The sequence below is a fragment of the Eulemur rufifrons genome, chromosome 28 (assembly GCF_041146395.1).
Source record: "Eulemur rufifrons isolate Redbay chromosome 28, OSU_ERuf_1, whole genome shotgun sequence".
In the NCBI taxonomy this organism is placed as follows: Eukaryota; Metazoa; Chordata; class Mammalia; order Primates; family Lemuridae; genus Eulemur; species Eulemur rufifrons.
In genome coordinates this window covers 40,502,347-40,646,525 of record NC_091010.1, presented here as the reverse complement: position 1 = coordinate 40,646,525, position 144,179 = coordinate 40,502,347, and the positions used below count along the sequence as shown (strand labels likewise).

At 39.1% G+C, this 144,179-nt stretch overlaps 1 protein-coding gene and 1 pseudogene across 2 annotated transcripts; one reads left to right on the top strand and one right to left on the bottom strand.

The window, feature by feature from the left end:
• Positions 1 to 27,698: 27,698 nt before the first annotated feature.
• Positions 27,699 to 27,878, top strand: LOC138376140 (small ribosomal subunit protein eS27-like; annotated as a pseudogene).
• Positions 27,879 to 48,725: 20,847 nt separating this feature from the next.
• Positions 48,726 to 112,703, bottom strand: HECTD2 (HECT domain E3 ubiquitin protein ligase 2). 2 transcript variants are annotated; one of them, XM_069459794.1, is made up of 21 exons: positions 112,523 to 112,703; positions 98,136 to 98,265; positions 83,605 to 83,743; positions 82,807 to 82,909; positions 82,004 to 82,093; positions 77,190 to 77,254; positions 74,760 to 74,805; positions 72,879 to 72,988; positions 71,284 to 71,432; positions 70,590 to 70,713; positions 68,061 to 68,157; positions 65,019 to 65,126; positions 64,011 to 64,143; positions 62,986 to 63,074; positions 59,455 to 59,613; positions 58,269 to 58,343; positions 57,599 to 57,686; positions 57,408 to 57,514; positions 55,959 to 56,074; positions 55,233 to 55,376; positions 48,726 to 51,261 (listed from the first exon to the last, which is right to left on the bottom strand). In XM_069459794.1, exons 3-21 carry the CDS (start codon positions 83,616 to 83,618, stop codon positions 51,141 to 51,143), a joined length of 1,938 nt encoding a protein of 645 aa, XP_069315895.1. In that variant the 5' UTR covers positions 83,619 to 83,743; positions 98,136 to 98,265; positions 112,523 to 112,703; the 3' UTR covers positions 48,726 to 51,140. The 2 variants fall into 2 exon arrangements, with proteins under 2 accessions (XP_069315895.1, XP_069315893.1); XM_069459792.1 differs by lacking the exon at positions 112,523 to 112,703 and adding an exon at positions 111,320 to 111,564.
• Positions 112,704 to 144,179: the final 31,476 nt, after the last annotated feature.

Here is a 144,179-nt window from a genome sequence, read left to right as displayed (position 1 = left end):
AAGGTTACAAGTAGTCACTGTAAGATTGCCTGGGTTCAGGCAGCTATACGATCTTGGTCAAATTACTTTGCTTATTTGTGCCTTGGATTCCTCCTCTGTAAAATAAGGATAATATTAGTCTCTACCTTACAGTGTTATTATGAGGATTAGATGTTGATACTTTAAAAACGAACCACAGAATAAGACTTGAGTCTTATTACATATGCAAATAAGGAGGACATATGCATTATTATTGTTGCAATCAAATTACACCAAAACTTAATAGCTTAAGAGAGCAAACATCTATGATCTGACAGGTTCTGTGGGTCAAGGATTTAGAAGCAGCTTAGCTGGGTGGCTGTAACTCAGGATCTCTCTAGGGCTGGATGTTAGCAGGGCTGCAGTCATCTGAAGGCTTGATGGGGGATGCGTGGAATCTTCTTCCAAAACGGCTCACTCATATCTGTCAGCAGGAGGTTTCAGTTTCTTATCACATGGATATCTCTGTTGGCCACTCATGTGTCCTTATACCACGGCTACCAACTTCCCCATAGTGTACAATCTAAGAGAAAGTGAATGAGGAGGAAGCCCTAGTACCCTTTATGACTTTGTCTCTGAAGCTGCATACTACTTTTTCCTTCTATCCATTAGAAGCAGATCACTAATTGCTAAGAGGACAGGGATTAAAGGGAATTGTATGCTAGAATTTATGGACATATTTTACAACCACAATGAAATTATTTTAGACATGCATGGTAGCATGTTCTGTGTATTGTCTTGCAATTTGCTTTTTGTGCATGTAGAGCTGCATCATTCTCTCTGAGTGCCATATGGTATTTCATTATAAAGATATACCATAGTTTCTTCAACCATTTTCTGTTTGGTGGGCATTTAGGTTTGTTTTTTCTTTCTTTGCAGAGAGCAAGGGCCTAAATAAGGGAAGGGGGACTTCTTAGAGGCTCATAGACCAAAGAAAACCTTCTAAGTCTCTAATTCCAAGAAATTAGCAATGGTACCAGGCAGCAAAGAGACCTTAGATTCCAAGTGGTCAGACAGGTGAGAAGACCAGGACACATAGAGACAGTTGTTCATACAAAAACATTAATATACAACAATGTCATCACTGATTCCACAGCAGCTGTTGCTGCCTCACCCTGGTTTTATGCTCCCCCTGAGTGAGGCATGCCTGGGATCCCAAGGAAATTCTTCAGCCTGATGTGCAGCTGGGATGGCCAAGTGTTTACAACATTAGACATGAAGCTTCAGTAAGTTCTCCTCATGCTCTTGAATGTCACTCATTGTGACAGAGAGTTTTGGTCAGCTACCTTTCATCCCTCCTCTCTCCCCCCAAACCCCAAACTCTTCTGATTACCCTGATTTTGTTTAGGATGGCAATGACCTGGCCTCTGTGGTTGAATCATGATTAGTCAAAGTCAATGACTGTAACTCCATTCACCAGATATTTACATTTCCTGCCTTCCTTATAACTAGGGGTGGTTCATGTCAATGTTCTGGCCAATGTGGTCTAATCACAAATCTGCCAAGGGACTTCTTGGAAAGCCCTGGCATTTGAAATAAAATAATCAGATATGATTAGCATCCCTCTACCCTCTCTTTTTGCCTTAAATGTACATATAATATCTAGAGCTGCAGTCACCATCTTGAGACATGTGATAAGTAGAATTGAAAATCTACCATGCTGAAGATTTGGGGTGGAAGGAAGAAAACACATAGGTTATGACTGAGCTGTTGTAGCAGCTATGGACTGTTTACCCAAAAACTTTTTCTTATGATGAAAAATAGCATTATTTCTTGGCCTTTTGGCTAAGATCAAGAGTTATGGTGAAAAATAACTCTACTTTTTAAAAAGGCACTGTTTGCTGGGTTTTCTGTTACTTGCAGCTGAGCATTCTTGGTACATTTCCTGTTCTCTCTAAGCTCTGTGAGTTCTGGGACTCTGTCTAACATGCTTTTTCCATTGAATTTCCAGAGCTAAGAACTATGCCTGAAACACAGAAGACAGCTGATGAATGAGTGATTTGAATTAATGAATATCTTCTCAGGTACTAGGAGCTTCTCCGTAAGAGACACCTTTTGGAGATTTCTCTCTTCTGATCCCCAGACAATCCCCATATTTTTGATTCAGTAGATGTGGGGTTCCCTGGACATGCATAAATTTATAATACCTAAGCCATTGCAGAAGTGTCTCTGCTATATAATGTCCTTTAACTCACTTAGTCACAGTTTTATCACTGGAAAACATAAGACATCAAATCATTCCATAAAAGCTGAAAAATACAATTTCTCTTCATCCTTTTCTAACTAATCTAAGCCCTCTTGTATAGGGTTAGAGTGGACCAGTCATAACAAATTCTACTCATCAGAAAATAGTGTTCTAGCAGGGGAAGACCAGGGAAAACCTCCCAGTTGGCAGTAGCCAATTCAGGGAGTACTGGCTGGTACATTATGCAGGCGGAAGAGTAATATCTCTTGGAAAGTGAAGTGGTTCTTTAGTGAAGTGGAGAGAAAATATTTTAAGAGTCTCATTGACTATTGACGTAAGTAGAGACTAAATTAAAAAAATATAAAAAGCATCCTGAGTTTGTTGAATGTAATTGGAATCTTGTAGGCAATTTTAGAACCAACTTCAGGCCATGTATGGATGCAAAACAAGGGCTGAATGAGCCCGTAATCAGGCTTTTGATAAATATAACTAGGGCTGGTAACACCTTGTTTTTCTAGTATGTTATAGTAGAAAGAAGGTTTTTTGGATTTCCTAGACCTAGTTGGAATCCAGTTTTCAGTCCTTACTAATTACGTGACTTTGAGCTCAGTTACTCTGAGTTTTGGTTTCCTTCCTATCTCTCGGGTTTGTTATGAAGACTTAAATAAAATCATACAGGCAAAATACCAGGTGCATAATATTGCTACTACTGCTACCTCTGCTAACAGTAACACCATCACTACTACCACCACCACGGCTACCCCTTCTACTACCAGCGCTATTCCATCACTACTACCACTGCTACCACTGACATTGTTGCTACTACCAGCACTGCCACCACTACTAGCATTTACAATGCAAAAGACAAAGCAGGCTCCCATCACTGTTAGTTCTCTTTTGTTCCAGATGGAGGTATTTTGAATAAGGAAGACAAACCTTCCTTTCAATGAACTAGGAAAGAGGAATCATAGAATCAAATTCTTCTTCCCTCTTGAAAACACATCACCTTCCTTTGGGTTTTGGAAGGAACATTTGGTCTCACTGCGTAAGGCCAAAGGAGACAGGAGAGATGCTGTCTGCATCCCTTCTGCCTGGCAATGTAATTGTTTTGGATTTGAAGTCCTGGCAGGAGGCATTCCCCGTACCTATGCCGCTGTTCTGTTTGCGGGGTATGAGTTTCAGTTTCTGTCCTCCAGGAAAAATTTATGATTTCCTCCCTAGTTCCCCCTCTCCTCTGAGTCTGAGTGAAGAGATTGTGGCCCTTGCCCCTGCAGGTGGTGCGAGGTATCATTTACAGTATGCTGTAATGGTGGCTGTGAGGACAGCAGTGTGGCCAGGCTGGAATCCTGTCCTTTGGGTCCCCTTTTTCCCAACCTGAGGAGGCTTTCTCCACTGATGAGTACAGTAATGATAAAAACAGTGCTTCTAATTTCAGTCTTTTTCCTATGCACATTTATACACTTTGTTTTCAAACTGGAATGTAATCACACTCCATCGTGTAGTCTTCAGTATATGTTCATCAATCAGTGAGAAGTCACCAGCCGCTTCCCAGTCTTTCAGTACTTGCCTTCGGCATCGTTTTTAATGGCGCATGGAATTCTATGCCGTGGGGTATCATCATTTACTAAATTATTTTCCCAGTTCCTTGTTGTCAGGCAGTTAGGTTGTTTACAAGTTTTCATAATGGGTAACAACGCTGTGGTGATTAACAGCTTTCATACTCATCCACAATTTTTTTCCCAGGAACCTGTGCTTGGCAGATGATTTGCTGGAAAGGGTATACATATTTTAAACGCTTAAAAAATGTACATTACCAAATAGCTCTTTTAGAAAGGCTCTGTGAATTCACAATGTACATGGCAGCACCCATATCTTTGAATGTGCCATCTCAGTGGCTTCTCAGCACAGCCCTGTACAGTAAGCAAGGCAGATATGATTATTCATATTTTGGAAGCTGAAAAAACTCAAGTGCAAAGAGGTCACAAAATATACCTCAGGTTACCAACAGCCCAGAATAATAAAAATTAAAAAAAAAACCCCAAAAAATAAGGAGATCTCCAGGTAACTGAATGAAGTGAGTTTGCCATAGAGAGAGATTGAATGTGATAAAACAATTAGATGCTAGGTGACAGTTAACAAAGCAAAATAACTATGGGAGCTGCTCTGAAGCTCTTCTTTTTGATAGTAATTCGATCTCAGGGACAATTGTCTGTTATGTGTTTGGCAATAAGAATGCCATCAGCATACAAGAGAGTGCTTGCCTTTCTGTGTTCTGTCCTGAGAGCAGGCACTCGGGAGTCAGGCGTCTAGTTCATCTAAGATTCCAGAGTGTTAAGTGACTTAGCCAAGGGCACTCAGAGAGTTAGTGGCCGATTCAGAAACAAAATCCAGGTCTCCTGACTCCTAGAGCAGTGTTCTCTGTCTTTCCAAGACACCTGGGCTCTTGCCATTGACCAAGTCACTCAAACATCCGTAATTGTCTAGACTACAGCAATGGCCTGGGGATCTTATAAAATGCAGATTCTGATCCGGGGTGTCTGGGGTGGGGCCTGAGGTTCTGCCTTTCTAGCAAGTTCCCGGGTGATTCCTATGATCCAGACCACTCTTTAAGGAGCAAGAAGCTAGAGAATGGCTCAGATAAAGACAAAGCCAATGACCTAGATAAAGACAGGGCTTACTGGCCAATAGTACAGCATTTTAAATGCTAATGACCAAAAAGGGTGTTCCTGGCTGTTACGAGAGTCTTAAAATAAAGGTCTTGTCCCTCTTCTGCCAGAAACACCCTGACATGAGACCAACTCAACAGGCCAAAGGAAGGCCTGGGGCCATGGTGGCCAAGGGACGTTCAGATACACCCTCCAACAGCACAATCGGCCCCTTCATTACGTGGAAGAAGCTGCACAAGGCACCCAGAATAAAAGCCACTTTGTTTAGCATTCCAAAGGCGTTCCCGGTGTCCCCCAGAGTCCTTGTTAGTTACCTGGAGAATTACCAAGGGGTTCTCGGATGGGATGAGAGCCTCCTTCCACCGAAACTTGCCAACCTTTATCACACTTGGATGACGAAAGGCAGCACTTGCTGAGGAGAGAAGAGAACATGGAGCCAGGGCACAGAAGCAGAAGCGCGTTGACCTGTGAGATTTGTAACACAGGCATGGCTTGCTCTCTGTCAAGTAGAGGCAGACGGTGTCAGAGTTGTTGACAGTTCTGGGCCCGAAGCTTTGGGATTGCAATAGTGATGGTTTCCAAGGCGTGGGGGGTAGGCCAGGCAGGGGCATGTGGCGCCCTGGAGGAGTGAAGGGACCAGGGCTAGGCAGGGCCCAGCCTGGGGCCAGGCAGGGAACATCGTGCATAATCGCTGTTTTTTCAGATTTGGAACCAGGAAATGCTGGCATCAAAGCTAGAACAGCAGGATCACAGGACAGGATATTAGAGGTTACATAATCCTGACATTTTAAAACCATGTTCCCTGGAGCTCTACAGATTTTATGTGAAGGTGTTTCAGGGACTGCTGCTCAGTGTGGGGTATAAGAGGATGTGGGGCTGGCCCTTCACCCCCATTTTGGCATTTCTTTGTGTCTGCTTTATATATTGGGACTTTGAGTCTGATTTATTTCTGTAAAGGGTTTTTACTTAAAAATTGCTGTTCTTCTCCAACCTTTTCATTTTACAGCTTAGAAAAGGAAGGTGATTTTTTAGACACTTAAAGCTAGTTTATGATATAACACCGTGGTGTCCACGGCACTATAGGTCACCCAGAACACTAAGCTCCATGCTGGACTCATTTCCCTTACAGTGGCCTATTTGTTTTGCTGTGTTTTTCCAGTTCTAACCCCACCAGAACCCAAGCTGGAGCCCAGATTTCCAATATTCCATTTACACCATGGTCTGGAAAGAGAACTGGCCTCAGGTCTGGTGGACAAAGTTGCCTGTGTGGTATGATATGTGTGGGCCTTGGCCAGCCCCCAATAACTTCCCATCTGACCGGAATCCCCACTGTGGGTTAGACCAGCAGTTTTCAATTGAGTTCAGGTGCCGGTGCACCTGAGGAACAAATTCTTGACGTAATTCCTTCACACAAAGAAGAAGCAACTTTACCAGCACAAAAGCCAGCGGTGTAATAGGCATGATAGTATAACATTGTAAATCATATGCGCTGTGTTCGTTGTTAAGACTAGTCCCACATATTCTGATTCACTATTTCCTTTGATGAGCATGGCCCTATGACATATTTTGGCCAAAGAAATGTGAGTGGAAGCTTTCAAAGTCAGTGTATGATTAGCCTCATTCCTTTCCCCTTAGTGCAGTATTTGTGAAAGTCCACATTAAGACGGAGCCTCTGTTCACTAGAGTCCTAGGGTTGCTATGAAGAGTAGAGCCCTTCTGCCAATCCACGTCAAACATGTAGTGTGAACAAGAAATACATCTGTTTTTTAAGCCAGTAATATTTTTGGAGTTTTGTTACCACAGCAAAACCTAGCCTGGCCTAATGATACAGACACTTATCAAAGATAAACCAATCAGCTATTAAATGAGACATCGCTGATTTTGTCATACATTTCCTGTTAATTTAATAACATCTCCAACTTTGGAGGTCTAGTACCAGCCACGTGATTGGAGAATTCATATTTGGAGGATTTAGAGCTGTATGGAAACAATTATATTAAATGGACAATGTAGAAGAACCAATGAAAGCTTATAATCACCTTATATTAATTAAAACAGACCACAAAGATAGTATATCAAATAATGATGAAATCAATGCTATCTGATGCATGTTGAATTAGCATCAGTGGGGTCTGAACCATTAAATACCATTTATCCCCTCTTATTCAAGAGGACATCTTCAGGATTATTCTCCTTAATAGGCTAAGAGACTTTTTTTCTGAGTCTGGTCCTCTATTCCAGATACCATCCCTTTCTGATTTAATGACAAGAAGTGGTTGACATCATTCTCCTTAGTCCTGCCACAGTACCAAAGAATTAAAATAATTTGGATTTTTGAGATTGAAATTATTTTGTGCAACCAACATTTAATTTTCCTCTCAAGCTCTCTCGTAGTTATAGAACCCTAACTCTGCTCATGCTAATAGGTAACTCATTTCCAATTCTAATTCCACTTTCACACAATTCTGTGGCTCCAAATAAATGGCAGCCTTTAAGTCTTAATTCTAAATTCCTGAGAGAGATAATCGATTGGCCCAGTTTGAGTCAGGTGTTTACTCTTCATCCAATCAATTATAGTTGGAGGAGGATCACATGGTACATAGGGCTGCCTTTTCCTAGCTGTGAGGAGGCAAGAATCCCTAAGAAGAAGATGAAGGACACTAGGACTCTTGAGCACAGAGAAACTTGTATACTTAGCAGAAAATGCTTGTGGTTGCCAAAAATGGTTACAGGAGCAAATTATATATTTTTGAATTCCATGTGAGGGATTTGAAGATATTGTTTCATTTGTTACTTGTTTATTTTGTTGACTGCTAGCATTCACTAGTGGGTGAATGCAGCAGTGGATGTCAAAGATAGAAGAGAAATTTACCAGAGAACTTAAAATTAAGTAAAATCTTACTGGCCAATTAATGTTTTTCCATAAATTAGGAAAAGCTTTTTTTTTTTAAAGAAAATTATTTTAGTGGCCTGATATTTTGGGTTGGCTTGTAGACCATCAGGCAGCACTGAGTTAGATAACAAAAGCAAGAACATCATCTTCACAAGCCCGAGGTGATCACAAGTGTGGGATAAAGCCAAGGTTCTGATCCTTTCTTGTTCATTAGAATTATAAATGTAGTGTGTACATTTATAATTTATTCACTTTTCTTTATATATATTATGCTTTGTCTTAGTCTGTTTGGGCTGCTATTACAAAATACCTTAGATTGGGTAATTTTTAAATAATAGAAATTTATTTCCTACAATACTGAAGACTGGGAAGTCCAAGATCAAGGCACCAGCAGATTCAGTGGTGGTGAGGGCCTGTTCCTCATAGATAGCCCCTTCTGTGTCCTCACAGGGAGGAAGGGGCAAACAGTTCCCTCACATCTCTTTTATAAGGTCACAAATCCCATTCTGGCTCTGGCACCAAGTTCTGGCATGGCTGGGGCAAATCTCTCTTCTGCTCTGGGCCTTGGTTACCAGGTGACTGATAAGGTTCCTACCAGCCCTATGACCCTAAGGCATTAGTGTGACTCTGTCATTCAAACAGATTAGTTGATATAATAGGTTCTCAGGGGATATGATAATTAATTTTATGCATCAACTTGACTGGGCTAAGGGATGCCCAGGTAGCTAGTAAAACATTATTTCTGGGTGTGTCTGTGGGGGTGTTTCCAGAAGAGAATAGCATTTGAATTGGTGAATTGAGCTGAGCAGATGGCTCTCCCCAATGTGGGTGGGCATCACCCAATCCTTTGAGGGCCTGATATATAAGGTGGAAGAAAGGGCAACTTTGCTTTCCTTGCTTCAGCTGAGACATACATTTCTCCTGCCTTTAAACATCAGAGTTCCTAGTTCTCCAGCTTTCAGACTCAGACTAGGACTGACGACACTATTGCCCGCTCCCCTCCCTTCATTTTTCAGGTCTTCAGACTCTAACTGAATTACAACACTGGCTTTCCCATTCTCCAGCTTACAGATGGCAGATTGTAGAACTCATAATCACATGAGCCAATTCTTATAATAAATCTCATATATATATGTGTGTATGGATATATATATATATATATATATGTATTTTATTGGCTCTACTTCTCTAAGAACCCTGAATAATATGGGGGATATGATTTAAAAAACCAGGTTTGCATCAGGCCGCCAAGCTTCCTCGGTGTTCACTGCTCCTTCGCCACTGCTCTGGGAGGTCAGGGTGGCTCTGCTGCAGCTTCTCCTCTGGGGGTTACTGGAAGGTCTCTGTGGAGGATGGCAGGATGCCCCAGAATCCAGGAACTGGGACTGTTGACATTCAGGGATGTGACCATAGAATTTTCTCCAGAAGAGTGGGCATGCCTGGGCAATGTTCAGCAGAATTTGTATAGAGATGTGATGTTAGAGAACTACAGAAACCTGTTCTCCCTTGGTCTTGCTGTCTTTAAGCCAGACCTGGTCACCTGTCTGGAGCAAAGGAAAGGGCTCTGGAATGTGAAGAGGCATGGAACTGTAGCAGAACACCCAGATGCTCCACACTTGCTTTAAAAATGAATCTACCAATTTACAACTCACCAACTATGATTTATTTTTCTTCACAACATTGTCAAAACTTGTTTTCTTTTTTATATTAGCCATCCTAACAAGTATGAATGAAGTGATGTCTCATCATGATTTTGATTTGTAATTCCCTGATGACTGGTGATGTTGAGCACCTTTTCATATACCTGTGGGCCACTTGTATGTCTTCATTGGGAAAATATCAGTTCAGTTTTAGGACTATTTTTCAACCAGTTATTACGGTCATTATTATTATTGCTTTTGCCTTTGATTTAAGTTTCTTATATAATTTGGATATTAACCTTTTAACAGACACATGGTTTACAAATGTTTTCTCCCATCCTATAAATATTTTATTGTTTGCTGTGCAAAAGCATTTTAATTTGATGGAGTCCAATTTATTTGTCTTTCTTTTTGTTTTTATACTTTTGGTACCATTTTCAAAAAATCCATTACCAATATCAATATCAAGAAGGTTTTTTCATATGTTTTCTTTTCAGATTCTCAAGGATTCATATTTTACACAAGTCTTTATTTTATTTTGTGTTAATTTGGGGACATGGTGTAAGATAAATGATCCAGTTTTATTCTTTTCATTGTGGATACCCAGATTTTCTCTTACCAATTATTGGAGAGACTATACTTTCTGCATTGTGTATTCTTCTTGTGTCTGTCAAAGATTAGTTGACCTTATAAATGTGGGTTGATTTCTGGGCTCTCTATTCTGTTCCATTGGTGTTGTATCATTTTTAATATATATACCATTCTGTTTTTATTGCTATAGTTTTGAAATATAGTTCAAAATCAGAAAAAACAAAACAAACAAACAAACAAACAAAAAAACCAGGTTTGATGTGGAGGTGAGTGCCAGGGCCATGCTGCAGCTACTTGCTGGCCTGGCAGTCAGTCCAACGGCGTGTCCAGGCTGGGTGGTGTCAGAGTGAGAGAGGAACAGAGGACGGAAGAACTTACCTTAGTCTTGTTCACAATTTTGCCTGGAACTGGAAGTAAGTGGAAATACAGTTCATATTTTTCAGTTTGACTTCATTATCCCTTTGGAATTGGCTACCAATAACCCAGGAAATTAAGTGTGAAAAAATATCAGAGCTGGTTGGGATACTGTAGATCATTTGGTTCAGTAGGTCACAACCATTTTTAATAAGATCTCCCCCACTTTTTTCAAATTAAATTTGTGCAGAATCCGAATTTACACCCAAATGACAAAGGTGAATGGATTTCCAGGAGGTTAAAATCTTCATTTTTCAGTGAAACACATTTCTTGAGGAATCCCTAGTGTCATAGAGCAACTTATATGGTCCAACTGTCTAATTTTATAATTGGGCAATTGAGGTTCAAAGAGGAGAAATGACTTGTCCTAAGTCACACGTTAATTAGTGACAGAGACAGAACAAGTCCTAGTTTCCTGACTCAGGAATTCTTTTACTTATTCAGCAAGCATCTGCTGAGCATCTGTAAGTTCCGAGTACCATGTCAGGCTGGGAACACCTGATGGTGAACAAGCCACAGTGAGTCGTTCATCTGGACCTTGTTGCTGGGGTCAGAACTAATGTCTGTCACCTTCATCTCTGATCATTCCATGGGCAAAGCCTGGCTCTCCACAGTCACCCTTGGGATGGCATCCATGGCACTTGGCACAGCGGGACTGCGTGGAGGCTCTCCTCTCTGAAGATGGGTTGGAGGTCGTTCAACCGGCTTGGCTGCAGGAGGTGTTAACGTGTGGGAATGGCACCACTCCAGGGTGCCATCACTGAACGGTGTTACGCAGGCTGGGCACCAATACCAGGAAGTGGCTGAGCTATGGAACACTGGGCATCAGCTCGCCACCATGGGAATGCTCAAACAGCTACGAGAAAGTGGCCTGAGTGGCACACAGGAGAGGTGTGACCCACTCTTCTAGTTGGGCCAGTGATGTCAGCCAAGGACAGGGACTCTCCTCTGTTCCAGGAGTGGCTGTGGTTCGGCCACCTGTGTTAGAATCAAAGACTCATGAGAAGGAAGGGACTTAGATCATGTATTCTGCCTGACCACATCTCCTACCCCAGCAGCTTTTAAATTGTACATTCTAGAGCCCTAGCTATCCCCTGGAGGCCCCTGAGGGCCACTGAAGTGGGGGAATGGGCACAAAGGAGGGTCCTGGCATCCCCGGCTCAGTGGATCTTTCCGTTGATTCTCTCGAAACCACTTATATTTCTCTGAAGATTGAGATTCTGTGTAAGATTTTATTCCAATAAAGAGTCCTGTGACTAAAAATGTTTGACAACCACTGCCCTACTCCAAGCCATTGCTAATGATCAATGAGAATCAGTCTTATTATATTTTTATCTTCATGGAATGTGACCTCACAACCTTTCTAGTGAATCTGTGTTAGGAGAGTTTGGCTTATACGAGACTTACATTCTGTGCATGGCAGTTTAAGTTGGCTCTAAATAGCTCTATAATCCTTGAACGTGGAAGATGGGGACCAGCTGATGCTCTGGGAGATCACAGCAGGGCACATGGTGACAAAGTGTCTTCCGTGGCCTCAGCTGCCTTCCTCCCCGCTCCTGCTGTCCTGGCACTCTCCTCACCCTAAGGCCCACCTGGACACACCCTTTGTGGCCAAGGCCCCTTTCTCTCTCCACCTATCACTTGCCTTATTGCTTTAGGATGTGGCCAGGAGGTGACGTGACTCATTTCTGCTAAACTGTAACCACATCATTAGGTTGGAGTACAAATATGGCCACATCCCAATCTCTTTTTATCTAGCCAGTTGCTTTAGCTCCTCTGTTCTTTGTAGCAGAAAGTCTGGTATCTCCCTTTAGAAGCTTATCTCCCTCAAATGAGCCAGAATCACAAGTGGCTGGCAACACCAGTTCCAAATCCAGGCAGAGAAAGAGCTGGAATGCTCTATCATGCCAATAGCATCATATGTGGGTGATAGCATTCCTCATTGTCCAGGGACATCTGTCCAATGACACAGAGAACTCTGGGCCATCACAGTGGGGCAGCGCTCTCAGATCCAGGGTCACAATCCCCAGTTCTCTTTTGTGCTAAGTGGATGCTTCCAAAGCAGGACACTGTGAGCTGCACAATGTCGCACAGTGGGTAGTGGCACTGTCTTTGAAACTACTTGGTCTGCATCCCTGTTGTACATTTTCTGGCTCTGTGGTCTTAAGAAAAGTGCTTAGCCTCTCTGAATCACGTCTGTAAAATGAGGATGATGATGGTTCTTGCCTCATGGGGTTATTGTCAAGCTTAAGTGAAATAAACCGCGCCCGGCACAGAGAAAGTTAGCTATTCACTCAATACATATTTACTGTGGGCCTACTATGTGCCAGGCCCTGAGGATCTTGTGGTGAACAGCCAAAGCCCCTGCCTTCATGGAGCTTACATTTTAGTAGGGAGGAAACACAATAAACAAATCATAACAACAGCTATCATGTATTAAACAGTTTCCATGTGCCAGTCATTGCGGTAAGTATTTGCATGAATTATTCTATTTTTGTCCTCACAAAAACCCTCTGAGCTACATTCCATTATTATCTGCTTACAGACAAAGCTCAGGGGGTTAGTAATTTGCCCCAAAACACACAGCTGAGAGACTTTACAGCCTGCACTCGAGTGATAGGAAGACAATACAGCCAGGAAGGAGGAGAGGGAGTGAGGGGCAAAGGGGACTGGGGAAGAGCTCTGCAAAGGTGACAAGAAGCTGGGGAGGTCACAGTCGGTCGGCAGAGGGAAGGGCAAACACAGAGAATCGGAGGCAGGAACAGCAGCAAGGGCGGTCCGACTGGTGACTGGGGCAGGGTGGTGTGTGTGCAGGATGACCTCGAGGAGTTGTTAACATGGACTATTCTGACTGTAGTAGTTTCCAGCCATTATACTCGCAGGGCTTGCTTCTCCCATTAGCCCGTAAGCAGGGACCGTGTGTCTTGTTTCTATGCTCGATGTCTAGGTCATAGTAGGTATTTAATATCTTTCTGTGGTTGAATTATTTAATAGATTTTCAGTCTATTGGGAAAAGCATGGGCTCTGTGGAAAGCGAGCGCAGGCTCTGCATCCCGACTCTGACACCGACTAGTGTCCGTGGGCAGCTATTTCCTCATTTGTCAAATGCAAAAAGGTCACATGCCCTTTTTAGCATTTTTTCAGGAATTAAGAAAGGTAATGCATATAAAATAGCCTCTGCATAGTGGACATCTAGTAATCGTTACTTCTTAACCTGTCTCTTCCTAATACTCCGATCTTTTGCCCTTAGAACCATCCACCAATCACTCCCAAGAAATATTTCTTTTAATTCCCCGACTGCCTTGGGAAGTTGGCTATCCTGACTCCCAAATGATGTCCATGGGCAAAAATGTCCTCCCTCTACTGTCTGGGCTCCATGGAAGCTTGGGATAAACATGCTCTTGGCCAGTCCTTGTTCTAGGTGTCCTTTGCAGAAATCACCTTGACCGCAGGATGAGCTTTCAGAACTGCGCATTGCCCCAGAGCTCACCCAGGCCGAGTGTCACTCTAAGTGCACAGCAGCCAGCCAGCTTGGGCTCACGAGGGCATGGGTATGGCTCCCACTCAGAGGAGAGCCAGGCTGCAGGTCCCCCCTGCCAGCTGGAGCCCACTAAGGCATGCAGCGAGATTGACCTCCCCCTGCCACCGGCTCCTTGCAGGAGACCTCGTGGGCCTTCTAGAAGACAAAGGATTCTTATTTTAGCTCCTGGTCAGTTCTTTGATGATAAAAATTACCCAGGACACCCTCAAATGAGAAGCTACCTCTTTCACCTTTGATCGTTCCCACTTCCAGCCACCAGAGGAACTTAGGCCTTTTTCTTCTCTAGCCTGTGACCTAAGAGCTAAGACTTGTCTCTGTTTTCCTCCTCCAAACTTACACTTGTTTTGTGGTGAATCATCTGAAGCATATGATCCTTCCAGTGCTAAATTTCACAAGCCTGTGAGGAACTTCAGGCTCTATGTTATATGCAGGAAGGCAATTTGCAGGTATGCTCCAAAGTCTTGCAGCCCAGCTTGTCCCAGCTAGGCGCATTCCACTCACTTCCCAGCTCCCGGTGAAATCCAGTCTTTTCTGGCTGGACCTCAAGTCCCGCTTTTCTGCAGCCACCATAGTGCTATGTGTTCCTTCTCCTGGATTCTGTACCTGCTAACTTGGAAACCTGTAATATTTCCTGCACTGAGTCCCCCTGCCACCGAGGCCCCCTGAGCCAGGGAAAAGTTTTATTCCTATTCAGTATCTGCCCTTCTAGCTTGACTTCAAATGGCTATCTTTTTCGTGGGCAGGTACCCACTTATTCCCAGGAATTTGTCAAACAACTGTGTATTAAGATTATCGTTAATCTCAACAAAAACAGGGACGGTCCACAATGCTGATGGAACCTGACCACTCATCGGGTCCTACAGCAGTTGCTCTGTAAATGCTTATAGAATTGAAATGATTTTTTGCTGAGTACACCAGATGATATGTTTCCGAGATTCAACCTAATCCTTAGTGTGTGTGTCTTGGCTAAGATTCTTTCAGCCTTACAGTATTTCCGTAGGAAGGTAGGAGACCCTTTTCACGTTCCTTTCAAATGGAGAAGGTGTGAATGGGCTGGGGGCAGAAAGAGGTAACAGATATGAAGGCAGAGGCTGGGCTGCAATTTGATCGAAGCTGTGACCTTATCTATCATCCACCAGATTAACTGTAACAGGGCAAGTGCAGTACTGCAGTGCCTGTGCCGCCTGGCGTCTGGCATTGCGGCTGCGGGCCCGGGGCATTGGCAACTGTCACACTGACCAACATAGACCAAGATAGAATCCTCTGGCTTGGTAAGTCCTGGAGGCAGAGGGTGTTGTCCATTTAACTTTGCACACCCAGTGCCTGGAGCTGTTACATGATTAGTGCTCAATAAATATTTGTTCAATGAATGAATAAATCAAGATATGGAGTATATAGAGAGCCATTAGTGTGGGCTTTCTTGAGGCTTTGAAGGATGGGTATGAGATGGCTGTGTTGTAACTTACTGGGTAGGGAACAACTTACAAAAACTACAACTTGGAGTAGAAAGCTGCCAGTGTTTTTTGACAAGATGGACACAGCTGGTCACCTTGGTCCATGAAGAGTTGCCCAATGGTGAGGGGTTCTTTTCTTTTGTGGGTTAATAGCAGGTGCTTCTCCCCTTGGTTTGCAGCACTCGGAAGAAGGTGGGGTCAACTTGCAGAAGAGGCCAGGATTCTCCTGGGTGGGAAAGGACAGTCACACAAGCTTCTCTTACAGAGTTTGGAAGTGAGGGGACTCTGATGAGGGTGGCCCGGGGTGGCCAGGACCTTGGGATAACTGGCAGAAAATCACTCTAATGACTCCGGAAAGGGACTTACTGTGAGGGAGAGGAGTAACTGGCTTTGTGACTTGGGCTCAACACACAGCCTAATGATGGCTGTGGAAGCTGCTAGTGTCAAGCTCTGGGGACATGGTTCAGCACATAGGTGTGACTAGAGGAGCTGTAACCTGCACCTGGGTCAGACCTGGGCCAGGGGCATAAGCACGTGGCAGACAAATGTCCTAAGATGGTGCAGGGCAAGCCTTCAACAGTGCGAAGCAACGAGAAGCAATGGGAGTAGGTGAACAGATTAGATTTCCTCATTGTCATTTCATTGGTACTTATAAAGCCCCTGGGATTCTTAGGAGAACAGAGAAAGGGAATATAGTTCTAATAGGAACATACAGGACCTCCAGAGGATTAATTGGAAAGAAAAGCATGACTATGTTTGTATCCCAAGCTAGTGGAGTAGGTCATATCAGTTATAGGTTGAGAAGCAAAGGAAGTTTGTCAGGCAGGAGGCACCAAGTGAGCAAAGGGGTGGGGATGGAAACGAACCTGCTGTGTGGTTTGTGGGGCCGTGAGAAGTCTGGAGCCCGCAGTGAGAAGGGTCAAGTCGGTCAGTGGTCAAGCCTGTGTAAGTAAATGAAGTTAGATTATGAAGAGCTATGGTGGTGGCAGGCCAGGAATATGGACACCATTCCCAAAGCCCATTCCAAAAGGCTCTGACTTTTGGAGCATGTAAGTCCAAGAAGTCATTCTGAGGGTGTCTTGAGGGATGGGTGGCAGAGGCAGGAGTCTGGAGACAAGGAGTCCAGCCAGAGGCTTGGGGCCGGGGGTGGCTACCCTGACACCTTGAGGGTACGGATTGAGTCTTCATCATCATCGATCTGCAGTAGAGGGTCTGGCAGGTAGTAGGTGCTCAAGAAAGGTTTGTTGAATTGAATGACAGGAAATGCTGTCACATGGTGGGAAGCAATCTCTAGGTGCCATGTGAAGCTCTCGGTTTCAGAAACCAGGAGAGATCTAGATTCCAAGTTCTGGTACTTCCTGTTTGTCTATGTGATGTGCAACTTATTTCACCTTGTTGGAATTTCAATGTCGTTAGGTGTGAAGATGACTCAGCCATTCATTCACCAAGCACTTGTTGATCACAGTCAAATACCACATATCGGGCTAAGAATGAGGGAATAAAAGAGGAACAACATGGGATTCCTGTCTCTGAAGAGCTCATGATTTGGTCAGAAAGACAGATGTATAAACAAATAATTTATTACTGCATGGAGTGTATTTTCATTGAATGATGCACAAAATACAGTGAAATTCTAGAATCATCCCTAACATTTATTGAGCACTTACCATGTGCCACGTACTGTTCAAAGTTCATGCAGGTATTGGCTCATTTAATTCTGATAACAATGTGGGAGGTAGGTATTTACATGATCTCCATTTTGTGGAAAGAGAACTGGAACACAGAGGTTAAATAACTTACCCAAGTTTCCACAGTTAGTAAGTGGCAGAGCTGGGACCCAGTCTGATTGCTCTTAGACAGATGGAGCGTGGGTTGTGTGGATGGAGGTTGACGTTCATTGAAGAATTCTTGGAGACATGATGGTCGAACCATGCTTAAAAGCTAAGCAGGCATTTGAGAGATGGGAAACGGGCAAAACTAGCAGAGAGAATAGACATGCAAAAGCACAAGAGTCTGAAAGAGCATTTTGTTTTTTAGAGGAGAATAGTATATGAGATTAGAAAATAGTAAGGGACCCCAAGCAATAATGGGCTTGGAATACTATATTAGAGAATTTGAACTCTATCTAAGAAAGCTTTCCAGCATTTTCCAAAGTATATGGAGGAACCCACGTTCTTAGGAACATTAACGACTGTATATTAGTCTGAGAAACACAATATTGATTCTGTTCTCCAGAGAACAGAAACAGAAGCAATAGTTTATTTATTTACTTATTTATCTTAAAGAATTAGAGGTTGAGAAGTTCCAAGATCTGCAGTCAGCAGGCTAGAGACCCAGGAGAGCCTATGTATGCTTGTAGTCTGAGTCTGAAGGCCTGTGAACTATGAGAGCCAAGCGTGTAAGTTCCAGTCCAAAAGCCAGCAAGCTCGAGACTCAAGAAAATCTGATGTTTCAGTCCAAGTCCAAAGGTTAGAAAAGACCGATGCCTTAGCTCAAGCAATTAATCAGGAGGAGTTCCCTCTTATTCAGCCTTTTTGTTCTATTTAGGTCTTCATTGATTGGATGAGGCCTACCCACATTAGGGAGCACAATCTGCTTTATTCAGCCCACAAATTCAAATGCCCATCTCATCCAGAAACTCGCAGACACACCCAGAATAACATTTGACCAAAAGTGTGGGCACCCTGTGGCCCCGTCAAGCTGACACAAAATTAACCATCATAGTGTGTTAGGTGTAAAAGGTGGTCTATGGTTGCAGTGGACACTGTTGGCTGCCTACCCATTTTCCTCTTTGCCTTCCTGACAGAGCTCCAATTTTGCTCAGGAATCCATTCCTATCCCATGCAGCCAGGTGCTTCAGGGAAGTTCACCCACCTCCAGCTTGAGAGGGATTGGTCAGAGGAAAATGCCATTTCTTTTGTCAGTGATTGATTGGTTCAGGAGTAGACATGTGACCTCATTCTGGCCAATGAGCCTTACATGGACACCAGGGGGCTTGTGGGAAAGTTTCTTCTCTCCTAAAAGAGGCCACATGAAGAAATGGTCTCTCTTCTTCCTCTGCCTTGTATCAAGCCTGAGTGTGATGCCTGTAAAGGTCACCCCATGGCTGGCCTGAAGATGAAGCTGACACTGAGGGTGCTAGAGTAGAAAAATGGGAGGAAAAATCTCTAAAGCTTGCCTTAGCCCTCTGAATATCTGTTTTGTGAAGCATCACAAACAATCTTTATTGTTTTTCCCAGTTTTGAGGCAGGGTTTCTGTCACTTGCAGCCATATCCTATATGATACAATCATAAAACAAGATTTGAGGCTTGGCTAAAACAAAGTTAATGAGGTTTTGTAAATTCCAGGATGTCTTGCAGTGGGAAAGTCTATGAAAACCTATCCATAAAGTCTGGGGAAGCTGAGAAGCTGAAGAAAGAGGCTGACATATCTAGTTTTTCAGAAAGAAACATTTGCTAGGGACTTAAGCACAGAAGCCATGTCTCAGGCAGTGGTGAGATGAGACAAGATGGTGGATCCCCACGCATTACCTCCAGACCCAGGGATATACCATAGGGAAGGACAGGGTAGGACAATTGAAGTCAGCCCCTTCAGGGAGAGGGAAGAATGTTGTGTGAATCTGCCTAAGGGCAGGATTTATGGGAAGAAATTTTCTGATCTAAGGGCAGAATTTACAGTAACAGTAGATATCTTAGCTGCATTCCCGGAACAGGGGTTACTCGGAAGTCAACATGGTGGATTAGCATCCAAGATGGAGTTGCTTTAGTCTGCACACAGGACTTCTCACTCAGTGCAACGGCATTAATTATGTGCATGTACAGGGCAAATATCCAAGAGTAGGATATAATGTGCAGCATTTCCTAAATATGTGTGACCATGGAAATCTTTGTAGAGAAGAATCCATAGGACTGATGTCCCACAGAAATGCTACTATAGGCAATGGGGTGACTTGTCATACCTTGAAGTGGGCAGATGATAGCGTTACGTGCTGAGTAAAACCCCACTGTTTCTCTCCAGCCATACCAAGAATCATGTCTCTGGGGATCATAAAATTTAAGGGAAATTAGAAGTAGCTCCCTGGAAATAGGTTGCAAGCCCTGACTTACTTTACTAACTGATTTCTTAGTCTCCTTCTAGGTCTCAAATTCTGTGGGGCTTGTATAATTTGGGGCATTCATTTCTGAGAATTGAACAAAATTTCTCTTCTTTTTTTGATCACTTGCCAATGTCTGTGAATGAAGTTGGTGATTATATATATATATATGTATATATATTTATGTATATATATATTCAACCAGTCTTTTTCTTCTGGAGTGAATTATTTAAAATAATCAACTGGATGAATCCCTGCTCAGTGGGTTTCTGACTAAAATTTCACTCAGGCTCTGACCATACTTTTTATTTCTCTGGTTTATTTATTTATTTTTTAGTCCAATAGCCCCAGGGAAATGGCTTGAGGCCACAAAGGGCAGTTTTTAGAATGTTTCTCTGCAGTTAGTGACAGAGTAGATAAATGCCATAAAATAGAAGAATATACTTCATTCCAGATGGGAAAAATTGCTTCTGTTGCTTTTCTTGATTTAGGTTAAATTCATCATGGTTTTCAAACTGAAATGACATTGGCTTCAAAAAGCAAAAGGAAAATAGGAAGAAGGAAAAAAATGTGATGAATCTCAACTTTAAGTGACTGGCTCCCCTAGAGATATAAACTGCAATTATCCTGTTTCCTCCTCCACACAATGGGGGTACTGATGATTATCTCTCAGGATGGCACCACGGTTATGTGAACTAAGAGACTTAGCAGACAGTAGAGCCCTTGTGTGATGAGGTGGATACATTCAGCTGTTTTCTGTCCTCATGTTGTTTGTGCTGTGGTAAAGTCACCCCTGAGAACAACCTTGGCTCCAGAATGTGAGGGTGACTTACTGTGAACCGGGAGCCATGAAAGAAACACTTTCTCTATGACAGTCTCTCCTTTGTTAGGAAAAAAATCCCATCCCTACCCCAAAGCCCAAACCTCAAAGATCTTCGCTGGGTACTCCTCTTTAATGCTTAAGAGCACCATGCTGTTCAGAGTGGGTCTCTTGTTGACCCAGGATTGCCCAATTCAGAGTCCTTTAATTCTTTAACAGTTGGTGGAGGCCAAACCAATATGGGAGCTGCATGGAAAAGCCCAGCTAGGGCCAGGAAGGCCAGACGAATGGACTTTCATTGCAGAGCAAAGATTGCATGTTTCTTCTGACCAGGTAATTATAGGTTATAGGACAAAGAGGAAGCCTGATTAATCAATAAAGTGAAATTAAAAATTAACATGCTCTTGTTTGCTCAACTGTAATCTTTGAATCCATCAATGCCTAGAGGCTGTGCCAGTAACCTGATTTCAGTGTGGCCACAGATTCTGCTCAGAGACCAGCCTAAATAAACAGTTAAGGCAGAGGCCAGTTGGGTTAGACTGGGATTAAATACGTCTAGGAAATGGATACTCACAAAGTGCTTAGAGATTTCTTGCTGGGGGCTGCCATTTTGTGGTGCTGGTGTGGTGGGTTTGAAAGGACCCAGAGCCCCATCTTTCTGGATGGTGTTTGTTCCAGCTGCCCATTCCAAGGAAAGCCAAGGGTGCCAACACTTTTCCCTTTTCCCCTCCTCTTTCCTTCCCCTTTCTCTCTTCCTGGCCCCAAATGGCAGCCCAACATGGCAGATGGAGGTCTGTGGGAGCTGGGCAGAGATGAGAGTGATGTGCTTGTAGGAGACTGAGGTGTACCCAGCCAGGATCTAAGGATTTGTTCCCACTTCCTCCCTTCCTTTTGGTGTGTGTGTGTGGGGGGGGGGGGATAGGCTGAAAATACCTGGGAAGTAGATATTTACTTATCATTGTTTGAAATATCCTATGAGCACAGTTCCTAGCACATTGTAGGTACTCAATAAATATCTTATGAATAAAATAAAGAATGAATAAATGGATTAGGATCACACAAGACTGGAAATCAGAAAACAGGAATCTTAATTTACATTCCACCAGCGATATATACTTGTTGATACCTGGATCTATGTGTCACTACCTCCTCTCTTGCCCTTGTCCTCTCTCTGTGTATGTGTACAGATCAATGGTTCTCAACAGGGGCAGAAGATGGGGAGTCAGAGGGGGTGGAGGGATGTGATTTTCTCCTCGGCACATTTGGCAATGTCTGAAGATATTTTTGGCTATCACCCCTGAGGGAATGCTACGGGCATCTGGTGGGTAGGGGCCAGATATACTGCTGATCATCCTACACACAAAATTTTCCGGCCCTGCATGTCAATGATGCAAGGCTGAGAAACACTAGTATAAAGAATGTCGCTAAACTGTTAATAATGAATATTTATGGGGAGGAGATAGGATAGAACTTTGGAAAACTATCCAGTTACTAAGTTTAATCACTTATCTATTGTTGGGGTTGTTTTACTAACAACACTAGTGTCTCTCATTTGTAATCAGAATGAAGTAGAAAGACATAGGAATATTCACTGGACACTTAGTATTCATGTATCTCAGGTATCATGTAGACCCTGGGGATAGAGAAATGAGTAAACAGTAGATGCTGCCCAGCTCCACAGGAAGATCAGACAAGCACTCACTTAGCAAGGTGAAAAGTGCTCAGAGCTTGCTGAAATATTACCTTTTTCGTTTGTTTTCATTACGAAGAAATAACGCTTGGTGTCCTCAGGTGCAATTACTATGCAGCGTGGTTCCAAAGCGCAGCGAGAGCCCTCCCTGCTTTAGAAGGAGGAGGCAAGGCCTTACCGGGCCTAGCAAACTCTCGTCTGGGTCTGGCCTCCAGGCAGCCTCCCTGCCCACTCTCTGGTCAGGCTCAGCGTCCGCCCTGCCTTGCCAGCCCTCACCCTGAGGGTGCAGGGACAGAGTCCCAGGGAGGATCGGTGTGAGAGGGAGCTCCCAGCAAGGCGAGAGAAGCAAGACTCCCTGACCAAACTTAATGTTTGTGCTGGAAGGGCTTTAGGAGCATCAGTGCTAACATCCTCATCTATGGAAGAGGAAATGAGGCCCAGAGAGGGTAAGGGCTTGCCTGAGGTCGCACAGTGAGTTAATGGCAGGGCAGGGCTAGAACCCAGGTTGCTGCGGCCTGGCCTTGGGGGTCTGCTGCTGTTCCAGGACACTCCTTGCTTCTTACTGGGCTGACAAATCTCCTGCCTCCCCCTCTGTCACTGCAGCAGCCTCCAAGCACGTCTGCCTGGCCCTGAGCTTGGCCCATGTTCCCAGGCTGCAGTTTTTGTCTCTGAAATTCTGAGCTGGCGCAGCCTACTCAGAAGCACAGCCTGGGCCGAGTGGACCGCCCTTACCCACTGACGAGAATCCAGCCAGTGAGGTCTGGAAGGCCGTGCGAGGGGTAACCACACAGCAGGAACCCCGAGTTTGGCAGGCCGGGGCCAGGCGTGGGGGCAGTGCCAGCATAAACAGCCTGGGGAAGGGGTGGTACGGGATGGGGTGAGGGGTGTGTGTATACACACACGTCTGTGTTAGCATAAGTAAATGTGGGTTAAGCGCGTGTGTGCACAGCCATTAGAAAGAGTTAGATCCATATGAACTGAGTCAAAGGAATGCCCCAAATAGAGCGTTAAAAGATGCAAGTTGCTGAAAAACAAGTTTAGTAATAACCCCTATTTTTAGATCTAAAAATTCTCGATGAATGTTTCTATGTTTGCATCCATGCAGAGAAAGATACAGAAGGCTACATCGCAAGTGACTAGCACCGATGATTATAATACATCAAGGGATTAAAATTATTACCTTAAAATAGCATCTCTGTAATATCTGGCCAATTACAGAGAGTCTGCTACCTTTGTAATTAATAAAAACTGAATAAGATAGAAAAGAAAGTGTGTAATTATGTGTGCATGTGACTACGTTGATATGTGTGCATGTGTCTGCGTGTGTACATGAGTGTGTTACACATATGTTAGGCGAACGTGATAACCACTACGCTACGGAAACTCACTTGCACATGTGTAGGTATGGGAGAGAGAGTCTCCAGGGACAGCAGTACTTTTGGTGGAAATTTCAGACACTGGTCACATCCTCCAACCCTTGCACTTTGGAAAGAACCTCAAGGGTGGCACCAAATTGATAGTTTTGACATATACCTCACTTTCATTGCAGGTGTGGGCTGTTCTCCGGGCTCCTGGCTTAACCGAATGGCCCTGGACAGATTACAAGGGGGAGAGGCTGGAGGAGAGACTGCCTCCTTGCAGCCTAGACCACTGGTGGTTCAGAGGCTTCTTCAGGAAAATCCACATCCCCCTGCTCAGTGCTTGTGGGGTGCCTCCCGTGGGCAAAGCACTGTGTGCGTTAGGAAATGGTTCTTCTTGGAGGCTGGCTGCACAAAGGAGAGGGCTTAGGAATCTCAGCCTACGTGGTCAGCTGCCTTCTACAGACAGAACCAATTTCCTCTCTCTCTCTCTCTCTCTGTCTCTGTCTCTGGCATCATTCCTGAGATCCACATCTATTAATTGATTTGACAGTGCCTCAGTGAACTGGTTAAGACTGGCTTCTGTGCTCACCTGGGCTTTCAAATTCCCATCTATAGCCACGAGAGTCCATTCTTACCAATTGGGGGATTAGAATGACTTCTTCCTAATATCAGGCACGTCACTCTGTGTGCATGTGCGTGTGCGTGTGTGTATGTGTGTGTGCGTGCGTGCGCGCGCGCGCACACATGGGTAAGAACAGACAGCCCTGCCCCCTTGAGGAGACATGGCAGGAATGACAGAGGTTTGTGGCCATAGGCCTGAGCACACATGCTCCCCTTGCAATAGGAGCCAGTTGTTCTAGTGCCCTGGTGTTCTTCCTGCCCTAAATGCCACCATGTCCCCTCTTCCCCAAGCTTGTTGGCAGCAGCTTAGGGGTTTGGAGTGCAAGATGGGCTCCTGTGTGTCCCGGACCCTCCCTGTGGATGGGTTTTGGAGGATGTGGCAGCTGGAGCCAGGCTAGTGGGGGCAGCAGGCAGAGGTATTCTGGAATCTTCCTGAAGTTGTCTGGGCCCAGCAAGAGGGTGGGTCTGTCCTCTAAGAATTGAGGGCACAGTGGGAGGGAACTGAGGCTGCTTTTCCCCCAGGAGCCAGAGAGTTAGAAGAGGAGGAGGAGGGGAAGAAGGGATGAGAGGAGAAAGGGCAGAGGAAGGAAAGAGGAGTGGGGGAGAAGCAGGCCCCCTCTCAGATATTTCCAAAAAGGCAGGAGGGATCTTGCCAAGCCATTTCCTAACCTCCCTGGGCAGTGAGGGTGGGGGGCAGTGTGAGGCTTCATGGGGATGAGGAGTATCTGTGTGTGTCCTCAGCCTGCAGAAGGGGACATTCTGGTCCCCTGGGTGGGCAGGAAGTCACGGAGCCAGGCCTCTGGGCCTCCGTGTCCTCCAAGCTCTGCCTTCGCGTTTGCTTCTCCAGTCTGCCCCTCTCCTTTGTTCTCCTGGGCTCTCCCCTCTGCAGCTCCCTCTCAAACCCAAGCCTCTGTTTTGGTGGGGGGCTTCCAGTGACCTCCCTGTTTCCAGCTCCCCCTGGCACCTCAGCTGGATGGTGGCCACACCGCTGGCCAAGAGCCTGCGTCAGCCGCCATAGATGGCAGCCTCAGCGAACTGGAACCCCTCGCTCTGCCCTCCGTCTGCTTTCAAGATCCTCTCTCCCTGGCCTCACCCACTCGCTGGCCAGGTTTCTTCTCCTCCCCTTCGGAGTGCAAGCCTGCCCTCAGGGGCCATACGCTGGCCACCCTGCCACTGCCCTGTGGAAACGTCCCCACCCTTCCGCTCCATGGTGTTGTGGTCTCTTTTTCCACAGAATAGAAGGTCAAGCAGGGTGGATTCAAAAGAGATGATCATAAGCTTCCTTATAATTTAGATTTCTGTCCTAACTGTGGTAAATACTTTTATCACAACAAGTCAGGAATCTCTGGTTGCAAGTAATAGAAACGCTACAGCTGTCTATAGGTGTCCTCCTTCTCCTGGTGAGAATAGCTGTCAATAAAATATCAGTTTGCCTGGCAGACACTGTTGTCATTTTCCACAGCCAACCACTCCTCTTCTCCACTGACAGAACCCCAGTGTGACCAGCTCCCAGGGGACGAATCATGTTTGATCTAAGACCATGGTGGCTGTCTGTGTCAGGGTCCCCGAGACCACCCCCAGGTCTGGTGATTTGCTAGGGAACTCATAGGACTCAGCATATAGTCATATTCATGGCTAAGATTTATTGCAGTGAATAGACACGTACTAAGCAAACTCAGAAAGGGCAAAGGTGCATAGAGCAAAGTCCAGAAGAAACCAGGCACAAGCTTCTAAACGTTCTCTCCCACTGGAGTCACACAGGACATGCTTGATTCTTCCAGTGACAACAACTCAGTGAAGCTCATTAGAGACTCAGTGCCCAGGGTTTCTACTGGGGGCTGGTCACTTAAGCACTCTTTGCCTGTACAGGGGTGGGGAACCTGCGGCCTTAGGGCCACATGTAGCCTTCTAGGTCCTTAAGTGCAGCCTTTTGACTGAATCCAAATGTTACAGAGCAAATTCTTTTATTTTTATTAATACATTTTTGTTCATCTTTTATATTTTTATTATTTTTAAAATGAACGTATTTAAAATACCAAAGAATAAAATAAGTTTCAACAAAATAATCCTCCCAGATTGACCAGCACAATTAGAACATCGGTAAGCCATAAGAGCTAAATTGATGGCTGCTACGCTCACGATTTAGTTCTAATTTCCCCCACCTGACTGGTGCCACTACTGCACGAGGCTGGTTGACAAGAGTTTATGGGGGTCGAGTGGGCCAGTCTGTTACAGCTTTTGACAACGGTGCACTGTGTTTCTGTTTGAAGTGGAATTTGTGAATAGTTGCAGAGCTTGACAGTATTTGTTAATTCTGTCTGCTTAACAGCCCATCATGGCTAAGAAGACCAAGAGAATGCTGAAGGAATAGATTTTAAAATAGATTTTAAAAATAGATTTTTAAATGAGGATTGGGCATTGCAATATTACCTTGTTTCTGCTAAAGAAAAGATGATTTGCTTGCTTTGTGATGCTGCAGTATCAACATTAAAGAAATTCAATGCTCATCAGCATTATAACACTCATAAGGACCACAGATATTTTAAATTAGAGGGAGAGGCGAGAAAGGTTGTATTGCAGAATTAAAAGATGAAAAGTGAAAGCAAAGACAATTCTTTCAAGCAGCAATGAGACCTGGAAATAATGCCACTGAAGCAACTTATAAAGTAGCAATATGCCCCAAAGGTGCTTTCTTGCTTTTCAACCACTTATTGCTGCGAATCTACATTCTCTTACTTAACCCAAATCAAGATGCCCTTAAGGTCACAAATGACTGATCCCCATCCAGAAGATCAGGTGAAACTGTGGACCTTTATGCTGCAACCAAATATTCAAATGCTTTCCAACAAAAAGCAGATACATACATCAAAGTCATTAAAAGTTTAGTTAACTGTAAAATGAACAAATAGTTTCATTTTTGAAATTATTAAGTACATAGTAGTTAGATTTTTACAAAATAATGTATATTTTTAACTATATCTAACTGAAGTTTCTTGAATTTGGCCTTATTTGATTACAGCTAAATTAATGTGGCCTTCCAACATGAAAAAGTTCCCTACATCTGATATAAACCATAGTAAATGTGAAAACACACACACACACACACACACACACACACATTTTGTTGATAGAATTAGAAAATGCCCATTTTGTAAGTTCTAAGTATTAATAAATGATTGATCCGGGCAACACTCATCGATGGCAGAATGTTTTTAAGGAACTTTAAAAGGAGAGATCAGGTTGGCAATATCTGAGCCCACTGATCAATCACCAAAAATAAAACAACAAGACATGATGCCCCTTCTGACATAACTCAGCACTACCTTTGAAGTATTTTTGCAAAAAAAAAAAAAAAATTAATTAAGAATCTGGAGCTAATTGACCAGTTTGGGAGGAAACACAGACGATAAGTGAATAAATTTAAGGATCACGATAGGAAAGCAATGAGCCAAATCTGGAAGGCAGAAAACTTTATAGGACAAATGGTTCATTAAAAAGGTCAGCGATAAAAGAGATGAACATTGTAGATTAAAAGCAAGGTAAAATATAATATAAATACTATTTGTGGACTTTGTTTTGATTCTGATTTGAAAACCAACTATAAAAAGTAATTGAGCTTTCCAGCAATGAAGCTCTCTCCACTAGAACATGCCTCTCAAAGAAGGTTGCCTTCATCTCTCTCCAAAAGAGAAGGGCAAACCCAACAAGCACCCAGGGCAAAGCCACAGTTCCTGCTTCATGGATGTGAAACGCCCAGGATGCTACACACTCACCTGGGTCTTTAACCATGCACAAATGGTAGTTTTGTGTGTTGACTGCACCACTGTGCTCGGCCAGTCTGCAGAAGGAAAAGCAAGGCTCACAGAGGATGCTCCTTCAGACAGAAGTAGCGCTAAAAGCACCCTGAGTCAAGATGAGTGGAGACAGGGGGTCGGGGGCAGCGGCTCACACCTGTAATTTTAGCACTTTGGGAGGCCGAGATGGAAGGCTTACTTGAAGCCAGGAGTTCGAGACCAGCCTGAGCAAAAGCAAGACCCCATCTCTACAAAAAATAGAAAAATTAGCTGGGCATGGTGGCACACGCCTATACTCCCAGCTACTCCGGCTGAGGCAGAAGGAGGCAGGATCACTTGAGCCCAGGAATTGGAGTTTGCAGTTAGCTATGGTGATGCCACTGCACTCTGGCATGAAAGAGCAAAACACTGTCTCAAAAAGATAAGTAGGAAACCATCTCAATCAACATATTTTTGATACCAAAAATAAAAAGTAATTGAGATAGTAAAGGAAATTTGAAAATGGACTGACATCAGTGATATTTAGAAATTATTAATTATGTATATGTGATAACGGCATTGTCTATGGGTGGGTTTTGTTTTTTTTGTGACTTTAGGCCTTTTCTGTTACAGGCATATATTGAAATATTTATGGGTGATAGAATATGCTGCCTGGGATTTGACTTAAAAAATGTCTGGAAACACACACACACACACACACACACACACGCCTCACATCCAATGGCTTACAAGTAGTATTCTACCAGCTCTTTAATTTAATTTAATGTAACAGAAAATCACAATGCTATTTAAAGTGTCCCAGAGTACTTAGAAAGTATTCAGTCATTTAATCCTCACAAAGACCCTTGGAGGCAGGATTAGCCTCACATCCGCGGCCACTGAGGCACAGAGCTGGGAAGAATCTGGCCCCGGCTCACACAGTCGGAGGTGGTGGTGAGAACTTTGAAACCAGGAGATCCAGTTGCAGAGTGAGGGTCCCCCAACGAGGGCTGCCACACATGGCCCTTGTGAGTAGCACCCCCTGGAGCTGTGCAGAACACAGTGCAACCTTCAAGAATGTGCACAGGAGCCTGCCTTAACCATGTGCAAGTCAGCCTTCCATAGATGAACAAATGAATGGATAAACATATGATAAATGAATGAATGAACTTTCTTCATTTAGTCTCACTGGTTCCACCCTCAGCAGATGGACTCCCTAAATCCTGCCTTGTTCTCAAGAAGGCTGGACGCAGAGGTATCCATGCCAAGGCTGCACTGATTGAGTTCCAGCAACCTCTTTGCTAACTCTGCTTTACTGGTGGGGAACAAATCAGTTGTCAAAATTGCCTGATAAGAAATGAAGTGATATTGGTCTGGTTCCTTTTGGCTACTGTGGCTTCCTCCAGCTGAGAGGGACAGCAGTCAGCCCCCTGTCAGAAACTCTGGCCTGAGATAAAGGAAAAAGCCACCAACACAATGGGATACAAAAGAATCCAGAGGCCCACCTGCCCCAAATTACTTCTCTCCTTGGACTGCTTCTGTGCGTGGAACTCCTGCCTTTGGCTTCTTTTCCCTGGATTCAGGACCAGTCAAAACGTGGATCTGTAAGCCGAGGGTATTAGCACACAGGCAATTCTTGTTAACACTTTTTGCAGAGCACAGATGCCTTCAATAAACTAAAAGAAAGTAGGAGCAAGAGGAATGGATGGGGTCCAGATGGGTATGTTGCGGGGAGAGAGAAATCACAAAAAAAGGCCAAGTGTGGAGCTATTTGTTGAGACAAGTCTTCCTCTGTCTGGTGCCATTTTGGAGGAAGAGATGGCCAGGGAAGATGGGGCCAGGCAGCATGTGGGCATTAGGTGACCAGCAAAGGCGATCTGAAAGACCAGGAGCTGGCAGAAGACTGAGAGAGGCTGTGATTCTTCAGGGGAAGTTCCGCCCCATATCAGATGGTCTCTGGGGAGGCTGTCAATCATGGTGTCTAACCCTCCTCTCGGTGAAAGAGCATGTCAGCTGGGCTAACCACTCAGACTCCTCCATGAGATTCAGACATGGGTGGTGAGGGAGAGAGGTCTGTCACCAACAACTTAAAATTTTTTTAATTTAAATTAAAAAAATTCAAACATGGAAAAGTAACATGAATAGTACAGTCTACTTAGTATGCCCTTCACCTAGATTAACATCTGGATATATTTGCTTTGTCATTCTCTTTCTCTCTTTCCCCGTCTCTGTATTACATTATATTATATTATGTGACATAATATTGTTGTTACTGAACTATTTGAGGGCAAGTTGCAGACATAATGATCCTTTATTCTTAAATAATTTGCATTTGCTTAAGAACAAGAATAGTCTTTTACATAATCATAATACAATGATCAAACTCAGGAAATTTAACATTGAAACAATATTCTTATCTAATATACAGTACACTTTCAAGTTTTACCAATTATCTCAATAATGTCCATTTGTAACAATTTTTTCCCATCTAAGATCTAATCCAAAATCCAGGATGGCACACCGCATTCAGTTTTCATCTCTCTTTGGTCTCATTTAATTTGAAGAGTCCCTTAGCCTTTCTACGCCTTTCATGACATTGACATTTTTTTTAAAAGGCCAGTTTTTTTGTAAAATGTTCCTTAATTTAGGTTTATCGATTCTTGCTCGTGATTGGATTTAGTTTATACGCTTTTGGCAGAAGTACCAGCAGCTTTCTGGACAGTCACGGAGGGAGACCAAGGCAGGAATGAAGCCATATAGAGACAAGGTGAGCAGAAAGTTAGAGGAAGAAAATCACCCCCGGTGAGTGTCTTGGCCCAGTGTAACTGAACTTCATAGTTACATAAGCCGATACATTCCTTTTTTGCTTAAATGAATCTGAGTCGCGTTTGTGGCTACTCTGACTCACTCACACCTTAGCCAAGAGTCTTAGACCACAGTGTCCTTCAAAAAGCCTCAAATCAGTAGGACCAAATCAAGTCAGACCAGAAGGACACATCCTGGACATCCCACGTGAAATGGACCATCTTCCCAGTAACAGGTCGGAGGCCACACGGCAGTGACCACTCTCACTTTATGCCCATCTGAGAGCCTTGCCTCTAGAGAAAGCCCATTGCCTGCTGAGGACTGTCCGAGCCCCGCTGACACGCAGAGGAATCTGACTTATTGCATTTCCAGAAATACAGTCTTCTTCTTCTCTCAGCCTTTGTCTCTTCTCTAGGACCTCCTGCTGAGGGCTTCCCCTCTCCTCACCTTTGTCCGGCAGCTGTGGTCACCAGATATCCTGTCTCCACTTACTGTTCACCTGATCATGCCGCTTTACTGTCTCATAACTAGTACATTTGTATAGAACTATTGTTTTTAACTTGCACTGTTCACTTAATAATTTATTATGAATATTTCCCATATTATTTCATATCATTGTACAAGAAATAATGTATACATTATGAGGACATACTGTATCTAACAAGATATACTGTTAGACTCTTTGATTCTGTAAAATTAAATTGAAAAAAAAAAAAAAAAAAAGAAGCTTCAGCTTCTGGAAGATGAGCCAGTGAGTGGGTGCGGCCCGCTCTCCTCTGGAGGCATGTGGCTGATCCAGCCTCAGCCTCCCCCATTCGATCTTTTTCCTGCCTGGGTATTGTCCGTGGCCACCAGATCTGACCATTTCTTCTAAGTCTCCACTTCTGCCAATTATAATTTGCTATGTTTGCCCTTTCCATATCTACATATGGACAGTGTATTAGGTTACTAGGACTGATAGAACAAAATATCACAAACTGGGTATTAAACAACAGAAATCTTCATCTCAAACAACAGACATATATTTATTTATAGTTGTGGAGGTGAGAAGTCCAAGATCAAGATGTGAGCAGGTTTGGTTTTTTCTGAGGCTTCTCTCCTTGGCTTGCAGATGACCTTGCTCTTGCTGTGCCGTCACTTGGTCTTTTCTCTGTGCATACACATGTCTGGGGTCTCAGACCCCATTACTAAGATTCTTTTTTCCTCCTCTGCCCAGATACCAACTGCGTCCCATAAATCCGGCTTGTCTGTGTGATGAGCAATTTAGCCACACTCCTCTGCTTCTCAAAAACAAATCAATTTCTTTTTCTATAGCATCATTTCTCCACTTGCTCTTTTGAGTCTCTACTTGATTTTTTTTTTGCTAAATCCTCACTACTTTTGTCATCTAAGTCTCTTGATGCACCAAAAATAGAGTTTGCATTTTTGTTTCTCATTCTCCTTGATGCTCCGGGAAAAAGAGGAAGAAATGCAGACTGTGCCTGATCCTACTCTAACAGAAATCCTGATTTTGTGGCTCTCTAATGAATTTCTTCCTACAGATCTGTCCATTCTACTGGACCCTGAGTTCCTTGAGGGATGGTATCTTATTTCTCTTGGCCTTCCTGGCACCCAACACATCAGTTATTTTTTTCACTGAGTATTGAATGAATAACACGTGGGTGATGTTTATTTTCAAGGAACTCATGGTGTAACAGGGACAAAAGTCTCCCAATGTCCCATGATTTCCTGCCTTCTAAAGTCATCCTGACCTGTGGTTTCTGACTACAAATGCCTCAAACCCCCCTCCCACACGCTGTGGAAAACGCTGGTGTCCTGTGCTTTTCTCTGAATGGTACTCACGGTCACCTTTTGTTCCCATTTCCTGCTCTTGTTAAGTCTCAACGTCTGCTTCTCCAGGCGACTTGCTTTTCTCCTTCTGGTGCCCACTCAGGATGGATCATGTCCTTTGTCCCTTCATTTCCTGAAAACGCTACTTGCTTGCCACTCTCAGGGAATTCTCGGGGAACTGGAAGCAGGGGTGGTACCGGCAGCGAACTCGTTCAACTGTAGCGATCTGCAGCACAAAAACACATCCTGGTCCTTAAATGTCCCTCTGCTACTCCTGTCACCTGAGACTTCTCACTGCTCTCTTTTTTTTATTGTGGTAAAATATCCATAACATAAAATTTACCATTTTAACCATTTTTAATTGTCCCGTTCAGTGGCATTAAGTATATTTACATAGTTGTGCAACCATTGTCACCATCTATCTCATCATCCCACACTGAAACTCTGTCACCATTAAATAGCAACTCCACATTCGTTCCCGTCTCCAGTCTCCGGTAACCACTGTTCTACTTTCTGTCTCTGTGAATTTAACTGCTAGAGGTACCTCATGTAAGTGGAATCATACAATATTTTTCCTTTTGTGTCTGACTTATTCACTTAGACTAATATTTTCAAGGGTCATCCGTGTGGTATCATGTATCAGAATTTCATTCTTTTTGAAGGCAGAGTAATATTCTATTGTATATGCCACATTTTGCTTATCCATTCACCTCTTGAGGGACAGTTGGATTGTTTCTGCATTTGGCTGTTGTGAATAATGCTGCTAGGAAATTGGAAATTGGTATACAAATATCTGCTTTCATTTTTTTGTGTATATACCCAGAAGTGGAACTGCTGGTTCAAATGATAAATTCTATGTTTAAGTTTTTGAGAAACTATCATACTATTTTCAGTAGCTGCACCATTTTACATTCCCACAAGCAGTGCACAAGGATGCCAATTTCTCCACATCCACACCAGTGTTCATTGTTTTCTGTTTATTAGCTAATAGCCAGCCCAATGGGTATGAAGTGGTGTCTTACTGTAGTTTTTCTTTGCATTTCCTTAATGATTATTGTAGTTGAACATCTTTTCATGTGCTTATTGGCCATTTGTATATATTCTTTGGAGAAATATCTATTCAAGTCCTTTGCCCATTTTTCAACTGGGTATTTTGGGTTTTATTGTTTTTATTGTTGAGTTTTAAGAGTTCTCTATGTATTCTGGATATTAATCCCTTATCAGATATGTAATTTGAAAATATTTTCTTATATTACGTAGGTTGCTTTTTTACTCTGTTGATAGTGTCCTTTGATGCAAAAAAAAAAAGTTTTAATTTCGATGAAGTCCAATTTGCTGTTTTTGTTTTTGTCCTTGTGATTTTGGTGTCATATCCAAGAAATCATTGCAAAATCCAATGTCATGAAGCTTCTTCCTATGTTTTCTTCTAAGGGATTTATAGTTTTAGCTCTTATGCTTGGGTCTTTAGTCTATTTTGAGTTACTTTTTGTATTCGGCGTTAACTTTATTCTTCTGCATGTGGATATCCAGTTTTCCCAGCACCATTTGTTGAAAAAACCCTCCTTTCCCTATTGAACAGTTCTGACACTCTTTCAGAATTATTTGACCACATAGGAAAGGCTTTATTTTGGGGCTCTTTTTTCTATTTGATTGGTCTGTATGTCTGTCTTTATCTTAGTACCATACTGTTGTTATTACTGTAGCTTTGTGGAAAATTTTGAAATCAGGAAGTGTGAGTGCTCCAACTTTGTTCTTTTTTTCCCAAGATTGTTTTAGTTATTTGAGGTCCCTTAAGAGTCCATATAAATTTTAGGATACATTTTTCTATTTCTGCAGAAATTGTCACTGGGATTTTAATAAGGATTATATTGACTCTGTAGATTGCTTTGGGTAGTACTGACATCTTAACAATAGTAAGTCCTTCAAGCCATGAACAGAGAATATCTTTCCATTTATTTATGTCTTTCTTATTTTAGCAATGTTTTATAGTTTTCAGTGCACAAGTATTTCACCTCCTTCATGAAGTTTATTCTTAAGTGTTTTTTTTTTTAGTGCTATTGTAAATGGAATTATTGTCTTTTCTTTTTTCTTGGGGATGGGGGTCTTGCTATATTGCCCAGGCTGGTCTCGGTCTTGAACTCTTGGGCTCAGGTGATCCTCCCACCTCAGTCTCCTGTGTAGCTGGATTGCAGACATGAGCCACTGAGCCTTGCTGGAATTATTAGGTCATTAAATATGAAATTTCTGATTTTGAATCAAAAGTGTAGTTTATTATTTGTCAAATAAGAAGCAGTACAACTAATCTAAGTATGCGTCTAAACTATCAACACAGTTTTGCCATCTTAACAGTAGCTTGTTTATGCCAGCAGCAAAGAAGCCTGGAGAGTTGAGTGGTGATGAAATTGCAAAAGGCATTTTCCACAGCTTGTTGAGAATGGAATATTTTTCTTTGCAAGATGTGGTCCAAAGCCTGAAAGAAGTGGTAGTCAGTTGGTGCAAGTTCTGGTGAATAAGTACCACAAGAATGGAAAAACAAACACCACATGTACTCACTATTAAACTGGAACTAACCAATGAGCACACATATGCACAGAGGGAGGTAAAAGTGACCAGAGAGGAAAGTAACCAGACAGGAGGGTGGAGTAGGGAAGGGGAATAAGCCAACCTAATGGGTACTACGAACACTATTTGGATGACGGGCACACCTATAGGCAGCTCAAGCATCACAAAAACAATCCATATAACCTAAGGCATTTGTACCCCCTTAATATTTTGAAATAAAAGAAAATGTGATTGTCTTTTTGACAATCACAAGCATTCGGCACAATGGTTGCATAAAGATGAAATGCCGAAACACAGTCCAAAACCAAATATTCATTAAAAAAAAAGCTAATGCCGGCCGGGCGCGGTGGCTCACGCCTGTAATCCTAGCACTCTGGGAGGCCGAGGTGGGTGGATCGTTTGAGCTCAGGAGTTCGAGACCAGCCTGAGCAAGAGCGAGACCCCATCTCTACTAAAAATAGAAAGAAATTATATGGACAGCTAAAAATATATATAGAAAAAATTAGCCGGGCATGGTGGTGCATGCCTGTAGTCCCAGCTACTCGGGAGGCTGAGACAGGAGGATCGCTTGAGCTCAGGAGTTTGAGGTTGCTGTGAGCTAGGCTGACACCACGGCACTCACTCTAGCCTGGGCAACAGAGTGAGACTCTGTCTCAAAAAAAAAAAAAAAAAAAAAAAAGCTAATGCTGTCTGTTTGGTGGTGGTCCAGCGCTGGTATTATCCACTACAGCTTCATGCAACCCAGTCAATCCATTACAGCTGATGTCTACTGCAACCAGGTGGATGAAATGATGAGGATGCTTGCGATTAAGCAGCTGAGACTGGTCAATAGAGACAGGCCAATCCTCTTGCAAGACAATACTCAACCATGTGTCTCACAAACAACGCTGCTCTAACTCCAGCAGCTGGACTTGGAAACTCTTTCTCATTGCTCTTTGCTTCTCCTAGGAATCCCAGCCCCTTGCCATCTTGCTTCCCCTTGCAGCAGTATCTCCCCATGCCCTTCCTCTGGGATTGTCCATGGAAACTTTAACTTCTTCTTCCATCATTAGGCCAGGAAGCTAGTTCCCTTAGTCTAACTCCTCTGCTTTCAATCCTCTATTGCTCTGCCACTGTCCTGCTCCAGGCCACACAGTTGCTCCCCTGGACTACTGCAGCAGCCTTTCACCTGGCATCCTACGTCAGTCTGGGTCTTCTCCAGCCCATACTTTACAGCCAGAATGTTCTTTCCAAGACAATAATGTGATCACACCACTTTCCTACTTAAAATGCATCAGTGGCACCCATTGTCCTTCAGATAAGAGTCCAAACCCTTGACATGCTCCCAAGGCTCTGAGTCCAGCCTGTCCACTCCTCACACTGGTCTCACGTGGCTCTCCCTCCTGCTCCGCCTAGCCATGCTGGTTTTCCTTCAGGTCGTCAAAGGCCCAAAGTTCTCTCCAGTAGCCAGACTGAGGTCGTGGCTTCTCCCCACCAGCTCCTCTCTTCTCTTCTTTCCTCTGGCTACCACCTCCCATGCCTCCTTCTCCCTCACCTCTCCGTGTACCCTGCCCTTTTCTCTCCCTTTGTGGAACTTACAACACTTATAATTTTTGTCTAATATCTACTTTCCTGGCTAGAGTGTGAGCTATGTGAAGGAGGGACTGTTCCTGTCTTGTTCATTTCTCCATCTCCAACTCCTGATGCAGTATCTGGCATGAATGCTCAATAAATAATTATAAATTGAACTGAACATCTAAAAGAATGCTGTGACTGCCCACTGGTGCCATGGTCGCTGGGTATAATGAGAAATTCCCAGTGACTCAGAAGTGGAATCCTCACTCTTCTAAGGAAATTAACAATGCTGCATTACGGTCAAATGCAGGTGCCAGTATTCTGCCATTTCAAAGGGGAAAAAGAAAAAAAAAAAAATGCATCCAAAGCTGCCCAGCTGGTGCTTACAGAAACATTGCTCTGAGATGTTTCTTTCTTCACCCAGGAGAGAATATTTGTTAAGCCATGTTTTCAGAATACTACAGTTGCATGCAAAATGCCTCAGCTCCTGCTGATGAAGTGATTTCTGCAGAGAACTGGCTGTCTTCCAAGAGGAAGGATGGGCTCCTGAGATGCCTCTGAAAAAGATGAAAGAATTTCCAAAATAGCAGCTTAATGTTGTACCACATATGGGATTTGCAAATTTACAGCTGGTTGGAAAATCATTTCCGGCTTGAGTTACTGTCTCCGTGGCTTCAAGCACCCAGAACTTTATTTATCTCCTGGTTGCCATGGGTTTCTCTGCCTTTTTCCTCCCCCAGCTGCTCCTTCCCGGTGATTACTTCCAGTTGTGTGACACTAGCATTTGATTAAGTGTCCACATAGAATATAAAATTCATGGGGGTGGTACCACATGTGAGCTTTATTCCTTTGGACCTGCAAATAGCTAGATCTTAATGTATATTGTTGAATAAATGAGTTCCCTATGAAAAGGTTGTATATTAATCAAAAAAAGCACAGAGAAGAGAATCACACATTGGTATGAAAGAGAACATTGATTCTAACCTACACTCTCAATTTAAATATGCTCACTCATAGCCATATTATACACACTCCCTGTTCCAGTTACTACTGCTACATAACAAACTACTCCCAAACTTAGTGACTTAAAACAACAGTATTTTTTTTATTATGCTCACAGATTCTATGGGCCAGGAATTTAGACAGGGTGCAAAGAGTATGGCTTGCCTCTGCTGCATGCCATCAGGGACTTCAGCTGGGAGAACTCCACAGGGGGATGGAACCATCTTGAGGCTCCTTTGTTCACATGTCTGGTGCCTGCTGCTACCACCTGAAGACCACCCTCCTGACCAGAGCACCCACCTGTGGTCTTTTGATGTGGCCTGGGCTTCCTCACGCATGGTAGCCTGGGGTAGTTAGACTTCTTGCATGGCTGGAAGTATTCCAAGAGCAAGGTAGAAGCTGCATCACTTTTTATGACTCAACCCCAGAAGTCACAGTGTCATTTCCTGCTGTACTCTATTAGTCAAAGTAGTCTCAAGGGCACTGAGATTCAAGGGGAAGGGACATCAATTCCACCTCCTGATGGAGGCAGGGCCAGGTTGCACTGTAGAAGAGAATGTAGGATGGGAGAGATTTTTGCAGCCATCTTTGGAAAAGGCAGTGTGGCCCACTCTCTCCAGCTTCACCTGCTGCTAAGTGGGTAGCCAACTTCCATGCACTGGGTGTTGAGCATGACCTGCAGTCAGGGTAATTCTCATGCTCATACTGAACCTTTCTTGGGGGTTAATTTTTTTCTTTTCAAGAAGGAGTCCCTGTTTTTATCTCCTTAATCATGATTGATTTTGGCTTATGAAACCAACATCTCCCACCTGTGTTATTTATCAAGACACAATAAGTGTGCTTTGGGGAAAAAAAAGACAAAAAAGCTTGGAAAAAGTTTTAGAAATGATTTTCCCTTTAGAAATTACGCATATTATTATCACAAAGACTCTGAGAAGTCCTGCCAAAGTCTTTCAATTTCATTTAAGTTGGTCCCTCATTAGGCCGTCTCCAGAGCAGGAGCTGCGGCCTCACTAACACTCTGTCTCAGCTGGGTTCGTCCCCAGTGAGGGGGCTTCAGCTTTCCCAGAGGAAACAAAAGCACGTCCGTTCCCACCGCCATGTTGGCTTCTGTTTTGAGCTGAGACAACAGGTAGACGCCAGAAGCCGTGCAAAGAACATGACGGGGTGAGGAGAGGTCAGCAGGGCATGACAGGAGTGAGCCTTGAGGCTCAGGCTGGTGCCTGGAGATTCATCTTTGAGGACCTGGAGCAATGGGGTGAGAGGAAGAACACAAGTCTGGCCCCAGGACACCTGAATACCTATCCAACTTTGCCCCGTTCTGGCTGTGTGACCTAGGACAAGTCACCTGCCCTCCCTGGGCCTCAGTTTCCTCACCTTAAAATAGATGGTGGATTAGCTAACCTTTGAGCACAGTTGGTATTATCCCCTAAAGCTGAGCAAATGCATACCCCATGATTTCGAAATCCCAAAAGACATGTGCAAGAATGTTTATAGCTGCCCTTTTGTAATAGCCCCAGACTGGAAATTACCTGACTGTCCAATCACAGTAAAATGGATAAATATGTTGTACTGCATTCACCCAGCGAAATACCATGTGACAAAGAAAAAGCCATGAGCTGCAATTACATGCAAGAACATGGAAGAATCTCACAAACATGCTATTGAGCAAAAAAAAAAAGGTACAAATGTTAATACTACATGATTCAATTTATATAAAGACCTAAACACAGAAAAAAAACCCAATCTAAGATGTTAGAAATAAGGACAGTAGTTATCCTAAGGGTCTAGTGTGTGTAAGGAAGTACAGGGCCACTTCTAGGGTGATGTCCTATTTATTGATCTCGGTGCTGGTTATTTAAACTTTATTAAAAATTTACCAAACAAGAATATTCTGGGCAGTGTGGTGGCTTATCGGGAAAATCTCAAAGGTGGGAATTAGGAGACCAGAGTCCTGTTTGCAGCTCTGCACTGATCATCTCACTTCCCTTCTTTGGGCCTCACCCTCTAACATATGTAAAATAAGGGAGTTGAACTGGAAGATACAGAAGGCCTGGTGGGCCCCAGGGGCAGCTATCTGTTCACCCCCAAATCAACCCACATCAGTTATACACACCACATGTCCAGAGGAGTCCCCTTCCAGGTCACTGACCACAAGCAACACCAGTTTAGGAGACCTAGAGTGGCCACTGGAGGTCCATGTCATCTCACCACACTGGGACAATTCTTGCCCCCTGGCCCACAGGATTGTCATGAGGATAGACTGTGACAGTGTGTGGCAAAGATGCTGTGTAAACTGACAGAGATTGTTTATTATTGTGTTACCATAGCTGCTCAAGTCAAGCTCATAGTCCGGCTCCTCTTTAGAGAGACCGAATTGAAGGGTGGTGGAGTATTGATGATGCCATTGATTGCTCAAGGTATAAACATTCTGTCTGAAGAAAGTTTCAGACCAATAGGTTGAAATTCAGGGGATGGAGGTAGGGCCAACTGGCTGGGTGTTGAAATCAGTGAAGCAAACAGAAATTTCCATGAAGCCTTTGCAACACTGGGCAGAGTGGTCTTGTCAGGCGCTGGGGTGGTGGCTATCCTGGCTGTGGTGCCTGTGAGACCTTCACTCTGTGCCTCCCATAGGCTATGTGGGATTTGGCCAGTGAGTGACACCCACCAGTCAGCTTAGGCTGCATGAGCTCCGAAGCCATGACAGTCACCGACACTTATCAAGTGCTTAATAAATGCCAGGCCCTATGCCAATCATCTTACAAGCTGGTTCCAGCTAGTCCTCCCAGGAGCCCTCTGAGCTGAGTCCTCTTGTCATTGCACTGTGTAGGTGAGGAAACTGAACTTCAGAAAGGACACATGTTTATCAGGATCTAAACCCAGGTCTTCTGGCTCCTAGACCCTGCTGTAGCCTCAGGGAGTCGACACTGTTGCCTCCTCCATGGAAATAAAAATAATGTTCCACAAAGGGGCAAGCAGCAAACACACAGTCTCCCAAAGTCTTCAATGGCTCGTGGGATTGAGGCGGGTGTTATTATTCCTACTTTATAGCTGAAACTGTCACAGCAGTGTTGACATGTGCAAAGTCACGCACAGTAAAGGGAAGATTTAAATCTGGCTGGTCCAACCCGGGAGTCCTTGCCCTTTATCCCTCTGCCCTACTGATCCTCCCCAAGCCTTCACTTGGAAGCGGCCCCTCCCTTCTTGGTATTCTGCAGCTCTCTGAGCCTCTCTGCCAGCGCACACGGCCATGAGCTCTATGTGAGTGGCGCATAAGACCCCATCCTCCAGACCAGGTGGAGGACTTTGAAAGGGCAGGGCCAGGGTGTTATTCCAGCTCGGTGTTTTCTGTGTCTCCATGCCAAGCGAGCGGAGAAGGCATGCTGAGTTGCATGGGGTTCAGAGCTGGACAGTAGAGAAACTTGCCTGTAGAGTCCTTGGGCAGAAGAGACTAGCAGGAAGGACCCTGGGATCTTCTGGCAGAGGGGAGTGAATTGGGACACAGATCTCAGTTGGGGAAGGAGGTGATAGGAATTCTGGTGCTTTGGGCATTAACTGCATGGACAAAGACTTAGGGAGGAATAGGGGAAGTCAGTGTGGAGGGTAAGAGACATAAAAGGCTCTAACAGTTGATGCCAACCAATAGTCACAGTCTCAGGAGCTTCCTAGCGACCTTCCAGGCTCACACCTCTGCTCCTCGGACTGCCCTTTCAGAAATGCCAGAAAGACTGTGGCTTCACCCCACTGTCACCCCTCTGTCCACATGGTTTATTCTCAGTGCTGTGCAGAGGCTTCGTCAGAGGAAGGGGGCACAGCCAGCAGAGGCAGAAGGGGACCAGGACAGCAGGAAAGGCAGCAGCCATCCTCACCTCGTGGCCCAGCGCCCGCCAATCCGCACTGAGGAGCCAGGGCTGCAAAACCCTCTTGCGAGCTGTCTAGAGCCAGGAATGATGCAACCGCAGGCCTTGCTGCAAGTTGACACGGCTCCAAGAGATCTTGAAAAGAGAAGAGCAGTTTGGCAAACGTCAAGCTACCGGCGGAGCCAGGGCGCAGCCCAGCGGCCTTCGACATGCGCGATGGGACAGGCCGTCCACGCTTCCCGCAGCCGCGTGCGGAGGGGGCCGGATTGGATGGGGGACTTTTTCTACTTGTTGGGGCTTTGGAAACCCTGAGGTTCTGCAAAGAGGCCAGGTGGGCATAGCCCAGGGACTCTCAGCCTCCATGAAGCAGACCCCTTCCTGCCCGCTTTCCGTGCTTAGCTGACGCGGTCTGGGCAGGACTCTCTCCTCGGGCTGTGCCCTCCGTACCACTGAAGTGAGGCTGAGCCCCCTTCCCCGCTCCCCTCCCTCTGCGGATGCGCACTCGCACACGTGCACAAGACCACAAAAAAAGTTCGCCCAGCTCTCTACTGCACATTCCCAGCAATAGATTCAAAAATTGAGAGATAGAAAGAAATGAAAATGTGGGTACACAGCCGTCGTCTAGATGCCCCATTTGAGGGCAGCCCCCTCAGCGCGGGGCCTCTCTGCCCAGTGCACTGGGCTGTCCCAGGTGAGCCAGCCCAGCCCCAGGGCTCCCTCTCTTCTCCTACACCTTTCTCTGCGCATACCCAGGGCCCCGGCCTAGGCTAGCTCCTCCATAATCCGCTCCCCTAGACCGGGAAATCTTGGAGCCTGGAGAAGTGAAGGGAGTGCTGCGATGCTTCCTCCCCTTCCTGGTGGCAGAAGGCAGAGGGAAGACTGCCACGGTGGTCTGGGACCCAGGGGACTGCCTGCTTTTTCTTGATTTCTGGCACACCCTGGATAGTGCAACTGAAAATCTGATGCAGCAAAAGCAGTCACTCTCCTGAGAAGGCAAGCAGAGCTTTTCACTGACCAGAACCATTCTGGGGTCCACGAGTCAAATCACATTCAGTTCAGTCCAGAGAATAGCCTGGTTGTAAAACTCCACATTCACGGCGCTATAAGCTACCTAAGAAATTGTCAGGACTACAGCGTTAACACAGATGGGGTGGCTTTGCAACAGGAGCAGGCCAGCTTCTCAGACTTGTGCTGCATCTGTGACACGTGCATCTCTGAGCGAACTGTTTGGGTGACACATGTCCCCCATCATCCCCCAGGGCCCCTGGCGTCCCAGCCCAGGTGAAGCGGGGCGTGGGTGGGCCATCACTGCAAACGCTCAGGAACGCAGGCTGCCATCCCAGGAAGGGTCTTAGTCAGTAGCTGACCCCGGGACAGTCCAGTGGCAAGAGCATGCCTTGGGGAGTTCTGCAGACCTGCCTTGAATCCCAGCCCTGCTCCTTGCTAGCTGCTGACCTAGTTCTGGGCCTCAGGGTACAAGGGGCTTGCATTTATTGCCTCCCTCTCAGAAGCTCTGGGATTCAGCCCTGCGGAATGGGAACTGGCCTATTTTGCCTGAGTGCACTGTTTTCCAAAGTAAATAAACTCTGGTTGCTAATTACCTGACCTACATTCCCTGTGATTACAGCGGCAGGTGGCAAGTCTGCAGTTTCTAAGCAAGACTCGGAAAGGAGGTAACGGGAAGAACTCAGAAGTGGGGCCCTGAGGCTCACAGGGATTGAGCGGCATCCTAAAGTTGCGCTCGATGCTACTCTCCAGAAAAAGCCATATTTTAGAAGATCCCTTTAGTCTTTAAACACAAACAAGCACTGTCCTAATTTTTTCCTGGTTACACGAAATGAATTTATCACATATTACATTCCAGAACTGATGGCTTCGGAAGCCAAGTTCTGCTAGAGCCCCGCTGCTCCCTTCTTCCTGCCTCCGAGCCCCGGGATAACACGGTCGACAGTTTGGCTCATATTCTTCTGGGTATTTTCTCTGTAGATACAAAAATAAATCTGTTATTTTATGAAAATTGAGAACCACAAAAGACATGCTGCCCTGAAGGTTGCTTTTGATACTTAACTGTGTATGTGTCAGTACATGTTGGTTTATTTTACTCCTTTAACAAGAAAAGGTCTTCTTAATGCATTGAGAAATCTAGAAAAGGGAGAGAATAGTGAAGTATATAAAGCTTGTTTTCTTTTATTTTTGATGTTATTTCTGCTGTGTTGGGAACAGCAGAACGTCTGAAATTAGTTTTGAAATACTTCAGATATTAATAAGTTTAAAAAAATCATAGGAATGATAGTTGGACTGTTGTAGGAAATCAGTGAATAAATTGAAAAGACTCAATAAGCCATTTTGACTGTTCCTTATTAGTATTCCATTTTGTCTTCAATTGAACTGTTCAGACAGTGAAAAACCCTCCGTGGTAGGCAGAATAGTGGTCCCCAAAGATGTCCATGTCCCAGTCTCCGGAACCTCTGAATGTTACCTTACGTAGCAAGTAGGACTTGGCAGATGGGACTGAATTAAGGATTTTGAGTTGGGGAAATCATCCCGGATCATCCGGGTGGGCTCAGTGTAATCACAGAGGCCCTCATATGTGAAAGAGGGAGGCAGGGCGGTTGCTGCGTTGCTGCTGGCTTTGAAGAGGGAGGAAGGGGGCTGCAAGCCAGGAAGCAGCCTCCAGAAGCCAGAAAAGGCAGGGAAACATTCTCCTCTATAGCCTCTGCCAGGGATGCAGCCCTTTCAGCACCTTCATTTTAGCCTAGGAAGACCCATTTCACACTTCTCGTCTTCAGAACTGTAGGGTAACACATTTGTGTTGTTTTAAGCCTCTGAGTTTGTGCTAATTTGTTACAGCAGCCAAGGGAAGCTAGCACACTTTCATTCATCTTGCTATGTCTGAAACCATGACACATCTGTGGTTCCAGATGACCAGGAACTAACCCAGTATTCAGCATGGCATAGTCCTCTGGGCGAGCCAAAGTTTGTGTGTGGAACTTCTCTTAGGTTATCAAAATCAAAAAGAAAATGACAGGAAGAGCCCACTGCCCTCCTGGAGCATGTGCAGGGAACTGGAAGTCCGTGGACTCGAGTTTAAAAGTCTCCCAGACACGTAGGTAGACTTGATAAACTCTCCCTATGTAATGGTTGAATCATGGAGGCTCCGTGAGGTCACTTGCCCAAGGTCTCGGGTGGGCTATGGCCTGAGCAAACGATGGTCTTTTTGCCCCAGTTCTGTGATGGTTACTCTGATACTTAAAGGAACATTCTGGGCTTGCCTCAGGGCCCTCAGCACCTCAGTAGATGTGTGGGGCATCTACTCTCTGCCAGGCTTTGGGTCTGGGCACCAGTGAGGGAGTTGGGAGGGGGAGGGAGGCCCTCCTGTGCAGCCCACCTGTCCCTCATCCCCCTCGGCTGGCAGCCTGTAAGGTTCCCTGCTCAGGATCACCAGTGGGTGGGGGTGGTACCCAATCCCGGTCCCCTGTGGTTCTGGATGACCAGGAGCTAACCCAGGCCTTCTGCCTGGGTGGTCAGGACTTGTGTTTGCTTTGAATTTCCCAATGCTGTCCTGTGGGGCATCAAAGCGGGGAGGGCTTGGCAGCTGCATCTTCAGCTGCAACGTCACAGAGAATTTCCCAACATTTCCTTTGACCACTGGGACCTCAGAGGTGACAGCGAAAAGAGAAAAGTAGGTCACTTGATGCAAAGTAGGGGCTTTATTCCTAGGTCTCCAGATTTCTCTCTTGGACCGGGAAAGTGACAGTAGACTCTTGGCACCTCGGAGGTCAAGGCTGATGGGATCATGTATAAACAAGGGCAGTTGTGTAACTCAGTGGCTATGTCTTTTCTCCCTGCTTTGACTTAATAAATCACTCCGAGCACCGATGAGCTGGGCTTTGGTTGAGGCTGTTCATACTTTTAGAGAAGCACAATTCAACAACAAAAGCTGGAGATGGAAGCCACATTGGTCAGGCACCTACTTTCCAGGCACCTTACGGACACTATTGCTAGGGTCAGGTTCCTGGTGTCCATCACCTCTGCCCTGCTCAGGGTTCTAGCAGATGGAGTGAACACATGCAGCTGAATGGGGAGCAAACCGTCTGCTCCATCGTTAAACTCCCAAGTACGGGGCTCTTTTGTCAAATCAGTTTGTAGAAAATGAGCTGAGCTCCTGCTTGACTGCCAGCTGTCATCAAACTTTGCTTTCCCCTCTTCCTAGGTATACGGCTGGATCAATTTTCAGACTCCTTTGCAGCTAGGTGTGGGGACTGTGCCTCTGGACCCTCTTCAGGGTCTTGCTGCCCCGCTGCAGTCAGCAGTCTCCACGGGTCGGCTCCATCAGGGTTGGCCTCCGCTGCAGAGCTGATGGCCCCAGCTGCCTTGCCTGATGTCACACCCTTCCAGGAGCTGCCTACCTTTGGTGACTGCATGAGGCACTGACCATTTTGGCCTAACAGAGAACACCTCTGATGGGTAACATTTGCTCCAGAGCTCTCCACTGGGTTGGCCAGTGTTTTGTCAGGACTGTGTCACGGTTTGACTTCTCCTTCTGCTCAATTCTATTTCCCATCTCCTTCCTTTCACAGGTATTAACTACGAAGAAACTTCATGAGTCCTCAAACTTCCTATTAGCATCTGCTTCCTGAGAATCCAGCCTGAGCCTCTGTGTCACTGAGTTCTCTCTGACACAGTGTGAGCAGAAGTGGTGTGTGCCATTTTCAGGCCTGGGCTGTGAAACTTTCTGGGTGGATCCATTTTGCCTTAGATGATTGAGCTACAGTTAGATGATAGGTAGGTAGGTAGGTAGGAAGTTGAGGCTCGGAGATTTTGAGGTATATTCTCATGGTCACATTACTAGCGTATGACAGAGGAGGATTCAATTCTAGGTCTAGTTAGACTCAGAAGTGAGATTCAAAACCCAGAACCACATCCTTTCCTCTGGTAAGGATGGCAACGAACATGTTTCCTTTGCCCCGTACAATGTTTTGTTTGCTTTTGTTCTATTTTACTATGTTTGGAATTCATCTACTTATACTTGGGTTTTGTCATCTAGTAGGTTTTTTTTGTTGTTGTTTTAGGTAGGCATTTGAGGGCTCCATTCCCTAAATTCTTGCATCCCCAAACATAGTTTTGACTTTTTTGTTTGAAGGATAACTTAGGTGGGTACACATTAAATAATCTCTTAATCCTTTCTCTTATGTATATTGCCCATGCCCCCCCCCCCCGCCCCCCGAGTCAGAGCTTCAAGCATGTCCATTCCCCAGACAGTGGGCATTGCACTCATCATGTAGGTATACACCCCTCCCCTCCCCCATCCCCCACATCTGCCTGACACCCAATTGGTGTTATTCCCAAATGTGCACTTAGGTGATGATCAGGGAAACCAATTTGCTGGTGAGTACATGTGGTGCTTATTTTTCCAGATTGACTGACTCCTGGTCTGATCGGCAAGAAAATGTTTTCTCTGCTTCCAGGGGAACAATTAAAGCTTGGGGATTAATGGAATGCCTCACTGGTTGGGGGAGCATGTGAGATGGAAAATCGTGATGTTCAGAGTCAGACAGACATGAGTTCAAATTCTGCCTTGGCTCCTTGACAGCTGTGTGATCTTTGGCAAGCTTCTAGGCCTCTCTGAATTTCAACTTCCTTATCTGTAATGTGGAGACAATAATATCAATTTTATCCTGTTGTAAAGATTAAACATAAAATCATGTACATAAAATGCCACATACACCATCAGTGATCCATAAATCTTCATCTCTGCTCCTTTAATTAATATCCTATAGATGTTCAAGGTATTGGATAAGTGGCTTAAGAAATGAAAAGTAAAAGCATGCATAATTCCAGTGACGACTATTAACAAAGTGCAATATTTTGAACTGCCTGGTTCACACTGGAAAACACCTTAAATGTTGATGTGTAGGAGGATGGATCAACAAAATGTGGGACATGCATTTAATGATTCTATTCTGCAGTTAAAAAATGAATGAATCATATCTAAATATATCATTAGGGATAATTCTAGAAAAGACAATATTGAGTGAAAAATCTGTGGAAAGATATGTAGAATATATTATGTAACTATAACTATATAGTGCTTACAGATTGGTACATTTATAATACAAACATAATGTGGGAAGGATTCGCCCAAACCACAGGTTAATGAGGAACAGAGACGGAATATACTGGGATTGGAGAAGGGCACAAAAGGGGCTTCAATTCCACCTGCAAATTTTAATTAAAAAAACAATTTGGCAAAATGTTAACATTTGTTACATGTGAGTGTGGGGACATGGTCTTTCATTACGTTAATCTCTGAAATTTTTCTGTATATTTAAAATATTTAATTAAAAATATACTCCATTTATTTTTAAATTTAAACTTATATCTTGTTACACATCTATAAAACAGTGTTTAAAACTCTTGCCTAGTGAGACATCTATAAGGATAAATTTTAAAACACAGTTTCTAAAATAAGAAAGATTCTCCTAATACAATTTTAACACCTCAAAAGCACTTTGTGTTCTTTAACCTGTGGTTGAACCCAGGGTCTGAGAGCCAAAAACCTCTAGAAGGCTTCAGAAGCAATGGTTCTAAGATGTTATCATATTAGCACCATGATTGGTCTTGCATCACTTTACACTGCTTACTATTAACATATGCCAGACATGGTGTAAATGCTTTACACAGTAATTCATTTAATTTTCCCTATAATCCTATGAAGTAAGTAGGTTTATTATTTCCATTTTACCAATTATTTCTGTTTTACATTTGAGGCATAGGGAACTTAATCTGCCCAAGGAAACACAGCTAGTAAATGGTAAACCCAGGTGGTCTGGCTCCAAAACCCAAGCACAGGAGTAATGGACGTATGGCCAACTGGGTGGTGAATTGATCTGTGTTCTCCCCTGTGAAAACCCACCCTGGTCTTTCTTCCATTCAGCTACCTATCTTCTTCCATTAATCACCCATAACATTCTATCCAGCATTCTCATAATCTCCTCTCTCCCTTCCTTAAGCATTGGAAATTGGACAAGGGAAAAAAGGCCAAATGAATGATTTTGGGGAGGAATACTTAAGAGCTGAAGTTGTCTAGCTGTGGCCCATGAAATGTCATACTCAGTTCACTACTGAGTGTACTCCATTGGCATTACATTAATACACTCATTTGGTGGATTACCTATGTGGTTATCCAAATATTGGATATACATTGTTTCATGCTGAAAATATGCTAAGGAAATTGGTTATACTTAATATCAACAATTCACATCTTTTGAAGCTATGTGTTAGCCATCTTCCTAAGCACTAGTTTAAGACATAGACAGTATAATGCAAAGAACAGTTTACATTTATAAAATATTTTAACTCTATGGTTTTAATTAATTGCCTAATGTTCAAAAAATGAACTGAAGCCTAACCAACTGTATAATTTTAATATTTGAAAAATTTCATCCAGAAATTAACTTAATACAATACAGATTTGTACAAAAAAAAAGGGACTGTTAAAAACTTTTGATCATATAGACAAAAATATGATTAAGCAAAGATTTAAAAAGGACAGGAAATTTTGTAAATACTGATAAATACTGTGCAATGCTTTAATTTACTGTGGCAGATACAAAAATCAAGAATTCATTAACAGATTTTATATATATAAAAAGTAACTACATGAATGTTCTAACTGTTTAAATTAACAAAATGTAACAGTAGTGGTTTTTATTTTTTAAATGAGGTATTATTACACTGTAAACCAAAAACAGAGCATAAATAAATAAAGACAATGTGCAATTTAGTGATAAATGGTTATAAATTTCAACTTAATAACAACAGACAACAAAAATTCTCCAGTTATTTATGGACTTTGTAATTTAAAAATTTGGCTTGCTTGTGTACTTATTTAAAAGTGACATAGCTATCGATATACAAGCACATCATTAAACATGCAGACCAGGCCAACACAATTTTTCCATGAGTCATCTCTACCAAATACTTTGTTTACATTTTATTTAAAACAATTAAATCTGGTTTCTAATACATGATTCTTTTGTGCTTATTAGTAGTAACCTACATTAAACAGCTTACTTTCTAGTTCAAGCAATGTAAGAGAGAAGCAGTTTTATTTGCATATAGATTAAAAACAGAGCAAAACCAAACCAAACCAATATGCCTTTAACTCTCTTAGGCCTTCCAAGATTTTTAAGAAGAAATACCCTTGAAATAATAAACCCAAATGGAAAAGCAGAGTCACTTTTTTCTCAAAGAGAATGGTAAACAAAGCAACTCCTTTTCCTCAAAGATTGATGGGTTGGCTTCAGAACTGTTAGAGAAAAAGCTGATTAGTTCCTCCACCCTTGGAGAATGCTGCTGGTTGGGTGCAGGAAGCATAGCAACAAGAAGAGAGCCTAACTCAGAAAAAATTTTGGGAAGTATTATTTACATATGAACCATATGCTGGTACTAAATGCTGGTTTCATTGTTATTGCAAATATAACTTCAGAGTTTTCTGAAGAAAAGCTGTCAAAGTATAGTAGAGAAGTCTTGATTTGGAAATATTTGTAACATGCTAATAAAACTGCTTCATTTGCTATAAATTAAAAAAAAAGCCCATTTACTATCTGACTTAAAATGCAGTTTCTTTTTACATGCTACTTTATTAGAAACTCCATAAAAGAGGGTACTTTGAATCGCCTATATTCAGAATCCAGTGAAAAACAAACATTTTGGCCAAAACGCTGAATTTTATTTTTACATCAAGCTATATCATTTTGACACAAATGCTATTATTGTATTCACTTTTGTCAAATGCTTTATCCTACCTTTTCCAAAAATTAGTGTTTCAGTACAACTGGTGATCAAAAAATGTAGCTATAAGTCTTGTACACCAATCAAAATATATAAAAGCAGTTCTTTTCTCTTGTGCTTGTAATTGACATAATTCATCAATGATTAGATTTGATTTCTTTTCTAATATCTTGACCCTTAAGAAGAAATGATCATTATACAAATATTACAGAGTACTCAAGTAACTAGTTTACTGCCAATGTGCATGCAGACTAACAATACTTAAAAGAATATAACCTTGAACCCAATTAGTCTGAAAATACTCTTGTACAATCATCTTTATTGATTTGTAAAAGCTGTATACACATCTAAAACCCTGAATTTACTTTGTAAAAATAAATCTTTAGCAATAAATGGCACTATCAAAATCCCATTATTCTCAGGCTTTTATGTTATTTACATGCTTTTCAGCAACAGTTGAAAAGAATCTTACAGGACCACATCCAGTATATCAAAAAACCCTGTAAACTGCATTTGCAATTGTACTGTTGTTTCCCTCTATATGAAAATACGGCTACACCCCTTATGTTAAAGGCAATGTAGCTATTTGCTTTGCTACTGTGTGCTGGCAGTGCACAATCTGCCACTGGGTTCAACTGCGTCATAAATGCATTCTTCACTGCGCTTTGCTTTCCCAGTGGAACACTTGTGACCAACTACTTACGGAGAACGATAAAGTGCTATAAAAAAGAGGGACTGGACCCATACCTGTCTCTGCCATGTGGTCTTTTCCTCACTCAAGCAATTTCTGTGTTTTTAGAAAATTATCCCCTTGCTGAACATACTTCATATTTGATTTTAAAAAAACTCAGTATTTTAAAGTTGGTGAGCTTTGTGAAACTGTTTTGAGACAGAAACATGAAAAGGTTAAAGGCACAATAAGAGGGAAGTGAATGCTACATATAAAATATTGTATTTCAAGTCTTCTAGGTTACTCGAGTCCAAAGCCTTCTGAATTTGAAATTCCAATGATCAGTTTCTGTTTCAGGTCTTTTTTGCTCTTGTAGGGGGGAAGGCAAAGTTGATTGAAGCAGGTATGGGCCACAGGTAACCTAAGGAAATATTTTAAAAAAAATATTAAGTTTTAAAACTCACATACAATGATTGCTAAGCAACTTTTCAAATTACCAGGACACAAAAGTTCAAATCTATTTTGCTGTGCAAAGAGATGATTCATCCATTCCTTCACTGAACAAATATTTACTGAATACCTAACTATGTATCAGGTACCATTCTAGACACTAAGGCTATGTTTACAGACAGTCAATGTCCTTACTCTCAAGAAATTTTCATTTGAGAAGCATTTCTTTGGAGTCAGATCTGAATTTGAGTACTGCTTTCCTCACTTATGAGCTGTGGGATCTTGTTCAAGGTGCTTAATATCTCCGAATCTCAGTTTTCTCATCAATGTGATAGGGCAAAACATCCAACTAGATTATTTAAAAGATTAAAAGAGCTATCTACACAAAACACCTAACATAGTAGTAGATAATATAATGTTACTATATTCCAGCCTTTAATGTCAAAAAGTAACAAAAAGAGCATTTTGGGGATATCTAGATGTCCACACTTTTAATTTTAATGTTGCTGCCCTTGATGCACATGTAAGACTCATCCTCCGAATCCTTTTCATCAGCTCTCCCAACCCACTACCTGATGACACTGTTATTTTCATTCAGGATTTCTGCAGATACCATAGGACCCTTTCCTGCTGTCTTTGTAACTCCACAGCAACAGAATAGCTGCTAGTCAATAAATAAAAATGGGGAATACACCAGAGAAAGGGAGAACATTTTTAAAGAAGTTTGTATGATTAGAAACTAAACTTTGAAAGTCCCCTTGTATTAAAAGACTTAAAATTATTAGAATCAGGTTCCAAGGCAATCACAGCAGCAACAAAAATTAATGAATGGGACATGATTAAATTAAAAAGCTTCTGCACAGCCAAAGAAAGTCACGAGAATAAACAGACCACCTACAGAATGGGAAAAAATTTTTGCATACTACACATCAGATAAAGGACCGATAACAAGAATCTATTTAGAACTCAGGAAAATCAGCAAGAAAAAATCAAACAACCCTATCAAAAAGTGGGCAAATGACATGAATAGAAACTTCTCAAAAGAAGATATAAGAATGGCTAACAAACATATGAAAAAATGCTCAACATCCCTAATCATCAGAGAAATGCAAATCAAAACCACAATGAGATATCACTTAACCCCAGTGAGAATGGCCTTTATCAAAAAATCCCAAAACAACACATGTTGGCATGGATGTGGAGAGACAGAAACATTCATACACTGCTGGTGGGACTGCAAACTAGTGCAACCCCTGTGGAAAGCATTATGGAGGTATCTTAAACAGATTCAAGTAGACCTGCCATTCGATTCAGCAATTCCATTATTGGGCATATACCCAAAGGAAAAAAGGTCATTCTGTAACAAAGACACATGTACCCGAATGTTTATAGCAGCACAATTCACAATAGCAAAGATGTGGAAACAACCCAAATGCCCATCAATACATGATTGGATTAGTAAGCTGTGGTATATGTATACCATGGAATATTACTCAGCTATAAGGAATAATGAAGATACGACATCTCTATGGTTCTCCTGGAGAGAGTTGGAACCCATTATATTAAGTGAAGTATCCCAAGAATGGAAAAACAAGCATCACATGTACTCACCAGAAAATTGGTTTCCCTGATCATCACCTAAATACACATCTGGGAACGACACCGATCGGATATCAGACTGAGGGGGGGGTGGGGGAGGGGATGGGGGTATGCCTACACAATGAGTGCATTGCGCACCGTTTGGGGAATGGTAACGCTTGAAGGTGCTGACTCAGGAAGGGGGGGGTGGGGAAGGGAGGGATATATACCTACATGATGGGTGCAACGCCCACTATCTGGGGATCAGACACGCCTGGAGCTCTGACTTGGGGGGAAAGGCGGTACATGGGCAACGTATGTAACCTGCAATTCTGTATCCCCCACAACAATAAGATGAAATTAAAAAAAAAAATTATTAGAATCAGCATTTACTGAGTGCTTGGCCTATGAGACTCAAGCACTGTGCTAAGTGCTTTTACATGTATTGTTTCCTTTAAGCCTCAAAACAACCTAAAAAGTGGTGAGGAAAAACAGACATGGAAATATACAGGTTAAGCAGTCTGTTCAAGGCTACAGAGCTGGTAAAGATGTGGCTCCGATATTCAAATCCAGATTGGTCTGACTTCAAAACCAGTGTTGTTAATATGTAAAGATTTAATGTTCTTCTTTAGCACAAATCTAGTGGATTATAAATGGTGGACCTTGTAAGAGGAATGGAAACTCCCTTTTCAGCTGGAGTGTTGTCCTTGTCTTTTGAGGCACACCTCTACTGCATCAGATTGAAATGTTACATGTCTTTGATTGTTGGCTATATTTAATATATGTGAGGTTCCCACTGGGAGTCCTAAAGTTGCTCTAGATTCATTAACAAGCCATGCTAGTTCACAAAATAATCCTTGAAATAATGATTATTAGAAAAGTTTACACGTAATGTCACCTTTGTATTAAAATAGATTAATCCTTTTTGAATCGGCAATATTTTTAAGACAAATATTCTGAAAAATTAGTTTCTGTTAAGCAAGTAAATCTGCAATCTCAAAAGGCTTCTCTTGAATTTTTTTCACTTTTGGCCTTTAATTGTAAATTCTGTTCAGAAATCTCTACAGTTTATATATACATAAATATTTATTTTGTGTTTTAAATATAATCTTGATGCTAACTTAAATATTCATTCAGGAAATAGTTATTGGGCACTTACCATGGGTGGCCACATGGAGAATACAGGGACATATAAAGCATAACCTCTGTCTCGAAGAACTAAATGACTAAGATATAGAGCGCAATATGGTAAGTAGCACATCACTTCTATAAGATATTTGAGGAACTCACTGAAGGCATGATGATTTTTGACTTTACAGAGGAAGTCAACATTAAACTGGGTCTCTAAGAGAGATACCAGGCACATGCCACATGTAAAGGAAACAACTTAAACTTATGGAGGAAGAAAGGCACAAAATGTGTTTAAGGCATTAACAAAACAGCCAGTTGACTCAAGCATGGGAAGAAATGAAAATTGGTAGGTAGGCTGAGGGAGAAGACTAGAGTTTTATTTCACAGGCTCCAGATTCTAGAACTTAAACTAGTGGGGAGCAATAACGCTATTTTTACCCAAGGAAATATCATGATCAAAAAAGTGTTAAGGAAAATGAATTTGGCAAAATAATTAGAAAGGGAAGAACCCTGAGTAGGAAGACCAGAAAGGAGGCTATTTAAATAAGCTAGAAATGAGGTCAAAATAACTTTACCAGGGTGGTGGCAGTGGGAAAACAAAGGACAGATTGTAGTTCTAAAATGAAAGGAAGAACTGACAGGACTTAGGTAATGTTCAATGTATGGGGCAGGAGAAAACAATGATTATAATCAAAGTTATATCTACTGAAATTAGCTTTACAAATTATCAGGTATTTGGGAAAGGGAGTAAGTAGATCAGCATTAATTCATTAACACTACTAGAAAATAACTTAAATCCATCATCACCATTACTTCATATGCAAAGAGCATGAGATTAAAAAACAAAGAGGACTAGTACTAGAAGTACTTCTGGTACTTACTATGATAGCCAAAAACCAAAACAAAACAACAACTCACAAATAAACAAGAAACCCCAATTTATTATTTTTCCTAAAAATAAAAAAAAATATTTAAATAAAAATTAAGGGCAGACAACAGGTTCTGTAAGAGACTATAAAGCACTTATTTGACTTATCAAAGTAAAAAGTTGATGGAAACAAATTATCAGTATTAACAACTATCAAAAACTTTCAGCTAAAGTCTCTTATTTCAAGGCCATGTTTTCTTCTATGAAAATGACTTCAGATTGAATAAATCTCTTGATTCCAAATGTAATATTAGTATTAGCAATAATCTATAGGTTAAAAATAGAATTACAATCTAAAAATTTACCAGTTAGTAGAAGTTTCATTCTTTGAGATTTTAAAGTTCAAATCAGCCATCCCTCCTACTGGAACTCTGTCACTTCCTGTAGTAAAATGTAGCAACTTCTTTTGAAGATCAAGAGGAAATCCAAGCACAACTTCCCAAAAGTATCTAGAGAACACCAAGAGAAATTTACATAAAACGTTTTGACAAAAATCCTATAGGATAATAAAGTAATATAAAGGAAACTCTAAGGGAAAAAACTTTCCTTAAACATACACAGTATCCTTAATGTAAAATGAAAGAATGATGAGCTTTTGTATATGAATTAGGCTTTTGACTAAAATTATTATAAAATGATTTTTATAAAATTGTGTACGTAGTCCAACAGTAGATAGGTACAGAAACCATTTTTCTCTGATATAGTTTACAAGTCTTATCTTTCAACAGTGTTATTAAAATGCTATTTACAAGTACAGCATCCCCGAAATTCTAGGACCAAAGTCATTTTTTTTAAGTCAAATCTCTAAACTTTTATAGAAACTTATTTATATAATTTTCTCCCAAGGGGAATGCTAAGTGATTTCATATTTAATAGTCTCATATTACTTTCTAGAGATAAAATAAGATAGTGTGGGACTCCTCAATATTTCAGATAACTTGATTGATTCAAAGATTGTTAAGTTATACAAATAAATGAACCGCATTCTCTGTTGTTCCTTTTCCACAACCCCAGAAGTATAGAGAGCTCACCTTATAGTTAAGTCTGTTTTTGCATAGCCATCATACTGAGTACTTCTTTGCAGAGCATGCATATCCAGTTCAGGACTTCCACAGACCAGAATTTCAACCTCTTCTGGACAAAGCAGCTGCCAATAATTATTTATCAAACGAGATAATTTAAAAATGATGGTTTTAAATGGAATTGTAACTATTTTCACTGAATCAAATCACACAAACCATGACTTCTCTTACAGTACATCAAACAATTTTTGTCGAAGAAAAAATCTTCTCCACGCATATTTTTCCCTCTGAGGCAAGATATTTTTGCTTCTGGAGATTTATAAATCTTGTAAAATAGTAATTAGTAGTTTGCCAGAAAAACAAGTGACTTAAACAAATGCAAAGGACTCTTCCCCCAAACCCAGAATGAAGCTCCAGCATCTCCTGATCTGCCTGCCTCCTTCCAATATCCCATAATACTTGTGTGCTGTAGAGTTTGGGTACTTGGGTACAATCTATTTGTATCTCTTGCTTTTTTTTTCATCTTTTAAGTGGGTTAGTCTCCCACCTAAAGAGATTAAAGCTCTCAAAAACAGAGACCATGCTATGCCATTTAATTCTTATTTTCCCTCTCTCTACCCCAGTAACTACCAGTGCGTCATAGACAAAACTTAATTAGAGCTCAATAAAGTGCTTCTTTTTCAAAGGTACTTTCAAAAACAAACATATTACAAAGGTTACTCTAAAATAAGCTGGAAAGACTGTGAGCTACCTACTCCTGCCCCAAAGTAACCTCTATAGTCCATTTCTTTCTCCTGTGAAAAATAATTCAAATGAAAAACCTAACTCCAATCCCTCATAATAAAACGGAGGGGAGATACAAGTGGTATGATGGAGCAGGCCCTGGGTAGCTGGGGTGAAGGGTAGCACATGATATTTCTGACGTGGTATTCTAAGTAGAAGCTGACCCATATTCACATGGCTAAGACAAGTCAAAACAACCCAAGTCCACCACGACTCTGAAGATAAACTACTTCCTATGGGTGAAAGGCAACTCAGAATTGTTGAGGGACACTTGAAGCAGCGGGAAGCAGTTATAAATATGTTCCTTAATCAGGAAGAAGTTGTGGTTTTTGCCCTGGAGCTATATATTAACTCTTTTTTTTGTGCCTTGTCCCTCAGTATTAAGACCCTGAGTTCATGGATCTCTTTATCCACTCTACTTGGGGAAAGTTTGTAAAGCTCTAAAGACATAGCAAAAGCGGAGAGAAAAATGAACCGACCGGGGTAATTTTCCCCGGAGAATTCTAGAGAATTAAGGCTGAAATAAGAGAACTTTTTATTTCTAGCTCTATTTTTAAAAAGTAGAAAACATTTTCTATTTTAAAAGCTTATACACTAAAATATTTAAAAATTATTTGTCACTATTACAGTATTACAAAACCTAACTGAAAACTCAATTTAAAGTTTTAAACTCACCATTAGGGCATTTGAAGCACACACACTATGAAATCCATAATAAAATGCAGAGAACTGCTTATAGATGGATTTGTTGAGAAGGAAGTCAATATAAAGCTGTACATATTCTGGAAAGCAATTTTATGTGTGTTAAATAGTAAAAGTAAATGGTAAGTACTAATTAATTTTAATTAAAAATGGTATTAACTTACCTTTCCTATTTTGATTGGTAACTGGAATTTTATCACCACCTGGCTTCAAATTATAGGACTTAATTATTCCAAATTCTTCTTGAAAAACCTGATGGGAGATGCCATCACACATATTTATTGGTATGACTGATAAAACAACAGGATTCAATGACCACGTTTGTAAAATTTAAAAAGAACAGGTTTTTTTTCCCTCTCCCTTATACAAACTACAGAAAGGCTGTATTATCTAGATAATAATACTCAGGTCTTTGGAGCTATGTGGATCACTGAAATTTCCATCTCCCAACTATTGTAAGGGGAGTGGAAATGAGAGCGTTTTGGCCTGACACATTAGTTTCTACTACTAACTTCTAGGGTTGAAGCTACAGGAGAGGCTTATTTTTAGAAACTAAAAAGCTCTGAGAAAGTAACCAAGTCAAGGGAACGTGTAATTGCCTAACAGAGTACCCTTACCCTTGGTGAATTTCTTTAAACACATTCATTAACTGCTCATCTAAATGTGTCTGCTTCACCATCTCTACTTTATCAGGTTAAGAGCCTTTAAGACAAGGAATTGTATGTGTTGATTAATCCTCATTCATCTTTTCTAACAGTGGGTGTTTAATAGCAAATGGCATTTTTCATATATGAAATACATGGTTAACAGACATCTGTTTGCCCTTAATAGTACCTGGAACGTTGAATAGAAATCTTCTTCAACATTGCCTTCGTATGATAAGAGTTCACTTAATCCATGGGCCAACTCCTATAAAAAGAAATCTATTATATAGGTCTTTTAAAATCAAATAGCATTTTACTCAAAATAGTTAAGCAGATCTACTATAGTTCACTTCTATGTGAAATAAGGAGTAAACTCTTTCAGATTTCAGAATAAAGATCGTATTTGAGATGTATTTTCCAGGGCAGAAAATGCTTAATGATTTCTGCCATCCAGAGCCTTGGAAAAATTCAATATAGGTTATAGAGGAGGAAACTACCCAGTTCAAATCAGAGGCGTAACTCTGGGCTCTATCCTTAAGCAGCAAGCTAAGTGCATCTCTAATGTAGTTTCCATCATAATTCACTGCTATCTGCCACATTATTGTTTGCGAAATACTTCCCACTTTCAATTTATATTCTTAGAAAAATATACTAATGTCTTATGATTCATCTTTTAAACACAAAACACACAGTCCATACATGTTAAGTAGTTTCTACATTTCAGTTAAAGTGCCCTCCCCTCCCAAGAAAAAGCTGAGAACACTGGAAGAAATATTTTCTCACATTATGTCATAACTCAAGTTATACATGAATAAGGATTTAAAAATAGAAAAATTGACCCAGTATTTCCAAAAAATTTTCAAGTTTTATGAAAAAATTAAAGTTCATTTTAAATTAGAAAAATGATTAATAATAGCATAGTTAGAATGATGTTAAATATTTTACATAATAAATTTTCTATCTCATTAAAACCAGAAATTTTCACACAAATCTAGGCTGGCATAGATTTGATTGTCATTACTGGTTTTAATTATTAATAAAAACTATCTCATTGTTTCACATAAAGAAACTAGAGGTCAGAAAGATTAAATAATTTATGCAAGTTCACAGAGCTAATAAGTGGCAGAATCTGGATTCAAATCACTGCCTCTCTGACTTCAAAGTCTGTTCCTACTATGCTGTAAGAGCTTAGGAGTCCTGCAAAGTGGGTGACATGTCTCTCTAAGGAATGAGAAAGCTGGTTGAAAAAGGAGATGAGTTGTAAAGGTAGAGGAAAACCATATTTAAAAGAAAGAATAGCATTAGGAGGAGAGAGACTGTGCAGGTAGAAGATGATTTAGCATTAAGGACAAGACATTTCATAACTTTATACTTACAGGCATAATTTGACATAAGTCATCAATATTAACACTGCAGATGCCTACTGGTATGTTCTGATCACTAGGAACGACGGGAGGGCTCAATAATTTCTTGTAACAGCAAGGAGGGAAACGAATATCCAAGGTGATGCTGTTATAAACAGCTAGTCCCATAAGCTATGCATACTAAATGTTAAGCATTAACATAAAATCCATGACAACAAATAAGTTTTGAATTATGCATCAGTCTATTTCTCACATACTTCTTTCAGATTTAACACTGACTTTCTAATTAGTCCCACATACATCCTTTCCTCTCTTTCATTTATTTCCCCTTTATTATATATAATTCCTTGATTACCAAAAGTCATGCAAAAAGGAATGGTTCAGTTGATAGTATTTAATGATTTCCCTAATCTAAGATCATAATAAACAGCAACTTCAGACATTTCTGTAAATTATTTAACATATAAAAAAATTTTCTAAATTTAAACAAAGGCATTGGTGATTTTATAAGTAGCAGCAGCTGTTTATTCAGTAGAACACACTGCAGAATATACTACTGGTTTTGGAAATAGTAATTTTAGTTAATTTAAAATTAAATACAGACTATGTGAAGAAAAGAGGTAAATTGAATAAACATATAGACATATACATGGTATTTATTAGCTAATAGGATAAGTAATTTCCTACAGTAAAACTTGAAAGGCTTTTGTTATTTGGAGTTTACTCAAAGTGTTGAAGTTAAAAAGCTACAGATGTTGTATTTATAAATTTTGCCTACTTTTATCAGTTATATGGCAGAATATACTTATCCTTTGCTGAAAGAGAGGTTTTAGATTAAATTTCCTAATATTTCAACTGCCAATTATTAAATAAAGTTATTAAGGAAGAAATTAATTTTATAGGCTCAAAAGGAAATCCAAACATATAGACTCCATAAATTACTAAAAACAATTTTTAAAAAATTGGAAGACTGCCAATATTTCAATTTGCTAAGGCAGAAGGAAGGCTGATAATAACTTAAAAAACAGATATGCTACTATATAGGTAAGCATATAAACAGAGACTGAACAGTGTGTTCAAGGGGACAGACACTGAATATATGTTCTAACATATTTCCATAATCATAACGATAGCAATAACAATGATAACCACAATACTATTAAAGTCACTATTTATGATCATCTACTATGGTGGCAAGTTTTTTTTTTTTTTTTTATTTCATCTTATTGTTATGGGGGATACAGAATTGCAGGTTACATACGTTGTCCATGTATATGGTGGCAAGTTTTAAGCATTTTGCATTTAAAAAATTTTAAGTATTACAATTTTGAAAGCAGGTTTTTCACAGATGAGAAAGTAGGCTCACAGGATTTCCTACAGGGTACACCCCCATGCAGAGGCACGTTTCATTTCACACTAAATCAACCTGCTCTCATGAAGCAGGGTTGGGGCTGGGGTAAGTTTTCTGTTGGAGCCACCGGTACAAATAGAGCAGAGTTTGAAAACCTTGTACTATACTATACTCCCCTTACTCTTAGTTTCAATGCTCCTTTGGTATGGGTTTTAAAACATTGTTACATCATGGCTCTTCGTGTAATCTTCAAAACATTTTACAACAATTATTGTAGGTTTTACTACAACATTTCTGGTAAACTTCAAGGCCTTCTCATGCTTAAAAGTAACTATATTAAAAACACAATACCGTCAAAACTACTAGACTGACTCATCTTTGCTCCTAAAATTTTAAAACTGGAGATATGCATGGAGCTGACTGTATTTTCTCAATGATTATGCCTGTTACTTCTCAATTTTCAGTTTCTAATTCCTTATATGACCACAATCCACTATTATCTCACATTTTTCCTATATATAGTATCATGCTTTTTAGGGCATCAATTTTGATTTCTATAGGTTTTATGTGTGTGTGTAATAAATAAAAATAATGAGATAGTAGCAGTTATAATTTTTAGATTTAATTAACTTGAAATATGCAACATGTAAACATGCTTAATATGCTCTTTGGGTTAATGGCTGAAGAGAAACTAATGTCTATTTAAAAAAATGAGCAAATTCATGATTTTATGCATAGTACCATTTTAAAAATATGATGACTAAATAAGATATAGTTTATTATAATATTAGAAACTCAAAATATCACCCAAATCTAAGTTGTGATATATGAATGTAAAGCATGACAAACATACATTAATATATCAGGAAATTTAAATAGGTCATAGTGTAGTGAGAAGCATCAATCACTCAGGCCTTCATTGAAGCTGAGACATTCAACAACTGATTACTGCAGATAACAGAATAAAAACCAGGAATCTAAGAATTGTTAAGTGTTCTCCTATATTGTGGAGTTTAGCCTTTGGTAGCTTTAGACATGACAATATATACAAAATTTCAAATCAAGTTTACTATCTCAATGTGTAGTTTTTATTATCTCTTCTTTCATCCAGTCTCTCAACTTCGATATACATTCCTCAGAATATACTCCAACAGAAGTAACAAAGACACATACAAAGCTTGTAAGATGGCTCTTAATTCTTTTTTTGATGGTATCTTTCATAATTCTCAGTGTGTTCATTTTACTGTAACAAGTCCAGCACAATTCAGCCTGTAATGTCCCAATCTCTCTATCCCTGTGTTAATCAAATGTAATTGTTCCATTTTTAAATCTCTACCTTCTCTGGAAGAAATACATTGCATCTTTTTCTTCTCAGAACTCCCTATCACTTAATGCCATTTGGTCCCTTGACTCTGAGGACAGACTACTCTGCACTGGTGGGCATCCATCCATTTAGACGGTAAGCTTCTTAAAGGTGGAATTTTCCCCTCCTCTGTAAACCTATTCATTTCCAGTGATTCCTCATTTATTTACTCTCCCCTCCTTTCTTACACAATTATATTTCTTAGAATTTAAGAAGCTAATAATGTAAGGAAGCATTTTCTTGTCCAATCTCCCACCCAGTGCAGGAGTGCCCTCCACAACACACCTGATGAGAATCAGATGGCAAATAGATTCCTAAAATCTAAAAAACACTATATAATAATGCTGTACACTTTCAATATTCCCATTACATTCTATTTTCAATTTTTATGGGTGCCTCCTTTACGTTTCAGAATTTGGGGGCATATTAATTTCCTCAATTTCAATTTAATAAACTGAGTGAAATAAACACAAAGGGAAAGAATAGAAAAATACTTTAAATGAAAAATACTTTGTTTTTTTAAAAAATGCCTTAATTTCTGATAACTTTGATTAAATGTGAAATAGGAAATAACCATTTTTATTTTGAGATAAGGTTTCCCAAAAAAATCAAAACTCGGCCATTTCTTTGAATTAATTTAATCTACTGATATCACATAGTTGTGATATTATATATAACAAAGATTAATGAAAATATATTAGTAAATTTGACAAGAATATTTAATTTGGATAAGATGATTAAAGAGAACAATTTTTTAAAATACAGATACATACAATCTTTTGAAATCTCTAGTCTATTAGCACCTCCTAGTGGAAAGTTTAAAGGATACAATTCCAACCAATCGGAATTCAGAATAGTTATCACATTTAAAGCTGCTAAACCAATGGCACTGTGAATCCTTGTGATATGTAAACATGCCTGAAAAAAAACCCACATAATTTTATTATTAACATGATTGATTTAAAAAAAATCACAGTGGTAAAAATGTACACAACATCTAGTAGAAGCAAATCATTTCAGCAATAGTTCTGTTACAAACCATCTTTCGTGTTAAAAATTTCACAGATTCTTTAAGGGACCATATATATTTGCAAATCTCAGCAAATATAAATATATATTACATATATAGAAAGAGCATTTTATGGCATTTTATTGTTCACCGGTATCCTGAACCAAGGGGTAGAAATAGAAAGATAGAAACTAATCAGACTTTATAAAAACTATAGTTTTGTATATGTTTGATCAAAATTAATTTTGAGGATTATCTGGAGATTTCAATTTACTCATGTCATCTCTATTTCCCATCACTAGAAAAATTATGTTTACACACACACACAGAAATACACATACATACACATATATAAAGAAAACACATATATATATAAATTCAGAAAAACAGAATTCTATAGATGGTTTCTCTAAAGTCAAATTTAAATTTCAAAGGCTTATTTTTCTTAAAAATTATTTAATGAATTCTTATTAAAATGACTCATTATTTAATGAAAGAGGCTTCAAATACTAGTGTAAAGCAAACTATAGTTTTGTTTTTTAATTTCACATTTTTTTCAATGACAATTTTTGTGCATTTACTCAGAAAAGATTTGGATGTTTCCTCACAAATGCATACTTTTAGTCTTGATACATTTTGTTAGGATTCCCAACAAGATAATTAGCATTTCGATCATCAATTTGGTCAATTTTTAAAATTTACATAATAGTCCTTAAACAATCATTCAACATTTATGGTTGACAAAAATTCTGTAAAATCATAGAGTAGGTCAAAAATAAGGGTGATTACTTGACTCTAACAATTATGAAGAAACATTGTTCATAAATATTAGATTAAATACTCACCATAATCTGGATGAAAAATTTGGCGAATTAGAAGAAGGAACCACTCTTTAGTCAAGCCACCCATATCCAAACCAGCTTCCCCTACAAATGTAACCTTCAACTTCTTTTTCAAGTCTGCTCTTTTCCGGGTTAACTATTTGAAGGTATTATGTAGTAGAGGAGAACAAAGAGCAGTGAAAAAGGAATTAACTTTTTTAATTCTGAGAAATGTGTTACATAGTCTTTATCTTACTTACAATGTCACAAAATGCCATGCATCCATCCACACATCCATCCATCCATCCATCCATCCAATAAATTTGACAGACACTGTGTGAGCTAGGTGTTTACTATGTTTGTTTTGTGGATCAGGAAACAGAATTAGAGAGGTCAGGTAACTTGCCCAAGATTACTGTCTCCTGGTATCATATTGTCTCAAAAATTTTAATTTATCAGACTACAAAATACAATAATTCATTTCATTTTAACTTTCTGTCAACACTAAACTTTAGAAAATCACATAGCTAAATCAGCCATCATCTTCTACTGGCCATATGAAGATCTAGCCGAAGCACTGTACATGCAGGAAGCTTTACACATGACATGCAATCAAAATACGTCTGAAACTGAACAGGCCCAATTTACCCTGCAGGACAGACCTCTAATTTTATGGATGAGTAATCTGAGGCCTGGAGAAGTTAAAATAACTTATTACCCACCTAAGCAGTAACAAAGGTGAGTACAGAATCCAAGTTACATACTAAGAAACATGTATTACTCATTTCAGTGTTCTACATCAAATTATTTTCTGGGGAAATAATAACAAATCATTAATAAACATACAAAAAATGAATATAAGACCTAATTATGAATATAGAACTGATTTTAACTATAGTATCAAAATTTAAGGAAGCACAATCACTAGTATAGAGAAATAAAAAACAGCTTACTAAGATTTTTGTAATAAATCATATTGTAGAATTTATCTAGAGCTTTAATCAATTAGTATCATTTTGGAATAAATTATACCTCATCAAGTGAATCGCTAACCAGATGTGTCCGCCTTACTTTCATATTTAGAAATAACATATTCATATCAGGTCTCTGTCTTCGAGAAACTTTATCCACCAGACTTTGCTAATTAAATAAGAAAGTAAACATTTTCACTTTTACTTAAACTTTAATTTCATTTAAAACATTTAAATACTTTAGTAAAAATCACTTAATTCTTGTCTATGCCATCTCTCATTTAAACATTTTCATAAAATCAACTATACACATTTTTATTTGCAAAAATGGATTAGTTCATTTTATAATAATGAGAGCCAAATGGGGTACAAAATGGAGGACCAAAAATCATTCATCATCTGTAGTAAAGAATGTTGCATTACAGTTTCCATGTGTCTTATCTCTTATATAACAAAGTTTTCCATTTAATAAATAAAAACATAAAATAAGAACATTTAAAACAAGGTACATACTACTGATGATATAGCTGGGCTTTTTTGCATATTAAATTGTCTCTAAAAGCACAATTAACCTACTTTTAGAAAGTAAGTTGTCAACATGTATCAAAAGCCTTAAAAATATTCACATCCTTTGTCCCAATAATTCTATTTCTGAGAATTCTAATACAGAAAATACTTTATACAGTGAAATGTTCATCACAGCATCATCTATAGAAACAAAACTTTAGAAATACCCTAAGTACATATCCAGCTAATGAAATATAATACAGCTACTAAAAAATAGTCTACGTAAACAGTACAAGGAAGGCACAACTGAAGAAAGTAGAGAACAAAACTGTGTGTACAACATTGTTTCAACTCTGCTGTCTTTTAAAGATAATATAGAAAAAACATAAAAAGAAAATTTACTAAAATGTTAATAATTATGCTTGGATGATGGAGATATGGGTGATAAAAAATCTATTTTTCATGTCTGTTCATAATATAAGCACTGAGTATGTAAAAAACATATTTTAAAAAATCTAAAAGGAATATATAAATGCTATTTATCATGTAACATCTACATGCTTGTATATTTATTTACCTAAATCCTTATCAGACAATTTTTTGGTAACAACAAAAACTACTGTGCAGATTAAAGGTGAACATATCAGATGTTTTAAATACATATAGCAATTTGCTTTAATGAATAAAATTTTAATATCCCAAATCTACACAATTTAAGGCTACTTATGATTTTATAGATTACTATAAAAAAAACTCTAATTCAGAGCCTTCTCTATTTCTCCAACATTCAATGATAACTGCTTTTAACTGCTTTTTGCTTTTCTAGGTTCACCCTTACAAAAGAAATCTATATTCCTAGGATAGTATCCTGTGTTACGGACCTTTTTTCCTACTCTTTCCTATCTTCTGTTCCCCGTCTAGATCCCGGGGAGCTATCGTACTGAAAATATCTACTAAACAAATTCATACTAGGATGGTAATGGCAGACAAGCTTAGTGGCTACTCCTCCCATCAGGAATTCATATTTACCAGAAAATGTTCCAAATAAAAGAAATAACTCAAAAATGATAGAATTCTAGACAGTTTGATTTAGTTATTTTTAGGTTAGGAAACTTCTTTGGCAACTTTAGATTGTACCATGTAAGCTCCTGCTTACAATGACTACCTGTATGACTGTCCTTGTGTCAAAATAGTCACCCGTTATTAATTCCAAGTGGTATGGCAGTTTACAAATTAAAATGTTGGGAAACACTCATACAAACATAATGCCACTTGACTCTTCAATCTCTACTCATTTCCTTTCATGTTCTGTGGAAGACTCAGCCTGTGACAGAGTCTATATCTGCCACTCTCCTTCTTTTAAATAGAAGAAAAATTCCACAAGAAAAGATATCATCCTAAGTGTAACACAGAAAATTGCTCAGAAAATTTTTAAAAAACGTCTAGCTATTTAGATTTTTTCTTACCAATACAGAAAATCATAGCCCAATGTAAAAAAGTACTAAAAAGGCACACGACATTGTACAAATACAATAGAAAATGTCAAAATGACTTGCTATACAGACTAATCTTTGAACCAGTATCTACCCAAGACCAAGTGATAACAATTCTGGTGCTAATTATACTCATTTAAATTTATTCTTCAGGGGGGGCAGCGTGGCTTTGGAATGCCCTTGGTAAGCATAGGCAATAAAGTTTCTTCTAATACTCCCATACTCGGCATAAGCCAACTTTGGGATGTCGCCAGTTACTCACATCTTTTGTCCTTCTCTGTGATAGAAAGAAATACTCACCTTCCAGGCACTGAATTACTGAAGAATAAATAATTCTTATTTTTTATAGTATTTTGAAGTATTACAATTTATGCTTTAACATTCCTTTTATGGTCTCAGACAAGACATAGAAATCATTTCTTTTTACTCTATGTTTCTCTTTTTAAGAAGACCATAGCCAAGCTTCCCTCTAACTTTTAAAGTTGTGAACAATCATGTCACACAAGTAGATGCTTGAAATACACGAACAATAGTTTAGAGCTCTAATAAAAAAAGCTCATTGAATCTTTATTATATAAAGTACATAACTTTACTGGGCTATGCTGAAACATAAGTGGTAGAGAGTGGTAAGGACAGGCTCAGAGATAAACTTCACCTTGCCCTACAATTTGCCTGAAGTCAGCCTGACTGCTATCCCAGCTTCTATTGGCTTCCATGCATTTTGGTTTCCTAAGAATCAATAAAACACCTTTCCCCATCTTTGGGCTTATTTCTCAGTTCACCGACGCTCTGCTGGTTACCTGGAGTTGGGGTATGGTATTTACAAAATGAGGTTCAACAAGCTCCCAGTAATTTGGATCTGTGAGAAGCATTTATTCTTCCTGCTATATTTATAATATAATGAGAAGTTGCTTAGAAGAGATGAGGGGTGTCTTGTCTCCCATACTGTAAACAGGTTTAAGTACTTTTGGGGGGAGTATAATCTGAACTTTATTTTTAACATTTCCTAATTATGCTAGAACAATTCACAAGACATTTGATTTATTAAATTATTTACTATATTGATTATAGTCAGCATAAATATGTTTTTATAGCTGGCTTACCCTTGCGATGCTTATCATCTGTTGTTCTGAGTCTCTTTGAATAATGATTTTTTTTGCAGCTATAGAAATAACGAATGGGTACTGACAGAAGGAAAACCTGCTCAACAAGTGAAAACAGAAAAAGCAAAATGGTGTATTTTTAGCAAAATTATACTAAGGGAATCTAAGGTACCTCTTCTAGCAATATAAAACATTACTTCTGTATTGTGTTTTACCACTTACGAAACGATTTTATGTGCATCACTTCTTTTAATTCCCACAGCTCTGTGAAGAATGTATCATTACTAGATGTGCAATGCCTTTATTCTCCAAAAGAAGCTACATCTAATGTTCTGAAATGTGTGCTAATCACTTACATCATTTATACAAAAAATTTCAATGTATATAGTCATGTGGATATCATCACCCATGAAAAACATGGCCAACACCAGAACCAGGAGACAGAAGTGCTGATGAAAAGTATTAGGACAGAAAACTCGTGGGCTCAAATTAATATGAGAATCCATTATTATATGGCTATTTCTGATATGTGAGCTTCAGAAATAAAGAAATCTAGCAACAACTACAGTACATAAAAGACAAAGTAATGAATTTAAGATCAATAAAAGTTAATAAAAATATATTGCTATTAATACTATAATGATGTAGTGATGTGAAATAGTATATTGTTTGTAAAGGCTCAACATTATGATCAAAGGTTATGAAAATAACCTCTCCTGGGTCAGAACATTCTACGATATGTAAAAAAGCCACAAACTAAACAGAGAGAAATGCATTCAGAAAGAATGAGTATGGCAGCAACGACACTTCAGGAGTTAGATTGCCACCAGAAATAAATGCAGTGAATTTCTCAGTTATAGGTGGAATCCATCTGAACATAATCAGGTGGTCCATCTGTGACTATCAGGTCCAAGGAGGACATTATGAGGAAAAAAGAGATAGCCCTAGTGTGAACGGAAAATGAGACGGCTTTCACTCTGGGCCAAAACTGCTAATAAACAGTAGCAGCTGTTTGGTACGAGTATATAATAATTTTGAATCACTAATGCTAACTAAAAAATTTGGAAATACTAAAAAGAATTTTTGAAATAAAAAGAAAATGCTATGAACTTAGTAGGATATATATGGGTTTTATTATGTATTTTAAAACAGTGCTTCTCAACTTTTCCCTTGTCATGGCACAAGAAAAATGATACTATGCGTATGACACACTGAATTAAACAGATGAGGATGCTCATGGCCAGAGGTGACTTGGCCCAGGGTTCCAAGTCCCCCTCCAGGTTTAGGCTGGTTGTCCAAAGACTGAAGGGACCTTAGGGTTAAAACTCTGATGGAAGTCATTCTTGGTACACCAGTGCTGTGGTACAATGGTTAGAGGAAGCTCTGCGTTAAAAAATATTGTCACTGAAATATGTGGAATAATTCTTAGATTTGTTTTGTGCTTGTATCTACGACATTACAATTATATTAAAATGGGAGAAGAAAGTATTCTTGTGAAATAAACTTTGCCAAGAAAATATCCATCAGACTGACCAGGGCCCCAGAACTTCGATTCTTGTTTAGTCCTGAGTGTTCAGATGTAAACTGAGATACGATATGTCCATTCTATGCTTTAGGCCAATTCTGATAAAGTGGGTACATGGAAAATTTAACCAATCTGTGAACTAATGTGGGGTTTTAAGTTTACTTAATCCACATCGTAACTCTCACTCAGTCTTCTTTAGAATAAATGCAATCTCCTGAATATCCCATGGTCTGGGAATAAATTAGGTTTGGGATAGTCTTGCTAGTTTAATCCAAATTAGAAGTGTCGATATAAAGTGCAGTGCATTAAAGAATTTGGTCAAGTGTTTTGAAAATCTATTATATTACTATAATAAATAATCTGTGGTAAAGCCCTTCCTCTAACATCTCTTCCTTTTATACTGTATGCAATGGACAACTACTTTTTCTACAGAATAAAGGAGAAAAGGAATGAATGTGCTTGTATGTGTACATATGTGTGTGATCATTGTGTTAGACTGGGCACCAGCAAACTATGACCTCTGGAACGAATGTGGCCTACCACCTGCTTTTGTAAATAAAGTTATTTGGGACATGGACAATACTGTTTAAGGCTGCTTTTGTGCTAAAATAGCAAAACAGAATCTGAATAGCTCACAGAGCCAAAAATATTTACCATCTAGTCCTTTACAGAAAAAGTTTGTCGACTCCTGCGCTGGCCGATTGCACACAGAATAGTAAGATATAAGAAATAAGATGTAAGATCTAAGACAGAACCTTTCCCTTCTTGAAAAGATACTATTAATCAAACCAAAACCAAATTAGCATGTATATAAATTTAAAATGTAGCAGAAAAGAAAACGCTTTAACAAATATAATGATATTTCAAGGCTGGATAGCTAAGCTATATTTATAATTTTATATGTAAAGGTGTGTGTATGCTTTATTTATATAAACTTAAAATCTAGTCACTATTTTGAATAGTATTTCATTTAGGCGAATAATCAAAGGAGCTCTTGGTCATACCTGTGAGAGTTTCCAAAGCTCTGCCAAGTATGATATTCTTCCATGAGATCAATGTGATCCAATGTAGAATTATAGAAATCAGTATAAGGAATAAGGGGAGGGTGAACCAAATTGTTTGCAGTATCTGTAAAGATAAATTCTAACATAATGATCTTTTCCAACATGCACGATTCATTCTAATACATTATTTTAATGTCCACCAGATAGCCTCGATCTAAAAACTCCTATTTCAAACAACTAAAACTCCAAATGAAAAGGGTAATTCTAAAACTGTGGTCAAAATGCAGCCAACAATTTCTTGCTTTTAAAAGAAACATATGGGGAAGATTATAGTAGTATTAAAGGAAGTATGCAGATGGCCATCTACTCATGTTAATATATTTGCCCATCAGTGTGTTCTCTCCTAGGGAGCCTCAGTAATTAATGGAAGTTCCTATTTTCTCAGGAATCACTACTTAGCATATCATATGCACTTAATAGCCATAATACAGAATACTGCCCAGAAAAAGGCATAAAGTTTGATTCATGCTTATAAAAGAATCATGAAATACATTAGGAAAATAGAAAATTACAATTCTTTCCTTTAAAGGAATGGTTTAAAATTTAAGAATTCCTCTGTAGTACTTTGAGATCTTTAAAGAGTGTCCCTAATATTTAATAAAAGAAAAGTAAAAATGATAGAATAAAAACCTACTAAGTAAAGCCAACACTTTAGAAGCTGATGGTATCCACCAGGAACACTTTGTTATAGGTGGAAATTCTTCAGGCTTTGCAGGAAACAGGCGCAAAGAAATAAATTGCAGCAATCTCTCTACCAATTGTTTGAACCTCTTCTGGGATAATCTGGTAAAGATTTTGAAATAATTTCAATCAAAATTCACATTTTCTATTTTGGGAATATATTTGTTAGATATCAAACTACATTACTATACACAAAATTTGAGACTATTTCCCCAAATTCTATTTCTTAAATTGCCAAACATTTGAAAAGATAGAAAATCTTACCTTGAATACAATTTCTTAATTAAATAATAAATACCAAAATGACTATAAAGTTTGTACCACGAATTTAATTTTCAATATTCAATCATTATTCACAGATTCTGTATTTGCAAATTTGCCTACTTGTTAAAATTGTAACCCCCAAAATGAATACTTGTGCTTTCATAGTCATTTGTAGATATGCAAAGCTCAGTGAAAAATCTGAGTCTCCTTGACATGCACATTCCCAGTTAAGGTGGGAACAGGTGACATTCTGCCTTGTTTTAGCTCTCATAATGCAAATGAGTGTCCTTTACATGGTCACATTTTTCATATTTTTATGCCTTTTGTTGGTGATTTTGCCATTTCAAAATGGCCCTCAAGTGTAGTGCTAAAGTTGTGTCTAGTCTTCCTAGGTGCATGAAGCTGTGACGTGCCTTCCAGAGAAAATGTGTGTGATTAGAGAAGCTTTGTTCAGGCATGCGTTATAGTGCTGCTGGCCATGAGTTCAATGTTAACAAATCAACAGCTTACATTAAAGTGTCTTTAAACAAATCAACAGCTTACATTAAAGTGTCTTTAAACAGAAACACTCATAAAGGAAGGTCATGTATTGACTGGTTGACAAAAGTGTGATCAGAGGCTCACAGGAACCTAACCCTGTATTTCTCCTAGATGCAATGGTTCCATACTTGCTAATTTAGTGTTTGCAGCAACTTTATGACTACCATGAATAATAAGAATCAATTGTATTTAAAATTTATTTTGGAAATATTCTGCTTCTTTAGCGTTTATCAATCATGGAGAAAAGTCACTGATAATGAGAGTATAGTTCTTTGGAGTATTGTGTTATTACAAATTGATACTGACGGCTAACCTCTTTTTCACAATGATGTTTTTAGGTGAGAAGAAAGCACCACGTAAATAATGGTGAGATTTATTGATATATAGATAGGAAGTAAAAAAGACATATATTAAAATAGTAATGTCTGAAAAATCCAGTCATTACCTTTGAGATATATAAAAAAAAAAACCAGTGATAACAAAGTGCTACATAAAATGTGAAAGCAGTAGAAATTCTCAACAGCTTGTACAAGCAAAAGTGTTACTTACATTAAAAAAAGATTTTTAATTTCTCTCTATGTAGTACTAAAGTATATTTTTATAATTGTCTTTTGAAGCTTTGTGAATTATAAGTATCATTTCTAAAGACCTGAAAATATTTAAATATATTTTATTGTAAAATTACTAATATCAAACTTAAAACCGTGAGACTATAAAACTTCTTAGTATCATAGAATGATTTACTTTTTAAACCAGTGAGCTAGGAAATGATGGTCAGCTTCCACTAAGGTAGCTATCTGTCGTAGCAAGTGAGCATAGATGACATATGTAGACGTGTTATTAAATTGAGGATTCTGAAAAAGATATTAAAGATAATTGTGTTAAAATTTTGTTAACATGTAAAAGGAAAGACATTAAGCTTAATAAGTGGTAAATTCAGGACACTAAATTTGCAACTATAAAATACTTTAAAACAATAATCTATTTGTTATTTAATTAAGAGAGACTTTCACTTATGCTGTAATACAGTGGAAAGAGCATGGGCTTTGGGGTTAAGATAGATCTGGGTCTGAGGGCTACTACTTACTAGCTGTGTGTCCTCAGGTGTGATCCTGAGTTTGGGTTTCAATTTCCGTATTTGTAAAATGAGAATGATACTATCTTTCTTAAAGGTTGTTTTGAGTATTAAAAAATATATGTAAAGGATCTTCATAAAAAGTACCTACCATTGGTGCCAATTCCTATAATTCAATTAAACAAAGAAACCTAGATTTTCCTTGATTAAAAGTAAAAAGAATGTTAGAAAAATGAAAAAAAAAAAAAAAGCTGGTTGTGAAACTTTTACCATTATGAAATGAGTTAGCCTCATATCTCACAAAGAACAAGGGGAGAACTCCATAATAGCTTCTGATAACTTTTAAGTGTTAAAGGGACATTGAAGGAGTGCTTGTAAACTAAGCAAAACCTCTAGTTATGTTTCTACGATCTAAAACTCCAGCAAAATGGACATTTCAGCACATCATGGAAAAAATAAATATATTGAAAAATAAACTGAAATTGTGAAAAATAAGAGTACCATGTATTTTTCAAAACTGACTTATTGTCAGGACAACACAAAAATAGGGAATGACTCCCAGTTGATAACTTCACCTAGTGATAACTGTTGAGAAGAACAGGATATCATGAGCAGAGCTTATTGCTGGCTAATATACTCATCTAAAAATTTGAACTTCACGTCATTTTTCTAGCTATTACTGTCTCTACATATGTTTCTTCTTCTTCTTCACCCCCCACCCCCTAGTTTTGGCTCCTTTTCCTCTTACCTCTCTATTTCCCCTCCTTACATTTCTCTTCCTAACTACATCTTTTGGTTATTTCCCCCCCTCTGTTCCACTTTTTCTATCTTCCTATCTCCTGCTTTTCTATCTCTACCCTGTATATTTCCTTTTATTGGACATAATAGTGAGTCAACATTGTATCTTATTTAATATAATTTAAGTGAGATTATATAAACAACTTCTATAAATTGTAAATAATAATGCAAATGTAGTTCGCTAGTTATGATAATATGTTTTTTCATCAAGAAATAATAAAAACTAAAAATTGCTTTTATTTGTATGGACTTTAACTTATTTTTCTATCTATGAATCTATATCTCCCAAGAAAAATAAGTTCATCACCTTTGCTTTATAGCAAACAGAAACAACTTTTATCTTTCCATTAGAATTCTAATTTAAATATTACTGAAAAATACATAGAGAAGAGACAAACCTACTAGCTGGGAAAAGAAAAGAAAGTCCTGGGGCCCATTAAAACTAATTACATGAAAGGAGATTAGAATGGAGAAGGAAGTGCTTCCATTCTGTTTGTTCCTGAATGCTATGGCAGGTGGGCAAAAACTAAATTAAAATTTTAATCCCACATATGATTTAGCTTCTGACTGTTTATTTGTTACAGCTTTAATCCTCTGGTTACAAGTAACTATAATTCTAAAAAGTATCAACTATAATTCTAAAGTATCAAATATTGTCAAAAATAATACTTAATATTTTATATCATTTCACTTATACATGCAGACACTGTGATTGGAATTAGACAACTTCAACTAAGTTCTGCCTCTCTTACCTGTAAAAGTATAAAATATGCTCTAAGATCATCTTTTGTTCGTGGACTGAAAAGGAAACAAGCATAATTGATTACAGATGAATGTTTAATCTTCTAGTATCTAATAAAAAAAGACCAATAAATGCTTCTAGGAAAAGTGAGTTGAGAAAAGCCAAAAACTAGACAAATTAATATGTATTATTATTGAGACAGTAACATGTCCACAACATGCTGGGAATACAGGTTCTTCTGTGCCCATCCTAAGCTGATTCTGAATATACCTAAAGACTGAGTTGACGAGGCTATAACATTTGTGAGATAAATAACATCACTAACTCTGGAAATAGCTAAGAGTATAATAAATAATCAAAAATTTTAGAATGCTTATGTTTCTGTTTTAGTAATGAATAATCTTTACTTAAGAATATTTATGCATTAAGGAAAGAAATTATGCTTGTGTTTATAGGTCCATTCCTAAAGTGATAGAAGCAGAAATGTCTGCAAATCAAATCATACTTTAAATGCATCTAGTATATTTCTATTTAAAAGAATCACATTTTGATATCTCTGAAAAGTAATAATTTTTCTATGAAAATACAGATTTCCCATTATCAGATTTGACTGAGTGTTTCCGTTACTCCCAAAGCTAGTGAGTGCCTCTTGCCTGCTCAAGACCTCTTTGATACACTCTCACAGATATCCAGAAATAACTTCTTAAATTAAAAATGGTTCACCTTTATAACAACCAAATGAAATTCATGATCCTTGACTAGACCCTGGATTAAAAAACAAAACCCAGATATTAAAGCTTTTGTTAGTCCCAAGGTTGATGAGTATTTCTCACCTGCCCTAGATCTATTTGTATCTATCATCTTTGCCTCCAAGTCCTTTCCTGTCACACCTGCAACTTCACAATCTCTGCAGTGTCCTTTATGCCCACATGAATTATTGGGCACGAGCAACAAATACCAGTGTCCCAAAAGTTGCCATACATAGGAAAAAATGGGAATTTGTAGCTAAATGTACCTTTATTTACAAAATATTCATTATAAAATTTGTCACAAAAAGGTCAATTTTCTTAATATACTAAGAGTTCCAAATACAATAGACAAATCTGCAACAAAAAAGGCAAAAGTATGTGAATAGTTTATAAAAGAAATGTAAATAGCTAATAAATGACAAAGTGTTAACATTAGTATTAAGGAAAAGTATATAAAAACAAGATTCATTTTTCATTAATCAAATTAGGCCAAGTTTGGTTACAAGGAGATAGTACTGAGGACTCAGGCCCTCTGCTGCTAGAAGTATACATTGTCATAACTGTTTTGGAAAGTAATCTGGCAGAATGTTTTAATTGTCATAAAAAGCTTACATTTTGTTGCAGTAATTCTACTTCTAGGAAAATTATAGGTAAACACTCAGAAAAGAAGATTTTTATACAAAATCACTGTGGCATTATTCACATAAACACCATTCTTGAAGAATGGTTAAGTTACTGTACATTCACATTCTAGATTATTAGGCAGACATTAAAAAGGTGGTTTAAGAAGGAAAATACAAACTAATTACCGGAATTATATGTTAGGAAAAATACTGTTAAAAATTACATGAAACTATATAGAATGATTTCAATTATTTTAAGAAGATGACCAGGAAAAAAACTATATTAACCTTTTTACTTTCTCCTCTATACTTCTCCTCCTTCTCTATATTTTCTATAATAAGAGTAAATTTCTTAGCAAACCAGAACAATGTTATTAAAATATATAGGGTACATTTAACATTACATTTAAAAGTTCTAGTTAGGTATTATTTTTAAACTGGGCTTAGCATAAACATCTGAATTATAATTTAATGGCATTCCTTTGGCTTTAATAGAAGCTATTATTTAAATAATAAACTATTTAATATAAATTTAAATGCTATGTACTTTTAAAAGTACATATTTTGTTATGCACATTCATAGTTCAAAACATTATCAATTAAACTTCCCACAATTCCTTGTATAAGGATTTAATACTTAGTTCCGAGAAAAAATAATATTTCGGTAGCTAGCCTGGGGTTTCCTTACATTAGAAATTAGAAAAAATATTGCTCTGGCTACCAGGAATTCCAAGGCTAAATTTAATGCTCATTATTTCACTTAGGTTACTGATGTAAGTACCCATCTAATTTTTGTAAAGCACATAGATCTGTACACAAAAAATTGTGCAAATAATTTTAAAAGATTCACAGATCTTCTGATGCCTATCTGATTCCTCCTGAGAAGTCACAAATCTCAAGTTAAACAGCTTTGTCATAAATGGTTTATAATTCCTTTCTGATCTATGTTATTATAACTCAACTAAAATCTTTTCTGAGTAAAATATACATATATTAAAGATATATGAGATGTGTAAGTTAGATATCTACACTGATTTGCTGAATATTGTAAATATTGATGACAATTACCCTTTCCATTCTCGTAACAGGCTGTTAATGATTCCCTTTAATACTGTCTTCTGAATGTCTTGAGGCTGTAGGCAAAAGTAATAAGGTAATTAGGATTAGCTACTTAGATGACTTACATGTTAATTATATATACAGATCTGTTTTAGTAGTTTAATATCAAACCTGATGAGTAAGGACTGACTTATGGTAGTATCGATTTTACATTGAGAACTCTAGGGAGCACCAATGACATAAGATGACAAAGAGAATATTCCCTGGTGTGTGCCATGTTACAACCTGCCCAAATATATATGGGGTCCTTTGATGACCAACAGTTTATATAATTGAAAAACAATTTCATTTTCTCTGCCTTAACAGGATAAAATCATGAACATGAATCCAAGAGTAGCATGTTTATCAATATAAAATGACTGCATGTATTTTGTATATATTTAGTTCTAACAAGTTACAATTCACACTTAAACCCACAATTCGAATCCAAGAATAGCATGTTTATCAATATAAAATGACTGCATGTATTTTGTATATATTTAGTTCTAACAAGTTACAATTCACACTTAAACCCACAATTCATCATTAAGTGCAACCAAATTATGTTTAATTAAAAATATAACAAGATAAAGACTGTTTCATTTAAGGACAGATTTTTAAAAGGCATAAGATAACATTATATTATAGTTTAATAATTCCAATACTGAAAAAAATCTTATTTACTACCAAACATCTCAAGAATAAATTAAAATGAAATATATCTAGATGTATTTTAGCTTATAATAAATAATAGAATAAAAGCTTCATTAACTGAAAGCTTCAAATAATCCATAAAATTTCTGTCATGTTGTTGTATGAAAGAGGCAAATACAAAAAAAATATATATTATAAATTTATATAAAACCACAACTGTAACTTCTAAGACATGTCTGTCAGTACTCATTCAGCCTAGCTTTTATGTTATATACATATATGTTTAATATATCATTCCTTTCTCTTCCTCTGTTTACAATAACCTTCACAACTAGAAAGCAAACACAACCCCTGCTCAACCACTTATTTAGTGCTTGAATCTGTGCCACAAAAGCTGCAGGGGAAAAATCAAATGTGCTAACCAGTGGACACACTTTTAAGCTTATGACCATAAATCTCAAAAGGACAGTCCTCCATTTCTCTAGTTCATGTACTTCCCTACTCTCCAAGAAAATTATATTTCTAATCTTCTCCTCATTCAAATCTCCAGCACCTCATACAGAATAGTTTTATCACCCTAAAAATCCCCCTCTTCTCCTCCCTCCGCCCAAGTCCCTGATCTTTTTACCATCTTTATAGCTTTGCCTTTTCCAGAATATCATATAGTTGAAATTATATAGTATGCAGCCTTTTAAGACTGGCTGCTTTTACTTAGCAATATGCATTTAAGGATTCCTCATTTTTCGTGTGTGGCTTGGTAGTTCATTTCTTTTTATTGCTGAATAATTTCCATGGTATGGATGTACCACAGTTTGTTTATCCCTTCCCCTATTGAAAGACATCTTGGTTGCTTCCAATTTTTAGCAATTATGAATAAAGTTGCTATAAACATTTGTGTGCAGGTTTTTGGATGAACACAAGTTTTTAACTCATTTGGGTAAATATGCAGGAACACAACTACTAGATCATATGGTAAGCTTATGTTTAGCTTTGTAAAAAAATGAAAATATAACTTATCAAAATGCATGGGATACAGTAAAAGCAGTGCTTAGAGGGAAATGTATAGCACTGAATGAATACATTAGAAAAAAAAAAAGATCTAAAATCAGTAATTTAAGCTTCCACCTTGGAAAACTAAGAACAAAAGAGCAAAACAGCTATTATGAAAAAGTCAAAAAAGTGTGGATGTGGTGAAAAGGGAACACTTATATGCTGTTGGTGGGAATGTAAATTAGCATAACCTCTAAGGAAAACAGTATGGAGATTTCTCAAAGAACTAAAAGTAGATCTCCCATTTGATCCCGCAATCCCACTACTTGGTGTCTACTCAAAGGAAAAGAAGTCATTTTATAAAAAAGGCACCTGAACCAATTCACAATTTCAAAGATACGGAACAAACCTAAGTGCCCACCAATGGATGAGTAGATAAAGAAAATGTGGTGTGTACATACACACACACACACACACACACACACACATCATGGAATACCATTCAGCCACCAAAAAGAATGAAATAATGTCTTTTGCAGCAACTTTGATGGAACTGGAGGTCATTATTTTAAGTAACCCAGGAACAAAAAACCAAATACTGCATCTTCTCTCTTATAAGTGGGAGCTAAGCATCGGGTATATATACGTTCATACAAAGTGACTTAATGGAGATTGGAGACTCAGAAGTGGGAGGATGGAAGGGGGTTGTGGGATGAAAAATTGGATACAATGTATACTATTCAGGTGACAGGTATAATAAAAGCCTAGACTTCTCCACTATGCAATTTGGCCATGTAAGCAAAAAATGTGTACCCCCAAATCTATTTAAATAAAGAAAAATAAAATAAAATAGCCAAACTCACAGAAAAAAAAGAAAAAAAAATGAGTCAAGAATTCCAATAAAACAAAAAGTTACAAAAGAAAGAAAATGAAATCATTTACCATAAGACTCAACTGAACACAACACATAGTTACAATAACATAAAATATGAATATCGATATAACCAAAAAGAGTGATGTGACTCCATTGGGAAGTCGGGAAGAAGGGAACTGTCTGTATGTGTGCATGTGTGCCTAAGCATGTGCACTGTGTACATTTGCATGTGTGTGTATATCTGCATATATAGGGTGAGTTAAATGGATATAAAATGAATATCTCTCATGGCAAGAAGTCAACATAAAATAAAAAACTCCAGAAAAAAATACACATTACTTTGAATTATGTGAGTTAATATCAGAAGAAACAACTAGAAACATTTGCTACATTTGCTTCAGAAGTGTGAACACAAAGAGATAGGAGAGAATGGGTAAGACCTGCTGTTTTCATGCTAAGCTTTTTGTACTATTTGACTTTTTAAACTTAGTATATGTAACACTTTGACTTGTTTTTTAAAAGGACATAAAAAGCTTGGGAAAATATTTGTAATGTTTCTGGAAATGAGTTAACAGACATTAAGTTTAAAAATAAATACTACTGACTGTATTTGTACTTATGATGCTGTCCTGGAAAGACTTTTACAATTTTTTAAGAGTGAAAGTGGTTGCAAAAGCATAACAAAATTTTAGTTTTGCCTATATAGAAACATATTGTTTATTTGGAAACATTTTAAATATTTAGAAAAGTATAAGGGATGCAATATACATATATATATATATATATATATACACACACATATATATATTATGTACTCTCCAACCATGAGTAAAAAAAAAAAAAAGAAAAAAAGTGAACATTAAAAAAAAAAAGGACTATCATGAACAACTCTATGCCCACAAATTTGATAACCTAAATGTGTCCTTGAAAAACACAATCTACTGAAATTCAGACAAGGAGAAATAGATAATCTGAATAGGTCTATGTCTACAAAAGAAACTCAGTCAATACTTGATAACCTTCTAAAAGAGAAAGCTCCAAGCCCAGATGGCTTTACTGGTAAATTCTACCAAATATTTAAGAAAGAAGTGATATCAATTCTTTACAATTTTTTCCAGAAAATAGAAGGATAGACAATACTTCCTAAGTCATTCTGTTAGGCCAGCATTACTCTAATATCCAAATCAGAGAAAGATAGTATAAGAAAGGAAAATTATAGACCAATATCTCTCATGAACATAGATGTAAAAACCCTCAACAAATGTTTAGCAAATTGAGCCACAGATGCATAAAAAGAATTATACAACGCAATCAAATGGGATTTATTCTAGGCATGCAAGTCTGATTCAACATTTGAAAATTAATTAATGTAATTCATCACATCAACAGGCTAAACAAGAAAAATCATATGACTATATCAATAGATACAAAAGAAGCATCTGACAAAATCTAACATCAGAGTCCATGATAAAAATTCTCAGCCAACTAGAAATAGGGGAGAATTTCCTTAACTTGATAAAGAACATCTACAAAAAACTTATAGCTAACATGATAATTAACGGTGAGAAACTAGATGCTCTAGGTTCATCTTATACTTTCCCTGCCTCAGTCCTGGAATTAGATATTTCTCCAGGGAAATGGTATTTAGAAACCAACATTTGTACACTAAAGTGATCATTGCTACTTATACACCAATCCTTTTTTGCTTGTGAAATCATGATTCACTTGCTCAGCAAAAGGAAGTAAGTTATTTGATTATATTGGAATTGCATTGATTCCACAGAGTAGTAGTTCTCAAACTTTAGCATGTATCAGAATCACATAAAGGGCTTGTTAAAATACAGAATTTCAGATTCCATAGGTCTTGGGTGGAGCCCAGGAATTTTCATTTGTAGCAAGTTCCCAGTATATGTTGATGCTCCTGATCCAGAGACCACATTTTGAGAACCCCACTGCTATAGATCAATTTGTGAAGAACTGACATCCTTTCAATCCCTAAGAATAGTAATATCCTCCTAATTACCTAGGTTTTTTTAAATTTCTCTCAGTAATGTTTTATAGTTTTCTGTGTATTATACATTTGTTAAGAAAATGAAAGAATAATTTAAGTTTCTGAGAATTCCAACAAAGCTTACTATAAAATTATACCAAATTTTCTAATGCAATTATGTTATAAGGTGATTATTACAATATTTGTGTGGCTGCTTTTGAAATACAGAAGAGATACAGAATTATACTATTTGCATGTGTCCACGACAATACTTACAGTATTAAGTAAGGCATCATATACAGCATTCACAAATTTAGCATTAATCCCAGAGTCTTCAATGGTATTAAATGAGGCAGTAGCATCTTTCTGCAAATTTAATTGAAGAATTAAGTGTATACATCACTTTAAGGACAATTTTTAGTAATATTTGAACCATACCACTCTTTCATAATTTCTATTATTTTTTAGTTTGATGATAAAAAAGAACCGTTAGGGCAAAATTGCTGAAAATAAAAATGAATGTATAGGGATTATTTTAATAACTTTCTTTTTTAAAAGTGAAAGAATGGAGTCACACATTAACTTTAGTATTAAGTAATGATATTTAAGATATCACCTATGTAATATCTGTGATATTTATTATTTCATAAATCAATACATATACAATATATGCTTGTTTAAACATTTAAGTAAATACTGGGTAGAAAATGAAGTAAATTTTTTGAGACAGAGTCTCATTCTGTTGCCCCAGGTAGAGTGCAGTGGCATCCTCATAGTTCATTGCAACCTCAAACTCCTGGGCTCCAGTGATCCTCCTGCCTCAGCCTCCAGAGTAGCTGAGACTACAGGCATACACCACCATGCCTGGCTAATTTTTTCTACTTCTGATGGAGACAGGGTCTTGCTCTTGCTCAGGCTGGTCTCAAACTTCTGAGTTCAAGCAATCCTCCTACCTTGGCCTCCCAGAGTGCTAGGATTACAAGTGTGAGCCACTGTGCTTGGCCTGAAGTAAATTTATCAAATCTTTTTTGGAAGATTTAAAACAAAGTGAATGAAAGATGTGTTTTATGTATTATTACCTTAAATGCAGCATTTAATTCTGGGAAAGAATCAAACGTTTTTAGATAAAAATCATGTATTGCTTTCCAATCTCCTGATGACTTAACTTTTTCCATATCTTCCCTAAAATGAAAAATACATTAACCACATATAGAAAGAAATATTATTCAGATAAAATAGCATTACATTTTTACAAAGAAATGTCACTAAACATGAAACTTGAAATACTGAAATCAAATAAACAAATGTTCTAATTAATGTAAATATACTTCATGAATCCACAATTCTTAATTGGATTAAGATATTAACCCAGCTTCAATTTTCCCATTTACCTGTTTTAAAAAAAATTCACCCTTGACATATCTCTTCCAATTAGCATTCTTTTTCCTTCCCTTGATAGCCAAGCTTCTGAAGATTTACATTCATCTCTACTTTCTCATTCCCACTTAATCCTTCAAACATGCATTTGGATTTTCTGAACGGTGATAATATGTATCACACAGTAGAGATGAACTCTTATTTAAAATGGTAACATTCTATTATTACATCACTTTTATCTCTTTTTGCCTGTTTTGACTCATGGTCTTTGAATTGGTGTTTCCTTTATTTTGCTGCAATATATCTAACCATTACCTGTTATTCATACATTTGTTTTCCCCTTCAACTTGAGAAATCTAGTCTTTTGGCTCTTCACTCTTGGCTAATACCTTATAATGATTTATATGTTCAATTAATTTCTCACACAGATATTAAATTACATAAAGTGCTGATACGTAGATAACTATATGCCTACATATAAATATTGAGTTGAAACTTACTGAAAGTCTTTCATAGTTTTGGGCTGGATTGGAAGGACAGGTTCTGGAAGGGCTAGAGCTTTCGTTTCAGATGATAATGAATCTATAGGGATACGCTGTTTTTGTCTAACATCAAGGCAAACTGGTGGTGGGTCTCTCACTGTGAAGTATAAAAAAGAATTCAACGTAATTAATCATAAAACTTTTCCATATTATAAAATGTCAGGTTAATTCAATGTAAACAGAAAACAAATAAATTACTTTGTACCACATTCACTTTGGGATCATATAAGAGAAAAATCAACCATAGTTAAGGGTGCTTACTAGAGCGCTTATTCCCCCAAACTCCCACTTCACTCACAACAGATATTAAGCTGTACCTTACATTAATGTGTATGTTTAATATAGAGCTTCTTCCCTTTCTCCTTCCCCCCCAAAGTCGTCTATCAATGTAATTTAGCATTTCTTTCCCCTCCTCCCTTCCCAACAGTTGTCTTTCAGGGACTATTTCAATGAGGCTCAATGTGTTTTAATGTTTATTAGCTTTTTGAATATAGTCACACCTTGCTTAATGATGGAGATATGTTCTGAGGAATGCATTGTTAGGTAATTTCATCATTGTGTGAACATTATAGATTGTACTTACACAAACCTAAATGATACAGCCTACTATAGACCTACGCTATGATGGTATAGTCCATTGCTCCTAAACTACAAATCTGTACAGCATATTACTGTACTGAATACTGTAGGCAACTGTAATACAATGGTAAGTATTTGTGTATCTAAACATAGAAAAGACACAGTACAAATATAGCATTATAATCTCTGGAACCACCATCGTATATGCACAGTCCTTGGCCAAGGCTTCTTTATACAGTGCCAACCAAGAAGGTTGAGGACCACTGCTTTACATCACTTTGTGCCCACATGTGCCCATTATTTAGCTCCCCATTATTAGTGAGTATATGTGGTGTTTCTTTTTCTATTTAGGAGATACCTCACTTAAGATAGTGGTGTCCACTTCCATCCAGGTTGCTGCAAAAGACATTATTTCATTCCTTTTTATGGCTGAGTAGTACTCCATGGTATATACACACATTTTTTTCTTTGTCCACTCATGAATTGATGAGCACCTGGGCTGGTTCCATATCTTTGAAATTGTGAATTGTGCTGCAATAAACATTCAAGTACAGGTGTTTTTTTTGACAAAATGACTTCTTTTTCTTTGGGTAGATACCCAGTAGTGAGATTGCTGGATCAAATGGTTTAAGTCTACATTTATTTCTTTGAGGAGTCTCCATGCTGTTTTCCATAGAGGTTGTACTAATCTGCAGTTCCACCAACAATGTATAAGCATTCCTTTCTCTCTGCATTCACATCAGTATCTATTGTTTTTTGACTTCTTAATAATGGCCATTCTGACAGAGGTAAGGTGGTATCTCACTATGGTTTTACTTTTCATTTCCCTGATAATTAGTGATGATGAACATTTTTTTCAGGTTTGTTGACCATTTGTCTACCTTCTTTTGAAAAACTTCTGTTCGTGTCTTTTGCTCACTTTTTAATGGGGTTGTTTGCTTTTTTCTTGTTGATTTGTTTGAGTTCTTTATAGATTCTGCATATTAGCCCTTTGTTGGATACATATTTTTAAAATATTTTCTCACATTCTGTAGGTTGTCTATTTACTCAGCTGATTATTTCCTTTGCTGTGCAGAAGCTTTTTAATTTAATGAAGTACCATTTGTTTATTTTTGTTATGATTGCATCTGCCTTTGGGGTCTTAGTCATAAATTCTTTGCCTAGCCTGATGTCTCAAAGAGTTTTTCCTACATTTTTTTCTAGAATTTTTACAGTTTCAAGTCCTACATTTAACTCTTTTATCCACTTTGAATTAATTTTTGTATATGGCAAGAGATAAGGGTCCTATTTCATTCTTCTGCATGTGGCTATCCAGTATTTCCAGCACCATTTATTTAATAGGGCTTCCTTTCCCCTATGTATATTATTGTCTGCTTTATCAAAGATCAGTTGGTTGTAGGCAGAGGGTTTTATTTACAGGTTCTCTATTCTGTTCCATTGATCTATGACTCTACTTTTATACCAGTACCATGCTGTTTTGGTTACTATAATCTTGAAGTATAATTTGAAGTTAGGTAATGTGATGCCACTAGATTTGTTCTTTTTTCTTCATTTGTTCTTTTTGCTTAAGATTGTTGTGGCTATTCGGGCTTTTTCATTCCAAATGCAGCTTAGAATTATTTTTTATAGATCTGTGAAATATGATGCTGGTATTTTGATGGGGACTGCACTGAATCTATAAATCACTTTGGGCAGTATGGACATTTTATCAATGCTGATTCTACCAATCCATAAGCACGGGATGTTTTTCCATTTGTTTGTGTCATCTATAATTTCTTTCATCAGTATTTTGTAGCTCTCCTTGTACAGATCTTTCACCTCCTTGGTTAAGCATATTCCTAGGTATTTTATTTTCTTTGCAGCTATTGTAAATGGTATGGAGTCCTTTGACTCTCAGCTTGACTGTTATTAGAATATACAAGTGCTACTGAGATGTGTACATTGTTTTCATAATCTGAGACTTTGCTTAATTTATTTATCAATTTTAGGAATCTTTTGATGGAGTCTTTAGGGTTTTCTAGATACAAGATCATATTGTCAGAGAACACGGAGAGTCTGACCTACTCTTTCCTAATTTGGGTATCCTTTATTTCTTCTCTTGCCTAATTGCTCTAGCTAGGACTTCCAGTCTATGTTGAATAGAAGTGATGACAGTGTGCACCCTTGTCTTGCTCTGGTTCTTAGGGGGAATGCTTTCAACTTTTTCCCATTCAGTATGATGTTGGCTGTGGGTTTGTCATATATGGCTTTTATAATTTTTATGTATGTTGCTTCTATGCCCAGTTTGTTGAAGGTTTTTATCAAGAAAAGGTGCTGTATTTTATTGAATGCTTTTTCTGTATCTATTGAGATGATCGCATGATCTTTGTTTTTGCTCCTGTTTATGTGATGAATCACGTTCACTGATTTGGATATGTTGAACCATCCTTGTATCCCTGGGATGAAACCCACTTGATCGTGGTGAATTATCTTTTTGATGTGTTGTTCAGTTTTCTAGTATTTTCTTGAAGATTTCTGCATAAATGTTGGTCTGTAGTTTCTTTTTTTGTTGTATCCTTTCCTGGTTTGGGTTCCAAGGTGATGCTGGTTTCATAGAATGAGTTAGGGAGGATTCCCTCCTTCTTGATATTATGGAATAATTTCTGTAGAACACATAGCAGTCCTTCTTTGTAGGTTTGGAAGAATTTGGCTGTGAATCCGTCTGGGGTGATACTTCTTTTATCGTATATTAAGTTCTTTTATATACTGGAGCATATTATTGGCTATTTATGATTCAACTGACATGCCTGTTATTATACCAGTATCACACAATTTTGTTAAGTTTAATAAAATCTATCAATACCTGGTAAGGCAGTAGGCTTGGGATTTTGGCAGAATCTGAAAGTGGGGAGATTCTTACAAAAGTGAATTGTAATATCAAGGCCCAGAGTATTATAGGGTGAGGTTAGAACCAGAAGCCCAGATGGGATTTCTTTTTAATACAGAAGGTAACTGAAATTGAAGAGTAATACAGAATGTTAACAAACTATGTTAATGGAACTTGAATTAGAAAGAACGGCAGAATCCTTTCCTCACATTTGTGAATGAAAGCCAAACTACAGGATAGGACATTCAGCTATTAAGAAAAGAAGAATAACAGCTCACAGCTGCTCTCATGTCACTGAATACCAAGCCATTGTTTCCAGGGACAGGCCTTCTGCCTGTTCTCACAGATGGTTATTAAAATCTAATTCAAAAAGAAAAATCAATAGCTATGGTGATGAGAGATTAATAAAATCTCAAATTGAACTGATATTATAAATGAAACAGGCAAATCTCTGTTCTATCATATGCAACATTTTCTACAATATAGAATATCGTAATATACTGAAAAAAGCAAAAATATATTTATCAGTGAAAACCTATCATTTAGGTTTCATTCAGCCAATACTTGGGAACACTCTGTGCTAAATTGATAAGTAGTAATCATTTTCCCTTTCTGTTAATATACTGTTGCCAATTTTAGTTGGTTGCTTAGAAACATTAAGTAAAACACTTGAAGCCAATGCTAGAAGATTAAGGGCTGTGGTGGGGGCTGGTAGTGTATTAAAAAATACGAAGATCATAAAAATACAACTGTATAGGGTATGGGATTATCAGCCAAATTTTGCCAGCTCACTGATTTCACAGGCTGACCCCAGCTGGAAACTAGTAATATGCAGCTTTCCACAACTGCAGCCACCAAAACCAAGACTGGTATTTTAAATTGGCCACATGATTAGGAGACTGATAATTGTTCCTGGCTATCCAGCACAGATAGCAACAGCAGAATCAGAGATAAACAAGTCTCTAGATAGGCTGGGTGTTCAGTAGGAGGAACCTGGGCCTCCCTCCCTTAACCCTTTACTGCTGGAGAGGAAGTACTGATATAAAAAGGCTGGCTGCTCGTAACACACTCTTGCAAGTGTGTTACAGGTAATTATACCCTAAGTTCCATCGCAAATAATTTGTAATTAGATAAGTAATAAGGGATTGGGTCCTACTGCAGGCAGGGTTGCTAACTTTGTTAACCGTAGATAAGTCACCACCGGATCTCCTTGGGCCTAAGTCTCAACATTATAAAATTAAAGACATGGCCTAAATCACTTGTTCCTAAGGTTCCAAAGAAGAACTTCAAGGGCCACCTAAGGGGAATGATGCTGAGTGCATAGGTTTACTCAGAGTAGCTCAGCTTTTCTATCACTAATATAACGATGCTCTAAATTCTTTTTTATTTTTTAAAAAAGTGTTTTGTCACAAAAATAAAAAAAAACAAAAATAGGTTTAAAACCACTAGTTTAGATAATTTCTTGGATCACTTTCATCTCTATAACTATTGAAGGACAAAATGTACAAGACATAAACCAATCAAAAAGTTTGAAAATTCTCTCTTATAATGACCTATAATAGAGAAATTGAAGAAGCATGGAAACTTACAATGTATGTGTTATCTAAAAACCTGATTCTAGTTGTGAATTCCTACCCTACATTATGGTATAAGAAAATTTCGGGGGAGGGGGGAAACCTGGCTTCTTTTTCTGGCTCTACACTGTACATGCACAGATGTGGCAGTTTTAAAATAAGTTTATAAATTCTTTGCTACTCCCCCCAACAATAGATAGGTCTAATTCTTCTCCCTTGGAATGTGAGCCAAAGTTAATGGCTCTCTGCTAATGAACAAAATGTGGCAGAAGTGATGTTGCATGACTAGGTTATTAAAAGGCAATAAAATTTCTGCTTGGCTCTCTCTTTTAAGATGTTTTCCCTTAGAATTCAGTCACCATGCTGTGAGGAAGCCAAGAAACCATATGAAAAGGCCACACGTAGGTGTTCCAACCCCAATTCCATCTACGGTCTGAGCCTACAGCCAGCATCAATTATCAGGCATGGGAGTGAGCAAGCCTTCAGGTGATTCCAGCTCCTAGACTTCAAGCCACCTCAGCTGATGCTCAGGAAAACAAAGATGAGCTGTTCGCACTGATACCCACGCAAATAACACATCTGTGAATAAAATAAACGTTGCTGTTGTTTTAAGCCACTATGTTTTGGGGTGGTTTATGATGCACAATAGATACTGGAACATGTGATCTTTTATAAATTATGTAATCTCTCAGAATCTCATATTCCTCATTTGTTAAAGAAACAAATGGAGGTTCTTCAGGTTAAGATGGCAGATTGAACACAGACATTTAACTTCTCCCAAAATTTCATTAAAACTACAGTAAAAGGTTCTGCTGTTTTAAAGACATAAATCTATGAGGACAAAAAAAATGAGAAAGATGGCCATAGCCTGAAAGGTAAAAAGAAGCTGGAAGAGCACCTGTGAAAATTGACTCAGCAGACCTGAGGCAGCTCAATACCAAGCCCCAATAGGGAACTATGAGAAGTAACTTGATTTACACTGCAGCGTTCTTAAAGGACACAGAATCTGGAACTGAGAGTGTAAGGAGGGAGGCTAAAATAAAAACTATGATAAAACCGAAGGCCAAGTTTGATCCCTAGATCTCCTTCCTGCCAATGGGGTGACTATCCCTCCTTCATCCTACTCCAGCAGAAGTCTGGAAATTTATATTTGGAAAGGGTACAACAGAGGTGCTTAAGACTGGGGAAATGCGAGATGCAGATGAGATTATAAGAACTATACCAAGGTATAGGGGCAATAAATAACTAATTGCTGAATACTAAATGATCAATCAGTCAAGAGGGACTCCTATCCTTCTTCCCCCAGCCAAAAGAATATTTACCCTGCCCCTCCCCCAGACAGGAGATTGGACGACACTCTCCTGGGGAATCTAACCAGTCTAAGAAGAAATAACTAAAGATCTGACATCAGTGTTCTCCAATCAATAGCCCACCCATATCATCTTATAATGAAGCTTATGGTCAATAAACCTTACCTATGCCTCACCTTCCAATCATCTGTTTGGTTCCCTACTGTTAACACGAGCAGAAAACAAAGAATTATCAAACTTCTGACAAAACCCTCCACTACAGAAGATAGAGACCAAAACAAATAGACAAAAGCAACCTGGAAGAATCAGAAACCATGCAGGGAGAAGAAAAAAAAAAAATTAAAACTATTACTAATTTTCTCAGAGGGATAAAAGATAGTATGACCATGAAAATAAGAGGGTGCCATAAAAAAATATTCAGAGGGGGAAAAAGGGAATTCTTAATAATTAAAGGCATGATAGCAGAAATAAAATACCCAATAGAAGGGTTCTGAGGAAATTTCCTAAAACACACAGCAAAAGAGAAGGGAAAATAGGAGTGAAAATATAAGAAAATTAGGAGTACAGAAAGTCTGGTTTTTGAATTATAGGAGATCCAGAAAGAAAGGATAAAAAAAGCAGAGGAGAGAAAATTATCAACAGACTAATTCAAGAAAATTTCCTGGAATTTAAGGACATGAACTGCTAGATGGAAAGGTGCACCAAGTCTGTAGCACAAGGGATGAATATAGACACACATCAAGGCACGTCACTGTGCAATTTCAAAATTTCCAAGACAAAGAGATGGTTTCCAGAGAGACAGAGGTAGAGACATACAGATAGATATCTTATACAAAGGAACAGGAATCACAGTCACCTAAGGTCAGAGCTGTACTCCGCGCACAGACTAGAATGCAATGGCCTGAAAGTTAGTAGTTTTGACACATGTCATCACCAAGATCCTGAGTGTCTTTGTACTCTTCTTGTTTAACTGGAGACAGAATGAACAGGTGAGCCTAGCCCAGACCCCTATTCTTATTCTTGGCTTGCCAATGGTGTGATGAAATCCCTGCTATTCTCTTCTTGCTCTGCTATCTGGATCAGCTGAAGACACATAGTTCACCTCACAGCTTTAACCTATAGTACTCTTGACAGCTGGATAGGTCATATTTCTGCAAGACATCTAATACAGTCCAAATTATAACTCTTTCAGATGTCTTAACAGTTGTCCTTTGTTTTCCAGAATTCACTCATACCGAGGTAAACAGTCCATAAAAGGGAACAGTACTTACCTCTGGATAACTATATAAAAGAGAATAGTAGTTACCTCTGGACAGAAGGGTGGGGCAGTATGATTAGGGTGGGCTCACCAGGGCTTTCAAAGTGCTGGTAGTATTCTTTTCTTAATTTGAGTGCTGAGTTCACAGGCTTTAATTTTATTATTATTAAAGTGTATAGAAATATTGATCACATTCTTCTGCATATGTGACACATTTTGAATTACAAAAAAAATTGTTATTGGTTGCTCATAAGGTAAGATTACCCTGCCCATCATAATCCCTTCCCTAACTTAGCTGCTCATATAGGTATTATCACTAATATTACTGAACCTCCTAAGACATGGAATTGAACACTTTTAAATGTTTTTCATTTATCCTTATGACCTTATAAAGTAGCTTCTTTGTTATCCTATTTTACAGCTGGGAAAATAAGCCCAGCGATTGTACAGTTTGTAAGTACAGACCCAGGACTCAACCCCAGCCTGAGAAGTTACAAAATCTACTTATTTCTCCTATTGAGCAATGCCAAACATTCTACCATGTATAAAAACAAATAGTAAAATGGAAATCTAAATTCACATGGAAGTGGAAGCTAGTAACTATAAAATGCCAAAACCCAAAACAAAAAACAAACACAAGACCAAGCAAAATCAGTATGTTGGGAAATTAACCATTTAAATCATAAAATTTAGGTGTAAATGATATTTTACAACTCAACCTGCCCAATTACGTCATTCTATAAATGAGTAAATGAAGGCTCATGAGGGCTAAGTTATGTAAATGTAACTCTCACATTGACAGTAACAGGTAGTAGCTGACTCAAATAGTCGGTTCTTATTTAATATCATAATTGACAATGGGTGACTACAAGGCAGGTAGCAAATGGGCTACAATTTGAAGGATCCAACTGTCAGTTTAGTACTTTGGTATTGCTTATGACTACTTCAATAGCAGCAGGCAGCTGAAACAGGGAAAGACCAGAGTGGATTAGTCATAATAGGTGGTATTTACATCATTGTCCATAGGATGACTTTTCTGAACATTTGGCAAAAAATAAAATTGAAGGTGGGAGAGATAAAGGAAGAAAGAGGGGGAAAAAACTCTGACTCACAGGATTGCAGCCATCAGAGACAAATAAAGCAATACATTCACTGGTTTTTGGAGATACACTTTTTACTAAGTTCAATGGTGTGTATGTTTATAAAACTGCAATAAAATTATGGATGAAATGTTCTTTTATGGGTCTAGTTATAAAAATATTCTAAAGTCCTTTCTATATAAGGATATCTTTAATGAAAAAGATGCCTTATACTGGACATATCTTACAGAATTTATTACTATCACACCCTTGAGGTCGGTTTGATATTTCCAATGGGGCAAAAGGGCCAAAAACCCAGAAAAAGTGCCTCCCATTCATTTCCTCATTCAGTAAATTATTTACTGAGTACAGACTACATGTACCAGGGATGCTGGGTCCTAGAAACAAACAGATGGATTCAAATTCAAGGAGACTATAAATGTATTTCCTCCTGGACCCAACAATCCTACTTCTAGAAATATTCCAGAGATACACCTGTAGATGAATAAAATGACATATGTATATAGTCATTCATTGTGGCATTGTTTATAATGAAAAATGGATACAACTCATTTCTTTTAATAAGAGTCAGAGTAAACATAGTACATCCAATAAAATGGAATATAGTTGTAAAAAAGAATAAAAAAGCTTTCTATGTACTGATACATAGATATCCAGAATACATTAACTGAAAAAAATATTGTATACATAGTTATTTTTCCATTAAGAAAAGGTGGAAAATGAAAATACATATTTATATTTGGTTGCAGTTGCATAAAGAAACACAGGAGAGAATATAAGAGACAGCAGGAAACAGTGTGAAAGTGAGACATCTGAAACATACTTATTTTATAGTTTTTAAAACTTTATTTTTATAGTTTTTGAAATATGTTACCTATTCAAAAAGTTAACCTAAATATAAAAAAAAGAAAAAGATACCTCTTTCCCTCTCCAAAATAAAAGCTTAAGGAGCATACAGATTAGTAAAGACATAAGTAAACAAATAAATGCATCAAAATACTCTTAAGTTCTTGATAGATACACTTCTCCCATAGGAATAGTGAAGAGAAGCCAAATCCAAGGTACTCACTCTGACCCAGGGTAAGACCTTAGAGATTAAGTCCAAAATCAGCTCATTCTCCAAGGAAACCTGAAGATGGGGTCATTTGAGGTCTTGGAAATACTTCTCCTAGAGTAGGAATCCTAAAGCAGCAAGTTCTTTGCTCTCCCCATATAGCAAGCCCTGTGCTGGGCTGCTTCTAACAGCTTGTTTCCCTATCGGCCTCTCAAGTTGCTCTCAGAGAAACTGTGAAACCCTGTGGTACTTCACCTGAATAGATCACAGCACCCACATAGATCCAATTACCATATGAGCTGAAGACCACTTGTTCTTCCCTTGGCTATTTCAGAGTGGCAAAGATCACATTTCTCCAGTGTGTAAAAACTACAGAGTTCATTATGTCACATCTGGGCTCTGCTAGAGTAAACTCATGAAATGGGCTGAGCTGGCAGTGGAACGCTGCCCTCAAGGTAAACGTCAAAGTTCATATCTACTCTTCTGAATTACCAAGAGTGCAAAAATATTTTAAAACGTTTGGGGAAGAACTGCTTTGTTTCTTTTAAAGATATTCTGTGCTGTTTAAAAATGTTCTAAAATAAGTCTGAAAGGGAGCATAGTAACTTTAGAAAGGAAGATATAAAAGAGTAAGAGAGACTGTAGTGCTAACCTCTGCTCCTCTGTTACTTATCATCTAGGTTGTTTCTCTGAAGATGTATCATCCCTTGCAGCTGTTATAGTAGGTAAAACTCCTACACTTCTCAGATCTTTAAAAGGACAGCCAATCTGACAGGCATACACAGTCGCATGATGTACAGGGAGGAAAGCCATCCCTCAACTGTTAGGTAAACCCACGCTGGGCTTTTGCAGCTTCTCTAATACCACTTGAAAATCAGACGGGAGACAAGCTGTTAGAGAATACCCAGCATAGGTCCTGCTATCAGAGAAGAGGGAGGAAAATTATAATAACTGCCAAGAATGATGCATCTTTGAGAAAACAATCTTACTGGCAAGTAAGAGAGGCTTCCCAAAAGATCAAGGAATTATAAACATGCTTGATTTGGAAGACTTAGTTTAACTTCTCATTCAATAAAAGAATTCTTTCTGTAGCACCCCTGATACATGACGTTTAACTTCTCATTCAATAAAAGAATTCTTTCTGTAGCACCCCTGATACATGAACTCTATACCACACCTAAATTCAGGTGGCACCCAGACAGAACAGCTAGGAGAAGTCAGCATCAGGAATTCTAATAAGGTAAAGGAAGTCCACTAAAAGGTCTAGTCATCTAGAGTGGTGTATGGAAATGCTGCAAGTAAAGGTTGGGGCTAAATCCAGATTCCCTGAGATTGGCACAGATGAGAGAGAATCAGACGCTGGTGGAAGCTCAAGTATGTGGACCATATTTAAGGTCAATATGTCCAAAAACTTGGAGGCACACAAGTTGGCAAGCTGAGTTCAGAGATCAAGATATCAGTATAGACAGAATGGAGTAAATAGAAATCAGAGTGTGGAATCAAAGGCTAAAGAATTTGAGCAAAAAATACAAACAAAGGTTATGGCTATCCATCACTTATTTTTTAACTCCCTATTATTCTCCATAACATACATTTCAATTTTGTTAAGGTTCCTAACCAACTGTTGCAGGTTGAACTGTCTCCCCCAAAAAGATATGTTGAAGTCTTAAACCCTGGTCCCTGCAAATGTGACCCTAAAGTAGGGAGATTAGCCAACCAGGTAAACAAAACCTAACCACACAAGCCCTTGAGAAGCAAAGAGTTATCTCCCACTGGTTGTAGAAGACAAAGTCACAGGGATTGGAAACATAAAAGGTATTCTACATAGGGATCGTCCTGCTGGCCTCGAGTGAGTAAGCTTCGGTACTATGTGAGGGCCTGTGAGAAGGACCACAGCAAGGAACTGTATGTGGCCTCTAGGAGCTGAGAATAGCCCTCAGCTGTCAGCCAGCAGAGTGATGGCACATCAGTCTTCAGACCACAAAGAATGAATTCTACCAACCTGAAGGAGCTGGGAAGAGAATCCTTGCTCAGAGCTCAGCCCAACCAACACCTTGATTTTAGCCTTGTAAGACCTTGTGTAGAAAAATCTAGCCATATCCACCCAGACTTGGGACCTGAAGAACTATGAACTAATAAATGGGTGTTGTTTTTAAGCCATTACATTTCTGGTAATTTGTTATGCAGCAATAGAAAACTAATACAACAGGGATTCTAATATCTATTAGAATCTATTTTACGTGATTGTTGTGAGGCTCAAACAAGATAATATATATGCAAGTTTTCTCTAAATTATAAATATTATACAAATAAAAAAGCTGTAATTATTATCTAGTTAATATGCCTAAGCCAGAAATCATTTCTCTCAGCTCCTCTCCCCCATCAAATAGGCTCATTTTCTTTTTTCTCTATTTCTATAATGACAATAACAGGTTTGTTTTGTTGTGTTGTGGGTTAGGGACTGACATACAAGCACTGGTGCCTCCTTGGGTAAGGCTGAGGTGATGGAATGTGTGTGTAAATAAATCAAGGAAGAAAGAAGTTACCAAAGGCAAAGGTTCATAAATAAGGTGATAAAAATACTAACCTGTAAGACTACAGAATAGGTCTAGCATTGGCTTGGAGTGTCAAACAGAAAAATCTGTGCAAGAATAATTTATGCCACATGTAGCTTATGGAAATAGTTAATTTACCAGAACCTATGTCCTTAAACACTTCTAGGTTTGTTTTGTTTGGCTGGGGTGTGAGAGGCATTTAAACTTTTACAGGTTTGTCCTGTTACAGGTGAGGGGCCCTTAAAAGTATGCAAGTAAAGTATGTTTCCTGTGATAAAAAAATATAGAATTATAAAAGGAAACATTAATATTATATACAATCCTATCTCCCTGAGGAAACTATTAACAGACTGCTGGGCATCCTTCTATGCTCAAAGAAGTATAAAAGGTTTCCTTCCACATAAAATAAATAGGAGTCATATTCTACCTATAGTTGTTGAAAGGTGGCCTTACTAATAACCTATCTAACACAGGAAAATAACCTATCTAATAGAAAGGGAAATAAACTCATAGCACATAATTTCCCCTTTGGAAAGGAAACTCACAACACAACTGCCCTTTGTTTTGTTTAATTAAAACAACTGTGGCCTAATCCATTCTCTCTAGGAGTTCCTTCTCAGCCTTGAAGAGCCCTAAGTAAACAGTAGGGATGCAAACTCCCCACTCCAGCTCTCTGCCTCAGTTCCTGCCCCGCCCCCCCCCAAAAAAACAATTTCAAGGACTCAGACAGTCCAGCCTCACAGAGGAAAAAAAGAACCCTCTAACATCTCACAGCCACTTCTGTTATCAGTCTGCTGAAGCAGAGGGGGGAAAAAAGCCATTTTTACCCTTTTAAAGCGCCAAGCAACTTTCCTCAGCTGCCTAGCATTTTCACTCCTTTCTGTGTGTGCCGTGGCCACTCCCTCCTCCTGCCTTCTCTCTCTCTCTCTCTCTTTCTTTCTTTCTCAGGAAAATAAACAAACTTTGTCCTTCTTTCTACCCTAAACTCTGTGTGACAAATCTTTCTCCAATCCACTGTGAGTACCTAGTAAACTTTATACCCCAAAATTTGCATTACTTTTTTCATTTTACAATGTATTTTGGGCATATCTCATAGTCACTTTATGTATGTATTATGTTCTTAATAGAAGCATGGTATTTATAGTACAGATTAACATAATTTAGTTAACCAATCCACTTAGATTGCTTCAAATACCACTATTATAAATAATATACATTCTTTCTATATATTTTTGACATACATTATATTATTTTAGACTAGATTACTAGAAATGGAATTACTGGGTGAGTGAGCATATACATATTTAAAATTTTCCCGCATCATCTTCTCGTATTTTTATAGTTTTAAAAAAACCTCACTTAACTATTTTTGAGAGGTTAGCCAGTTGACTTAATTCCACTTTTTGAATAATTTAATGCCACTCACATATCATATTTTTTACTGCTCTATCTCCATCTATTTGGCTTTCCTGATGGCAAGGCTATCATTAGCATAGCTTTATAATATATGGCACTACAGGGAAATGGGTCCCTTCATTTTTTTTTTTTTTTTACATCTTCTCATTTATTCTTATAGATATAATAGGGAATCAATTTGTTAAGTTTCTCCCAAAAAACTGTTGAAAAATCTGTCACATGTAGAAAGTAAATTGGGTGTAACTGACATCTGTATGATATTTATGATAAGTTTTTCCATCCAAACCACCTTTTTAGTCTTTTGATAGAGTTTTATAGTTTTCTCCATATAGGTTTTGCATATTTCCTTTTAGGTTTATTTCTAAGTATATCATATATTTTCCATCAAGTCTTCTAACTGATTATTGCTCAAATATAGGAAATCTACTAAATATTTATATTATATTTATATATTATATAATAAAGAGATAAATTATATAAAATACATACTTACTATATTCCTATCATAGCTGGTTCTCTAATAAGATTTTCTTATTATTCATGAGTTTTATATTTCATTCTTGTACTCTAGGTAACAATCACCTAAATAAATAAAGATAGTGCTTTCTTTTTATAAATATCTATACAGTTTATTTTTTGTTGTATTAACTAGACCTACGAGAACAATGCAGAATAATCAAAATCTACTTTTTAAATAATTTAATAATATACTTTCAGCCCAGATATCTAGACTATGTGTACTTTTAACAATTATAAATACATGTAAAAATTGTTTACCATTCTTGATGTTAGGGAAAACAAGATGTGTAGGTGAACTTCTGTTTTCAGTGGTTTCTTTCTTCTGGCTACCAGTTGAAATGAAACTGCTGAAAGTGGAAATTTGGCCTTTGGCTTCTCTGTCCAAACCCTAAAAACAGAAAAGTTAATGTTGCAGCATAATTCTACTACCTATACTTAAATTATTTTATTACAAAAATCATAAACATTTATAACAGAGATTTTAAGTTGATGACAGATAATAGATAAAAATGATATACATACAATTGACTTATCTTTTCTAGGATGAAACTGTCTTATAAAGTCTTATAAACTGTCTTATAAAAGAGACTTCTCATCTAACTATTTACAAATTTATGAATTTTGGAAATGGGGATAATAATAGTATCTACCTCATCGTTATTGTGAGGTTTAACAGAAATAATGCATATAAAATAATTAGCACTGCTTGTTGTACACAGTATACCCTCCATTAATGTTAACTGCTATCTCAACTATGTATTTAGATACTATTTTTGTGACCTACATAAATATTATTTTTAATAATTAACATGCATATGATACTTCATAGGCTGATTCACCGAAGGCTTTCCTGTCATTTGATGTAACTTTAAAAGTTCAGGTAAAAAGATAAACACTTTAGAGTTTACTTTTTTCTAAGCACTGTGATTGTACTTTTGCATGTACCAGGATTTAAAAAAAACTATATAGTGCTAAGCACTTTGCCTCAGACGTAGATAACAAAGCAATCTTCCTAAAGCACAGAATCTATCCATTAACACATTTTCCACAAAATAACTCTATAAAATTTATAATACATATTTAATAAATCTGTATTTTATAATTATAAAATCTTTGCATGCACTACACAGTGCAAGATTCAGCTATAGAGCTGCCTCAGGAAATCTCAGATCTTTATATACTATGTTCCAGTTTCCAGATGCTAACATCTGGAAGTTAAGAAGTTAAGATCTTCATTAACATCCACTTTTTTACTCTAAAGATAACTTCTTCACTTTCACAAAAGGGTTTATTTTTCATCTCCTTATTCTGAACACCAGACTGATTTCCATTTACCTTTTAGAATTAGCTCAGATGTCATATAGCAGAAGCACTTACTTTCACCAAATATTGATGTGCACTCTCTATGTTCCCCACTCTCTTACAGTTAGCTGGAGCCATCTGATTAATTCTAATAGGCCACAAGTGGAATGTTTGTCATTTCTGGACCAGAAAGTACCAATGCATTTAAGACTGAAGCAAAACTTCTCTCTGTTCCTGCACTGTGAAAACCATACAGGCTAAGAGTTGAGATGTTAGAGCATCCATTAGCTTGGGTCCTTGAGTGACTATGTGAAGCAGAACCACTCCTGACCAATGTTAAAGCTATACTACTAGCAATAATAACTTTTACAGTTTTAAAACACTGAAACTCAGGGCGAATTTGTAACTGCAGCATAGCCTACCATAACTTACCTGCACAGCAAGTATTTTGGTGTTTACCATTTCTACAAAACTAATCATTCTTATTTATTCTCATAATTTATTTCAATTATTCCACTCAAATCATAATTGTTCTCAAATTGATCCTTCATCATGGACTAGAAATTCCTGATTCGTCACAGAGCTTGACATACAGTGAATCTTGTGCATAGGCCTTATACTTTAAAGTAAATTTATTATTTTTTAAGAGAGTAAAAGAACCCAGGGAGAATAAACTTCAGATACTATACACATAGAATTAAAAAGTTTCTAGAACTAAGAGACTTTTAAAAATTAGTTAACTCCTTAATTTCACAGATAAGGAAACTGGAATTGTCCGAGATTCACCTTAAGTCATTTGGCTAACAAGCCACAGAAATGTGCTAGACACTAAATGAGAACTTGAGGGACACGTCTGTGAGTAAACTACATATATGCATCTTTTATGTGTGTGACATCTTTGGCTGCTCACAGGTTTTATTGTTGCTATTTGTTTTGTTTTTGCTTGCTCCTTGATTCTTTGCTGGATTTCAGTTCAGAAAAGTTTGAGTTATTATTTCTACATCAGGTTTAGTCAAAATGATTCAGCCTATAAAAGTTAAACATACTGCAAACTGAAATAAAGTAGTCTTCTAATGGATGTAAGATATGAATCTGATGTCTCAGAATCATAGACAGTATCATCTAGGTAGAACCTATGACATAATGAGTGCTCAATAAATGATTACTACTGTGATAACAACATATTAAAACAAGTCATTTATTGAGTGCTTGTTATATGCCCACTACTATATTAGCTACTTTGATACATTATAACATTCCTAGGAGATATATATTTACACTTCATCTTACAGATGGGGAAATTGAAGTACCCTGCCCAAATGCACACACAGCTGGTTAAGTGGGAAGCCAGAATTCAAATTCCAGTTCAAATGACCATGAAGTCTATACTCTTAACTCATTATATTACAGGGTCTCTCACTATACTAGCTATCACTCATTAAGGCTTACCATGTAATAGTAGGTGTGTTAAACACATCAGTCTATTTTCACAATAATTTTTTGTGGCTGATATTGTCTTCTCTACTTTTATAGATGTATGTCGAATGAAATTTAATAGCTTTAGGAGCAACTTACCTAATCAGGGGAAATTACATAAGCAGAAAAACTAGGTATACTTCAGGGAAACCTCTGATATCCTAGCAAGCTGGGAAAAGCTTAATTTTTTTTTCCTTCCCCCTTCCTCTATTTCTTCTTAATAAAAGCAGGTCCCAAAGAATATTGCTTAGCTCACTTGTGGAATCTTCAAATAATAACTAAACCAATTAATAGTTATTCACCAATTATCAGTTCTAATCACTAGCAGATTTATAATGTAGATTCCCAAGGAAAGAAACTGAAAAGATAAATAAGACAGTGAAATAAAATAACTTCCTCTAAAACAGTATTAGTAAATTAAATAATTTGCATGATCTGATAAAGTGACTTGCTCAAATTCACAGAACTAGTATGTTGATTAGGAAAATGAAATTTAAACAAACTACACGTGTGAAAAGTAAATTATTCCTTGCTAAAAATATTAGGATGCTTAAATAAGAATTTTAACTAGTGGAGCCAAGTTTGCTTATTTATACATTTTGCTCTGTCAGAAAATCTTAAGAACTGCCAAATTTGACACACCGTATATTTCATTTATACGTGGTAACTAATAAAAGTGACCAATTTGTAAAATCAGGTCATCCATGTCTTACACAATGAATGGCCCCTTAGTAATAGACCTTTGTTAATTGAGCTGTAAATATCTACAATAACTTATCAAGGGTGGTTTTTCATTGATAGCTGTCATGGAAGCATCTAAAACAGAAAAGTAGGAGCAATGTGGTTGGAATAAAGAATAAGAAAGGGAGAATGGGCCAGTTCGAGAGGATAGGTAGTGACCATGTCATGAGGCCTTCAGGCTACAGAGTATAGATTCTATCCTGCAAGGAGGTAGGGGAAAATCACTGAGGACTTCTACGCAAGAAGTGACATGATCATATATGTATTTTAGAAAAATCACTTTGGTAGCAGTCTGGGAATAGAATGAAGGACAGTAATAGTGGAAACTAAACCAGGCCTACTGTAAGAAGTGAAGTCTGAACTGAGACAGTGGTATGATAATAGGGAATACAGAGGAATGGCAGCCTTGGCCAAGCAAAATGTTAACAGCTATTTCAGGTCTAAGCCTGAAGCATAATAAGAATGAGAGAATGTGAGAACAAAAATTATAAAATAAATGAAATGAACAATGTAAAATGCTTTATTGCAAAATTCAGGAGAATAAACAAATTTTGACACCTCACTGTAAAGAAAAGGGCATATTTAAAGAAAGTTCTAGACGGGTTATATACACATGATTTGTGAGTAACTAGAAAAGGAACCAGTGCTCACTAGGCAAAAGCATGCTTCTCATGACAAATAACAGAATTTTTATAATTGATAGGGTTATTGTTACATGGCAATAGAAAACTATTGTAAGGACAGAACTGTGGGAAAGAAATATTGGTATGTATAATGGGAGCTGACAAAGGAGATTACAAATGAATGGCCAAAGAGATAAGAAATCCAGAAGAAGGTGATAAGTTAAAAGCTAAGGGAGAATGAAGTTTCAAGGAAAAAAAAGTGGTCAACAATGTTAAATGATGAAGAGTGTGCCTAATGGAATGAGCAACTGTGAAATATTAAGGACAATGGAGACAACAGGTTCAGGGGAATAGTGGTGGCAGAAACTATATGAAATGGACTGATGAATGAATGGGAGGTTAGGAAATGAAACCAATGAGCAGGGATTGCTCGGAAGCTTTACTGAAGAGGAAAAAGGCCTGTGGTGGGAAGAGTACAAAGGTTTAAAAGGGAAGACATATTGAGCACATTATCATGGCTGCCAAATCCAATGTTCTCTTCTATTTAAACTGTCCCATTCATGATCTCCATAGCATTGCTGCTATTCTCTGTGCAGGAATGGCCATGGATTACAGCAGACAGGCACTCAACCAAAAGGCAGCCTATCTGTAGGCAGGGTGGCCATGTATTAGGTAGCCTGTCTTGACAGACAAGGATGCTTACTAGCAAGTCAATCAGAGGAAATCTTTCCAGAGTTTAGCAGAGGACTATAGAAAAAACTGACCAGCTAAGAGTGAGAGAATAGCAGAGGCACAAAAACCAGCCAGTCTCTGTTCCTGTTTGCTTTCTGGTTCTAATCTATGCATACTGTTCCAAGAAATTGCCTTTTGCCAAAAGGAGGGAAAAGTGGGCTAGTTTTCTATTTCTTGTAATCAAAAAAGCTTAAACAATATAAAAAATTTCCTTGGTCTAATAAGTCTCTTGTTTGTAAAATGACTATGTTCTTGATAGTTGAGATGACATGAAATTAATCACAGACATTTTCACAGGTTGACAGATTAATAAAAGCAACCCTTAGAACAGCAGCTGCCCCATACCAGTTTGCACAAGAGAAATCTTGCACACAACCTAAGACTTTCGTGAGAAAATACAGGGTAGCTTGTTGTGCAATGACAAACTGATTAACTAAAAATTAGAGAAATCAAGAAGTTATCGGGTATTGATATGACATAAAACTTCAGAATAAATTAAATGTTAAGGAACATTACTTTACAAAGCTTCTGAAACTTGGACCTACCACAGATGTTACATCTGGCTTCCTGAAGAGTTTTGGAAACGTTATCTATGAGTCCCACAGAAGAAGAATACTAAAGATGAAATCCTGGAATGTGGCCAGCCTACAAACAGTGGGCTGGATGTGTTGAAGAACAGATAGTAGCAGGATACTCAACCAGCTGTTATAGATTGAAGATAAGTATAAATAGAGAACACAGGAGGAAAAACACTTTAAGAATTCATTGAGGAAAAAAATGTTCAAAATATTTCAACCTGGCATAATAAATAATAAACTTGACTCTCTAGGCAGAGGCTGAGTTTATTAAGCTCCTTGAGTTCAATAAATATTGCAAACAGCAGGAAAATGTTATGTGTAACCATAATAACTAATCAAAAAGCATATTTCACAAGCATCTAATATGGACTTCAACAGTCTTTTTTACTATATGATCACACAAATTTTACATAAGATTATAATATAAAATAATCTCCAAATATTTAAATAGACAAATACTTAGAGTACCTATTCTGCCACTAACATATAATATTTCAATCTTATGTTTTAAATTTTATTTGAACACATGAGTTCCTACTTTCAACCTCTACTGATGAACAGACGCATCTGAGTTAAATTTGTGATTTATCATATTTTTATATCAGATGCCAATAAGAAGGATATTCATGGTTTTCCATGATTGCTTTGTAACGAACATCAAATTCTACTATATTCAAAATCCTGGTAAACTTTACTTTGATCATCCTCTATACCCCCAAAATTGACTTCGAAGATAAACATTTTTGTTCATATTATAACCCAAGCCTTGATAAAGGAATAACTGCTGGCTTTGTTCCATCATGAAACACTTTAAAGCCATAATATCTCACTATCTTAGAGTCTCTCAATTAAAATATTTTAAGATAAATTTCTATGTCTACAAAATTCATCCTTCAGTCTCAGCCCAGGGACTATCTATGACGTATATAAAAACTACTTTTTCAAAAGAGTGGTTTCCTGAGATACTGAGCAAAGATTATGTCAAAAGACTAGTGAACAAATGTACATTTGTATGTTTTAAGTTAAAATAAAAAACATGTAAGATACCCTGCTTTGACAACTCTTAAAATAAACTGACCTAAAGTACAAGTCAGGACCACATCAGGGCCAAATCATATCATATAGAGTCTACAAAAGAGACTACTTTAAACCTTGTTACAGAGTAATGATATTTTGTTTCTCTTTTTTTGCATTTTTTAAATAGTTTCCTATTAGGATGATGGGTTATAAAATCAGAAGTGCTAACTTTGTTCTGCATCCTTCCTTTAAGATGTGAAAAGTTTGCTACTTTCAAGGTGCAAACTTCCCTTCCAAATAAATAATACCAGCCCAAATGGAATAGCTTTCTTTAAGTGATATAAACCTTATCTTTCAAATGAGACTAAGAAATTAGGATGTGGATTCTGAAATAAAATTTTGTCACCAAAAAAATCACAATGCAATTTATCTTAAAAATAACTGAAAATTAACCCTACAAATATTAGTCCCGAAGCTCAGAAAGTACAGTGTTCATTTATCATCAGAAGGCAAGGTGGCATCAGAGATTTTATTTATTTATAACATATGAAAAGAAGAAACTGCATCAATAGATTATGTTTATACAGTAAAATACTACTTTAAACATGTTGGATTTGATGCAGTCATAATTCTTCAACCAATTAAGAGTCTTGTTCTTTAATATAAACATCTGGATTAAAACCAGGTTAATTTGAAATATATGACAACTTAAATTTCAGATTGACTTTTCAACTCAGCTGAATTAGTAAAGTTTCAACAATTTCTGTTTTTAGAAGGCACATTCATTTGATTACACTCATTCCAACAAAATGTTTTTTGACTGCTTACTAAATGTCACAGATCCTCAAAGTTACAAATATCAACTTAGGAGTAAGCAGTTATGCATATAACACTCATCAGTATAACATTTACCACACAAGAAGGGATCCTCTACCCACCGAGTCAACTATAATACTAGAGGGAAAGAAAAAACAAAAAAAAAAAACAGGAGAAAAAGTAGGGAAATCAAAGGTTCCCAGAGCTTTCTCAGCCCCACCCACTTCCCCACCCATCTTCAGTTGATCTTTCTCTATGCTCTCTTCAACTCTAACTAAAAATAATCAAGTTAATTTCCAAACACTATGCCAAAAGAAGCTGCTACTCTGCTAAAGTAGCTGTACCTATTTTGAAAGAGCAACTGCTTACCGCATGTCACTGTACTAAACGCTGCAGACAACTATAACACACACTGCACTAAATGCTGCAGACAACTATAACACATTGGCAATTGTGTATCTAAACATATCTAAAAACAGAAAAGGTACAGTAAAAATATGGTATTATAATCTCATGGGACCACTGTCAGATTATGTGATCCATCATCCGTCACTGACCGAAATGTCCTTATGTGGGGCATGGCCTTAATAATATCATCTAATACTTGAGTGCTTACTGTTATACAAGGCTTTTTACTGAATATTTTATGTGTATTAATTAATTGATACTTCCTATCTACCCTATGAGGTAGGTGCTATTATTATTTTCCCCATTTTATAGACAAAGTTACAAATAGCAAAGCAGTATCGTATTTGATGCTTTTGGAGGTTCTCTGGTTCACAATCTATAATGACTGCTTTACTCCAATCATTAAATATAGTCAAATTGTTTGTGTTCTATCATCCTGGAAGAGTTATCAATGGAGAATAAGCAAACAACTACATATGGCTTTGCAGTTAAAAAAAAAAAATTGACAGACTTTACAATCCACTCATATGTAGTATGTATTTATAATATATAGCCATAGTCCTCTCTTTTTATGTTTTAAGACTCAGATTATTTTGCTTTAATAAGATTGGTTTTACACAGAATTTAATGATATATTTATATCATAATATTAAAACCAAAATGATCAGATAGCCTAGAAAATATCTCTCTCTCCCATAATAGTTCTACCTCTAGTAACAAAAATCTGAACAAATTCATTACTGGACCATGCGCTCTTTTCCAAACTAGACATACTGCAATAGGTGCAGTCTCTTTGCACCACATGGCCCCATACCTAGGACCACAGACAGAGAGAGAGTGCTCAGAATAGGGGAAAGAGCATGAGTCAGAAACATCTCAGTTATAAACTAACTTCTGTTCATTACTACTCATTTTACCCTTTGGCTAGGTAAACATAACCTGACTCTCAGATTCCTTTTCTGTGAAATGGGAGTAGTACCTTCCTCACAGGGTTGTGGTGTGATTGTTTTTGGTTGTATTAACTGACTAAATGAGAGAATACATAGTAAATGACTAGCACAGAGTAGGCACTCAATACATAGCTATTATTTGTTAGTATACCCTGTATACATGATATATTTTTATAATATCTATAGTTTGTTAAATTATTTAAAATGTTTTTACCATCATAGTATTCATTCTTTCCCATCTCACTTCTTGTTTAGAATATAATGAACAAAGGGCACAAGATTTTCTATACAAGATCGTTCCAAACACCTAGCTGGGCATAGTTTAGGTAACCTCCTCTCTCTCTCACACACACACACACACACACACACACACACCAGCCAAAGCTATTGGCTGGCCTGCCTTTCTATGTAAATATTTTTCTCTGAGAGACCTCCTCTGGAAACTTAGAGTCCTTTTTCTTTATTAATCTTCCTTCTCTTTATTTCCTTTAGCTAGTTAGGTTCCACATTGTGTGGATTCTTCCATTCCTTACACGTTAGCCATGGCCACCACCCTAGTGGATGCACTCATCAGCTCAGGCATGAACTACAAAGGTCTTTCCTTCACTTTCTTCTTCCTCCCTCCTCCAGTTTAACTATACACTACCACTGATTTCATTATGTCGTTAAATTCCAATGGCTTCCCACAAACCACAGGAAAAAAATGTCCCAACTTCTCTGCCTAGTGATCTGGCTCCAGCCCCCATGCAATCTTACCTCCCTCCCACAAGTTCTCAGCATGCTTCCACTGAGCTCACTTTCACTCCCTAATTTTTCCCTTTAAGCTTTGCTCATGTTGTTTTCCCCAATAGATTACTTTGCCCACCTTCTTTGCCCATCCGAATCCTATCATCCTTCAATGGGCAGCCAGCTTAAATAATTACCTTTACTTCAAGGCCATTCTTCACAGTTCTGCACACATTGATCTCCTTTCTCTGATCTCCTATAGTGCAAATTGTTTCTATAGCTCATTGTGGCCTTTAGTATTGCTTTTCACTCGTTAGCCTGGCATACCCTGAGGGAGAAACCATTTTTTAAGCCTTCTCTTTGTGTTTTCTGAAGCACTAGTGCAAAGCTAAACATAATAGATGTTCAATAATTGTTAGTTACGTTTTGGTACAGGGACTCCATCAACCCCATTTATACACACCACAGACAACATGTACAAACTTCTCAGTCTTGTTACGGACTTCCCATCAAATCCTCTCCACATACCTTATGCTTCTGCTCAAGCTCTTCCCATCAAGCTAGTCCTCTCATCTTCTGTAGGGGCTAACTTCCCTTTAAAATTCTAAACAGATTTCCTCCATTTCCCTTCACCTCCCCTACCTTAGTCAAACCTAGCTCTTTCTTGAACCCACTTCATTGGTACCCTAAGCCCATGGAGAACCTCCTTTTCCTCTTCACTTGATTAAACAATGAAGTAGACAAATCCATCCTCACTTGCCATTGTAATTTCTGCCTCTCCTTTGAGCATTTTCTCCTTCCCAATTCGCCACTTTTAAAAAAATATCTGTATTACAACAGCAACTAATTTGTAATATTCTCCGCTCCAATCCATCAGCATCAGTAAATTTAATATTCACATCATCGGCCCTTCATACTCATAGACTACTTCAAATTCTTTATTCTCCTCGATTCACCTCTTCACAGCAGCAAGGCCAGACCCCAAACACTGACAGTCTTCTGAGGGTGCTGTCTTGAGCAACTCTAACTAGAAACACTTCAACTGCCATTTCTTTCAATTCCCCCACCACACCTGCTTTTTACTGTCCCTCATTCACTTAATCCACAGCTTTCACCAGTCTATTTCAAATGCCGCTCCAGGAGCAGATTTGAGGAAGTGTAGTTAACAATGCAGATTCCTGGGTCTCACTCATGGAGCTTCTAATTCAGAACATAGAGTGTCAATTTTCAATCTTAGCTACATTTGGGGAATTAAAAAAAAAAAAGTTGCCTGTGTGTCATCTCCAGAAATTATGATTTAACAGGCCTAAATTTGGGCCTGGTAATAACGGCTTTAAAAGTTCCTCAGGGGATTCTATTGTACATCAAAGGTTTAAAACCCATGCTCTGGTTGAGTGTTCAAATTAAGACTTTAACATGCTACCAACGTAACTTTGTGGTCAGGTTTGAGACCATTGTGTTGGGCACCTCTTGGCTAGAGGAGTGGACTTCCTTCACACGTAGGTACTCTTAGGATCAGTCACTTTAGGGTTGCCTTTTCCAGCACCCTCTCTCCTACCCCTGCATCCCTTTTTTTAAACATCCAGGATATAGCCCAAACTCTTCAATCTTAATTAGGGTCATCATAATCTGGTCTATTTATTTTAGTGAGTCATCACTCTAAATTGTTTCCACACTCTCATAAACGTGATACAATGATTTTTTGAAGAAGCCACTATTGTAGAATCTAAACTAGACAGAGCTGTTAGCCTGCAGCAAAAAGGAAGAATCACTGAAATGGCTCAAAGAAAAAGTTACTGATGACAATTAGGTTCATAAGCAAACCTCCAGAAGCTCCATTTAATCCACAAGAAGGCTGAAAAACAACTAAACGGGCCACAAGCTGTCTTTCCCTGACCATTCCCCTCCTCACATACACCAATGCCTTCCCCATGGACTGGGAAACTCAGTCTTCGTCCAGCTCTCTTGGCTTTCCTGCCCTTTGGACACAGCAAATACATATTTCTAGACTTAGGCTTTTCACTGCTATAGCTCAGAATTCCAGCTCTGGAAATCTCTCTTTGAAAACTACACACACCACCACATATATTCTGCCATAAATTCTGTTAAAAAAAAAAAAAGTCATGAAAAAAAATGGTACCGACACTGAAAGAGCTTATAAGGCACCAGACACTGCCTTCAGAATCTCAATTTTTTCTATTCATCCTCATCCTCTTCTATTACAACTTATGTCTTTTCAAAGTTTAATTCAATATTTTAAAAAATTTCTTGAACTCTATTCTTCTCTTTGATTAGTACAGACCATAATCCTTTATTTACAATTCCAAAATACTATAAATTCTTAAAACCGAAATGTTTTTGCAACTCATTTGGTGGCAAAAACATGTACCTGACCTGATCTGACATGAGCTATTAGTAGTTTGATTTTATTCCCTTTATCGTGAACACACATACATTTCCCTGCAGTTATTAATATATGCTTGATTATGGATAATTGGCCAGGACCCCATTGTGGGAATTATATAATACATGGTGTGTACACACACTGAATTTCCTTTCTAAAATCTGAAAAACTTGAAATTCCAAAGCCCCAAGGTCTTTCGTTAACAAACTGTTAGACCTGTATCCACACTGTATCAGTTTCTGCACATTTTTATTCCAAACCTTCAATTTTTCAGCTACATTGAGCATGTACCTGAAACACCCAATCATGTAATCATTTCTACAAGCATATGCATTTATTGTAAACAACCAACTTAGATATGAATTGTTGGAACTCTGTGAGTTAAGAAGTTCCTATATAAGCTCTGAAAACCTAGGGTACCAGCAGCAGGAACCTGGCCTCCAAGCAGTTGGGTGACAAATTCCTTCAAAGCATTTCCCAAGCTAATCCCTATCTGCAGCTCCAATTTACCAATTGCAGGTTTACTTTTAAATGTGTGTCATTACTGTACACAATTTGCTGCACTGATTTAACTTAAAGCTTGTTTTAACAATTTCCACTTATCACAGCCCTTAGACTTTTTTTTTAAAAAAACCTACTGAATCAAAACATTATTCCTAATACTAATACAGTACTTTAAAGAAGACTGAGCTATTTTAGTAAGTTCTTAGTCATTTAAGAGGGAGGTTTTAAGAAATGAATTGCAAGTAAGAATAAAGAAAATGTATAATGTTCGCTAAACTTTTACTATTTTGTCACGCACAGCTGCATGACAAGTCATGATCTTTAAATATATCAAAGTAAACTTTCAAAAAGTATTTAAATATTATGTCAAATTAAGAATCGCAAAATCATTTTTTATTATGCGCTAACGTAACCAGAATCACAACCACCAGTGAAAATAGGGAAAGGAGGGGGAAGGGGCTGTCCCATGACATCATCTGGCAATATGTAGTTTGAAGCCTGAGAGCGCTCTCCAAATAACCCTTACAAAAATCCAGCTGAGAAATCATCCTTGTCAAGCTTAGATAACTTGAGTTTAAATAAAAGGTTCAAAAAGCCTCCCCCTTTTAAGTCACATGTCTGTACCATATGAAAAATGAAAACCATCACCGATGCATCTACCTCCCACTACCCTGACAGCAACGGAAAGGTCACAATTAAGTGGAAACTCGCCGCAGAGCCTGTTCGGAGGGGGGAAGGGAAAGAAAAGCGAAGAAAAGGGCGAAATCTCCGCGCCTCCGAGGCAGGCAGGCAGGCACCTCCGTGGAAAACCCACTCCGCCTGCCTGACATCTATGCTCATCCAACAGATAATGCCGACTCCAAGATGCAGGTCATTCCCTTAGAGAACGTGGGGGCCAAAACCCCAGAAAATAACCCAAAACATCCAGCGGAACCGACCACCCCCACCATTTCCCGAGGGTGGAAGGTGCAGCTCGCGAAGTGTTCGGGGCTGTCCACCAGGCACAACTCTTTTATTTCGGCCAAGGAAGGGAGACCTGTGTGCATCTCTCCAGGCGGCCCGGGGGTCCTGGGGGAGACGCGGCCCTCCGGGCGCCCCTCGCGCGACCGTCCTCCCTCCCGACTCTCGCCGTCGGGGCGCCCCGCGGCCCCTGCCCGGCACCTACCGCGGTCGCGCCGGCGGCGGCGCCCGCAGACACGATGGGCGGCAGCTTCTCGCGATCCGGCTCCTTCCCTTTCCTCTCCTCAGGCGCAGCCGCCGCCTCTGCGAGCGGCGCGGCGGGCGAGGGCACCCGACCCGCCTCACTCATGTCGGGCCGGGCGACGGGAGCGCAAGGCGGCGGCGGCGGCGGCGGCGGCCGGACTGCTGCTCGGGCTGGTGCTGCTGTCGCAGCGGCCGCGAGAGGGCTCTGGGCGGCCGCTTCCAATCGCCGCCGCCGCTCCGCCCCCGCCCGCGCCCGCGCCCACGCCCGGGCTCAGCGCGCGCCCCCGAAGCCGCGCGCCCCTCCTTCCGCCCCCGCGCGCGGCCGGCCCGCGGACCAGACACCGGTCCCTGCCGCGGCGGCCGGTTTCCCGCTCCGGGCTTCCTCGCCCCGCCCGGGACTCGCCCGTCGCGGGTTGGAAGCGCCGGCCGCAGCCCAACCTCGTCAACCGTAAGGGCCCCGGGAGGAGGCGCCGCGGTCGATGCCTGGCCGCCATGTTGTTTGCAGAACGTCGCCTAAGATGACGAGGAGGGGACCCCGTGCCGGGGCCGCGCTGGAGGACCTGGACTGAGGGGAGTGGGGGAAGGGGTGGCAGCCGAGGCCTGCAAAGGGTCAGGCGGGGATAGACACAGTCCAAGAGGTACCTGTAGGACAGGAGCACAGCCTACCCTTCACGAACAGTCCTGGCCTGGGGCATCTAGACCTGTGTGCCAACGCCCTGGGCCCAAGGGTCTGGGCTGGTGGCCTTTTGCCACTTTCACCCTAGCGCCCACATAGCCGTCCGCCTTGGGGCCCCTGCTTGCCCCTCTTATCCCTGCCCGCCCTCCTGCCCCCGGGAGAGCCTGCCGCGAGCCTGCACATCCTCCGGAGGCAGCCTTTCCTTTCTTAGCGACCGACCCCTTTCTGCACGCCCAGATAGCCTCAGCCTACAAAGGAAAAGCCTGGGGGTGGGAGGTGTGCGACGCTGTGTTCCCCCTCCCCTTCCCCCCGTAGGGTAGGATGGCCAGGCCACACTTTCCATTCCTGTTCCTCTCGTCCCCCTTTTGACTGCCAAATCCGCCTCTCCCTTCCCGTCTCCACGCGCCTACATTTTGCTCTCCCCGCAACCCTTTGCTGCTTCCTACCCTTCCTTGTTCCTTTCCGTTTGTAAGTTACAGATGGACATACCCCGACTCTGCTGCATCATCCTTAATATCAGATCATCATAAAATAGTGGTAAAAACTTTAAAATAGAGGAGAGCTTTTAATCAAGATATTAAAACACCCCCCGCCCCACCACAAGACACATAGACAATTTCCTTTCCTTTCTCAACGCCCCCTCCTTTTGCTTTTCTCAGTCTACCGGAGCTTCGGAGACACCTGCTGATCTAAGAGAAGTAAGAATGTGCTGTATCGCCTATTAAAAAGGGAATTTCTAGACACTTAGGTTTTCAGATTTTTAGGCTGTGGCTCATTATTTTACTCGAGGTTCAGTGAATTTTCAGATCTAGCATATCCAGATCCAAATATAAGAACCAAAAATATCTCTGAAACAAACCCAAAGATGATTTTTGTGTCACCTATTATTTTACATAATTTAGTTATTCGTATAAGTGCTGGATACAGTGCATCTGAGATGGGGTTGTATGTTTTTCAAACCCAGGATTTGTAACAAGCAGATCTGAAGAAAGCAGTGTAATGAATACATTAATTAATGTTCACAGTTGCCTTCTACATTATAAATTCTGATTTTAATTTATGGAAGGGATTTCTGGTTTTAATATAGTTGCTGTCACTACCTATTTACTTCTTAGTTAACAAAAAGTATAAAATAAGTGCCATATGGTCAGCAAAAAGTATTTCAGTGCTAATTAGCCTTGGAGGGAAATGATGTATACAGACATTATGTCGAAGCTTCCTCCTTTCTATTTTTCTTGAATTCTTTTTCAGGATTTTCTTTCCTTCTTAAACCTCTGAAATACTCATCCTATTGGGAAGAACATAACATTATTTTCTACTTTTAGCAGGTCCACATGCTGATCATTGATATAGCAACAGCTCAAATGTTATTTTATAAAGTAAAGCCTTTATTTTAACTACAATTCAGGAAATTCTGTGCTGCAAAGTCTAGGTTGATAGAACAAATACTAGGGGAAAAATTATCCTCTCTCCTATGTTTTCAACTAGATTTAGTAATTTGCTATAAAAATGCTTGGATGAGAAACCATTTGGATTACATGCCTTATGCTTTCTTTTTTCATGTGTGAGACTAAATAAAAGTGTGTCTGTACATGTAGTCACATTCAATAGAACAAAATGCTTAAATATTGGCAAAACAAGGCAAGTCAGAAATTTTAATTTCTGGTACTGTACCAGAGTAGATAATAACCCATTTCTAAACAAGTCCACTGATTAATTCACTTGTGAGTTCCATATCAAAAATGATAAGTAATTCATTGATGTTTGCTTTTACTTCTGATTGAATAAATGCTGGCAATTCACCACCCCATCCCTCTCTCCATCATACACACTCCAGGATGGGGGTTGGAGCATGGCAATGTGAGCTGCTGGAAGGCTGTAGAAAGATAGCTCTAGGGGAACTTGTGGGTTTGAGAGACACATTTCCAGCTGCCACCAGTGTGCTTCTGAGAGTCCAGGTGGGAGAAGAGAGTATTGCAGAGTAGGACATACAGAGAACGCTGACCATTCTGTATAAAGGTGTGGAGAAGATGCTTTTCAGCTATACCAAGTGTCAGTGAGGACTGCAGCAGTGATGGTATCCAAGTATAAACTCATAGGAAAAACTGGGAGTGAGGCAGGAGAAACATTTCACCTTCCTAAGTCCAGATGGAAAACATGAGCTCATTAATTATACCTGTGGGGGAATAGGGATTTAGAGGTGGGGAGTGGGGGTTAGAGATCTCATTATTTCCATGGAAGAGAAGGAAAGACTAAATTACAAGGTAATAGAAGGTCTAAATTATAGATAACTTCTATTTTAATTACATAAAGTAATATTAATGTAGTGAACCATAACAAAGTAGGTTGTGACAGGTCACTAAAGCATGTTTTATAACTAATATCTTGAAAGGTATAGCTATGAAGTAGTGCCACTTATTTTTTTAAAAAAACACCTTTTTCATATTTCAACTGTTGTCCTAAAGTAGTAAATTTAGGGAAATATTTTAGCCATGTGGACATTGTTAAAAACATTATCAGAACTCTTCCTTAGGTATGAGTGTGGATTTTTAAAATTACTATTTAAAAAATAACTTTTATTTAAAAAAACATTGTCATTACAGAAAAAAATAGAAAATACAGATAAGCAAAATGATCGTACCCAACTTCAGATATTAAGTAAGACCTTGGTCTGTATCTACAAAATCTCCTGTATCTCTATTTAAACACACACACACACACACACACACACACGAAGTGTGTTGCTTAGTTTTTATAAAAATAGAACATACTGAAACACTGTTTTGAATCTGTGCAACTCATTCTTTAGAATATCCCCAACAATGTGATAAATCTTTAGAGGATGATTTTTAAAAATTGTGCAGTTACATAGAGCCAAGACTAAAGACTAAAGTGGATGATTATCAAGTTTATATTTTTAATCAGACCTCTCTGGAATTTTCTCTCTGGATTCCCATTGCCATTGACCCAGTCAAGGCCCTCAACATCTCTAACCCTGATTATTTTCATAGCCTGTTAAATGGTCTTGCCTTCAGTTTCTTACCTGCTCTAATTGCCACCAGAACAACCTCTTCAAAATACCCAATTTCTTGCCAGTCTTTTGTTTAAAAATACTTCAGCAGTCTTTCAAAGCCTTAAAAATCTGAACCCCCTAGTATGGTATTCACATGAATTCTTTGCAAAGAAGGTGGTTCTTAGCGTCCTAATTAGAACCATTCTTTTATTTCTGCTCATAGAGCATGTTGTACATACTTACCTTTATGGACCTGTTACGTCTTAGTTATTTATTCCCGTAATGAGTCATGGCATAGAGGGAAAGGACCATGGCTATTTACTCCTTGAATCCCCACATGTAGTGCCCTACTTGGAATGTGCTATTAGCAAGGCACTCAATAAGCTCAGAATAAATAAAACAAGTTGTTTTCTTAATGTGGTTTGTAAAGGGGCTCTGAAACTGTTTCCAAAGAGGTATTTTAAAAATGCTCTGAGTGATGGACTACAGTCATGAAAGGTTTGGTCCTGATATTACTTCTTAAAAATCTTAATCTAGAGCAGTGCTACCAGTAGAACTTTGTGTGGTGGTGTAAATGATCTATTATCTGTACTGTCCAATATGGTAGCCGTAGCCACATGTGGTTGTCAAGCACTTAAATTGTGGCTATTGTGACTGAGGAATTGAATTTTTAATTTTAATTTTAATTAATTTTATTTAATTTATATCTGAATAGCTGCATGTGGCTAGTGGCCACCATATTGGAAAGCAGATCTATCTGGATTTCCATCTCAACTGTAAAAGAGCACTTCTAAATTAGTGGCACCCTAACTAAAATATCTGCAAGCAAACCTTCACCAAAGTAATGAGGGCAGGTCTAAAAGAGCTCTGATAACAAACCTATAAGGCTAAATAGCTTTTTCCTCTTGTTTCTTTTTAAAAATTTTTTTAGAGACAGGGTCTCACTCTTGTTGCCCAGGCTGGAGTGCAGTGGCACAATTTATAGCTCACTGCAGCTTGAAACTTCAGGGCTCAAGTGATCCTCTGGCCTCAGCCTCCAAAGCAGCTGGTATGACAGGCGCCTGCCACCACACCGGGCTAATTTGTTAAATTTTTTTTGTAGAGAAGAGGTCTCGCTATGTTGCCCAGGCTGGTCTCAAATTCCTGACCTCAAGTGATCCTCTGACCTCAGCCTCCCAAAGTGCTGGGATTGCAAGAGTGAGCCACCATGCTCGGCCATATTTTAAAAAATGTCTTTTATTTTATATTGTTTTCACAGGAGTTTGCATTCATAGGTGAAACAAACTACATTTGGCTATATCTTGTCTTGGTCCAGTGCTGTGGAAGAATAACCTAAACTAGGAGAAAATGCTAGTAACAGTAAAAATTGAGAGGGTCGTATGTGTATTCAAGTTGGTTTTGAATGCCCTCTTTAAACATTTTCAAAGGAAATGCTAATTGAAGAGTTCTAATTAGTTCTAATACTAATTAAAGAGTTCTGCTTGATAAACTAGTTCTATAGAAATGCTACACATGAAATTCTCCTTCTAGCCTTCTCTGGATATATTGATCACTCTTCTAAATCTTAACTCCAATTTTACATCTGTTTTCTACTCATGAGAGACAAAAACAAGAAACAACAACAAAAACGCCACAATAAATGACACATCAGAAGCAGCCTATGCATGATGTACCTATTGAACATTTTTTGAGTCTAAGTTAAAAGAAACTCTTTGTCTGTTCTAAGGTTGCTGAAGACATCAAAACAAGTAAGAATGGCAGACACTGCTATTCATTCTTACCTTTTGTCTTGCTAGGGGAACCCTGGTTTAATTTGGAATGGTGATATGCCCAAATGAAAGTGGTTTCTTTTCTAGACTTTCTTGCAGCTAGGGGTGGCCATGTAACATTATTCTGGCCAATGAGATATAAACTGAGTGTTTTAGGGAAAGTATTTGCTACATTTATTCTGGCTGTAATGAGGATATGATATGTGGACATGGTGCCACAATTGTGTAACTGTGAAGCTGCAAGCGTGAGGATGAAATGTGAAAACATTAAAGACTGTGTAGTAGAAAGATAGAAGGAACAGTTCTGAAATTGTAGAACTGTTACACTAGCTTAGACTGCCTGTGTCTAGATTTCTTATTTTGTGAGGCAAATAAATCCTTATCCTGTTTAAATTCATATTAATTGGTTTTTCTGTCATTCACAGGTAAACAAATTCCAGTTGCACTCAGCACATGTGTGCACACACACGCACACACACATGAACCCACAAACCCACAGTTTTTATTTTTTGTCTTAGCTCATCCCTAAACTAGTCAATTAATTAATTTCTTCTGGTTTAACCTATTGTTTCAGGCACAACTCTAATCAAGCAAAATGTCTTATCTTTTTAATTCTGTGATTAATAGTTCAGGAATTACAATAACGTTAATGAAAGCATAAACTTTCTTCTTCAGAGTTAGAAAAGAAGCCTCTATATTTCAACTCGAAATATTGGAATAAATAAAATTAGGTGTTGTGAAAATTGACTTTGGTTCTGGCTCTTCCAATTTTTAACTCATTATGTGGCTTTTGCAAAATCGCTGTCTTTGAGTTAGCTCCCTTACTCTTGCATGGCTATTGTGAAGAAAAATGAGAAAACATGCAAAAGTGCTTTGTGAACTATGATACATTTAAATGAATCTAATTTAATGAGCACTACTGAGTACCGGAGACTGTGCTAAGCACTTTTGTTCATGGATTCTCAGAAAACAGCTTTTAGTATTGTTGTATAGTAGAGAGATTCATTCCCATTTTATAAATGTGTAATTAAAATATCATATCTAGTAAACTTCAGATTCATCTCTTTACTCCTCATAAAGCAGAGAATAGTTGCTCAATAAATGTTTATGGCAGGAAAAATGTATATTTTATTTCTTTTGATATCCTATAATCATATACCATTTAGGATGTTATAAACTCATAGTAGATTTGGCCACAATAAAGGACTGCTATGGAAGACCTACTTAGTACCTGCCTGTTGGCCACCATCCTCACAGAACATTTTCTACTAGAGATATTGAAATAGTCACGCTTTATTAAGCTGGAAATCCAATCTAAGCATCTTTGGCTAATAATTTCTCTTGCCTTTAGAGGCTTTTGAGGTCAGATAGAGAGGAGCCCTGGCCTTTAGCACACTTGCAGGCCCACAGGCTCAAGAAACATTGTTGTTTGGATGAATGTTAAATGCTGCAGAGAGACTGCTTTTTGGGTTCTCCAATTATTACTATATTACAATTATACTTTGATCAGTAGAGTGCATTCTAGAAAGATTCGGTTGATTATTCTTTAAGCACATCAGGTATTGGAGCTTATTTACTTTTTAATTTTTTCCATCTTTATTAATATGAGGGATAATTGACAAATAAAAATTGTATAGATTTAAGACATACAGTACAATGTTTTCATATATTCATACCTTGTGAAATGATTACCACAATCAAGCTAATATATCATTCACCTCAGATAATTACCTTTTTGTGTGTGTGCTGAGAACACGTAAGACCTACTCTCTTAGCAAATTTCAAATATACAACACAATATTATTAACTATAATCACCATGCTGTACATTAGATCTCCAGAACTTACTTGCTATGGTTTCAATGTGTCCCGCAGAGTTCATGTGTTGGAAACTTAATTGCCATTGTATTAATAACAGTATTAAGAGGTGGGACCTTTAAGAGATGATTAGGCCATGAGGGCTCTGCCTTCACGCATAGATTCATGCGGGAGTGAGTTTGTTATCATGGGAGCGCATTAGTTAGAAAAGAACGAGTTCAGCCCCCTTTGCCTCTCCCACCCTCTCTTGTCCTTCTGTCACGGGTGACATAGCAAGGAGGCCCTCACCAGATGCTTGTGCCTTGATCTTGGACTTCCTAGTCTACAAAACTATCAGCCAATACATTTCTGTTTTGTATAAATTACCCAGTCTGCGGTATTCTGTTACAGCAGCACAAAACAGACTAAGGCATTATTCATCCTGCATAACTGAAACTTTGTACCTTTTAACCAACACCTGCCCATTTCTCCTAGCCCCCAGCCCATGGCAACCACCATTCCACTCTCTGCTTCTGTGAGGTCAACATTTTTAGATTCCACATATAAGTAAGATCATGCAGTATTTGTCTTTCTGTGTCTAGCTTATTTCACTTAGCATAATATCCTTCAGGTTCATCCATGTTTTTCCAAATGACAAGATTCCTTCTTTTTAAAAGTTGAATGATATTCTGTGTGTGTGTGTGTGTGTGTGTGTGTGTGTATGATTGTGTATGTCACATTTTCTTTATCCATCCATTTGTTCAGGGACACTTAGGTCAATTCCACATCTTTGCTGTTGTACATAATGGTGCAGTGAACATGAAAGTGCAGATATCTCTTCAGGACACTGATTTCATTTCCTTTGTGCATATACCCAGAAGTGGAATTGCACGTTCCTATGGTAGCTCTGTTTTTAATTTTTTGAGGAACTTCTATATTGTTTTCCATAATGGCTGTACCCATTTACACTCCCACCAACATTGTACACGGGTTCCCTTTTCTTCACATCGTCACCAACACTGGCAACAAGGTAAGTCCTAGGTGGTATGGTAACTCAGGGAGTGGGCCCAGGAGTCCTCATTTTAATAAGCTAGGTCATTCTGAAGTAGTGGGGGTGGATCTACTAATAGTCTAATGTATTTGAACAGGTATTTTCAGAGAGTGGAGGTACTTGCTTCATAAACTTATTTTGGAAACTTTTAAGAAAAACAGGTTAATAAGAGTTTAAATTATATCTAATGAATTATATTTTGACAGTTTGAGTCATTTGTCCATAATACATCTGCCAAAGATAAATGCTCTTAAAACTTAAAATCATACATTTTCTGCTTTGCTATCACAAGATATGATTTCATTGCAACCACAATGACACTAATTTAATACCTTTTATCTTTTGAAGTGTAGAAAATGGGTTTTAAGTAATCATTACTTAGTGAAAATTGAACTGTCACCTCAAATTGTCAATAGATCAGAAAATTTAAGCAAAACTAATAGTTCCTTTACTCTTCAACTCCATACAAGTAAAAAATGTTGCATAAAATTGATAGGCACCATTATTATCATTTTTCCCTTTCAGATCTCAGCTTGTCAGATCTATCCATATTCTGTTGATAACATAATGAAATATTAAAATTTGAATGCCAGTTAAAAATGGATAAAAGAAAATTATATTGTTTATCAACCCATATCCCAGAGGATTAGACATAAAAAGATTTCAGTAAATGACAATTCATTAATATTATTAATTTGAATTGAATAATATTCAAATACTTGAAAGTACTCATTATATCTGTGACTAACATTTTAGTTTGCTAAAAAGATGATGTTTTTTTAAAGGAAAAAGAATAAAACATTTTTAAAATAGTCTCTGTAAAATTCCAACTTGCACTTTTAAAAGACCTCTATTCCGTTAAATAAAATAATCGTATATGATCCTAAAACTTATTTTTGCTTGAGGCAAAAATTCCATTGATCAGTACAGTAGACAGAATTTCTAAAGTGGTCTCCCAAGATGTCCTAGCTGACTACATAGACGCTGTGAATGTGACGGGATTCACTGCTGTGATTGTGCCATTTTATATGGCATAGTTGACCTTGAGATAGGGAGAATATCCAGGTGGGCCTCATCTATGACAACTTATGATAGTGTTTTCTCTGGCTGGCAGAAGTCAGAGAGATTCTCGGTGTGAGAAGGGCTCCTTGCACCATTGCTGGCTTTGATGGTGGAGGGGCTACATGAGAAGGAATGCGAGCAGTTTTAAGGAGCTGAGAGAGAGGCTCCGGCTGACTGCCAGCCAGGAGACAGGGATCTCAGCCCCACAACTGCAAGGAACTGGGTTCTGCCAACAGTTTGAATGAGCTTACAAGTGAATTCTCTCTAGAACCTCCAGATAAGAGCCCAGCTGGCCTGCACCTTGACTTCCGCCTTGTGGGACCCTAATCAGAGAACTGCCTGGACTTCTGACCTACAGAACTGTGAGATCATAAATGAGTATTGCTTTAAGCTGCTAAGTTTGTAATTTTTGACACTGCAATAGAAAACTAATACAGTGAGGAAAATTGTGACCAGAATATTCAAGGTAGAAGGGACCTCAGAGAGCTTCTAGCCACTGGTTCCCTTGACAAAGAAGGTCTCCAGACCAGAAATGGTGTGAAACCTAACCTATTTCCAACCTTTAAAAAGCCTAAATTGTTACACAATTAATATCAAATACTGCTGCACAGACTTACCTGATCTTGAGAAATCAAGTTTCTTTGTTTTCACCCCGACTAGAACATAAACACCAATTTAGAGAGAGATGTTCACTCTTTTGTTCACTATTATCCCTAATGCCAAGAACAGAACCTGGTACCCAGTAGGCACTTAATAAACATTTATTGAATAAACAAATAAATGATTAGGGCTAGAATTATATCATCAGTATTAAAACAATAATTATTCAACTGTTAACAATTATTAATATTTACCCTTGAATTCTTTAGCAAGATAATAGTAAACTTATTTGAATGTGTAAATGTAGTTAGATTGGCCAAATCATTCAAAACAGGCTTCATGGGCATAGGAAAATAATACAAAGGACATTAATTATTAATTTAAAAAAAACATTACTTTTGTCCATCCTCCCTAGATACAGATGAGGGAACGGAAGCCTAGTTAGGTTAGGTAATAAGTATGTAACTGTTAGCTAAATTGTGATACTGGCTCTAAATGTTTATGATAGAAAGCTTTTTAACCAAACAAGAATCTATCCAAGCTTAAAATTGGTACGTGCTACTGCTAAGTCAGCTATGGGAAGAGAAAGTAAAAACAGACTAAAAAAAGCAGGCTTCAGAGTCACAGTTACTAGGACACAAACTCAATTCCATTCAGTTTCATTAAACAAAATTTACTGAACATCTATGTGTAAGATACTGATAGACACTCTTTGGATTCTGAGGATGAACAAACATGCCTTGACCCTCCAGGAGTTGCAGTTTAGGAGCAGAGCGAAGGCATGAACCCAGAAAAACACAACACTAGGTGCAATGTGCAGGGCGCTATCGCGGTGTAAGCAAAGAACTATGGGAGTGAAACTGGTGGAGAGATTTTTTGTAGCTGGAAAGATAGTGAAAGGTTTCACAGAGGAGGTGTCATCTGGGGCATTGGCAACGGTTACTGAGTGGAATTTCTTCTAAAGTTTATTTACACTTTACAGAAGAGATGTTGCATTAGAAACTTGCCCCTTGAATTCTTGTCCCATTGATGATCTAAAATCTAAACAGAAGCAAAACCAGCTGTAGAATTGCTATGTCTCAGAAATAAACATACAGAAACTTCTTAGACTGAAAGTTGTACTCGCTTTGTATTTTCCCAATGCTCATAATGCTTTATTCCCTTGTCCTTCGGTTTTTTCTTAAATACAGTGATGCTTAACTCCACACTATGGTTAATGTGGAGGACAGAGCAGTTTGAAAATATGAAAAGATACAGCACTAATTTATTCAGATAGCTGCTTCAGAGCTGAAAGGAATCCCATCTCCAATCCCATTTGTAGCTTGTAGTTTTTCCCCCCTCCAGTCCGGGGAATTAATCCCTTGACTCCTTGGCAGTCTGACCCTTACCCTCTGTTTCAAGTGTTCTTTTTACATTTGTGGAATGTTTCCTCAAACTTTAATGCAGAATGGATTAAAAGGCATGGCCAAAAAAATACAAAGAACATCTGAGAAATGAGATGTATTTTTAAAAAAGCTACTTCTGTTATTCATCTCAAACTGCCATCTGTGTTGTATAGTGATCTTGATTACATTGCCCTCTCGTGGCAGTATGAGGGTCTAAGGTGCAAGAAGCATTTCCTTTTAGGTAGTCCTTTTAGTCAACATTTATTATTGTGTGCTTAGCCCTGAGATAGGCTCTGAGGAGACTGAGACAAACAAGGCACAGTTCCTACCCTTGTTGATTTCTCAATCTAACAGAAGATGCATTTCATCGTAGCATAGTGTGAAAAGGAACGCCAGCAGAAGTACATAGATCTATGAGTGCTCAGGGGAAGGAATAATCAGTTCTCCCTAAGTATGTCTGGAAGGGCTTTTCAAATGCATTACATCTGAGCAGCACCTTGAAAAATGCATAAGAGTTTTCCAGGTGTGTGTGTGTTGCTCCAATATTGAACAAGCAGCCCGAGTAAGGGAGGCTAGTCATTAAAGTGCATTGTGCTCAGGTGCCTCTCATGTGAAATTCACAATGTGCTGCAGCCTAATGTTATCATCCTGCTTCCCCACGTGTACCCACAAAGCACTTTACAAACTTGTTACAGGTTGTATATTAGAAAGTTTGGGGCAAACTAATGGAATAAGTTTTTACATCATAGTCAAGATTTTGTTCTACCATGACTATATCTATGATGATTCTAATAATAATATATATTTATATATATGAAATGGAATGCAATTTATATAATATATGAATAATTGTATTCTTAATGATCATTCAGATTACTGTTGTTATAACACAATATTATTCTCATCCTCACCTTCCTGGATATATAATGTTGACTTTCTTTTGTCCGTTCCTCTTGAAATTCCTATTGTTTCTTCATGTGTGGGAAAAATCAGAGATTAAATAAGATTTGTTGGATTTTCTGACTTGCTTTGTGGGTGAATGTCTTTCCTTTCTGCTGTGAAGAAACTGTAGACCTTTGCTGGCTTCTGGGGGGCCAGGCAACACTTGTTGTGCAGAGTCCTGGGCTATCCCCAGCTCAGCCACCATTTGGCTGCATACCTTAGGCAATTTCTCTTGGTGCCTACTTTTTTTTTTTCCAGGTGTGTGGAATGGAGAAGGGGTGAGTAGGGTAATTGTCTATGACCTGAGATTCTTCCCTCTGCAAAGGCAGCACCCTGTAGGAAAGCAAACATGGATTCTGGAGGCAGACAGATCTGGGATCAAATCCTGGCTCTACCACTTACTGTGTGATATTGACAAATGTCTTGGTCTCTCTGAGCTACAGTGTGCTCATCTGCAAAAAGGAGATATTAATATTTGTCTCCAGGATTGCTTGTCTGGCACAGAGAAAATGGTCAGTAAAGATTAATTTCTTTCTCAATTCCCCTCATTCACTGAAACAAGCATAAGTTGTACCAAACTTCCTTTTAAATATAGGTATAGTAAAACAATTTTTTTTTTATATATATTCCATTTTGCCAAAACCACTTAACATCTAGGAAGGGCCTTACCACCTGAAACTTGTTCTTATATGCCTCATCTCATTGGATCTTCACACAACCCTGGGAGGGAGAGCATCTTAACATCTCTCACGCACCATTTGCTGAAAGTCTGCTCTGTGCCAAATAAAATGCTGGGATTAAAGCACTCAGTCGCTGCCCTACAGAAGCCTCTCCTGCCCCTGGTCCTGGTCAGGTGGGAAGAGGCAGATGATAAACCAGCTGCAATGCAGCTTAGTAAGTGCTGTGATAAGGTAAGTGGAGGGCACTAGGGTGGCATGGAGCAAGGGTGCCTAATTTAAGTTGGCCCTTGGGGCAAAGTGGGCAGGTAAATGGAACCAGACAGGATAAGCAAGAGTTCCTCCGGTGGGAGATGAGAGGAAGTGTGCATGTTTGGAGGTCGGGGGGTGGGAGAAGCAAGCTGATGATGGGGAGGGCTGTGGAGAGGATGGATGGAGTGGGTTTTCCAGGAAGAGAAAACACAACGTATTAAGGCTAGAAGACAAAGTCAACAAGTCGACGTTTGTGATCAAATGAATCTTCTAGGTCCTCACATTTTGGTCATGGTATTTATGTGTATGGTAGACAGTGTTGTGAAACGAATGGGCTTTATGACCCAGGTGACTGGCATGTCTTAGAAAAACAGTTATCTCTATGTGAAATAACTTAGCTATGTTCCAGTTAAGATCTAATCAAAATCATTAGTTCAATCAGCAGTGTCTCTAATCCTAATCAGACAAGCAATACTTGTTTTTGGAGTTATGGTGCCAATATTATTTCATATGTGCAGATATTCCTGTGATGTATTTTTCCTTAAGGAAACTCATACATTTTCTAGACTACAAAAACTGCCATAAAAAGTGGAAAAAGTTTCTTAGCTAAGAATATGATTTATTTATTCACTCTGTCTTTGCCCATTCCAACCATGCAACCCAACTATTCAGCAGATGTGGGCGTCTTGGATTCACTCTTCCTTTTGTTTAGCCAAAAAAGGAACTCTCAAAAATCAGAATGCCAATACGGTAGCCGCCCCCTTATCTGAAGTTTCGCTTTCTGTGGTTTCAGTTACCTGCAGTCAACTGCAGTCTGAAAATATTAAATGGAAAATTGTAGGAATAGTTCATAAATCTTAAATTGCATGTTGTTCTGAGTAATGTGATGAAATCTCACGCCACCTTGCTCTGTCCTGCCTGGGCCATGGAACCTCCCTTTGTCCAGCGTATCCACACTGTCTACACTACTTGCACATTAGTCATTTAGTAACTGTTGTGGTATCGCAGTGCTTGTGTTCAAGGTCAGTCGTAGCCTCACAATGAGTCACACTGCCTCCGTCATTCCCCTTACTTTGTCTCATCAATAGGGCATTTAATTGTCTCACGTCATCACAGGAAGAAGGGTAAGTACAGCACAATGAGGTATTTTGAGAGAGAGACCACATTAACATAACATTTATTAGAGTATATTGTTATAATTGTTCTATTTTATTATTAGAAAAATAATTATTGTTGTTACTCTCTTAGTGTGCCTAATTTATAAATTAAACTTCATTATTGGTATGTAGACCTAGGGAAAAACATGATATAATATAGGGTTCGGTACTATCCACAGTTTTAGGCATCCACTGAGGGTCTTGGAACATACCCCCCAGATAAGTGGGGACCACTGTGGTGGGTAAAGGAGCACAAACAGCAGAATAGTGAACAGGCTTCCGAGCCCTCATGGTGGTAGAGTTGTGCTGCGAGATGCACAGCAGATTTTTTCCCCTTCCCAACTTGGGCAGGGAGGAGTTCTCCAGCCTTGATTACTGGCATGAACAACCAAACATTTGCATTTTTAGAATCTTTTTTTTGGGAGAGGGGGTGAATGTTTGGTGTGTAGAACTTTTCCTCCAAGGATAATTTTAGCACTAAGGATGCATCAACTTGTTTCAAATCCTGGCAAGTTTCAAAGTATGAGTGGGTGACTTAGGAAGGGTTTATTCTCAAGAAATAACAATGGTGTTGGTACAATCCAAGAGGCTTGGGAAAGAATTTACACACACACGCACACACACACATACACACACTCTTTGACATCCCAGAAATTGAAGTTGATTTTAGCACATTGAGATTATGTTACTGGGGTGTTTCTTTTATATGCCAAGGAATAAATTTACTTTGGCATTATAGACAAAACAGTTCTAACCCACAGAAAAGAGGGCACAAAGTTTGGGCTTAAAAAGTATTATGACAGAGGCTGGGCACTGTGGCTCACACCTGTAATCCCAGCATTTGGGGAGGCAAAGGCAGGAGGATCACTTGAGGCCAGGAGTTTGAGGTCCACCTGGGCAAGAGAGCAAGATCCTGTCTCTACAGAAAAATTTTAAAAACTAGCTGTGCATGGCACACCTGTAGTCCCAGCTGCTCAGGAGGCTGAGGCAGGAGGACTGCTTAAGCCCAGGAGTTTGAGGTTGCAGTGAGCTGGGATGACGCTGCTGCACTCTAGCCTGGGCAACAGAGTGAGACCTGTCTCAAAAAAAAAAAAAATTATAGCAGAATGACTATAGCAAATGCAACTCTTTCCCTCAATTCACCAAATTCACCACTCCCTTCTTTCCTGGGGCTTTCCCTCATGGAACACCAAAATCAACAGGGCACGTAAGGTAGAGATTCAGGGTATATACCAATTATCCTGTGTGGTTTCAGAATATACATTTGCAAGGGCAAAATGAAACACCACAAAAGAATGCCTACACACATAAGTTGCAGAAATAATTACTCATATTTTCTTGCATTCCTCATTCTTAATATTTCCTCCTATGTCCCTAGTTTTGAGAAAGAAATACAAGATGTATTTTTTATGTATAATAGCTTCCCAGGTTGGCTACCATTGTCCTTGGTAGGAGGTAAAATAGTAGACAAAGTGACTGCTCTATTCTGGTGTATTTTGTAGAGTCTAAAACAACATAAGAGCTCAATTTAATAGTTCTGTGCACTATTGATGATGAAACATCATCAATAGAGACATGATGAAAATTAATCTACTAATATATACCAGTTTAACTCGGGGAATTTTAATTTCTAAAAGACAGGAGAAAATAGATTACCTTTTAAAATTTGAGAATTCATACCTCTTTTCTTTCATGCCTCAATTCCTGACATACGTAATATTAATAGTAAAATAAAAATGACCCACAATCCCACAGCATGTAGATAATCATTGCTAACATATGCATATATCACATGTATGTGTGTGTGTGTATTATATATACAACTTATGCCAAGTTACCCACACTGGGGGAGCCATGATGTGGTGGCCACCAGGCCAAGGCTGCAAGTTTGCCAAGGTGCTGTGTGTGCTGGGGTGCTCGGCCCAAGTGGAGCACCTCCATTTGCCCTACACTCCACAGCTCATAGCTTTGTATTAATAGCAGGAGCAAAAAAGAAGCAAATGGAAGAAAGTGCACTAGAACCAAGAAGAGAAGCCTCTTCCTCCTCCAGTGTCCCTCCAGTGTCTATACTAATAAAGCTTAACACTGTGCTTTAGCAAAGGTAAAATGCTTAAAGGGCCCAGCTCCATAATCACAGAGCAGGTAATGAGGAGTGCATTTGGAGCTGAGGGGCAATACGTTAATAACTGGCCTACCATCCAAGCAGAAGGGAGGAAGGAAGCCTGACTTTAGGTGATTTGAGGAGGGCTAATTTCAAACAAAAGCAGCTTCCCTTTCTCTGGTTTTCCAGGGCAGAGTCTCCGAGTCCCTGTGAACTGTCAGCCCCTCATTATCTGGCCTGGGAAGTCTAATTTGGTGGGAGTGTCTCTCTGCCATAATTCCTGTTTGCTCAGTCACTTACTGGACTTTTAAAAAACTTCCCACGAGACCAAAAGGAAACAAAAATGACTCTCTAACGCTTGTGATCTGACCGGCCCTGTGAACATGGGCCCAGGCAGACGCTCTCTTTGCCTCCGTGGGTGGGAGCAGGTCCCTTCCCAGTTCCTCAGAGCCACTGAGCACTCCCCTGCCTCCGGATCCCTCCTTACCCAATTGCCTGCGGCTGCTCTTTTCCCACTCCCCTCCTTTTGCGGTTTTCCAAGCTCTTCTCAGGGCCCCACTCATGGTAGGTCCCCTGGCCCCCTGATTTATCAAGATTTCAGGCTCCATGGTTTGAGCTCCTTACACTTCTCTCCCCTCTGCCTCAAATGTTCTTTTCCTTTACATCTCTGAGGGGGAAACACTCCTCCTCGCAGTGCCCACCACAGCTCTGCTAAGTGGACAGCAGGCAAGACCTTGCCCTCTGGCCACAGCTGATTACATCTGACTCAAGGCCAGACCATTCATGGGTCAAGATGGCCAGTCTGGCTCTCCCTGTAAAGAAGTAAATAAGCACAAAGATTGTGACTAATGCCTATGTGCAGACTTGACCTACTGTGGAGCTGGGATGGGGATTGACAGTCTGGGCCATGTGCCAGGGAAGCAGAGAACAGGAGAGCGCAGCCTGTGACCCCACAGTGAGCAGGATGGAGGGAACGTCCAGTGCCTATGGGGCTGCACCTCCAAACTTGCTTTCTGGGAAGTTCCTCTGAATCCTGTCAATAACCCCCGATTTTCATTTGTGCTAGAATGAATGGGTGTCTGTCTCCTGCTAACTTTCTGCTTTGTGTTTTTCTAGGCCAAGCTTTCTCAAGCTTGGCATGATTAACATTTTGGGCAAGACAATTCTCTGTTGGGAGAGAGGTGTCCTGTGCATTGTAGGATGGTTAGCAGCATCTCTGGTCTCTGCCCACTAGATGCCAGCACCCCCTACCTGTACCCCAGTTGCGACAATTAGAAATGTCTCCAGGATCCTTCAGCCTCCACTCAGGAGGATGTCAAACATCCCTGGAGGTGTCATGGGCAGGTGAGTGAGGTGCGGGGACGGTGGCCTGGTAAGCAGGCACACTAGGGCTGGTCTGAGTGTGGACTGGTTGTTTTGGCATTTTGTGTGTATGCTGCTTTTGTTTTCTAATCAAGAGGCTGGTTTGGCATTTCTGTCTGTGTCATTCCCTGGGATCAGGTGGGAGATACAAGGCCAGGGCTGGAGAAACAGAGAGAGGACGTGGAGGTCAGAATCCTCCAGGTGCCGAGGACACTTGAGTCCTCGTTTACAGGTAAGCTTGAGATATGCATAACTCACGTGCAAAGTGAGGAATCTGGTCTAGAAATTTAAAAATAAAGGCATGAGACTGATACCAACCCAATTCCCTCATAGCCTGACTAGAGAGGAGAGAGAGGAGAGGTGAGGCCACCCTGGCGGCAGGGAGGAAGTATCCCAGGTAGGCCTGGTCTTGGGATGGCTGCAATGATGAGAAATCTCAGGAATTGTATTGACACAAAGATTTTTACTGCACTAGTATTTTTTGTATTAACGTTTGCACAGTTTCTAATGAAGGATTAAAACATTAAAAACAAACAAGCAAATATACCAAAAATATCTCCAGACATTGCTAAATGCCCACTGAGGGGCAATACTGTCCCCAGTTGAGAACTGTTCTAGGCTAATCTCTACTTAGGCTCTCAGTGCTGGTCGCTGTTCTCAACACTAGGACACGCTACATCCATGCCTCCCTTTTGACCTATAAACTTGCTCCAGTATCCTCTGTTCTTCTTGGCCCAATGTTTCTCTGCAGCTCCCCTTTCTCCCTTTCCCTTTAAGGCTGAGCTCAGTGTGCTGCCCTCTGCTTATGCTCCTCAACCCCAACCAGCGTGGTTCCCCTGTAAGAATCTCTTAAGACTTACACTGTTCTTCAGAAAGTCACCGGTGACCTCATGCTATTATAAATCCAGTGTGCTCATGGGACCCCACCTTTCTCCTGTAGCCTGTGTCTGCCTATTCACCTTTGCTATTGGATTAGACTTAACAGGGGATGGCTAAGGGGCATACACTTTGATATTTACTCTCAGCAAATTCATAGCCTTCCTGGCAGAGCAAAATGTACCCACAATGCCACTGGAAAATCACTGCAGAAAATATAACAAAATTCTAACTTGAATATAATTAAAGATCCAATTGCAGAAAATGAGAGAATAAATTAATCAAACAAATGTTTGCCTAAACAATGATGACATGCACATTTTTTATTATAGGGAATAGAGGAAAGAAACAATGTTGGCACTCAAGGAGTTTACATTCTAATTATAAATTCAATGTATGTACATGTGAAAGAGTGGTTGAATAAGGTAATATATAGTGGATTCATATTTCGGGGTATAAATAACAAATATTACACAAGTAGAGAGAGGACTGGCATCAGATTACCTCCTGTGCATATACTATTCTTGCCATTCTCAGAAAATAGCCACATAACAATTGCCATTTATTGAATGTATCATATGTGCCAGGCTCTGTGTAGAGAATTTGACATTATTTGCTTTGCTGTATATGAGATGAAATATAGAGAGGGACTTTTCCTGAGATCTTAGATTTTTAAATAAGGCCCCCAAATCTGAGAACAATGAATAATAAGCAACCTCACATATTTTTTATTTTTTCTTTCTTTTTCTTTTCTTTTCTCTTTTTGAGACAGGGTCTCACTCTGTTTTCCAGGCTAGAGTGCAGTGGCATCATCATAGCTCACAGCAACCTCAAACTCCTGGGCTAACATGATCCTCCTGCCTCAGCCTCCCGAGTAGGTGGGACTACAGGCACGCACCACCACGCCTGGCTAGTTTTTAAATTATTTGTAGAAACAGATTCTCACTATTGCCCAGGCTGGTCTCAAACTCTGACCTCAACTGATCCTCCCACCTCGGTGTCCGATAGTAGCAGGACTATAGGTGTGAGCCACTGTGCCCAGCCAACCTTACGTTTGTAATTGGCATTCTTAGATACACCCCTGCAAAACTAATTGAGAGGTTGCCAAACTGGTCTTTCATCCCTCACTGTCATTCCCCATCTCTAGCCTGTAAGAGAGGGATGATTGAAAATGTCATGGAGGTGGAAGAGTTATTGACTTGACCTAATGATAAGCACTGTGTTCTGCCTTCTACTAAGCTAGGTTAAGTGGGATCCAAGAATGATTAGGGTACTTGTGACAAGAGGACACTGGCATTTCCTGCCTCAGCTGGCTGCTGGCTGAGCTGCAGAAACTGAGCTGATTTTTGCTTCGAGATTCTGAAGGTTGGAACTGGGCTGCAGCTGCCCACAATGGCAATGGGAGAGAAGAGTATATGGGGGCAAAGCCTGGATGCTTAGTATGGGTATGGCAAGATATGCAGATTTTTGGGGTCAATTAGATGTTGGGGAAGATAACTGGGCTCCATCCATTTTAATGGGAAAGGCCTTCTTGCCAGGAAGAGGACACCCACATAAAGAGGCTGTGTGGTATATGCTGCTGGGCATAGGGTCAAGGGGTCAGCTGAGGAATGCAGTGCCTTCCCTAGGGGATTGCGTAGTGCAGAGAATGAAAGGGTAGATGACAGCAGGTCCCTGAGCCATGGGTCAAACCCGAGTTGGTGGGGAGCAGAAAGAGCAGGGTAGGGAGGAGCTTTGGGGTTTGTACTGGACTTGGACTGGGCTTTTTAGTAGTTGGAAGTGAGACTTGTTCTTATAATGTGAGGTTTCCAGAAAGCTGTTGTTCAAGGGCCAGAAAAGGAGAGTTGATGTGACAAGGTAGAAGGCAGAGACTGGAGGAAAATGAAACTATTAAATATTGCTTGTTTATTCCAAATCAATTTCAGGTGGTTAACAAACGACTGAAAGTGCAAAAATCCTGTGAAGTATGGTTATTATCTAATTATGCTGAAGTTCAGAGAAGTTATCTACCCAAGGTCACAGGGCTGGAAAATGAAGGTCTCAATCTCAGCGCTGGAAACCTGGGGCCTGTGACACCAGGCCCAGTGTTCTCTCTGTCCGTGTGACACCATGGCCAGCGCTCTCTCTGTCCCTGTGACACCATGGCCAGTGCTCTCTCTGTCCCTGTGACTCCATGGCCAGTGCTCTCTCTGTCCCAGTGACACCAGGCCCAGTGCTCTCTCTGTCCCAGTGACACCAGGCCCAGTGCTCTCTCTGTCCCTGTGACACCATGGCAAGTGCTCTCTCTGTCCCTGTGACTCCATGGCCAGTGCTCTCTCTGTCCCTGTGACACCAGACCCAGTGCTCTCTCTGTCCCTGTGACACCATGGCCAGTGCTCTCTCTGTCCCTGTGACACCAGGCCCAGTGCTCTCTCTGTCCCTGTGACACCATGGCCAGTGCTCTCTCTGTCCCTGTGACACCAGGCCCAGTGCTCTCTCTGTCCCTGTGACACCATGGCCAGTGCTCTCTCTGTCCAGCTGCCCACTTGGCAGAGAGAAAGGTGTGAGGTAGAATTTAGGAGGGAGCACAGGTGAGGACATTGCCGGCAGGTGTGAGTGTGAAGTCTTGGGCCACTGTACTAAAAGGGCCTCAATGCTGGGAGGATCTGAGATGAGGTCAGTTAAGGTGGAGTCAGTTACTGAGATCCACTGAGAGCTGGGAAGGGGAGCCGGGCTCTGATGCCCCAGGAAGACTCTGAGCCAGCAAGTGAGATGATGAAAGTGTTTCAGGAAGATCCCTTTAGCAGGGATAAGGGAAGATTCAACACAGAAATCAGACCTTCTCTCTCAGTAGCTGAGATGTGAGATAATGAGGGTTAGAACCATACTGGTGGCAACAGACATTGGCAGGACATGATGACAACTCTGTTAGTGAGAATAAAGGAGAGGCTTACATAATAGATTACTAAGCAAAAGAAGCAGTTTGGGGCTGTCTCCAATCTGTCAAGGCAAATAGCTTTAAGGGCAGTGTGTCAGGCATGGCTGCTGTTAAGAGCCCTAGTCCGCCTGGGAAGGAGGATTGGTGTAATCTCATTTGGCTTTTCTTCTGTTCTTTGCCTTGAGTGGTGATGCAGTGTGAGTGCTAAGGCATGTGGCTCAGGCAATTCACAGGGGTATCACCCAAGAAAGCCAGCTGGCTGCCAAGTCACAGCACAGAGTGACATTCACTGTAGTGAACTGAACACAGAGAAGGGTCTGGCTTTAGCCCTGTTGGCAGGATGAGTTTTTTTCCCCCCTCCTCTTTTCCTTTCCCTGGGGCATGGCACATGCCCAACTCCCCTCTGGGTCAGGAGTGCACTAAGCAAGGGTAACAGAAAGGAGTTTTTTTCAGGCCAGACCTTCCTCCACCAGCAAGAGCTGGAAACACTCTGGAGCTCTATCCCAAGGGAGAGAAAAAGCAAAGCAAAGCAGATGGAATGGCAAGATTGACAACACAGACCAAAAGCTGAGGAGGGGAAGAGATGAGATCAGAGAGCTCAGCTGGGAGCAGAGTGGTTTAAAAGGCTGAGAGGTGGTAGGGAACAAGGAGCATTTGATAAAGAGAGCGGCTCCTCCTGCGCAGGGAGAGGGGTGACGGTGGGGGTGGCCCTGGGAGTGGAGAACAAAGGCCAGGCGGAGGTGGAGCTCTGAGGAGGGTAGATGCTGATGGGATTAGAGCAGATGGTTTGAGCAGGAAGTTACTGTTCTGAACGTTCTTCTGTACGTGCGAGAGATTGATCAGCCCAGCTTCTGTCCGCACCATGAGAGAGCAGCTCTGCTTTTCGGGAGATACCCATAGTAACCAAAGCCACAGAAGTGAAAACATAAGTGGAATGCCAACGTATGGATTTTATAATGAGAAAGATAGCTGTCGACAGAGCCGAGTGCTCATGTCAGCAGATTTGTACATTATCTCCCTGCAGGCAAGACACAGGGGAAGTCAAATTATGGCCATAAGGTTGTAGAGCAGCCCACAACCAGAGCAAGGTAGTGTGCTACATAATTCTCTATGGGGACACAGTCTACTCAGAGATCGGCTGTCCTCTGGGCAGTGCTTAGGTGACCCTAGCAACTTTTGCAGCTTTAAATTACCCCTTTTTATTGTCCAGGTCACTGAAAACTACCTGCATCCAAATTCACTGGGGAGCTTAAATATTCAGGGTCCCAGGTGCCATTCCAAACTTTCCAGAATCAAGATCCGGAGGGAGGGGCCATGGAATATGCATTTTTAATAAACTCTGCACAGAATTTATGAAGCCTAAATGTACTTTCATGCTAACTATTCACTTTCTTTTTGTTTTTCTTCAAGTGGAGTACATTTGATTGATTAGGTTTGTGCAATAAATTTCCTGTGTGAGGTCTGGGGAGCTGATAGCTCAATTCTTCTCCCCTTTGGGTTCTAATCCGTTAAGTGATATATATAAGAAGTCAAATGGGGATCTGAGTGTCAGTTTTATTTAGCGCTCACTGGTCAGGCTGAGATTGACAAATGGCCTGGGGCCTCTCAGATCATGGGGCTTCTGCAAACCTGAAGCTGGAGGATGGCAGGGAGGTCCTGCCAGGGGAGCTTTCTGCATAGAGAGAGGGGTGGGTACCAGTGGGCAGTCCAGAGGGTGTGAGCGAGAAGATGCTGAGCTATGCTGGAACATGGAGACCCTGCCTGCTAGACAGATGTGATCTTGTGAATCCCTCCCCTTCCCTGCTGTCCCCAAGAGGGTGAGGGCTGACAGACAGCGCCCCTCTAGAATCACATGGATGTTCTGCTTCCCTGAGCTGCTCTCAATGGATTCCACTTGACTTCTCCATGAATTTTGGGTCTTACCCATCCAGGCCAGTTTTAGCTTAGCTCTTTCCTCCAGCTCAGTTTCTCCCATTGTCTCCAGTGAGGACTTCTGCCTCTCTCCTGCCTCCAATGAACTATACTCAGGCTCTGATCCCTCAGCCAGTTCTCCAGGCTGTCCACCATTACTATGGGGTGTGTGTGGGAGGTGGGAGTTGGGCACAGGCTGGACTCTGTTCTCGGTCACCTCTTCTTGTGCCTCCCTCTGAAGCTACCTGCCCAATGGTGGAGAGTTGGTGAGTGACTCTTCAATCCAGGGAAGAAGTCCACTTGTATTTGCTTGCTAGATTCTCCAAAAAGCTCTGTTAGTGGTTTTGCACCAACATTTGAGATGAGCCTAGAGGAAGACAGGGTCTAAGTCAGCTTGAGAAAGTCAGGATGGTCCTACAGAGATGTCTCTTCACGGTGAAGTAGGAGCAGAGCCGCCCAGTGTGTTTGTGCAGATTATATGGCAGCCCACAGTATGAGCTTGCTGGTCAATGGGAAGAAGGATGCAGTGTTTGGAAGGGCATGTTTGGGAAACTGAAAGGTCTTAGGTATAGCTAGAGCCAGGGGATGAGTGGTTGAGATGAAGTTAAAGTGTGGACAAAGGGCCATATCCTGATGGACCTTCTTGTTATGCCAAGTTAGAAAGTTAGAATTTTATCCTGTGGTCAGTGCTCCCCAAAGTGGTTTCTGTCTATCCCTCACTGGTAATATGCAAGGTGAACTACTGGTGTGTGAATAGAAAACCTAAACCTAATTATATTCATTTGAAAAAAATCAACTTTATTGGGGTATCTTGGGTTATCTTTTTAATCTAAAAAATTAGAAATAAATGAAATGTTCCTAAACTATAATGAATGGGTTGACCTTGGCCCCTCCACTTAGTCCATCTGTCCAAGGTGTCACGTGTAGATCACGAGGCATCATGAGGGAAGAGTGGGAACGGGAGCTCTGTAATTCCGAGACACTCTCATTAGTACCTTCAGTCTTTGTTTGCTTTCAACATATAATACATATTAAAATTTATGTTGCTTGGTTAAATGGACTTGTAGATTACATTTTGTCTAAACTAACTTTATAAAATGGGCACCTGGCTTAACATAATGTTGCAAGGAAATTACTAAAAAGCTTTTTGCAAAATGGGCTTGGATACAAATAGACAGCTCACAGCAAATGGCTTTTAACCCTCTGAAAAGGTATTCAGTCTAGCTCACAGGGATAAATGCAAATTAATACTGCATAGAGATACCACTTTCCACCTATCAGATTGGCAAAAATCCAGCAGTTTGACTCAATACTGCACCAGTAAGGCTGTGGGGAAACCAGCACTCATACACTACAGGGGGAAATGCAAAAATGTACCACCCTATGGAGAAGATTTGGTATTACCTACAGTAATCATATAAGCCTGAAATATTTTGTCAAACAAGATACTAAAGAAACTATCAAAGATTACCAGAGTCCTGTCACAGGATGGAGGAGTCAACTTTAAATAGGCTCCCACTGGCCAAAGATGGGACAAATGAAACATTAACAAGAATCATAAATGTAATGGATTGAAACACATCAAATAGGTTTAAATTCATAATGATACAAAAAAACTTTGGTTACCATTAGAGGGTGTTAGGGGAAAAAAATCACTATTTTGCAAACTGATAAATGAAGGAGAAAAATAAGCATTTATTGTCCTTTTCTTATACAATTCCTACCCCTTGAGAAAAGAAATACTTGAAGTTAAGAAGTATTGATTTTTTAGAAGTATTCAGTTTACTAAGTGAAGAGGCAAGATAAAATTCATTATATATAAGGTCGGGTACAGTGGCTCACACCTATAATCACAGCACTTTGGGAGGCCCAGGTAGGAGGATTGCCTGAGGCTAGGAGTTCAAGACCAGCCTGAGCAACATAGTGACACCTTGTCTCTACAAGAAATGTTATGACTCAAGGGACGCTAAAAAAAAAACTCCAGAAAAATAAAAATTAAAACAAAAAGAATTAGAATATAACTATGAAGAGGTTGTCTATTTATTTAAGTAGATTTGGGGGTACAAGTGTTCTTTGTTACATGGATGCATTGTATAGTGGTGAAGTCAGGGCTTTTAGTGCACATGTCACTTGAATAATGTACATTGTACCCAATGAGTAATTTTTGATTCTTCACCCCCTTCCCATGCTCCGCTCGCTTTAGTTTTCAATGTCTATTATACCACTTTGTATGACCATGTGTACCCATTGTTTAGCTCCCACTTATAATTGAGAATATGTGGTATTTGCTTTTCTGTTCCTGAGATATTTTACTTAGGATAATGGTCCCCAATTCCATCCTAGTTGCTGCAAAAGACATTATTTCATTCTTCTTTTTGGTGAGTAGTATTCCATGGTATATATACACCACATTTTCTTTTCTTTTTTTTTTTTTGAGACAGAGTCTCACTCTGTTGCCCAGGCTAGAGTGAGTGCCGTGGCGTCAGCCTAGCTCACAGCAACCTCAAACTCCTGAGCTCAGGCGATCCTCCTGTCTCAGCCTCCCGAGTAGCTGGGACTACAGGCATGCACCACCATGCCCGGCTAACTTTTTCTATATATATTTTTTAGCTGTCCATATAATGTCTTTCTATTTTTAGTAGAGATGGGGTCTCGCTCTTGCTCAGGCTGGTCTCGAACTCCTGAGCTCAAACGATCCGCCCACCTCGGCCTCCCAGAGTGCTAGGATTACAGGCGTTAGCCACCGCGCCCGGCCACCACATTTTCTTTATCTACTCATCAGTTGATGGGCACTTAAGTTGATTCCATACCTTTGCAATTGTGAATTTTGCTGTGATAAACATACCAGTGCATGTGTCATTTTGATAAAATTACTTCTTTTCCTTTAGGTAGATACCCAGTGGTAGTATTGTAGTGGGATTGTTGGATCGAATGGTAGGTCTACTTTTAGTTCTTTGAGGAATCTCCATACTTTTCTCCATAGAGTCTGTACTAATTTACATTCCCACCAATAGTGTATAAATGTTCCCTTTTTACCACATCCACACCAACATCTATTGTTTTTTGACTTTTTATTAATGGCCATTCTAACATGGGTAAGGTGTTACCTTACTGTGGTTTTACTTTGCATTTCCCCAATCATTAGTGATGTTGAGGATTTTTTTCATATGTTTATTGGTAATTTGTGTATCTTTTTTGAAAAACATCTGTTCATGTTTTTGGCCAATTTTTAATGGAGTTATTTGTTTATTTATGGCTGATTTGTTTGAGTTCTTTATAGATTATGGATATTAGTTCTTTGTCAGATATATAGTTTGCAAATATTTTTTCCCATTTTGTAGGTTGTCTATTTACTCTGTTGGTTATTTCTTTTGCTGTGCAGAAACTTTTTAGCTTAATTAAGTCTCATTTATTTTTGTTTTTGTTGTATTTGCTTTTGGAGTCCTAGTCATAAATTCTTTGCCTAAGCTGGTATACAGAAGATTTTTTCCTATATTTTCTTCTAGAATTTTTATGGTTTCAGGTCTTACATTTAAGTCTTTAGTCCATCTTGAGTTAATTTTCGTATATGGTGAGAGATAGGGATCCAGTTTTATTCTTCTGCACATGGCTATCCAATTTTCCCAGCACCATTTATTGAGTAAGGCATCCTTTCCACAGTACATGTTGTTGTCTGCTTTGTCAAAGGTCAGTTGGTTGTAGATAAATGGTTTTATATATGGGTTCTTTATTCTCATCCATTGACATATGTGTCTACTTTTATACCAGTGTCATGCTGTGTTGGTTACCGTAGCCTTGTAGTATAACTTGAAGTCAGGTAGTGTGATGTCTCCAGATTTGTTCTTTTTGCTTAGTATTGTTTTGGCGATTCAGGCTCTTTTTTGAATCCATATGAAATTTAGGATTGTTTTTTCTAATTCTGTGAAAAATGATCTTGGTATTTTGATGGGAATTGCATTGAACTTGTAAATCACTTTGGGCAGTATGGACATTTTAACAATATTGATTCTTCCAATCTGTTAACATGGGATGTTTTCCATTTGTTTGTGTCATGTATAGTTTCTTTCATCAGTGTTATTTAGTTCTCCTTGTAGACGGATCTTTCACCTCCTTGGTTAAGTACATTCTTAGATTTTTTTTCTGTAGCTATTGTAAATGGTATTGAGGTCTTGATTTGACTCTCAGTTTGGCTGTTATAGGTGTATAGAAATGCTATTAACTTGTGTACATTAATTTTGTAACCTGAGACTTTACTGAATTTATCAATTCTATAAGTCTTTTGGAGGAATCTTTAGGGTTTTCTACATATAAGATCATATCATTGGCAAATAGGGATAGTTTGACCACCTCTTTTCTAATTTGGATTCCTTTTACTTCTTTTTCTTGCCTGATGGCTCAGGTTAGGAAGAAGTTTGTCTTAATACATGTATTCCAACTAAAAAATGAAGAAAATGATAGAATTAGACTAATACCATGCCTTATGAATTAACAAATTTCTGCAATGATTTTCTAAGGCTTCTAGCATCACAAAATGTGTGACCACCCATGAAGTAGCTTACTAAAAAAATTGAACTTGAATTTGATCAAATTTCTATATATGATTACCGATTTATGAGAAATATAGGAGACTGAGGAATCTGTTAAATGACACTTGACCTCTGAGCAAAATCTAGGGAGTGGGAAACCTTTTAGGTCAAATGACTGTGTTTCTTTAACACATAAATTGCAGAGAGAGAAAGCAGAAAGAGGGGAATCTTATAAATTAAAAGAGACTTGAGAGACATATGACTAACCACAATGTATGAAAATTATTTGAATGCTGATTGTCTTAGTTCATCCATTTTCTGCTGCTACACAGAATACCACAGACTGGGTAATTTATAAAGAACAGAGGTTTATTTGGCTCACAGTTCTGGAGGATGGGAAGTCCAAGAGCATGGTGCTAGCCTCTGGCAAGGGTCAGCTCATGGCAGAAGGTGAAAGGGCAAGCAAGCTTGTGAGACAGAAAAAGGACATGGGCTAGACTCCCTCATTTTATCAGGAGCCACTCTTAGGACAACTAACCCACTCCCATGAGAGTGGAGCCCTCATGATCTAGTCACCTCTTAAAGGTTCCACCTCCTAATACCATCACAGTGGCAATTTAATTTCAATATGAGTTTTGGAGGAAACACTTAAACCATAGCACTGATTCAAATAAACAGAAAAAAACAAAATGATTGAAATAATTAAGAAACCTTGAAGACTGATTGCATATTCATGATATTAAGGAGTTATTCTTATATCTTAGGTGTCATAATGGAACAGTAGTTTGCTTTTTAGATATACACACTGAAATAATTACAGAAGAAATTATGTTATACGTAGGATCCACTTCAGAATAATCCAGGGTCAGTGAGGGTTCTGTGAGAAATGGATAGAGCATATAGATGAGAACTGTGAGTTCATTATTGAAGCTGAGTGAAGGGTAAATAAGGTTCACTATGTTATCTCTATTTTTTGTGCAATTGAATTTTTCAACAATAAAAATAAAATAGATTTCTACAAATAAAACACAGATTGAAGATTATAAAATATGCAAATGCGGCCAGGCGCGGTGGCTCATGCCTGTAATGCTAGCACTCTGGGAGGCCGAGGCGGGTGGATTGTTTGAGCTCAGGAGTTCGAGACCAGCCTGAGCAAGAGCGAGACCCCATCTCTACTAAAAATAGAAAGAAATTATCTGGCCAACTAAAAAATATATATAGAAAAAATTAGCCGGGCATGGTGGCGCATGCCTGTAGTCCCAGCTACTAGGGAGGCTGAGGCAGTAGGATCGTTTAAGCCCAGGAGTTTGAGGTTGCTGTGAGCTAGGCCGACGCCACGGCACTCACTCTAGCCTGGGCAACAAAGCAAGACTCTGTCTCAAAAAAAAAAAAAAAATGCAAATGCCAACAAGAAGAAAATAACAGAGCTGACACACATACTCACACCTATATAAGCCTTTTATAGCTATCTAATAAGATAAAAACTAATTATAGTCTAATTAGAGCTAACACAAAGTTGGGGAAAATCAACTAAATTACCAAGACTATTTGAAATATTTTTAAGGATGAAGCTTGATGTTGTGTCTTAAGACATTAGCTAATAATAGTATGAGAACTTAATGACTAAAAACATGTTAAAAACTAAAACTTTTAAAGCACCAAAGTGGGGGACCTGTTCTACCATGTTTAAATAATTATTAAAGAGTTAAGTTAAATGGTGTTGTGTTGGTGCAGAGATAGATGAATGAGTTAATGAAATGAAACAAGGAGCCTAGAAAGTGTCCCCCAAATACATGAAAATATATATGACAGATAACACATCAGAATTCAGTGGTGAAGGATTGGCGTAGTCAAATGAAGGGTGTTGGAACTTTTGTTTATTCATACTGTGATATAATAAAAAAATAAATATTAAAAAAAAAAAAACTAAAACTTTAAAACTAACTATACAGTGGCTTCTACTCCTGGCTATGCTGGAGTGACAGGAATTGGATTTATTCTCTGAGTCAAATGACCAAAAAAAGGCAAAGTATAAATATATGAATCAATGACTTTCAGACTTTAGACAACAGGCAATGCAGGACAGTGATCCCTGAAAGAAGAGAAACAAAAAAGTTGAGACCTCCAATTGCCCCCGCTTACTGCTCAGAGAGAGTTTCTGGGGCACTAAAAAGGGAGGCTATCTCAAACAGAGCTTGCAGGCATCCTGCACTCAGGAGACAGAGTTGAGAATTCAGAGAGGCCAGGGTGGCTAGAACTCACAGAGCAAAGTCCTGAAGAGGAGGAGCTTCACAGAGGTAGAGATCTGAAAATCTGTAGAGGAGTCTTCCACTTTTCAATTGAGAACTGATTAACACATGTGTGTTAGGAAACTACTTAGGGCCACCAGAAAGTAGTAGAGGAAACCATTCTTTTTTTTTTTTTTTTTTTTTGAGACAGAGTGTCGCTTTGTTGCCCTGGCTAGAGTGAGTGCCGTGGCGTCAGCCTAGCTGACAGCAACCTCAAACTCCTGGGCTCAAGCGATCCTACTGCCTCAGCCTCCCCAGTAGCTGGGACTACAGGCATGCGCCACCATGCCCGGCTAATTTTTTCTATATATATTTTAGTTGGCCAGATAATTTCTTTCTATTTTTAGTAGAGATGGGGTCTCGCTCTTGCTGAGGCTGATCTCAAACTCCTGAGCTCAAACAATCCACCCGCCTCGGCCTCCCAGAGTGCTAGGATTACAGGCGTGAGCCACCGTGCCCGCTCCGAGGAAACCATTCTTGAACATCCCACAGGGTGTGAATTAGTCCACCTTTCCAAAAGCTGTAAAGAGATTAAGAGATTAAGAAATCTCTTAATACACAGGGCATCAAGTAGAACACTCAGAAGGGTGTTGTCTCAGTAGTGAAGCTTAAATAGCCCTAGTTCATCATTTCTCAATCTTGGCACTATTGACATTTTGGGCCAAATAATTGTCATGGGGTACAGTCCTGTGCATTATAAGATATTTAGCAACATCTCTAGCCTCTACCCACTAGATGCCAGTAATACTCTCCCAACACCCTCACTAGTTGAAACAACTGAAAGTGACTCCATACATTGCAAAACGTTGCCCCTGGTTGAGATTAATTACTGAGACTAAAGCCTGCTCTGGCTCTACACAATACAGCTTGAAAGGAAGGCACAAAAGGATTAAACTGTGTCTAAGGGACTCAACAGCATCCCAGAACAAAGAGAATATTGAAAAGAACAAAAAACAATTTAGCATGAGAAAATATAAAATTTGCCATGTCTAGTATTCAGTAAAAAAATTCTAGACATGCAAAGAAACAGGAAAGATAATATATAATGAGGTAGAAAGTCAATCAATTAGAAACAGACTCATAAATAACACAGATGATAGAGTTAAGAAAGAAGGATGTTAAAATAGCTATGACTAATATATTCATTTGTTTAAGTATGTAGAGGGAAACATGAGCAGTTTTAGAAGACTTGTAAATGATATAAAAATGACCCATATTGAACTTCTACAAATGAAAAAATACAATGTCTAAGATGAAAATACACTGAATGGGGTTAATAACAGATTAGATATTTCAGAAGAAAAATTAGTAAACTTGAAAACCTAGAATGGAAACCATTTCATTAAAACACTAAAGAGTATCAGAAAGTTCTGGAACAACTTCAAGTGACTTACTATAAACATAATTAGAGTTTTGAAGGAAAGGACAAGTTGGAGGCAACCATTTCTGAAGAAATAATAGCTTAAATTTACCCAAATTTGAAGAAAAATAAATATCTACACATCCAAGAATCTCAATGAACCATAAGCAAATGAAATATGAAGAATAGTATGTCAAAGGACATTCTAATAAAATTGATTAAAATAAATGATAAAGAGAAAAAGCTTTAAAAATAGCCAGAATGAAAACACATTACATAAAGAGAAAGAAAGGTAAGAATGACAACAGACTTCTTGTTGGAAATAATGAAAGTTAAAAAAAAAAAAAAGACAGTAAAGCAACATCTTTAAAGTACTGAAATAAAAATCCTGTCAACTTAGAATTGTATATTCAGCAAAAATATCTTTCAAAAATGTAAACAAAATAAAGACTTTTTCAAGCATGTAAAAGATGAAAAAATTCACTGCCAGGAGATCAGCACTATAAGAAATCTTTTATTTTTTATTTTTTATTTTATTTTATTTTTATTTTTTTTTTTTTGAGACAGAGTCTCACTTTGTTGCCCAGGCTAGAGTGAGTGCCGTGGCGTCAGCCTAGCTGACAGCAACCTCAAACTCCTGGGCTCAAGCGATCCTCCTGCCTCAGCCTCCCAAGTAGCTGGGACTACAGGCATGCGCCACTATGCCCGGCTAATTTTTCTATATATATATTTTTAGTTGTCCATATAATTTCTCTCTATTTTTAGTAGAGACGGGGTCTCGCTCTTGCTCAGGCTGGTCTCAAACTCCTGACCTTTAGCGATCCACCCGCCTCAGCCTCCCAGAGTGCTAGGATTACAGGCGTGAGCCACCGCGCCCGGCCAATATAAGAAATCTTAAAGTAAGTCTTTCAGTTAGAAGGAAAATGAAACCACGTGGAAATCTAGATTTACACAAAGGAAAAAAAGAGCTCCTAAAATATGTAGGCAAATACAAAACACTTTTTTTCTTATTTTAAAGTATGTTTTAAAAGACCAAGATATTGGAAGATGGCAGACTAGAAGCAGTCTGCACAGCACCACTCTCACAGAGAGGATCAAATA

Coding starts and splice junctions, on each gene's coding strand:
- HECTD2 (XM_069459792.1), bottom strand. CDS start 111,463: ATGAGTGAGGCGGGTCGGGTGCCCTCGCCCGCCGCGCCGCTCGCAGAG. Junction 83,744..98,135: donor TTTCCCTAACATCAAGAATG/GTAAACAATTTT, acceptor TATACTTCACAG/TGAGAGACCCACCACCAGTT. Junction 68,158..70,589: donor AGCTTTGGAAACTCTCACAG/GTATGACCAAGA, acceptor CTTGTTGAGCAG/GTTTTCCTTCTGTCAGTACC.